At 39.0% G+C, this 144,179-nt stretch overlaps 3 protein-coding genes and 1 long non-coding RNA gene across 7 annotated transcripts; 1 reads left to right on the top strand and 3 right to left on the bottom strand.

Annotated features, from left to right (window-relative positions):
- Positions 1-19,138: 19,138 nt before the first annotated feature.
- Positions 19,139-19,369, bottom strand: LOC125173554 (small nuclear ribonucleoprotein G-like). The gene has a single exon (XM_047872833.1). It carries the CDS (start codon positions 19,367-19,369, stop codon positions 19,139-19,141), a length of 231 nt encoding a protein of 76 aa, XP_047728789.1.
- An 11,156-nt stretch (positions 19,370-30,525) lies between these two features.
- Positions 30,526-51,033, top strand: CD53 (CD53 molecule). Of its 2 annotated transcripts, XM_047872167.1 has the most exons (9): positions 30,544-30,671; positions 33,197-33,480; positions 44,330-44,409; positions 45,257-45,433; positions 46,897-46,971; positions 47,481-47,576; positions 48,104-48,184; positions 49,261-49,344; positions 50,163-51,033. In XM_047872167.1, exons 3-9 carry the CDS (start codon positions 44,347-44,349, stop codon positions 50,232-50,234), a joined length of 648 nt encoding a protein of 215 aa, XP_047728123.1. In that variant the 5' UTR covers positions 30,544-30,671; positions 33,197-33,480; positions 44,330-44,346; the 3' UTR covers positions 50,235-51,033. The 2 variants fall into 2 exon arrangements, with proteins under 2 accessions (XP_047728122.1, XP_047728123.1); XM_047872166.1 differs by lacking the exon at positions 33,197-33,480 and having other exon boundaries at positions 30,526-30,671.
- An 18,520-nt stretch (positions 51,034-69,553) lies between these two features.
- On the bottom strand, positions 69,554-86,967 carry LRIF1 (ligand dependent nuclear receptor interacting factor 1). 3 transcript variants are annotated; one of them, XM_047871435.1, is made up of 4 exons: positions 86,774-86,967; positions 73,641-75,150; positions 72,220-72,492; positions 69,554-71,365 (listed from the first exon to the last, which is right to left on the bottom strand). In XM_047871435.1, exons 1-4 carry the CDS (start codon positions 86,839-86,841, stop codon positions 70,928-70,930), a joined length of 2,289 nt encoding a protein of 762 aa, XP_047727391.1. In that variant the 5' UTR covers positions 86,842-86,967; the 3' UTR covers positions 69,554-70,927. The 3 variants fall into 3 exon arrangements, with proteins under 3 accessions (XP_047727391.1, XP_047727392.1, XP_047727393.1); XM_047871436.1 differs by having other exon boundaries at positions 73,641-75,142; XM_047871437.1 differs by lacking the exon at positions 73,641-75,150.
- A 6,969-nt stretch (positions 86,968-93,936) lies between these two features.
- Positions 93,937-133,815, bottom strand: LOC125173139 (uncharacterized). Its single transcript, XR_007154936.1, has 2 exons — positions 133,779-133,815; positions 93,937-95,561 (listed from the first exon to the last, which is right to left on the bottom strand). It is a non-coding gene; the product is annotated as an uncharacterized LOC125173139 (long non-coding RNA).
- Between the last annotated feature and the right edge of the window lie 10,364 nt (positions 133,816-144,179).

Raw genomic sequence — 144,179 nt, 5'->3', positions numbered from 1 at the left:
GGTCTGCCCCACGGCCCCTGCCCGGCACACAAAGGACAGAGGCCGCCCCTTTCGAAGACTGAGAGGTGGACTTTACCGAAATACAACCAAATAAAGGATTCAGGTACCTTCTTGTGATAATCTGCACATATATGGGATGGGTCGAAGCATTCTCGACAAGAACGGAATGAAGTCGCGAGGTGGCCAAAGCTCTTCTACGGGTATTGTGCCTCGGTTTGGTCTACCCTTAACCGTACACGGTGATAACGGACCTGCATTTGTGGCAGACATTATACAAACCCTAACAAAGTCCCTCAACATTACCTGGGAACTGCACACTGCTTACTGACCTCAGAGCTCAGGGAAAGTAGAGCGGATGAATCACATCCTCAAAGAAACCTTGGCTAACTTCCACCAAGAGACTAATCTCCCATGGCCATATTTCCTACTGCTGGCCCTCCTGCGTTCCCGATGCATGCCTGGAACACTAGGATTCTCCCCTTTTGAGTTATTATATGGGAGACCCCCCCCCCCCCATGTTTAGGAAAACTCCTAGGAGACCTACACCAGATTGGAGACAAGGGAATAAGAGAACAGCTCCAGACCTTGGGGGCAGTCCTAAACAAGTTACAAAGATACACCACAGAGAGGGCCCCAATTTCCTTAGGGACCCCATTCACCCCTTTCAGCCAGGAGATTCTGTGTGGGTCAAAGATTGGAAGAGGGAACCTCTTAGACCATGGTGGACTGGGCCTCATACTGTTATTCTAACAACTCTAACAAGCCCTTAAAGTTTCAGGTATAACCCCATGGGTCCATCACTCCAGAGTTAAGAAGGCCAACTCAGGAGAACCCACAAATGGTTGAAATGATCCAGATCTAGTCAACCCACTTAAACTGACCCTCAAAAGGGAAACTGGCCCCTGAGACCTCCAGCCCTGTTCCAGCCACACCTTGGAAGCTGGCTGGCCTGCACACGGCAGAAGCTTGAGGAATCAATGAGTGAACCTAGCCCAGGGGTATGGATGCAACTCTGCCAGTCCTTATCCCTTACTGGTGTCATAACCCTGATCTTACTTCTTACTATTGGGCTGATAGAGAAGCTGGACATGGGACAAAAGATGCATGCTGTGTCTCACATACCTCCTCTGGATGGGATGATTATTAAGTATTGCCTGTATATTATGATAACCTCTCTCACTCTCACAACTGCCACTTACCCACTTTGCCCCCAGGATTGTTATATGACAATAAGGGGGTCAAGGGTGTTCAGTGCCTTCACCTCCCTCCACAAAGATTGCTACAAGGGAAAAACACCCATTCTCTGTCAGTCATCTGGTGCCCCAAGGACTAAGTATTAGACTGTAGAGATAACCTAGAATGTCAGGAACCCATGTCATAACAAGGGCCTCCAGAGAGGGATGTGAGCTTGTTACACTTACCTTCCTCAATGGGGGATCTCGGATGGGGGAGGGGTGCAAGACAGGGCCCTTCAAAAAGTTATAAAGGATACCCAGGATAGGCTAATACAAGCCATAAAGGCGACCGCTCCCCTGGCAGCCTACCAGGGTCTGAACCTTTCAGCCCTCAATCAGATGCTTACCAATTCCCCACTCCAGTGTTGGGCCAACGCTACTCTACAAGTCCTCCATAAAATAGATAATCACACCCTAACCTGCTGGATGTGCTTGCCCCTCGGCCAGAGGGCTTACTTAGCCACTCCTATCCCTTTGACCTGGGAAGCTCCTGAAAATCTCAAAACCAACACTTCTGTCTTAATTGGATGCCTGGCCACTGGGGTCCATCTCACAAATGCTGACCATCTAATCTGTACAGTCCTGAAGGCATGAACAGTACCTCTCCAGGCAGAAGAAATATAACCTTAAAGAGGAATTCAACCCAATGTTCAACCCCTGGGGTATTCTATCTATGTTCTAATTTGGCCGACTGATGCTTAGAGGTCAACTGGACTCAGATATGTTATTCCGTTTTCCTAGCCCCAGAGATATACGTTTACACTGAAGATCAGCTCCTAACAGCCATTAGCCCCAAGTCCTGGGCTAAACAGGCGGTCCTGCTACCTTTTCTGATAGGGGCAAGAATTGTGACAGGAGTAGGAACTGGAATAGGGGGCATAGGTTCATCTGTAGGACTATACCACAGACTAGCTCAAGAGATAAGTGAAGACATGGAACGGGTGGCAGATTCTCTGGTAACCTTACAAAACCAAATAAACTCCCTGGCGGCACTGACCCTCCAAAATAGGCGAGCTCTTGAAGTCCTCACTTCAGAAAAAGGAGGGACTTGAATCTTTCTGGGGGAGGAGTGTTGCTATTTCATAAACCAGTCAGGAATAGTTACAACTAAGGTTAAGGAATTCAGGGAAAGAATTCAACATAGACAACAGGAAAGTATCAATCAATGGAAAGGATGGGATCTCACAGATTGGGCATCCTGGCTTCCTGCTCTGGTGGGACCCCTCCTCTCCATAACTTTACTTGTATCCATCGGCGCCTGTATACTGAATGCCGTGATACATTTGATTGAAAACACTGTTGTTCACCAAACTACTGCACGTATCTTAGCCTTTCGAAAGTACCAACCTGTAAAACTGAAAGGTGATGCCTAATAAAAGTTTTTTTTAAAGGCATTAAAGGGGGGAATGTTGGAGAAGTGAATAAAGTATGACAAAGATGGGAGACGGGGCTAAAACAGACTTTGGTCTCTGGCTCAGAGACCCCTCCTCTGGGTTCTTCTTTTGTTTGCTGTGCGTTCAAAAACCCCACAGATATGGAAGCTGACGACTATAAACTACCCTCCCCCCTTGCATTCGGCGCTCAGATCTTTGGAGAAATGGTCTCCTCTGAGCCCATCGGTGTTAAATAAATCTCCGATCCACCAAGATCTCCGAGTGCTGCTTGGTTTTTCCACCAGCGTTCCAGCCTAGTTCCGTAACAATTTTAAGCATCAACTTTTATCCTGAGAATCATTTAACCTCTTTTTTCCCGAAGCTTGAGGCACATACATCAGTGTAAACACTTCCCCAAAATGGCACTGGCAACCTCCTTACTGGCAGGCAAACCAGCAGACCGAAAGAGGTTACAACACATTTAAGCTTTTAAACCCCCCAGAGTCTTCCATTCAATGTGCCCCACACTTACAAATGGGGCCCAGATTAGAGGAAATCAATACCAACAAAATATCCTATCCATAAGAGGAAGAGGAGTGCCACCAGGAACCTCTCCCTATTTCCCCAGCTTCCTGGGGTAACCTCTGTCAACCCAATAGCAAGGAGTAAAGACAGTCTACTTTATCGGACGGGTGATTCCTCAAGCTTCTGCCATGCGTAGACCAGCCAGCTTCTGGGGTGTGGCTGGAGCAGGGCTGAAGATAGGATCTGGGTCAGTCTTCCATGTCTGGGGCTCCTCAGGCCTGGCCCTCTTGACTCTGGAGTGGTGGACCCCTGGAGTGAGACCTCTATGAGGCCCAGTCCACTGTGATTTGAGAGGGTCTTTTTCCAGTCGTTGGCCTCGACCAAGTCCCCTGGTGAGAAGGGGTGTAGATGTGCAGGCAGCCCCACGGCACAAAGTGCAGGCTTATATCCTGGTCACCTGGGCAGATGATGATGGGGTCAGCTTTGGCATGATGGGGCAAGACCCGGCTGTTCAGGAGGCAGTGGTCACCGGGTCTCCTGCAGGTCCAGGTAGTGGGGCCCCAGTGTGGTCAGGTGGCTGGCCAAGAGCCTCCCTTGGCTCCTCGGTAGCTGAGGCGCTGACCACCCTCTTGGAGCCACGCGCGGGGCTGCTGCAGTCCGGGAGGCTGGGGCTGGGGAAGAGGCGCAGGGGCTGGATCCCATGGCTGAAGAGCTCATTGGCCAGACCCAGGTAGTTGTGAAGTGCCAGAAAGGTGTCCCACTGCAGCCTCACCATCTTGATCTTCCCCCTCCCCACCCCCACCAAGCTCTCGTGGTACTTGGTGAACACGGCAGAAAAGGCCTCCATTGGCAGCTGCAGCACTGTGGAGTCTTGGGCCACCTGGGCAGACACGGTGCCCTGGGGGTGCTGGTAGCCAGTGATGACATCCAAGATGCTCAGGAGGCTACTGACACTGTCCCCAGGGACCACTTCCTTCACCACACACTCCTTCCCATCAGGCCCTGGCAGACAGATCTCCAGCAGCCCATCCTGCACCACATAGATACTGGCATCCGGCTGGCCTGGCCAGAAGACGTAGTCACCCTGGCTGGGCCACTGGGAGAACATGAGTCAGCAGAGCTCCAGGAAGAGCAGCTTCTCAAAGTGGCCCAGCAGCTGGACATTCTTGAGCATATAGAGCACCTTGGGGAGCAGGTGGGAGTTACCCAGGTCACCCTCATCGAGTCAGCTTCAAACATCGCAGGTGGGGGCTCCTTCCGTTGTGGTGTTGGTGCCTCTTTCTGGATGCGCAGGATCTTCAACACCTGGGGCCATCTGGGGCTGGGGTTTTCTGCACTCACTCGCAGTCTGCATACCAGCGGCAGGAGGAATACGGCTGTGACCAGCACCGTGACTCCAGCCCCAATCATCATGTCCAGCACCTCCTTATTAGGTGCTTTCTTGGCTGCTTTGTCTGCTAGACGATTTCCTCGTGCTGTAGGGTTGTCTCCATTCTGGTGTCCTTTGCAGTGTGAAACCGTAACTTCTTTTGGAAGCCAGATGGCCTCGAGGAGCTTTCTTCCCCGCTATGGTGAGGCCCCTCTCTTTGTAGATTGCCCCATGTATACGTACAGTAGCAAAAGAAAACTGGGAGTCGGTTGACTCGCTTGTCCTTTTGAATGGTGAGGGCTCAGTGAGGGCACGTCATTGCATGCCTTGCCTTTTGAACGTCCTCTGTGATGAAACTGCTACCATCACTGAACAAGGTGAGGTCTGGGTTCTGTCCAGCCTGGTCATGCAGATCTGGGCAGCTTGCGAATACTTTATCGGTCACCTCATAACAGTCATGGTCTGGTTTCCCTTCCTCAGAAGGTAGGAAAGCTGCAGGGTTCAGCGTGTGCACTGTTTTAAGAGTGACCAGTGGATTCTCGCAGAGGAGCCCCTGGTATTGTGCTAACTGCAAGTTGGAAAGGCATGAGAGTTTCTTCTCATGCGCAGAGAGATTCCACACTGAAACAGTCTGTGACCAGCCAAAACTTGCCGGCAAGGGACCCTCAAGGATGCCCAGTGGTACATCGACCTTATCACCTGGAATCTGAGAGCAGAAAGCCCCCCACCAAGCTACCACACAACTGTCTATCAACTCTCCTTCTCCCCCAGTAGAAGCCCAGTTCTGGCTCTGCAGACATTGGCAGTGAGGGGTGACAATCCCTGGGCTCTGCGGCCTTCCTTTTTCACCCAGGGCTGAGAGCTGCCACCTCTCCCAGGCTGAGACACAGCAAAGTTCTCTCCCAAATGAGCACCAAAGCATAAATCCACTCCACCATCAAGAGTCACCCCAGCACACAGTCTCGGCCCCCTCCTTGGGCTTCTGAAACAAACATCTCTCCAACCCAAGCAGGTACTGAGATATGACTTCACAGAATGAATCAACCTCTCAGCCCTCCATAACACCATGCTCCTGTGGGCGGAGAGGCATCCACACCCCCGGCTGTAGCTGGAGATGTAGGAAAATTCAGGAGTGAGGGGCAGGGGGCAAAGACAGAAGTGGCTGTACCACCTTTTCTGAAAGTCACTTTAAAAGGCTTTTCTGTATTCGGCAGGCCAAGGGCTGATACCTGCCCCGGGGCAGCTTTATCTCTAGGAAGGTGGCTTTGGCCTCTGTCCAGCCAGGGGGTTCTCCATCTGGCTCTACCAAAGATTATAGAGGGGTCTTGCTGTTGCTGAGAATCTGGCAATCCAGATTTGGCAGAACCCTGCAGCCCCCAGGAATTTCATAGCCCCATCTTGGTTTGGGGTTAGGGTAGGGAGGTGATGACCTTCTTCTCCAGCTCTAGTGCTCTCTTTCCATGAGACCCGATACCCTGAGTCTGACAGGAGTTGGAGGAGGGCCCTTGGGCCCTCTGTAAAATTCTCTCGGGTATTGCTGGCAAAGAGGAGGTCATCCACACGCTGGAGAAGGGTGCAGCGTGTGGCCTCCCTTGGAAAGCTGGCAAGCCCTCCGGCCAGTGCCTCCCCAAAGAGGGAAGGCAAGTTTTAAAACCCCTGTCGGAGGTGCGTCCAAGTCCATTGCATTTGATGCTCTATATCTGATTTGGTCCATTTGAAGGCAAAGAAAAGGGTTGAAGGCAAAAAAAAAAGGGTTGGCTCCCGGGGCCAAGTGGAGGCAGAAGAAGGCATCCTTTCAATCTAGACAGGTAAACCAGCTGGCAGACCCTGGGATCTAGCTAAGGAAGGTGTATGGGTTCAGGACCACTGACAGCAAGACTTGAACTGGTCGGTACCCTCCTCCGGGCTTCCTCACTGGCAAGAGTGGGGTGTTCCAGGGTGACTGGCATTCAACCAGAATGCCTGATTTCTTGGATGCCTGCCCTGGCCTCCTGTGGGGGGTGGGCATTGCCACAGTCTCTGCAGTTGAGCCCCTGGGATTAACTCTACAACGATGGGGGCATGGCTGTGGGCAAGTCCAGGGGGTTGTACTTAGCCCATGAAGTGGGGAAGGCAGTCCTGAATTCAGGCAAGTTGCTTGGTTGGGAATGGGCACAGAATAGTCTCCATTTGGATCGAATCTGAGGCTGGTACATCCCCTTGGATCAAAGGTTATTTGGGCCCCTAGCTTTGAGAGTATATCCCAGCCAAGGAGAAGGATAGGGCACTCAGGTAGGTCATGCCGTACTGTGTGGCCCCCGAATCCACATAAAGGTCATAGTTTGGCCCCCTACTTTTATTTTGACTGTGGGCTCATGGAGGCCAAGAAGAAATGAGCCAGGTCCCCCTCAACCTGAAAATATTCTTGCTTTAATATCCTTTCTTCTTGCAGCAGGCACAATGATCCCTTGCTGAAGAGGTTGTGGGCCTCCTCCCTTTTTGAAGCTGGATCTTCCCCATCGTTTTGTCATGGCTCTCTTGTGCCTCAGGGTCAAACAGGGTGTAAACCTTGCATAGTCTCTCATAATAATCCCTGGGGGATTCCCCTTGGGCTGGACATATTCATGGGCTTCTTTGCTTCTGCTCAAATCCCCACGGAAGAGAGCCTCTTGGTACCGGTGCTGTGGACCGGCATCTGGAGAGTGTCTGCGCCTGGTGGAGGGCACAATCTGGCCACTGGTTCCAGGGGAGAAAGAATCTGCCAATCCCAGAGGTGGTGGGGAGACCAAAGGTGGCAGAGTATCAGGAACCAGAAGTTCCTTCCGGGGGTGGGGGGGCAAAGATTGGTTCTTTCTCCAGTTCACCGGTGAGTATTTGTGGAGGTCAGGACTTATACAGGAGCTGATCAGGGTAACCTGGGTCTCTGGCGACAACATGCCAGATGTAGCAAACCATTGGGACAACGAAGGTTCCCTCAGAGGGCCTTCCTACACCAAAAGTGAGCCATTCTAACTCACATAGGGTCCTTAGCATGCCGGGGGTTATCTTAATTCCATAGTCTCCCCAAAATCCCTTCTTTGCTCTGTCCCGACCCCATAATGTTCCCATGAGGCAGAGTCGCAAAGACAGAGGGATGGGGTGCCCCCTCTAATGAGGAGACCAGTCAGATCCCTGTTTGTCTGTGTCCAAAAGGAACTTAGGTGACACTTAGCCGTAGCAGTCTCAGCTTTGTGACTTATGATAGGAAACTATTCCGAGGCCACCACAGACTGTATGCCATTCACCACAGAATTGTAGACGGGCCTACTCAGACTCCATATGCTTCTGGGGACCTTAAGGGTACCCGCTCGTGGAGCCACAGAATTGAACTCGGCAAGCAAGACAGACCGAGTCACACATTCACACTCACATACACACCAGAGGTTATGACATTCCCTCCCACAGAATGTCCACAGATGAGACCACTGAGGTCTCTGGGGAGTGATCAGGTTCCCCTTCCACCACTATGGGTGGACAGGACAGGACAGAATTGGGTCCCAGGTCTTACCAATCTCCGACGTTGTATCCAGATCCTCCATTTCCAAGTCTCGAGTCTGGTAGGAATGGTGGAGCAGGGCCGGCCCAAGGTGACCCAGCGGGAGACTGCCAAAATTCAGGCAGGGAGCGCCTTCTCCACTGCGATTCCTCATTCTGTCACTGCCTCGCCGTTTTCCCAAACTGGTGGCAACAATGGGCCAGTGCAGTTGGGCTTCCCGGTCAGGGCACCAAATGTTATGGAAACTGGTCTGGATCACCCGGCAGAAGAACCAAGCGGCACTCGGAGATCTTGGAAGCCAGGAGGTTTATTTTACACCAGTGGGCTCAGAGGAGATCATTCTCCAGAGGTCTGAGCCCAGAGCGTCAACAGAGGGGACAATTTATAGCCTGTTACTTCCGCATCCCTCATTGGTAGTAATCTGGTGCCTGAGGCAAGCAGGGTGTGAACAAGAACCTGGAAGGGAAGTCTTCAGACAGGGACTGAAATTCTCTCATCAGTCCTGTCGGCCATGATATATCAGATTTTTCCCTAACACTACAAGGGTAGACACATAAGGGTAGTTGCAAACCTGTCCACTGAAATTTGCCAGGGCAGAAGAGGGTGGTCGGAAGTATTCAATGTTCTGAATAGGAAAAATATGCAGCCAAGAATCCTTTATCCAGCAAGGCTGTCATTCAGAACAGAAGGAGAGAGAAAGGCTTTCCCAGACAAACAAAAAGGAGTTCATGACCACTAAACCAGCTCTGCAGGAGATCTTAAGGGGGACTCCATGAGTGGAAAGCACCAAAGACTACAAAGGACCAGAGACATCACCACAAGCACGAAACCTAGAGATAACACAATGACACTAAATCTGTATCTTTCAATAATCACTCTGAATGTAAATGGACTAAATGCCCCAATCAAAAGACACTGGGTATCAGAATGGATAAAAAACCAAAATCCCATCTATATGCTTCCTACAAGAGACACATTTTATACCCGAGGACACCTGCAGATTGAAAGTGAGGGTATGGAGAACCATCTATCATGCAACTGGATGGCAAAAGAAAGCTGGAGTAGCCATACTTATAGCAGACGAACTAGATTTTAAAACAAAGACTGTAACAAGAGATGAAGAAGGGCATTATATCATAATTAAGGGATTTATTCATCAAGAAGACCTAACAATTGTAAATGTTTATGCTGCCAGTGTGAGAGCACCCAAATATATAAATCAATTAATCACAAACATATATAAATGTATACATAATAATACAGTGATTGTAAGGGACTTTAATCCTCCACTTACAGCAAGAGACAGATCATCTAGGCAGAAAGTCAATAAGGAAACAATGACTCTGAATGACACATTGGACCAGATGGACTTAACAGATACATTCGAACTTTTCATCCAAAAGCAGCAGAATACACATTCTTCTCGAATATACATAGAACATTCTCCAAAATACATCACATACTGGTGAGAAAACAGCTCTCAACAAATATAAAAAGATTGAGATCATACCATGCACGTTTTCATATCATAATGCTATGAAACTCAAAATGAATCACAAGAAAAAATGTGAAAAGCCCTCAAATACATGAAGGTTAAAGAACATCCTACTAAAGAATGAATGGGTCAACCAGGAAATTAAAGAAGAAATTAAAAAAATATATGGAAGCCAATTAAAAGGAAAATATGACAATTCAAACTCTTTAGGATGCAACAAAGGCAGTCTTAAGAGGAAAATACATTGCATCAGCCCATGTCAAGAAGCAAGAAAGGTCCATATACAACCTAACCTCACACCTAAAGGAACCAGAAAGGCAGCAGCAAAGAAATCCCAAAGCCAGCAGAAGAAGAGAAATAATAAAGATTAGAGCAGAAACAAACAATATAGAATCCAAGAAAGAAAGAAAGAAAGAAAGAAAGAAAGAAAGAAAGAAAGAAAGAGAAAAAAATATCAGTAGAACAGATCAATGAATTTAAGAGTTGGTTTTTTAAAAGAATAACCAAAATTGATAAACCCCTAACCAGACTTCTCAAAAGAAAAGAGAGAGGACCCAAATAGATAAAATCATGAATGAAAGAGGAGAGATCACAACCAACGCCACAGTAATACAAACAATTATTAGAGAAAATAATGAAAAATTACATACCAACAAACTGGACAATTTGGAAGAAATGGACAATTCCTAGATATTCACACACTACCAAAACTCAAACGGGAAGAAATAGAAAATTTGAACAGACCCATAACCAGCGAAGAAATTGAGTTGGTTATCAAAAATCTCCCAGCAAGTAAGAGTCTTGGGCCAGATGGCTTCCCAGGGAAATGTTACCATACATTTAAAGAAGAGTTAATACATATTCTTCTCAAGCTGTTCCAAAAACTAGAAATGGAAAGAAAGCTTCTAGACTCATTCAAGGAGGACAGCATTACCTTGACTCTAAAACCAGATAAAGACCCCACTAAAAAGGAGAATTAGAGGCCAATATCCCTGATGACTATGGTTGCAAAAATTCTCAACAAGATACCAGCAAATTGAATTCACAGTATATTAAAAGAATTATTCACATGATCAAGTGGGATTCATTCCTGGGCTGCAGGGCTGGTTCAATATTCACAGTTCAATCAACATGATACATCAGATTAATCGAAGAAAGGATAAGAACCATACGATGCTGTCAACAAAGGCAGAAAAAGGATTTGACAAAAAACAGCACCCTTTCTTAATAAAAACCCTCAAGAAAGTTAGGATAGAAAGAACATACCTTAACATCATAAAGGCCATATAAGAAAGACCCACAGGTAATATCATCAATGCGGAGGGTTTTCCCCTGAGATCAGGAACATGGCAGGGATGTTCAATCTCACCACTGTTTTTTTTTTTTAACACAGTGTTGGAAGTCCTAGCTACAGCTATCAGACAACAAAATGAAACAAAAGGCATCCAAATTGACAAAGAAGAAGACAAACTTTCACTCTTCACAGATGACATGATCTTCTACATGGAAAACCCAAAAGACTCCACCCAAAAACTGCTATAGCTGATACATGAATTCAGCAAAGTAACAAAATATAAAATCAGTGTACAGAAATCGGTTGCATTTCTATACACCAATAATGAAGCAGCAGAAAGAGATATCAAGGAATTGATCCCATTTACAATTGTACCCCCAAACCATAAAATACCTAGGAATAAACCTAACCAAAGAGGTAAAAGATCTGTATACTGAAAACTATAGAAAGCTTATGAAAGAAACTGAAGAAGACACAAAGAAACTGAAAAAAAATCCAATGCTCGTAAATTGGAAGAACAAATATTGTTAAAAAGTTGATAATACCCAAAGCAATCTACACATTCAATGCAATCCCAATCAAAATAGCATGAACATCCTTCACAGGGCTAGAACAAACAATCCTAAATATTTTGTGGAACCACAAAATACCCCAAATAGCCAAAGTAATGTTGAAAAAGAAAACCAAAGCTGGAGGCATAACAATCCCAGACTTTAAGCTGTATTATAAAGCTGTAATCATCAACACAGTATGGTATTTGGCACAAAAACAGACACATAGACCAATAGAATAGGATAGGGAACCCAGAAATGGATGCACAAATATATGGCCAACTAATCTTTGACAAAGCAGGAAAGAGATTCCAATGGAAAAAAACATAAGTCTCTTTAGCAAATGGTTCTGGGAGAACTGGACAGCAACATGCAGAAGAATGAAACTGGACCACTTTCTTACACCATACACAAAAATAAATTCAAAATGGATGAAACACCTACATGTGAAGCAGGAAACCATCAAAATCCTAGAGGAGAAAACAGGCAACAACCTCTTTGACAGAGTAAAGGAAACAATCAATAAAACTAAAATGCCAACTGATGGAATGGGAGAAAATTGCAAGTGACAAATCAGATAAAGGGTTATTATCAAAAATTTATAAAGAACTTACCAAACTCAACACCTGAAAAACAAATAATCCAGTGAAGAAATGGGCAACAGATATGAATAAACACTTTTCCAAAGAAGACATCCAGATGGCAAACAGACATATGAAAAGATGCTCAACATCATTCATCATCAGGGAAATACAAATCAAAAACCACATTAAGATACCATCTCATACTTGTCAGAATGGCTAAAATTATCAACTCAGGAAACAAAAGATATTGGCGAGGATGTGGGAAGGGGAACCCTCTTGCCCTATTGGTGGGAATGCAAACTGGTTAAGCCATTCTGGAAAACAGTGTGGAGGTTCCTCAAAAAGTTAAAAATAGAATTACCCTACAATCCAGCAATAGCACTACTAGGAATTTATCCGAAGGAGACAGGAGTGCTGATTTGAAGGGACACACGCACTCCAATGTTTATAGCAACACTATCAACGATAGCCGAAGTATGGAAAGAGCCCAAATGTACATTGACTGATGAATGGATAAAGAAGATGTGGTTTATATATAACATGGAATACTACTTGGTGATGAAAAAGAACGAAATCTTGCCATTTGCAACAATGTGGATGGAACTGAAGGGTATTATGCTACGTGCAATAAGTCAGTCAGAGAAAGACAGATACCATATGATTTCACTCATATGTGGAATTTGAGAAACTTAACAGATGACCATAGGGGAAGGGAAGGAAAAATAAGATACAAACAGAGAAGGAGGCAAACTATAAGGGACTCTTAAACACAGAGAACAAACTGAGGGGTTGATGGGGGTGAGGGCTGGGGGGGGGGGGGTTGTGAAAATAGGTGATGGGCATTGAAGAGGGCACTTGTTAAGTGATAAATCACAGGAATGTACTCCTGAAGCCAAGACTACACTGTATATTAGCTAACATGGCAATAAATTTTTTTTTTAACATTTATTTATTTTTGAGAAACAGAGAGACACAGAATGTGAGCAGGGGAGGGGCAGAGAGAGACACAGAATCTGAAGCAGGCTCCAGGCTCCGAGCTGTCAGCACACAGCCCGATGCAGGGCTGGAACTCATGAACTGTGAGATCATGACCTGAGCCAAAGTCGGTCACTTAACTGACTGAGCCACCCAGGCACCCCAACAACGAATTAAAAAAAAAAAAAAAGAAAGAAAAATGTATCCAATTACAAACAGAAGTTCCAACAAAAAAGCATTACCCGGGGCGCCTGGGTGGCGCAGTCGGTTAAGCGTCCGGCTTCAGCCAGGTCACGATCTCGCGGTTGGCGAGTTCGAGCCCCGCGTCGGGCTCTGGGCTGATGGCTCAGAGCCTGGAGCCTGTTTCCAATTCTGTGTCTCCCTCTCTCTCTGCCCCTCCCCCATTCATGCTCTGTCTCTCTCTGTCCCAAAAATAAATAAACGTTGAAAAAAAAAAAAATTAAAAAAAAAAAAAAAAAAAGCATTACCCAAAGTTGAGATAATACAAAATGCAATTATATAACATAAAAACTAAATTTTGGACACTGTCTTCAAGCTTAATATTTAACAAATTTAGATTCTTGATTTTGTGTGATAAATTTCATTTATTTTTGTTGGCTTCTATGGAAGAATTTGAGACTCCATTCATATAATATATTGAATAGAGTTCCAAATTGTTTTGATTTAAGTACAAAAAAAAGATATGATATACACAGTGAAATATTACTAAGTCATAAAAAAGAATGAAATCTTGACATCTGCAATGATGTGGATGAAGCTAGAGAGTATTATTCTAAGCAAAATAAGTCAGAGAAAGACAAATATCATATGACTTCACTCATATGCAGAATTTAAGAAACAAACAAACAAACAAAAAAACAAGCAAAGGGAATAAAAGAGAGAGGCAAACCAAGAAACAGACTTCTAACTTTAGAAAACTTTAGAAAGCATACTAATGGTTACCAGAAGTAAGGTGGGTTAAATACCTGATGAGGATTAAGGAGTGTACTTGCATGAGCATTGGGTGTTGTATTTAAATGTTGAATCACTAAACTGTATACCTGAAACTAATATTACGTTGTATGTTAATCCATGGAATTTAAATTTTTTTTTTTAACGTTTATTTATTTTTGGGACAGAGAGAGACAGAGCATGAACGGGGGAGGGGCAGAGAGAGAGGGAGACACAGAATCGGAAACAGGCTCCAGGCTCTGAGCCATCAGCCCAGAGCCCGACGCGGGGCTCGAACTCACGGACGGCGAGATCGTGACCTGGCTGAAGTCGGACGCTTAACCGACTGCGCCACCCAGGCGCCCCAGTCCATGGAATTTAAATAAAAACTTTTCAGGGTGCCTGGTTGGCTCAGTCAGTTGAAAGCCGGACTTCCGCTCGGGTCATGATCTCACAGTTCGTGGGTTCAAGCCCCACATTGGGCTCTGTGCTGACAGCTCAGAGCCTGAAGCTGCTTCGGATGCTGTGTCTCCCTCTCTCCCTGACCCTCCCCCACTCTCTCTCTCTCTCTCTCTCTCTCAAAAATAAATAAACATTAAAAAAAACTTTAAATAAAAACTTTTAAAGAAAGAAAATTCTTACTGGAAACAAAAAGGGATGGACATACCCTGTTTAAAAAACAATAATTTTGATAATATATAACATATCTTTGAAAGAAAATAACATTTTCAGAAATCAGAAAAAAAATTAAAAATAAAAACATTACTACCGTCCTACATAATCTCAGCACACAAGCATATATACCCAACATAGAGCAATACACACTTCAGTATGTCCACATATCAATCACATGCATAAACCTTATAATACACTTGTACAAATCCTCCATCGACACATGGTATGAATTTGGGTACCAAGTGGGTATGGAACAAAAGGATATATATGATAGATAGATAGATAGATAGATAGATAGATAGATAGAATGTAGGATGAATATAAATATCATGAAAATAGAATGTGACAAATATGAATAGCCTGAAAGTACTGTTACTACTCAACCCTCATGATTATCACTTTCCATACTTTAACCCACCCCTAGATAAGCTTCCAATGTCAATGTGATACCCAAAGGAATACAACATCATATCCACAGATGAAAACAATACATACTGTAACTATTATTTAACAGATTTTCCAAACTTTCCATTTTTTGGCAATTTTTGTGTGAGACATAAAGATATACAATGTGACAACACACATGACACTTGGTACCCCAAGGTTTCATCAAACTACTCAACATTTAGAAAAGAGGAAATGGAACATTTGCACCCACAGGATTAGCCTGGAAGTTAAAAATAGGACCAACATTGCTTACGCACCCAGACCATCACTTCACACATCAACTAGACCTTATTTACATGTACAAAAAAACACACATTACTAGATGAAACCATTATGCCATAATTGGACATTGGCATGCCTCAGGGACTTTAAAGGTAATTTTACTGCATACTTACACAGGGACAATGTTACAAGACCAATACTTTCATTTATTTATTTATTTTATTTATTTTTAATGTTTATTTATTTTTGACAGAGAGAGTGACAGAGCATGAGCAGGGGAGGGGTAGAGAGAGAGGGAAACACGGAATCCGAAGCAGGCTCCAGGCTGTGAGCTGTCAGCACAGAGCCCGAAGCGGGCCTCGAACTTACAGACTGTGAGATCGTGACCTGAGCTGAAGTCGGACGCTCAGCCAACTGAGCCACCCAGGCGCCCCAGACCAATGCTTTTAAAACCAATTCTTCTATGATTTCAACTGAACCTTATAGCATCACACCCTATGGGGCACTTTCATGCAGAATATTCAGAAAACCAGCACCTAAAGTATCCATTTGGACCAATTCACACTTTGGTTTAGAGGGCATGGACATCACCCTGAAGGGCTAGTAAATTTCCCTAGAGCAGGAAATATAACCTCAAAGTCAGTCTTTGAAATTTTCTGCATACCATGTCATAATGGAATGGAATCAAAATTCTTGAATAATACCATGAATGGACAACTCCCACCTAATGGGATAGCTGCATTTAAGTTATACCTCAATAACACAGGATATAGTATATAATGGAATGAAGACACAAAAGGTTGTATCTATGGATGCCACACAACACCTCAATCACTGAAGACATCCCCATGGAATATATCATTATCGTGCCACGCCCTCATGGAGTTGACATATCTTCCAGTGATAACACTTTTGGATATGATCCAAGCTTATCAAAAATTGAATGCAATATTAAATAGTGGAATATTTTGAGAGATAACGTTTATGGCTTTAGGGATTACCTGTTATGGAGTTTCCTACTACAAGCTAACATCACAACCTAACAAACTACCAGTAAATATCACTAACTGTTGGAAATTTGGTCACTGTAGTTAAGGCAAAATGGTTCTCAGAACAGTCTATGACACCTTTACAATCAAACCTAAATGAGTTTTGGCACATGAGAGGTCAATGGGGTAATACAGTGTTTACGTGTGATCATACTCTAGATAATTTTAATAGCCTTGCACCTCTGAGGTCCTGTCACCTTAGGTCCTTTCACACCTACATAGAATAAGACACAACTCAGTTGCCAATACTATAATGCTATTTTAATATCAAAATCTAAAGTCAACCTATATAACAAAGAAAGTAATCATACCTCCATGTCCATTAGAACAATTAGATGCAATATATTTTTACTATTCCTTGGTTAATAAAGCTTCAATTATACAAGGAAGATCACAAGCATGATGGGAAACATTAGGAATTGATTTTAATGCAGATCTAGTGACACAGATTGATCCAGGTATGCAGCAATATTTCTCTTCATTGATCCAACCATCAGAGGCACAATGGGGTAGAACACACATAGTCAGCACAGCACCCCATCTCTGAGAATATAACCAGAACTGATTGATCAATACCAATTTATATAGCTAAAGAAGTTACCTTTGGCAAATGTGATGTATCACACAATAGTGCAATGTATTATTGAGAGGGGATATTGGAATACTACACATTGTATGAGAACTTTCCATTGGGAGCCATAATGGACACATGGCATTACTGACCCAACACCAAAAATTCTCAGACCAACTATGTTTGAACCTATATCACTTAACCCTGTGAGAATTGCATACAAATTACGTGGCATAGAGTTGAAATAACCTTCCAAAAGAAACAATTCAAACTGTTCTATATACAACCTGCATGTGAAATTTATGCAACAGAGCTGGGAAGAGCCACCACGAACTGCCTGACTTGCCACCCATCAAGAGAATTAGATTAGAATACCTCTAACAATGCAGGTAGGACTAGACATCGTCTTTAACTTAATTATCTCTGGAATTCAAGAAGGAGAAATCCAGACTATTGAGCAGGAACTATTTTGTGTTTAAAAAACACGTGAACCCCCTACTTACTGCAGTAGGAAATTTAGGTTCCAAAATCTCCTCCGTGTTCAGAGACCTACATTCTATTATTTTGCCTATGCATGATTACCATGCCTAGCACCTGGAGCTTAACTATAACATTGGCCATAAGCTCCAAACCTTCCAACAGAATTTACTCAATCTTAGAAATTTCTACCTAAGAGAACAATTAAAAAATTACTATAGAATCAGTAACCTACTGGAGAGAGTATGGAATAATATCAGAAACATTATTATAACCGGTAAAATGTGTTCTTTGGGCTGGATGGAGTCTCTCTTACAGTTAGACACCTCCAGACCATCAGGTTGTGACAATACAAGACAATGTAAACTTTCATTGTTGAGACTATTAGAGGGTCGAAGTTTATTAGCATTTGACACATACACATATGAAAGGACATGGTAACACAGCTCTTTTGGCAACCCATGTACCCTTCTGGATTGATGGCTATTTACTACCCAAAGAGATGATATTTCAATGGTCTAATGGCATGTATTATACCTAGTGTGAATTAGAAATCAATGCTAATCTGGGGCACCTGGGTGGCTCAGTCAGTTAAGTGTCCTACTTCAGCTAGGGTCATGATCTCACAGTTCGTGGGTTTGAGCCCCTAGTCAGGCTCTGTGCTGACAGCTTAGAGCCTGGAGCCTGCTTCAGATTCTATGTATCCCTCTCTCTCTCTCTGCCTCCTCCATTCGCACTCTGTCTCTCTCTCAAAAATAAATAGAACATTTAAAAAAATTAAAAAAAAAAGAAATCAGTGCTGATCTGTATCCTTTTCCAAGAACATCCAAGGAAAATGTATTCCTAGACATGGGACATTTGAACTGGACACCTGGTGTTAAGAACTCAGAGGTCATATTCTGTAATCACTCTATGATGAATGATACTGTCATCACCGTGGACAATGAGTACATTAAAATACTGTATGCTATTAATGTGACATTGAATAATGTTACCATGATGGGTATTTTTTATCTCAGAATATTCATATAAAGATTTTCCAACATCCTAGCATACTAAAGTAACAGAAATACCTTGGGTGAAACTGACAAAATTGACCAGCTTTTAGATGGAAGCTTAGAAGATCCCATAAAACCTAGCAGCCCATAAAACAAGCTAACCCACTCTGAACACCCTGCACAGGCCATTCATGCGCCCTCAAAACTCATCAACACCAACATAGCTGCATTAAACAGAGATACACAAAATTTACATATTATTTGTTTTGTTTTGTTTTGTTTTGTTTTTCTCTAGAGTTCTATTTCTGTTCTTGTCTTCAAAAAAATTTTCCCCGTTTATGTTCAAAATAAACAACTGTATCGTTACTTCCTGTGTTTTATTTCAATTGCACTATACTTGGAATGTAGATGTATTTGGAAAAGTCAGAGTACATCAAAACTATTACAAGAGTTTTGAAAATTACAGTTAATGTTTCAGAAGAAATCTGCTCAGGTTTGCAGGTTCTTTATCTTTCCATTAAAAGATGAAAAAAAGCCATCCTAGTCACGCCTCACATTTAATCAGATTCTTCCGTATTAATGCGTTAAAGCTTTGGAACAAATCAGTCTCAACCAGGAACAGCTCGTGTTAGAAAAAACTAGAATAAGAACTACCATTCAATTTTTCATGCTCAGAATGCCTGAGAAAGCATTTTTGGACTATTAAGAAAGTTTATTTAGCATAAAAGTTCAATATGAAAACGCATGACCTGATTTTTATATTGTAGTAAAACAGATGCTATGGAGGGGACATGTGAAAGCAGTTGGTGTCTGCTGGTGAACACACCCATTGTTTATACTCGTTCCAAGGCTTCTAACAGGATGATACGATTTCCTGGCATTACCACCATTCCAATATCGTTCTCTTGCCCACTAGTTGCCATCTCCACACATTCATCCATCACAAGATTCATAAAGGGATCGAAGCCCCGCAATATTCCTTGGCCACGTCTGCCACCATTTAATTTCAATGGTAATTTCTTGTCCGTAAATTTTTTCAACTCAGGAGGGTGAGCTTTGCTCATGGTGTCTACTCGGCAAGCTCAAAGATCCAAAATTTACATATTAAATATTCCTTTCTGGAATTGCTAACAAAACCTTTTCAACATGTGATTTGTTCTGGCTATATTTGTTCTGGTCTGGGTATAACCCTTAAAATTACTTACAGGTGGGCAGGAATTATTTCTCTACCCATATTTGGAGATCCATTAAGGAAATCTTTCTCATTGCTTTTAGCTATTATCTTTGCTCCATATCTTATTGAACATGCTATTATAATGTTATGCACCCTGAGGCTTAAGAAGGGAAAATTACAAAAAGACTGATTAACCACACCTTTGCCATTCTTTTCTATGAGCCTATAATGAAGATCTCATATGTATTTGTGGACTTCTACCTACCTATACTTGACAATATGATTTTCATTTGGTTGTTTTGTTGATTTCTTAGCTTACCTTAATGGACTTACTTACTAAGATAATTTCACTTACCTTAATACTAAATTCAGATTTAGTTTGGTTCTTCTTACTTGACTTAATTCTTATTAAATGTGACTTTGGGTTTTAGTTTTGACTGCGATTTGACTTTATAACCTGATTTGACTGATATCTGATTTAATCCTTAATTTTGCTTTACTGTAAGCAATAGAACTTGTTTTATTTAGTGTGATGTTCATTTTATGATGTCAGTTGACATTTCATAGGATCTGAGATTGATTTGAGTTTGTTTGATTTTCATTGGAACCATGGTTGGATGACTTAGATTTGCCTTCATCCAAGTTAGCGGAATAAAAGCACAGTGCTGATCTGGTTAAAGATGTAGTTGATTCCTTAATGATCCTTAAGATTAGTCATGAGGAATCTCCGGGTGCGATGTAGAGAACAAGATGGAGTCACTCCTGTCAAGCAATGACTCATGTCAAGCAGTGGCATAAGCAGCCAAGGTATTGCAGCTAAGACCAGATATCACTAAAACCAGCACAGGCTGATGGCATCCAGAACCGATAACCAGCAAAGCCAAGAGAGCCTGGAAGAACCCAGAGCTGATCATCACTAGAATCAGAAGAGACCTGAAAAGTCCCAAGACTGATTAAACCCCTTTTAAAAAGGAAGGACCTTCTGCAGCAAACTGTCAGACTCTGACGCTGACTCTTCCATGTCTGGCTGCATCAGAAAGACAAGTGCCGCCAAAGGCCCTGCCCTATTGATCTCTGAACATAACACAGATCCTCCAACAGCCTGAAAATAATAAGCCGTAAGTACCGAGAACTGACCCGGACCCTACCTTGGCCTCATCTCAACTGCGAGCTCACAGACGGACTTCACACTTGATTTGTTAACTCTTACCCCTTATTGTATCTCGTTTGTTGTGTGCCTTTGTATTATGCTTTGCTTCATGTGGCATGTATGAAGCCACGTTACATGCATAGTATAATCTCATGGAGTCTGGAACCCTGCACCTGCTTTCAGTTATACTAACCTTGCTCTATGATTGAATAAAGCGGACCCTGTCAAAAAGACACAACTCATGTGTGCGTCTTCGTAGCGTGCTCGCCACAGGCCTGGAGAGCTTGAACACAAAAGAGAATGAAGCTTGTAATCGAGGAGAAAACTTACCCTCAAACCCATGGTGGGGGGGTGGGGGGCGAGAAAGCAGGGAGCTCAGCTGCCTCTGTGGGTACAGGCACCTGTTTGCTCACCAGCCTCAGAGTTGGGGGGTCTTCTTCCTGCTTCAGACGGCCAAGTAATGTTAACCTCAAAAATAAAACTGCCAGCTGTCTTGCTAACAGAAACGGGTTTGAGAGTAGCACAGAATTGCAATTCCCAACTAGCAGGTTACGGCAAAACCACAGGCAAGCCCAACGAACAAAGGAGAGGAGGGCTCTTTTATAGAGGAAAAGTGGGACGTGGGGAGGACGTTCTAAACAAGAAATTCATTGGGGTAAACTGGGAGTTGGAAGTGTAGTGACTTTTCATTGGCTGAGTTGTGATAGTCTCTCATTGGGTGAGCTGTTGCCAGGCAAAAGGGAGAGACTGATCCTTTCCGCTGGGATAGTGAAATAGTATCCAAGCTCCGAGTCCATTTCTTTCTCTTGGGGAGGCAGTTGACAGTGCGGTAAGGTGTGAGAGCTACCCGTGCTGGCCTCCCGACTCCACGCTAAACAAGGTTTCCTTTTACTAACTTTCACAGAGGCCAGGAGATAGATATAAGAGCCCTCTGAACCTTCCGCTCATTTTTGCTCCAAAAATAAACTTATTTTAAAATAACAATAGTACTGGGGCGCCTGGGTGGCGCAGTCGGTTAAGCGTCCGACTTCAGCCAGGTCACGATCTCGCGGTCCGTGGGTTCGAGCCCCGCGTCGGGCTCTGGGCTGATGGCTCAGAGCCTGGAGCCTGTTTCCGATTCTGTGTCTCCCTCTCTCTCTGCCCCTCCCCCGTTCATGCTCTGTCTCTCTCTGTCCCAAAAATAAATAAACGTTGAAAAAAAAAATTTTTTTTTTAAAAATAAAAAATAAAATAAAATAACAATAGTACTAATGATGAGACATCAATTATCCATGAAGAATTTGGAGCTTCCGGTTTCTTCCTCTGGAGTAGATTTGGTCTAGGCGGAGCATATTCTAATCCCTTGCATTAGAGAACTTCACAGTGGGAAGTGAAGGTTTGGGGAGGCGAGGCTAGGCAGAGGACCCACGACAATATCCACAGGGCTCCTTCTCCCCTCCTGCTGTAGGGGCAGGCTCAGTTAGAAGCTGGGGCTTTGTAGTTGAGTGTCACCTCCTCCCGCCAGGCGCTCTGCCAGGCTCTTGCCCCTAGTCACTCCCTTTCTGACGTCACGTGCTCTCTGTACTTGGAACACAGGGTGTGGTGGGGCATGCGTTTGTTCTTTGCTCTATGCAACTCTAAAGAGCTGAGTTGACTTCAGAGTAGAAAAGCTGAGCTCAGCAACACACACTCAGAGGCTCCTTGCCTCTTTGGCTTCTCAGATTATGCTCCCCCAGTGCCGGGGATACAAATATGTCTTGCCCAAACTTTTCTTGCTTTTTTTTTTTTTTCTTCTAAGTTAAGCAAAGAGATTATGTTCCTCATTCATGGAGGTTACTCAAAGCCCTGGCTGGAAACAGTACATGTGAGTCTGTGCTGGGTGTCTGAAAGCATTCTCAGTCTTTGCTTTTTATTTTTTATTTTTTTTTAACATTTATTTATTTTTGAGAGACAGAGTGAGACAGAACACGAGAGGAGGAGGGGCAGAGAGAGAAGGAGACAGAGAATCTGATGCAGGCTCCAGGCTCCGAGCAAACGTTCATCACAGAGCCCAATGGGGGGCTCAAACCCATCATGACCTGAACTGAAGCTGGACTCCTAACCGACTGAGCCACCCAGGTGTCCCCCCCCTCCCCGTTTTTTAATGTTTGTTTATTTTTGAGAGAGAGAGAGAGAAAGAGAGTGATGCTGGGTTTGAACTTGTGAACCGTGATATCATGACCTGAGCCAAAGTTTGGTGCTTAGCCACTTAACTAACTGAGCCACCCAGCGCTCTGGGCTTTGCTTTTTGAAGAGAGAATTGCACTCTTCTTGTTCGTCCTGTAAACCCGGAAAGTATTGTGAGATCACCTTAGGGTACTCCTGGGAAAAGTAGACATGGTCAGCTTTCAATTATCCCCAGGTTCAGCAAGTATTAGACTGTCAGATTAGCTCCCAAGGAAGCTGGATAGCTGGAAAGGTGAGCGGTCTTTTGGTCACGGGCAAGTTTTTCATTTGGGCTCTGCCGCTTTCTAGCAGTGTGCTTTGGGCAAGTTACCTGAACAGACTAGTCTTAGCCTTTCTCTAGCAAAGGAGAAGATGCCGTGCCTATTCCACACTGCCACTAGGTGAGAACATGTGGAGTGTGCTGTCTGGACCACAGGAAGAGCTCAGTAAATGGTAGCTGTTGTAACTCTGCTTCTAGGCTCCACCTTCTACACCACATCCTAGCCAAACTACTATTTTTTAGGAATTCATTTTCGATATTATAAGGTCATAGATGTTGTGAATTTTTAAGATCCGGAGAGAATGTGCGGATTACCTAGTCTATTTTCTTTCACAGAGAAGTGATCCCTTAGGGGGTCGGGTGGACTTTCCCTGGGTAATTATAGAATGACGAGAATCCAGAACTTTTGTTTCTGAGTCCAGGCCTCTTTCCCCCACACCGCACCACTTACCAAAACCCAGTGGCTTTTCTCCTTGCCCAGGGACCAGAAGGAGCTCCCCCTGGGTACACCAGAACTGCCGGTAGGATTACCATTTTGTTATACTTGGCTAGGAGAAAGCGTAGTGTGTCACAGTTCACAGGCCTGTTGACAGCCCAAGCCCCACATTGTGCCTCCTACGAGTTCACAGCCTCAAATGAGGTAATGAAGCCTCCGGGTGTTTTGTGGCTGTCAGCTGAGAAAAGCATTTCCCCATTATTCTTTCTGCAGGAAGCCACAACTCTCAGCCTCCCAAATGGGGAAGAGGAGCTGTGGGGTGTAGGACTGGCTTCCTATTTCCACTGAGCCACGGCAATGAAACTCGGAGCCTGGGGAGTCTTTCTCCAAGCGAGTGAGGGCTGAAGGACGGGAGGAGCCACAGCCCCTGGTCCCACAACTGAACAGAAACCCCACCACTGGCAAGGCAACCAGGAGCCAGTGGTTTTCTCTCCTTGGGGTTGGGCAGAGAAGCCTAAGAAGCCACCAAAGGCCGGAGAGGAGGAGCCCCACCTCTGTGTTCTCTGAGCAGTTCTGCTTTTATCTTAGTTATCGCTGTTCCATTTTAAGCTTCATTTGAATAAAGAGTTTTGCTGCTATGTACGTATACTCATACACACATACACACTCACACACACGCTAGACCTTTTTTTTTTTTTTAACTAGACCTTTTCCTTTTAGCTTCCCTTACTTTCCCTGCTGAACAGATATACAAAAATGAGGGGCTCACATTTGGATCAATTTATGTCCTGTAAGGCCAAGGACAATTGGTGTGCCCTGAGAGGAGAATAAGGAGAGAGTATTTACAGAGAGCCACAGCTTCTGGGATAACCAGCCTTCTAAGGATGTTTACCTGCACTGTATTTTTTAAGCCTCTATATCTCTGTAACTGACTTGTCTACAAGTTGAATCTCAAAGCCACACTTGCCAAGGACATCCCCAGGCTTACTGAGGATGCCTGTCCTTGGGGGGCACTGGATACCCCAAGTTAGCATGGCCGCACCCTGACATATGTGTTCTTTGAGCCTCAGGAGTGAATTGGCCTGCAAAAGGACACTTTGGTCACTCAGATTTATATCTCTTTTGAGGAGAAATGAAGGGGATGCTACAGAATGACCTATAAGTTCCTAATTTTTGTCCTAGGGTGGTGCAGTCCTTTGCTGATAAATGGGAGGGGATATAGACACACAGTCAAGACTGGATGGGTCGGGGGGTGGTCAGGAAAGGAGATCATAGCCACTTCTGTCATCACGGAGTAACTGTGTTTGCAGAGACCTGTCACTCTGCTCTCTGAGCTCAGGCAGGAGGGCAAGAAAGCCCATTTTGTCGGCACTACGGTGTCATGCAATTTTTGGTGGTTTCTTACTTATCCACACCCATTTGAGCTTAAAGACGACAGAACCCTAATAAGGGAGAGTCATAATTTCCATGTGGAAATCATGAGCCTTCAGCACAAGGGGACCACTTCTTCTGCATCCTTCTGGGACTGACCGTCTCCCTAACCACTGAGTGAGCTAACGGTTGTGATATCTGCTTAGTTCCTATCTAGCTGACAGAACTTGATCAGGAAGGCCCCTCTCACCAGACACCAAGTTGGGTGCCTTGATCCTAGCTTCCCCAGTCTCCAGAGCTGTAAGAAATAAGTTTATGTTTATAAACCACCCAGTCTACGGTATTTTTGTTATAGCAGCTTGAATGGACTAAGACAGTATGTTTTTTTTTATCATAGCTACAATAACCAACCATGATATTGCCTTGCTTAGTGCAATAAGACATAGATTGGCAAGCACATATCCATGGCAGTGCCCCACTGATACTATTGTCCCAAGTTCCATACTGCCAAACAGTTACATAATGTCTGTGATATAACTACTTAGTTTAAACCCTGAGAATGATATGGGCACTAGACAATAAATGCTCACTTGCTGAAACCCAGATTTGTAATCTATTTCTCAACATGGATGGTTTTTTGGAACCCCGGAAATATCCAAAACATACAAAGCCAAATGTTAGAATTTTAAGTCCCCTATATTTATTTCTAAGATATAATAGCGATCGAATTGCACAACGAATTTTCTTTTTACAAATGATACTCTATTGTGCTCTCCTCAAAACTCTAACCTCAGAGTCCACAAGCAAAATCCACTGTGCTACTCGTTAACTTCAATCGCTCACTGGAAGCTTACAGTCTTGCAATTTTCAAGCATCTACCCCTCCCAAACTCGAATATTCTTGTGTATTTCAGTAACTTGATGAAAAACAAGTTGGGACTTTTTATTTCTGCTCATATTTCAATAGTGACTTTTTTCTAATAATAAGAACAAATTCACTCCCCTAGAAAGTTTTAAAAAAAGCAAAAAGCTTAAATGAGGACCAATGATTTCTCCCAGGTACCACTGTGACCTATGTTAGCTTGATCAATAGACCACTCACTGAGAAGACCAAACTGTGAGTCTAAGTTTCTGCTTATCTCTTTCCTGATTTCATTTTTCAAAGTGTTTGAGCATTCTCCTGGACTATTCAACAACACAGTCTGCCCTGACATTGTCTTATTCTCAGGGTTTTTCCTTGTCTCTCCAAATGGATTGTAAACATCTCATGGTCAGAAATAGTATTAGTTCTCAATAAAATCTTACAGGTTTGGGTCTAAGTGGGCATACAATTCTCCTCTCTTACCTGATTCCCAGACCACAGCCACGTCTAACTGTCAGGCACTTAGACCAGATCTTCTCAGTGGGATCCGGAGAGGGGTATATTAAAGGAAGAGTTTTCTACATTAAAATGAGTGTCCATTTCTGCTGCAAACAACTCTTGAGACATTCTTTCTGATGATCCTAAAATGCCCTCTCTCATAACCACTTCTCCCTCCACAGATGTTCATTCTCCTGATGTCTCTTTCTCGTACTTGCTCCTCCCTTCCCAAATCTTCAGTTACCCTAACTTTCAGGCCTCACACTACCTAAAGCTATTCGAATATTTATAGAACACCTCTGGCCTTCCAGACGTAATCATCCAACATCCACTAGAGAAACACAGAACCTACCTACGGAGCTTTGTGTCCATGGCGAAGACAGACAATTATAAAAACAATGAGTGATAAAGGGGATACGTGTGGGTAATGGGAGCGTGTAGCAGGAGTACCTAGTCCTGCTTTGAGGGCTTCCTGGAGGAACCGAGATAGGGAGAATGTGTAGGAATTAGGTGAAGAGGTGAGAGGATATTCTAGAAAGAGAGAGGAAGGGAGAGAGGGAGAGAGAGAGAGATAAAGACTTGTTTCAAGCAACTCAAAGGAATTCAGCATCAAGTGTGGCAGGGCCATGGTGTTGGGGGTCGGGGAGGAGAGGCCAGATGAGAGTTCTAAGAGTTAATAGGGGCCGCTTAAAACCTAAAGGGGGCCTGGCTGGCCCAGTCAGTGGAGCATGCCATTCTTGATCTCAGGGTCCTGAGTTTGAGCCCCACCCACACTGGGTGTGGAGCTTACTTACCCAAAACAAAACCAAATCAAAAACCTAAGGGGAAACCATTGACGAGTTGCAAGCTGGGGAATGACACCATTAAATTATCATCTTTAGAAGGCTTTCCTTGCTAGGGTGAGCAAGAAAACACCCCCAGCTGATCTCGAAGGAGGTTGGGATGCAGTAAAACAGGTGAGAAATGAGGACTAGTGTATGGCTCTGGAGTAGAAGTTGCCTGATTTGAGAAATATTTAGGCAAAGGGACAATTTATAGGACACGGGGGTTGATAATATGCTGTGAGGTGGGACAGAGGGTAGTCTAGGAGGACGCCTGACTTGAACAACATGGAGGTTAGTGGGCCTTTCCCCGAGCTGGTGACTACAGGAGAGGAGCAGGTTCAGCAGGAGGATGCCCAGGTTACTAAGCTGAATGTTGCATCCCAGATTTAACGCACTTGCGTGGAGCTCAACGAGAACTCAGGTTCCACATATAGCTTTGTGAATCTCTGGCACAAAGAGATAGCAACGGAAGCCACAGAAAACGTGTGAGTCAAGCAAGAAGTCTTTCCTCAGCTCTTTCACCTCAGGGTCCTGTCATCGTGACAGCAGCTCTGAGTGAGGGGTTCTGCCTCCACAGACTGATGTCAGACGGGGACAGGAGAATTTACGATAGCATTTCCTAAGGGGCAGTTATGCTGAAAATCTGTTCCCTGAGAAAAACGACACAGCCACATGCACACATACACGTTATTTCATGATCAAATAAGTTTGGAAAAACCTGTTCATCTAGAGACTATTAAGGGTTGACAAGTTCTGCAGTAAAGATGCATTTCCTCTCTAATGCAGCATTCTTCACAAGCCAGCCCTGGTCACCGATGATTCTGTGAATCACATTCACAGAATCTGAATGGGTCAGGGTGAAGGAAGAGAGAGAAAGCTAGCCTTTCCCAGATGCGTGTTTTTAAGTCAAGCCCTGGGGAGAGTATCCACACCTTCATTTATCAAAGTAAAAAATTGTATCTCAGTGGTAGGTTCCACATTTCACAGCTGGCTTGGGATACATTGGGCTTATCACTTAGCCCCTCAAGGTTTCAGTCTCAGACAATCCCAGTAGACACAACAGAGGGAAAACTGGCAGTATAATTTTCAAAATCTAAACTGGTCATAGGGTTTCTAAAAAAGCATTCTCTGTGACTTTGAATTTGAGTCCCAACTGTGCTATTTCTTTAACCAGCAAGGCCGTCTTTCAGAATGGAAGGAGAGATAAAGAGTTTTCTAGACAAAAATTAAGAGTTCATGACCACTAAACCAGCTCTGCAAGAAATGTTAAGGGGGACTCTGAATGGAGTTAAAAAAAAAAAAAAAAAGACCAAAGCAACAAAGACTAGAAAGGACCAGAGAACATCACCAGAAACACCAACTCTACAGGTAACACAATGGCACTAAATTCATATCTTTCAATAATTACTCTGAATGTAAATGGACTAAATGCTCCAACCAAAATACATAGAGTATCAAAATGGATAAAAAAAAAAAAAAAGATCAACCTATATGCTGTCTGCAAGAGGCTTATTTTAGACCTAAAGACACCTGCAGATTGAAAGTGAGGGGATGGAGAACCATCTATTGTGCTAATGGACATCAAAAGAAAGCCAGAGTATGGGGCACCTGGGTGGTTCAGTCCGTTAAGTGTCCAACTTCGGTTCAGGTCATGATCTAATAGTTCGTGACTTTGAGCCCTAAGTCAGGCCCTCTGCTATCACTGCAGAGCCAGCTTCTGATCCTCTGTCTCCCTCTGTCTCTGTTCCTCTAATCTCCCCTCCCAACAATAAATAAACATTAAAAAAAAAAAAAGAAAGAGGGGTACCTGTGTGGCTCAGTCAATTGAACGTCTGTCTTTGGCTCAGGTCATGATCCCTCAGTCTGTGAGTTCGAGCCCCACGTCGGGCTCTGCGTTGACAGCTCAGAGCCTGGAGCCTGCTTCGGATTCTGTGTCTCCCTCTCTCTCTGCCCCTCCCCCGCTCATTCTCTCTCTCTCTCTCTCTCTCTCTCTCTCTCTCTCTCTCTCTCTGTCAAAAATAAATAAACGTTAAAAAAAATTTTTTTTAATAAAAAAATAAAAAAAAAAAGAAAGAAAGCCAGCGTAGCCATACGTATACCAAAGAAACTAGATTTTAAAACAAAGACTGGAACAAAACACGAAGAAGGGCATTATATCATAATTAAGGAGTCTATACATCAAGAAGATCTAACAATTATAAATATTTGTGCCCCCAACCTGAAACACCTAGATATCTAAATCAATTAATAATAAACATAAAGAAACTCATTTATAATACAATGATAGTAGGGGACTTTAATTCCCCACTTACATCAATGGATAGATCATCTAAGCAGAAAATCAACAAGGAAACAGTGGCTTCGAATGACACACTGGACCAGACTGACTTAACAAATATATTCAGAACATCTCATCCGAAAGCAGCAGAATACATGTTCTTCTTGGGGGCACATGGCACATTCTCCAGAATAGATCACATATTGGGTCACAAATCAGCCCTCAACAAGTGCATAAAGATCAAGATATACCATGCATATTTTCAGATCACAATGCTATGAAACTTGAAGTCAACCACAAGAAAGAATTTGGAAAGACCACAAATACATGGAGGTTAAAGAACATCCAATTCTTGTGTTTCTTAGTTGTATAATCTTGAGCCGAATATCTAAACTTTTTGAACCTCTGTTTTCTCATCTGTTAGTGGGGATATAACAGTAAATATCTAGAAGGATTATTATTAGATATTACCATGAATAAACTGAAGGGGAGAGGCTGAGGTTGTACCACAGAGTTGGAAGAGATAAAGCTGGAATTGAACCCAGAGCTTTGGGTCCTAAATCTGGGGCTTCCTTTACTAACCAAATCATTTCTACTAGTGTCCTTTCGATTGTGTCTTGGGGTTTACCCTTGACAATAACCTTAAACAAGGAAAATCCAACTTCTGAGACACAGAAGTCTAGAAACGACAGCCCAATTCAACAGGAGATGAGAGATCTTCTGGAAGGCAGCTGGAGAGAGGGTGGGGAGAGGGCCAAGGGCCTTAAGACACATTCCTGTCTCAGTCCTAGAAAACTTTTAAAATAATTATTCTTGGGTTCTACTCCAGTCTCAGTCTACCAAATGGAGAGCCAGGCATACTTATTCTTGAGCAGATCCACAAGTAATTCTAAGATGTCACCTCGATTGAGAAGCACTGAGTTTTTCTAGACAAAAATCAATGCCCAAATCACCCTAGAACCCACAAGTGCTCACCGATTAGTGCCTGGACCAGCTCGGTCTTTGACTTTTCATGGGTTTCATAGAAACAAGTTTAGATATTTGTGTGGGTCGTGGGAGTAGGTGTTTAACAGGCCACGGGAGAAGGAGTATCTCTGTACCTCTTGAGGCTCAAGAAGGTGGGCAGAGCCTCACTTCCTCCCTCTCTTCAACTGGGCTTCCTGTCGTCACAGCGTGAGCACATTTATTTTCCATTCACTTCTCCTTTTACACAAATAGCCCCGGACATCCGTGTTACCAGCCTTGTCGTGGCCATTTCAAGTATAATCACCAATCCTGCCTGAAGAACTGAGCGAAAGTGCCTGCAAAAGGTAAGATTGGTGATATTTTCATTGGACTTGAGAGCAAAGACCTGAACCATATTGTGTGGGATAGGGTATCTTCTTAGGAGTCTCCGTAGATCTCTCTAGTAAGCCTAAAACCTCCTGCAACTTCTATTTCACAGATATTTAGTGCATGAAGGTAGAAAGACCAAGATCCTAGCACCCCTCAAAAGGCAAGCAGGCCAGAAAGACTTTTCAATTAATTGGTTCTCATTATCTGATACCTCTTTGGGTCAGGGCATTTATATGCTTAAGTTGCTTCAGAACTTGAATTTTTGTGTAGTCATTTCTGATGTCTGGAGCCCTCTGTGTAACATGAAATTGTGGAGATTTCATACATGTTCAGGTCTCTTAGAAGACCGATCTTGTAATTTTAAGGTGAGGAGAGAGCCAACAGCCAGAGCCTTAAGAAAGGCAGCTGGAAGATGGCAGTTCTTAATTTTACAAATTTTTATGAATCTCACTGTGATTCCTCAGAGCCACTAAATAGAAGGACAGCTACAAATGACAACACCCAGCTCAGAGTCAGGAACACAGAGAATGCCCACTGCCTGTATATCAAGAGGTAAAAACTGAATGCGCCTAAGAGATGCTTAGATTGATTGTTTTCAAATAGCAGAAAGAACATTGTGATCCTCAGTGTTCAGCCAAACCCTGCCAAATGTATACATCAGTATACAAAATGTAAATATTGATAAACATAATATGACATGCACCAACCAACAAAACTTGATATTGTAACCATTTCTAATTCATGCCATGTAACGAATGACTGTGGCCTCCTGGACTCAGAAAGTCATGGCCAAGCTCTGGTTCTGGTGGTCTGTGACCACCATAGTAGTTACTGGATGTCAGGTGACCACAGGAAACACTGAATATCAGAGCTTTTTCCTTCCAAGACCCGCAAGAATCTCAACTGATCATACCCTGGAGGAGACAGAAAAGTCCTCAAGGACCATACCCACCCACCTAACAATGAGGGATAGCAATGCCACCGAGGGCTTTAGATTCCCAAAGCACCTCAGGGGCCGCTGAGCCACAAATTAAAAAATTTTTATTTTATTTGTTTAAGATTTTGTTTTAAGTAATCTCTACGCCCAGCGTGGGGCTCGAACTTACAACCTCGAGATCAAGAGTCGCATGCTCTACTGACCGACTCACCCAAGACCAGACTTTTTAATGAATTCATTTAATAATCATATGTTCAGTGCCTCCTGGAGCCAGGCGCTGTGCTCTGGAAGATACTGGTGGGGAGGCAGAGTAGCAAGGTAGAGACTGGTCCCGAAAATAGTCCTGCCCTTCAGGAACTCCTGTGGAAGATAAGAGATATCAGACGTGTATGTTATCAGATGTGTATGTGTATGTGTATGTGTATGTGTATGATATCAGATGTGTAAGTGCTGTGGAAAGACAACTGAGCAAAGGCAGAGTCTTAGCTGCTGGCTGAACAAAGAAGTTTTACTTCTCAATCTCCACCAGAATCTGCACTGTTTTGAAATTGCGGTTGGTTTGGAGCAGAGACTGAGCTGAAGCATGATTTCCTGTGTTGTTTTCCCTGTGAGCCAATTAAGAGTACTTAGCCTTTAAATGAAAGGATTGGGCGCCTTTATGCCCACAGGGAATGATTCAAAGCCCATCCCTGTGCACTTGAGGCTGCTAAGCCACTTCTCCTTCGGTAATTGACCGGCACAAACCGGCAAGATCAAGCTCCATTGGTCTTTGATTCCTGGTGTCCTCTGGTTGACCTCTGACCACCCAGAGGGCTTCAGACACCAGATCTGAAACCTGTTCCCCTTCCTCAGCCCCAGCCCACAGCATAAGAACAGCTAAGCGTTGTGCTAAGTGCTGGAGACAGGGAAAGCTGGTGCTTATCAATCTCAAAGCGTTTGTAGATTCTGGTATGGAGCACAGACACGACCACACACAAATACAGCACAATGTGATCTTTTCTGCAATGGAGGGTAAGTGCAGAAAATGTGGTAGGCATGTTGGAGTGTGCCGTGGGAAGGAAGTGACTGCTTTGGGTCGTTTTCAAAGAAGTATGACTTTGCTATGGAGACGGGGGGTAAACGGCGTTCCAGGTAGGGCACAGTATATGCACACTTAAAGAAGTGTGACCCTCCCACCCCCCAGACATATTTGAAACGAGAGTAAGCAAGTCAGGCTGTAGTGCAAGCCATGGCTGCAGGAGCACAGGAAGTGGAAATCTCCCTCTCTGCCTTGGATCTAGAACCCTTGAACCTGAAAGTGAGAAGCAAGACCAAACAACTGGGCGGGTAGTAGGTCTAGGGGTACGCTGAGATGTCAGAATTGATGGCATGTGGCCTGAAATGAGGGTGAAGGGGCAGATTTTTTACTCCTCAATCTCTATTTCCCCCAGATTAGGGTGAAGTTCGTAGCTTTTTTCGAGGTTATGCCCTGTCTCTCTCTCGCGCGCGCGCGCGCACGCCTTCTGTTCCAGGAAACGCTATGTTGATTTAGTTACAGTGGTTTGGTTTGTGTTCTTATATTAGTCCTCCCCCAGCACTTCCTGTACTGAGTACCCAGTGTGTGCGATCACCCCAGGCCCACAGACTGGGTATCTGCACTCAGGAAGCTCCGGGCCCCAAGAGCCCCTGCAGGTACAAAATCCTGAAGCAAAGAAACTGAAGAGAGAAGACTGCTACACACAGTAGGCCTCCAGGGTGGCTGCTGGGCCAGAGGAGGCAAGGACTGCAGCTGGAGTGTGACTGTGGGAAAGCTGTCTGGACACAGCTTTCTTCTTTGAGAAGAAGGGAGCCATTTCCAAAGCCATTGGGTGAGCGTTCAGACCTCTGTGTTGGGGTACAGAGGCAAGTCCTCTATTCAGTCCCCCACGTCACAAGCACACAGGAGGCTTCCTACCCAAGCAGTAACATCAGTACATCATAGCTATGGCCAAGAGCTGTCATCATTCCAAACAGAGCACTATTTTCCAAGTGTGAGAATGTTGTTACTTCAGTGGAATTTAGAGGTTATTGAAGTTCGAATAAAGTGTTCAGCTCATAGTGAGAGCCCAGGAAATGTTAGCTATTCTTGTAACATTCTAAACTGGTTATTTTCCAGGTAGGGTGAAACTTGTCCAAAATCATACAATTAAATAGTAATTCCTGATTCTCAATGGGATGCTCCTTCCTCCCCATTACACTATACTCTCTTTCCTTATAAACTTTCTTATAAACATAAAGAAATCTCCAGTACACTTTAACATGAGCAAACATAAAGAACATGACTTAATTATAAATCCAGTTGATCTGACATCAAGATGCTAACAAATCAAATATTTAAAATATATTTAATTTGTCAAAGTTTTGTTTGACATTTTATATTTCAGGAGAACTGGATTGAGGAATGGGGGTGAGAAATCATTTTGATACCTCATGTCTTTTAAATTTGGACTCATAGCTTAATAATCTATATCAGGAGCAAATAGAGGCTCTAAAGAATCATCCCGTGGTTTGTTCTTCTAAAAACAGCTCCTGTGGAATCTCAGTATTTATACCATTAGGGAATTATGTGATGTAATGACTTAAAGATCAGAATTCCTTAGATTATTTACTCACATTCAACTCCTTCTCTGTCTCTTTAAATTCAGACTTAAAGAAAACTTGCAAAAACACTAGGAAGAATTTCTGAACCCCCCTTCCCCTAGATTTCCCAAATAGTAACTTTTTATCACATTTTCTTTATCCTTCCTTGACTTTCTCTTTGGGGGTAATTGCTGGCCTAATATCCTTTCCCACAGAGTACTTTACCGTGTATTTTCTACAAACAAAAGCATTTTCTTACATAACCACTTTATATTCATCAAAATAGGCAATTTACACGGATGCAATACTGTTAACAATCTATAGGTTTTATTCAGATTGCATCTGAATTAGTATCCCATTAGTATCTTTATGGAGACTGGAAATCTCTGATCACACATTGCTTTTAACTGTCCTGTTTCTTCAGTCTCCTTCTGCTTGGAACAATTTCTGAGTCTTTCCTTGTATTTCATGACATTGATATTCTTGAAGCGTAGAGGTAAGCTATTTTCTAGAATGCCTCTATATTTGGTTGTCTCCTGTTTCTTCATTACTGGATTCAGGTTATTCAAACTTTTTATGGGAATACTACATAAGCAGCTTTAATTATCCTACAGAGAAACATGCTTGCTTTGGACATAGCTTGCCTGAATGCACCCATAGATGGGTTTCTAGGACAGGGACCCTTCACAGGAAACCTCCACATACTTTTAGCAAAGGGAAACACAACCTCTAAGAAATGAGCCTCCAAGATCATCTGGATTTGTCTTTCCTCATTTTTTCCCTCCTCTTCGGTTCTTCCTTCTTTCTCTCTTCTACAGATCACTAATTTCTCTCCCTGATCACAGCTTTGAAAAGGAAAAAGTTTTCACCAGACCACAATTTTGGGGAGAACTAAGATGACAAACACATTCCTTGGACAAAGTGACGGAGAAATGAGGGGAAACTAATGCATCAACGTGGATGGTTTGGTTTAATTTTATTTGAGTATCACCTCTCCCCCTGCAATTGCTTATTACTTCCTCAAAGAGACATACTTGGATAACCCCCATTCCTCCTCAGCCACTGCTCACAAGGGTTCACGCTGAAGGATGGAAGGAGTCCTCCTGGGGCTCCTCACACGGCAGGGCTGTGAGTTGGATTGGGAAGTGAGAGACACAACATGGAGCCTGGGGCAGCAGAAGGAAGGTGGGCTAGGAGGCTGCGAGACGTTGCCTTGTGCCCTATGTTTGCTGTTCATTAGCTGGGTGACCTTGCACCAGTAAATAAGATTTATTTGTGAAGAAGTTGGCATTGTACAGGGTTCAGTGAACTCTATCATCTATTTAAATTTATTTTGGCCTGAACTCGGGGGCCCTCTTCGAGAACAGATTTTCTTTCCTATTTAGAAAAATCTTGTGTGAATCAAGGCCCCACTTTCCTTCACTGATGAACCACAAACCTCTGCAGTCTCTGTGTAGAAAGGGATAGGAAGCCAACAGTCACCTTGATGAATATCTTGTCCTTCTGTGTAAATTGGCAAATAGATCCACATAGAGAAAAATGTCTAGAAAGGTGTTCATCAAAAATGTCAGTTGTGGTTATCTTTGGATATAGGGTTTCAGAAGATTTTTATGCTTTACACTTGTACTTTCTTTATTGTTTGAATTTTTTTGCAGAGGGTGAACAAAGATTTTTTTTTTTTAACGTTTATTTATTTTTGAGACAGAGAGAGACAGAGCATGAACGGGGGAGGGTCACAGAGAGAGGGAGACACAGAATCTGAAACAGGCTCCAGGCTCTGAGCTGTCAGCACAGAGCCCAACGCGGGGCTTGAACCCACAGACCATGAGATCATGACCTGAGCCAAAGTCGGATGCTTAACCGACCGAGCCACCCAGACGCCCCAACAAAGATTTTTTTTTTAAGTGTTTACCCAAAAATGAATCAAGCAAAGGATTATTAAAGGCCTTCTGGTCCCTGATGTATTTTATTCCTGAAAATCTAGCAGGAAGCCTGGGGTTGCCCTTAGGAATGGACTGGTAGGGAAGCTCTAAACTTGATCTTTTATGCATAGGGGCACTTGTACCCCAATGTTTATAGCAGCACTTTCAATAACAGCCAAATTATGTAAAGAGCTTAAATGTCCATCAGCTGACGAATGGATAAAGGAGATATGGTTTATATACTCAATGGAATACTACTTGGCAATGAGAAAGAATGAAATCTGGCCATTTGTAGCAATGTGGATGGAACTGGAGAGTGTTACACTAAGTGAAATAAGTCAGGCAGAGACAGACAGATACCATGTTTTCACTCATATGTGGATCCTGAGAAACTTAACAGAAGACCAGGGGGGACGAAAAGTGGTGGGGGAAGGGGGGGAAGGAGGCAAACCATAGAGGCTCTTAAATACTGAGAACAAACTGAGAGGTGATGGGGTTGGGGGAGAGGGGAAAGTGGGTGATGGGCACTGAGGAGGGCACCTGTTGGGATGAGCACTGGGTGTTGTATGGAAACCAATTTGACAATAAATTATATTTAATATAAATACAATAAAATACACAAAAAAAGAGAAATAAAACACATTTTCACTCAAAGAATAAATAAATAAACGATCTTTTAGTCAGTGTTCACTGAACCAAGCACTCTGATGCTGAGCCATCCAGGAAATGTTATCTCATCTAACCCCCTGAACACCCTGTGAACCGTATGTGAATATCACTGTTTTAAAGATGAGACAGTTGTGAAAGAGAGGTTACACAGGTTACCCCAGGCCACATTGCTGGCATGCAGCACTACCAGAATTCACAACTAGGTCCATCTGATTCCACTACTAGTGTTTATCAAACTGTGTTCCATGGAACACTATGTTCTTTGAGTTATTATAAGTAATCTTGTAAGAACAGGTGTGTGGTAACAATGTACATTAGTGTATGACAAGTTGCTCAGAAGTCGTTCGTTAAAAGAACTATTTATTGCTTTTTCTTTTATTTTTATTTAATCCTGTTTACTTCCAAAACTATTTGACCATGGATTCCTTTCAGTCCCTATGGTTTTGTTTGTTTGCTTGATTTTGTTTGGGGAACACTTATTAACATCTCATAAATATAACAGGCTGCATAACACTGAAGCTATCTTTCTGTGGTTCCAAGAATGGATCACATAAGGCTGTATTGAATTGATAGCTTCTTGAAGCTTCTGTCCCAACCTTAGCCACTTTTTTGTTTTTTAAGTTTGTTTTTAGCCACTTCTTTGTTTTTTTTAAGTTTGTTTGTTTGTTTGTTTACTCATTTATTTATTTATTTTTGAGACAGAGAGGGAGAGAGAGAGAGAGTACACAAGAGCAGGGGAGGAGCAGAGAGAGAGGGGGAGAGAGGATCCCAAGCAGGCTCCACGCTGTCAGTGCATAGCCCGAGGTGGGGCTCAAACTTACAAACCAAGAGATCATGACCTGAGCCAAAACCAAGAGATGAACGCTTAACTGACTGAGCCACACAGGTGCCCCCCAACCTTAGCCATTCCTAAGCTTGACTGCATTCAAGACTAGATTCGATGACCCCGCAAGTATGGGTTTAAAAAGGGGGGAGGGATTGAACTAGGTATGCACATGATGGTTTACTAGCCCAAGATCATTGCTTGGAGGAAACTAAAAAGTGAGCTTCATCCCTGGCCTCCACAGCGGGCCGTGGGAGATGGCCACAGCTAACTGCAGTTTCATCACAGGAAGCTGATGTCAGGGACTTTCTTCACTGAACCATGAGTCATGGGGCTGGGCCACAGATTCTGACTGCAGAGAGATATCAGTTCTTCCAGACCGTGGGGTCGGAAGGGGCAGGAGCTCATAACTGGCACAGTCACAAGGAAGAAAACGGGGTGGGGGGGTGGGGGAGCAGAGTGCTGTTCTATCTGGGTTAATACAAAAAGTGGGGCCATCACTGCATGTGATAAAAGTAGTGACCATCTCCACCAAATAGGCAGCTTTTCTCCTTCAACTGGTGGGAGTCTCAGCAAGTGGAAAATCATGGAAAGAGAAACAAGAGGTTTTTCTTCCTGTCGAAGGGAAGAATCAGGAGGGCTATTTGCAGGTCTCTGGCTGCCTCATTAGTTGGTGCTTTGTGGATACTTCAATGACGGGGGCCTGAAGCAGGTCTCACAGAATCCCAGGATGTTGGGGAAGAGGTGACCTTAGGAGGCATCTGGCCCAACCTTCTGTGTAAGTTATTGGCCCACGTCCAAAAGTTTAGCTTCTTGGTGCATAAATCTCAAGCCCAAGGCTTCCGATGCTGCCGTGTCACGTTTATTCCACTCCATCAGCTTATTTAGGGTTAATGGACAAAGGTTTATTGAAGAATCGCACTTTTTTTTAGTGTGATCAGGGGACTGTGTAAGATCTCGAGGATTCAAAGATGAATAAACTAGCTCCTACCCTCAAGGAGCTCACATTCCAGAGAGGAAAGAGAGAATTATAAGACAAAGTGGCTAGGGCAATAATGGAGATGTGTAGGTATTACAGGCACTCCTTGTGGGGAGTAGGCTGGGGTGTGGAGAAGTAGACACACTCAGAGAGGGCTTCCTGGAAGAGTGACACTGGAGCCGAGTGTCAGGATGAATAGTGGCTAACCAAAGTAAGGGGTCAGAGGGAGAGAAAGGGACAAATTCCAGCAAAGAGCACAGGTAAAGAGGAGCCACTAAAACAAGTACTCAGTGTTGCTCGCTAGACAGGGGATGTTGCCACAAGTTTGGAGAAATGGACAGGAACAAATTAGGAAGGGCCTTTTGACATATGCGTACATGCCTAAAACTCTCACGACAGTCAAGGTAACATATTCATCACTTCCAAAAGAAGTTATTTGTGGTCTTTTGCAATCCCTTTCTCCTGCCTGTCTCTATTCTCCTTTTATTTATCTAACACTGCCACTACCATCACTTTCCTCTACCTCCGTCCCCAGTGACTGATCTGCTTGCTTTCTGTTGCTATATATCAGTTTTCATTTCCAGAATGGTATAGAACTGGAATCATACAGTATGGATCTTCTTTCTGTCTTTGTTCATCCACCATAATTATTTGGAGATTTATCAGCGCTGTGTCGTGTATCAACAGTTGACTTTTTATTTTTTCCAGAGTAGTGCACCATTTCATAGCTATATCAACTTGTTTTCCTGTTCATCTGTTGATGGACCTTGGGTTGTTTCCAGTTTGGGGCTATTACAGATAAAGCTGCAATGAACATTCTTGGATAAGTCTGTATGACCATATGCTTTTTGTTCTCTTGGTAAATTCTTTGGAGTGGCGTGGCTGAATCATATGATAAGTGTATGTTTAGCTTTTCACAAAACTGGCAAAATGTTTTTCAAAGTGGATATACCATTTTACATTTTCACCAAAACCATAGCCTTATGAGTCCCTGGTATGGTCAGTTTTTTGTCTTTGGTTTTTGTTGTTGTTGTTTGTTTGTTTGTTTTTGTTTTAATTTTAGCCGCTCTAGGAGGTACGGGTATCTCATTTCCCCAATTTACATTTCCCTAATGATTAATGAAGTAGAGTACTTTTTCATGTACATATTCTCCATCCATGTGTCTTCTTTGGTGAACTATCTGTTCATATCTTCTGTCCATTTTTATTTTTTTATTTTTTTATTTAAAAAAAATGTTTATTTATTTTGAGAGAGAGCGCACGTGCAAGCAGGGGGAGGGGCAGAGAAGAGGGAGAGAGAGAATCCCAAGCAGGCTCCACACTGAGTGGGGAGCCCAACATGGGGCTCAGTCTCAGATCTCACAACCGTGAGATCATGACCAGAGCCGAAATCAAGAGTTGGATGCTTAACTGACTGAGCAGCCCAGGCGCCCTGTCCATTTTTAAATGGGACTCTTTGTCTTCTGAGTTTTGAGAATATGTTGTCACAAACGGGAGGATTTTCTTCTTTCTCATGGCTGAACAATGTTATTTTGTATATTTATACCACATTTTCTTTATTGAAGTTTGGACCTAGGTTGTTTTCCTGTCTTGGCTATTGTCAATAATGTTACAATATATGTGGGGCTGCAGATATTTGAGACCGTGATTTCCTCTCCTTTGGATATATACCCAGAAGTGGGATTGCTGGATCGTAGGGTAGTTCTATTTTTAATTTTTTTTTTTTTTTTTTTTAGAAACTTCCATACTGTTTTCCATAGTGGCTGTAACCAACTTACAGTCCCACCAACAGTGCAACGAAGGTTGTCTTTCTCCATGTCCTCTCACTACTTGTTCTCTTATTTTTTTGATGATAGCCATTCTAACAGGTATGAGGTGATACCTCATTGCAGTTTTGAATTGCATTTCCCAACCCAATGGTTAGATGTTGAGCATCTTTTTATGTACCTATTGTCCACCTGTGTGTCTTTTTTGGAAAAATGTCCATTCACTTGCTCTGCCCATTTTTTAAAAAAGTTTTATTTATTTACTGTGAGAGAGAGAGAGAAAGAAAGAGAGAGTGGGGAAGGAGCAAGGAGAGAGGGAGAGAGCAAGAATCCCAAGCAGTCCCTGCATTGTCAGCATGGAGCCTGAGGCAGGCTCGAATTCACAAATTGTGAGATCATGACCTGAGCCAAAATCTAAAGTCAGATGCTTAACCAACTGAGCCAGCCAGGCGCCCCCTTCTCCTCATTTTAAAATCAGATTTTACTTTTTGTTTATTGCTATTGAGTTGTAGGAGTTCTTTATATATTGTGAATATTAACCTCTTCCCAGATATATGATGCAAATATTATTTCCCATTAAGTAGGTTGTCTGTTCATTTTGTTGATGGTTTCCTTTACTGTGCAGAAGCTTTTTAGATTGATACAGACCAGTTGCTTATTTTTGCATTTGTTGCCTTTGTTTCTGGTGTCATATCTGAAAAATCCTTGCCAAAACTAAATGTCAAGGAGCTTTCCTTTTATGTTTTCTCCTAGGAGTTTTGTGGTTCCAAGTCTTACATTCAAGTCTTTATGCCATTTTTATTTTATTTTTGTGATTGGTGGAAGATAGGGGTCCAGTTCAATTCATTCGCAATGTGGCTGTCCAGGTTTCCGTACACAATTTATTGAAGAGACTGCCTTTTCCCATTGTATGTGCTTGGCTCCTTTGCTGTAAATAAATTAACCACATATGCATGGGTTTATTTCTGGGCTTTATATTCTGTTCCATTGATTTATGTGTTTGTTTTTTATGCCAACATCATACTGTTTTAATTACTATAGCTTTGTAATAGATTTTGACATTAAAACATATAATGCTTCTAGTTTTGTTTTTCTTTCTCAAGATTTCTTTGGCTATTCAGGGTCTTCTGTGGTTCCACATAAATTTTAGAATTGTTTATTTTGTATCTGCGCAAAATGCCATTGAAATTTTTATAGGGATTGCATTTAATCCATGGATTACTCTGGGTGGTATGGACATTTGAACAACATTAATTCTTCCAATCCAAGAGCATAGAATATATTTCCATTTATTTGTGTCTTCTTACATTGCTTTCATCAGTTTCTTGTTGTTTTCAGTGTCCAGGATCTTTTACCACTTTGGTTAAACTTATTCCTAAGCATTTTATTCATTATATTTTATTTCATTTTAATGTTTATTTTTTAAGAGAGAGAGAGAGAGAGAGAGAGAGTGCAAGCGGGGAAGGGGCAGAGAGAGAGAGGGAGACACAGAATCCAAAGCAGGCTCCGGGCTCTGAGCTGTCAGCACAGAGCCTGATGTGGGGCTTGAACCCATGAACTGTGAAATCATGACCTGAGCAGAAGTTGGATACTCAACCGACTGAGCCACCCAGGCACCCCAGCATTTTATTCTTTTTGATGAAATTTTAAATGAGATTGTTTTCTTAACTTCTCTTGCTGATAATTCATTACTAAATGTTCTTTAATCCAATTGGCTATCTTGTGTCATACCTGGAATATTTAGAGCATTTCATTTACTGTGCTATTAATATGGCTAGAGTTGAGAATATTCGCTTTCTATTTTCCCCATCTGTTCTTTGTTTTTCTTTTAGTCTGTGCAGGTTGCTATAACACACTACTACAGACAGAGTAATTTACAAACCACAGAAATTTACTTCTCACAGTTCTGAACCCTGGAAGTCTGAGATCAGGATGCTAACATGGTCAGGCGAGGCCACTCTTGAGTTGCAGACCTTTTGTTGTGTCCTCACAAGGTGGAAGGAGCTAGCAAGCTCTCTGGGGTCTCTTTTAGAAGAGCTCTAATCCCATTCAGGAGGGTTCTACTCTCATGACCTAACTACCTCCCAAAGGCTCCACCTCCTAACACTATCACATTGGGCATTAAGATTTCAACATGTGGATGTTGTGGGGACACAGACATTCAGACCACAGCAGTTTCCTTTTTCCTCTTTTTAGGTTTCTTTCAACTAATCTAGTAGTTTAAAATAATTTTTATCTCCCTTGCTTGCTTATTAATTACAATTCTTTGTTTTGTTATTGTAGAGGTTGCCTTATGGTTTATACTTTACATCTCTAACTCACCAGAGTCTATCCTCAAGTGACATTACCACAACACACATGAGAACCTTATAATAGTATATTTCCATGTCTCCCTTCCCAGAGAGTTCCTTTCAGACTAAATAATCACGGGTTTCACTTACTGAGTCCTGGCCATATATCAGTCTCTGTTGTAAGATCACTTCATCTTTACACCCACCCTAGGAGACATAAGTATTTACCCCATTTTACATAGGAACAAATTGTGACTATAGACGTCAAGTCAGTTTCCAAATCTCACGTAGCTGTTTAGTGGCATAGGTGGAAGTTGAATTCAAGTTTGACCTCAAAGCTACTACTTATAGCAGAGGTAGATCTACTACCTCTACTACTATGCAGTAGGTCGTCATACCTTTTTTTAACCTCTCAAGTATATCCAGACGCATTTATAATCTAATTGATTTTGTTTTAACTTGGTTAAAATTATGGGGAAATGGGGGGTTAAAAATTATGGGGTTAAATTATGGGGATTAAGAAAAATCCTGAGGGTCAAGACAAGAAGGAGAAGGAGAAAGAGAAGGACAAAGTAAAGGAAAAGGAAAATAGTACCAAGTAAGTTTACGTATTTGGTCTTTCCAACAGAGAAGATTATTCTATTGTAGGATACAAATAGCTCATGAGGCTTAGACAGGCTGGATGACCTATCCCTCAAGACCATCTGATTTCTGGCTGCTGTTAAGAGGGTAGAAGCAATGGATTATACATGCAATCTATATACTAGAAAAGGCATAGTTCTAACGGGAAAAAACCAATAAATTGACATTCTGCTTTATGGATCAGTCTTACGTGCAGTTTTAAAATATGAGTTACTCTAGGGAAACTAACTGTGTCTGACAGAAAATTCACAACTGTGTATCCAGATCTCTAGAACTGAGGATGAGGCTTTGCACATTAATGTCCTTGCTGGGAAATGAAATTATATTTTTTAAAAAATCAAGCTCCAATTTCTACCCCTTTTCATTTCTTCATTGGGTATTGGTTAGCCAGTTTTACCTCTGCTGTAAGATTCACATCTTCTGGAGGGTAGGTACCGGAGAGTCATGGTTATATCTCTCACTGTATCTAGGACAGAAAACATCATAAACGTTGCTTCAATAAAAGCATGAATCAGACATAGGTTCCCTACCCCCATTTTCATGTGGAGAGGTTTACAGACCACATGTGGTATGTACATGCATCTCAGGGCATTTAAAGAACAGGCTGATCAAGTCACTGACCTTCTCCACAGCTGATGAATCAGCTGATTAATGCCTGACCCCTGGTCACCTTCTTGAGTGCCCAAGCACTAGTCTCTGAGAATTGGCTTAGTGGTGTCACTGTGACTCACTCTCCTCTGAGAGCAGCTCCATGGGTTTCTTCTACAGCACCTAATTCAGCGGTAAGCATTCTTGGCTTGCAGAATTGGAGCCAAAGTGAGTGTCCAAGATAAACCGATTGGTACCTCAATGCAGAGATCGAGAGATCCGGGAGTTTGGGGAAACTTCCCAGAGGAGAGTCGCAGCTCAAACCCAGGGTGATGCTGGAGATTTTAAACCTTGAACATTTGTGTCCTCTCTTCTCTGGTGCCAGGTCACTTACCTCCTCTTTTCTTTCACTTTTTAGGGCAAGAATATCCCAGCATGGGCATGAGTGGCTTGAAATTGCTGAAGTACGTTCTGTTTTTCTTCAACTTGCTCTTTTGGGTAAGTGTGTTTCTTCCCAGCGTGACTGAGCTCACCTCCTCCCGGCTACACTCTATTTCTCGGTCCTCTACTGAAGAGTCCGCTACGAAGAGCAACCCATGCGTGTTGGAATGACATAACCAGCTTAGAACAAGGGAGTGATAATTTCCTCCCCTTTTCCCATCCTGCCATAGGATATGCTTATACAATTGAAAAGTACCAGTGCAGTTATTTATAGGTGGGCTGTTTCTCTCTCTGGGGACTTTAGGCGACTACTGCTCACTGCTGACATCTACGGGTGAGAAACCTGACACTCTACGTTCTGTGTATAAATGACTCTTTTTCTTGCTCTCCCCTCCCCCCAGTCCCTTAGACAAATAGCTGATTGAAAAGGAAGCCCCCTTTTTGGGGAAAGTTTCACTGTACCAAATTCAGCAATTGAACTTCAAACAGAGAATCGGTTTGTACTCAAGTGTCTATGAGAAGATTCTTAAAAGTTTGGCTTCTCTAGCTTTCTGCCTAGCAAGATCAACTTCTCACCCAGGGCCTCCTCTCTAACGGTTGTGGTTTCCAAAGGGAAGACCACGTGTAAGCCGTTGTGGGAACAAGGAGTGGGGGATCTGAAGCACGAAGATACTGTATTACTCACAGGAAGGAGCTTCCCCTGCTATCTGATATGGGTGGGATGAAGCATGAGTAGGACATCACGGGAAGAAGCTAGGGTCACCTCTCTTCTGGATGCATGGGGAAAGCTGGGGAAAGAGGTTGCTCATGACAGTCTCCATAGAACCAATGGAAAGAGCTGATTCTAATTTGAAGTGAGAATGTGAGCAGATATTCAAAAGTGTTGCGGAATTCTTTCTTTCAGTTTTGTGGCTGCTGCATTTTGGGCTTTGGGATCTATCTCTTGATCCACAACAACCTCTGGTTGCTCCCCTTCCTCCCACTGGGCAATGTGCTTGTCATCGTGGGCTCCATTATCATGGTGGTTGCCTTCCTGGGATGCATGGGCTCCATCAAGGAGAACAAGTGCCTGCTTATGTCGGTGAGTCCTTTGCAGCAGATGTGGTACCCTAGGTAGAGGGACGTGATGCCCTAAGCCCCAGGCAAGATATTTCTTGGTGGCTAATCTATGGTCACAGGGAGATCATAGGAACATAAGATTGGCACTTTAGACCATCTGAGTCTGTCTAGACCACTAGTATTTTGTTTCTGACTGGGATCCCAGGGATGGGTGGCAGAGGACACTGCTATCCTCCTTGGGATTCATTTTACAGTGTTACTAATGACCCGCATCATAATTTCCCTTTATGGCATTTTATTTCTTCATGTCTGGTTGAAATCGAGTGTCATCCATCTGCCTAAGTGCTCTTCACATTAGTACGTATTTTGAGGATCTGAGTCAGAGTCACTAAGTGGTGGAAAATCTACTCTCTAGATTCTTCTGAGTACTGTGGCCCTCCTAAAAGGAGGCAGAAGATGCTTCTCTATCTCAGATCTGCACAAGGCACACTAGAGTGTGATGACGCAGCTTAGGTGAAGGCCTAGGTGGCAGCCATTGTGATCTAACATGAGAGATGCTAGAACCTTTCAGTTGCTCCCTGTCAGTTAAGTATCCTGAGGAGAACCCTTAGACTTAGGTTTTGTTTGTAAGCTCTCTGAAGGAAGTCTCCTTGTTGCTCTAGTAGACCCAGAATAGTACTTGCTGTAACAGTGCCACTCCGTCCATAAGTAAGTGTTCCCAGTTGCCTTGGTTCTTCCTTAAGTCATTGGTCAATCTCTTTTCCTTTATGAATCAACTCAAACTGGAGCCAAGAGATAGAATTAAGAAGTCCCTGTTCTCAGATAGCTCTCAGATTAATGGCAAAAGATGGGAGATGATAGACACAGGGAAAAGGTAAAGCCGCCAAGATTAGTGTTGGGATAAAAAGGTGAAGGAGAGGGAATAAGTGAAAATGTGTTTTCTGTGGTGTGTGATTAGCATAGAGGGAGCAAGCTTCTCCAGTTGGAGATAAATAAGGGTTAGGAGGGTGACGAGAATACCTCTTCTCCCCATCTGTACAGGGCTCCTCTCAACTTCCACTATCACCTGCCCCCACCCCAAACTAGCCCTGATCTTGCAGAAAGGACCAGGCCCCAAACTCCAAAGGCACATAGGTTAGTTTGCTGGTCTTTTGTTCAGCTTTCAAAAAGCCAATGCCAAAATTGCTTCATTGATTCAACAAATAATATTGCATATGCATTATGCGCCTGGAATTGGGTAGGCACAATGGGAAGGGGAGAACAAAGTTACAAGACAGTTGATCTGCCCTCCAGAGACTTGGGGTCTAGTTGTAGAAAAATGACACACATCCCTCATAAAACAAGAGAAGGTTTATGAATGTCCGAGCAGGCAGGAACAGGAGCCTCTGCACATGTGCAAAGACATACCTAGATGTTTCCAGCGTGGCTTGGGAGTAAGGGAAGAATGGGAATCAGCACTGTGAGCATGTCTCTGCTTTGCTTCAGTTCTTTATCCTGCTGCTGATTATCCTCCTTGCGGAGGTGACCTTGGCCATCCTGCTCTTCGTGTATGAACAGAAGGTAAGCTACAAAGAGCACAACTCGTATTTCTGGCCGTAGGGAAGAAGTTGGCCCCAAATAAATCCTATAATAGAGGTAGAAGCAAAGTGGAAAAGGGATGGAAGAAGAAAAATCAACTGTAACTGGGGAGAGGAAAAAAATTCTTAAAGGAGATTGCCATTGAGTCATGCTTTGAAGCATGAATAGGAAGAGCTATAAAAACAAGTTTATCTTCCTCCTACTTACTTTTCTCCATGTTTGGCAGTAGAAAATGTCTGTCTCCATGCCTAAGAGAGCCCATGCTTTGGTTGTCCCTCTTCCTCTGAAAAACTAGAGTTCTGGAAGGGCAAGAGATCACCACCACGCACCATCTTCCTGTATATATACTCCCTCTTGTCACACCCTTAGCTCTGAGGAGATCATTTGGAAGGAAGGAGCAAATGGAACCACTAGCCTATACTAGAAATTGCTTATTCCTTGAACTCACCTGCTTTTTATAATGTCTCCTCTGCTGGGATGTGCCCGCCCAGCTGAATAAGTATGTGTCTGAGAGCCTGACTACCAGCATCCAGAAATACAGCTCGGACAACAGCACCAGGGAGATGTGGGATTCCATCCAGTCATTGGTGAGTGTAGATGAAATCCTCCTCAGCTCAATCAGATTTGATTTTCCAACCTCAGTCCCTGGGGGCTAGAAGGACCTTCCTTTCTTGAAAGTTCCAGAATTTAAGGTCCACAGTCCCTAAGTCAGAATAATGTTTAACAGTCACAAACTGGAGAGCACAGGAATCAGTTTGATTGGTACAAAATTGTCTACATTCTCTCATCCTTCCCAGTCTCAGGTAGGCTTATTATCTAAGTCCTACTGAGACGTAAGAAAGACTCAACCATGTCAGACTAAATCCGCTGTGTGTTTAATTTTTCATGTGTAAAATGTGAGTAAATTAAATATGCCCTCTCTGCTTCAAGCAACCTTATGTGATGGAAATGGTATGATGGATTTGAAAGTATTTTGTTCTCAGGAGCCATAGTAGCCCAGGTAATTCTGGATTTTTGGCTAGAGTCAGATATGAAGGGCCCACCTTCTCTCCAAGGTTCAATTTTCTTTCTGTTGACTTTCTAACCATCACATTCTTGGGGGTTTGGCTTTTAGCTGCAATGTTGTGGTGTCAATGGAACAAGTGATTGGAACGGTCACCCACCAGCATCTTGCCCCCAAGGTCCACAAGTTCAGGTAATTTTTTAAGCAATATTTCTGTTATTAATCTCTCTGGTTAAACTTTCAATTGTCTTAGAAACTCCAGTCATACTGAGCTTAATCGTCCCCGCCAGAAACAGGGAACCTTGGACAAAGTAGAGGCCAGGGAGACAACCCAGGTAACTAAACAAACTAGACAAAAGTTGTCCAGACAACTAGACAAAAGAAACAAAAAAGGAACAGCCTCATTTAGACTAGGAAGGCCATCACAAATCTTGCACTCTAAACTATTACATTACAGGGGGGAAGGTTTATGTGATGATAGTAGTAGATCTACATTTTTCTTGAGCAAAAATTAGGTCTTATTGTTGAAAGAGAAATTTGTAAAGGTGAGCTAGAAAAGCTTCTCCTTCTTCCTGTTTCTCTGCTCTTCTTTCTTGGAAAAGGCATCACCCAGCCCCTTGGTGAAATGCATCATAAGTGAAGGAGTGAGGAGTTGGGGAGAAAGATAGTTGGCGGAACTATTGAAACAACTGGTCCACTGAATTCAGACCTCCAGATTAAGCCCAGAGAAGAAGCCAAGGTCATATTCCCTCAAGATCAAGTTCCTAAATTCCTGTTACCCCATGTTATGTACCCTTGGGACTTTTTGAAAATCTCCAGACATTTTTAGGTCTGTGAAGAAAGACTGAAACACTCACCAACTAGAACTGCCCTGGAGCTTGGTAGGGCCATGATAGATTTACATTTCAACAGAAGCTGAGATGCAACCGAACCTAGAATTCCATGGGCTATATTCACTTTTAGTAATCCCAAGTCAGCAGTGAGAGTTCAAAAAACCTAAGGATATCTATTGCTGAGGTGTCTCTCAGGAGCTACTTTGACTCAGTGTGCAAAGATCTAGGACTTCTGCATCAGGTGTCACTGTAATGGTAACAACACCAGAAAGGGCTCTGTTTAATGTTTGCTGCTTGAAGCCTGTTTCTTCAACCATAGAAAGAAAATAAAAATGGTCTAAGGCATAAGACAAAATAGAAACTATCTTCTGAAATTAGCCTCCTGATAAAGTCAAATAATATAGTGTTATCATTTGTACTTGTGATTTTTTCTAGGGTTGCTATGCAAAAGCAAAACAGTGGTTTCATTCCAATTTCCTGCATGTTGGAATCATCACTATCTGTGTATGTGTGATCCAGGTAAGAACTTAGCCACAGGACTATCGTGAAGATTAAATTATTTAAGCCATGTAAGGTTTTAAAACACTACCAGGTACATAGTACATGCTCAATAAATATGAGCTTCCCCAGTCACGTAGCAAATGATGTCATTACCAATTTGAGGCATACAGAAAATATCCCGATCTATCGGGTCAACTTATCCCTAAGAGATATGATTGCTTCATAGTCAAATTAAAAGTCATCCAGCAGACCCCTACTTTGGTCATTCACTCAGCTGGGATTGAAAAGCTTGCAATAGATAAACATTCTATATGAAAATTTGGCCTTGTATGCTAAGCAGGAGTTGATAAAAGTTACAATCAATTTCCTCCTTGTTTCTCTGCTTAGCATGATAAGTCAGGGGCAAATTTTTTTATTGTGTGACATTTCTACTATTTTTATATACAAGTGTTTTGGGTGTGTCACAGAATAACTAAGAAATCGATCAAGAAGCTCACGGGGAAACAGTTTTTCTCTGCTTGGAAACCAAGGAGTCCCAGGGTATGTGTAGAGATGGCTCACTGCACAGAGTTGACTTGTGCAGAACTTGACTATACAAGTGACTTCTTAAGGAGACAAAGATGTCCCAACACTCTATCCTCTACTGTTTTTGCACCATCATCTCCCGCTGCCTTTCTAAAGCTAACTAAGGGAACGGAGAAGGAATTGGAAGTGATGGCAGGAAGGGTGGTTCCAGTGTGGGGAATACTTTGTTTTTCTCTAGGGCTAATCCCAGGGGTTATGGGAGAGATGGCTTCTCCTATGAAGACCTGATATTTTCCCAACTCTTTTCTCAGGTGTTGGGGATGTCCTTTGCGCTGACCTTGAACTGCCAGATTGATAAAACCAGCCAGGCCCTAGGGTTGTGACCCGCTACTGCCTTGTGCTGAAGAGGCTTATTTCATCTCTGGAAATGCAAAGTCATTTATAGCATGAAGCCCTAAATGGTCACCTCTTGGCCTGGTGTCTTTGTCCCCCTCTCATCTCTTCCCTGTTTTGGTCCCTGTCTCATACAACCAGAGAAGAGATGTGTTTGCTAGTCATTTCCCATCTCAAGCACCAGAACAATCATTCACCCACTCATGGAGACACACCTATGTCCCTCAAGGTGGTGACACTAATACCGACCATTTTTCAGACATGAGAGGCCAAGAGACCTCTGGCACTAATGGTTCAAGATCAAAGGATGAGTCTGGGACTTGAATCTTCGCATCTTCTTATTGTCAAATAACTCTCTAGCCTCCAAATGATGCCCTGTCCACTCTCCAAAGTCAAGCAAAAAGACACACTGAAGGGAGTTCTGGGGCCAGACTCACTGGATCACTGTTACAACCCCCTGCTTCCTTTTGGCTGGGCCTGGGCCTTGGCTACAGGAATGACAGAGTACTCTTTCTCCAAAGGGTAAGGTTTCTTTCAACTTCCTTATTACGGGCCTTATTGATTCATTCTGTCCTTCCAGAAGAAACTGTCTAGTGATTTGTATCCTGACTTCAGCCAATCTCAGCCTTTGATTTACATAGCTGTGGAGGAACTCAGCAGGACCAGTATCTCTGGTGGTTTAGCTGATAATCACATTCATAAGAATTCTGGTGTTATTTCTCTAGCAAATAAGGTTTTGTTAATGTACTATTTTAACTCTTCAATAAACAAAATAGCTTGTGATCTCAATCATTACATTCTTTTTCTTATATCTGAAATATATTTTTTGTGACTCAGTCTGAATGTCCTCCCAGCAGTCGATAAGTTATCAATTGTTGCATAACAAATTATTCCCAAACTTAGTGGCTGAGAACATAGACACATTATCTCATGTTCTTTTTGGTGAGTGGTGAACCTGGGAGCAGCTTAGCTGAGTGAGTCTGATTCGTGGTCTCTCACATGACTACAATCACTATGTCAGCCAGGGCTGCATTTATCTGAAGGCTGGACTGGAAAGGATGTACTTGCAAGATCTTTCACATGCCTCTTGGTCGGCCTCAGTTCTTTGCCACTTGCAACTTTCCACAGGGCTACTTTATGACATTGCAGTTGGTATCCCCCATTGCAAAACAGCCATGAGAGAATATGAAATACAGCACCCCAAACAAGCCATAATCCTTTATAATCTAACTCAGAAGTTCCATCGCATCAATCCTGCCATATTATATGCCTTAGAAGTGAGTCAAAAAGGTCAGCCCACACTCAAGGGCAGGAGATTATACAGGATGTGAATACCAGGGAGTGGAAATCACTGGGGGCCATCTTAGAGGCTGCCAACAACATCATGTCTTTTGGGCCAGGAAAAACTGAATTATATTGTCTAGAAGCTAAATTAAATGATTTAATAACCATATGTTACAAAGCATAAAATCAGAACGTATTTCGCACAGAACCGAATGTAGAGAAGGTAGAGAAAAGGACAGAAGAATTGGGTTTTTGTTCTTGAAGTTTTGTGTAAGATCTCCTGCCTCCCTTTAAGGAAAATTGGTCATTTTCGTGGTAGTTATAGGGAAACCTACATATTTTACACTTTCCTGAGGGAGACCAGGAACAGAGGACACGTTCTTTTGAGCACAAGTATCAAAAGTATCCCACATTCAACATGTACAAAACAAAACTTATTGTACCTTCCAAACCTGCTCCTCTTTTTTTGTTCCCCATATCAGTGAATGATAACACCAACCACCCAGGTGCCCTAGCCAGAAACCTGGGCTTTGTCCTGAACTCTAGCCTGTCCTTCACTCCAACATCCAGTCATTCATAAAGTTCTAACGGTTCACCTACCAGATACCCCATTCATCTATTTTTCCTATTTCATTTCTTGCCTGTATTCCTTCAATAGTCCACCATCTGTTCTCCTAGTATCCATCAGTGACCCCATTTAAGATATCTTCCATACAGCAGCCAAAAATAATATTTCTAAAACATAAATAGAAACAAGATACTTTCCTGCTCGAAACCCTCCAATACTATGTTTCTCTTAGGATAAAGTTCCTTATTATGTCTACTAGGCCCTACATATGTCCCACTCTTGGCTCTCCAGACTTACCTTTTATTCCACACTTTAGTTCTATTAAAGTTTACTTAGTTGCTCTGGGCTCTATCTATACAAACGGATTTCTCCCATTCATCCAATGATCGCTTTGTCTGGATAATTCCTACCCTCTCTCTAAGGTAGGTTTCCCTAGTATGACCAAGTTTAATATCTACCGAGGTCTTTGCAAGTATGAGACTGCTTGCTAAGAGCTTTATATACATCTCCCCATTTAAATATTGACAAAATGTCTTTTGTGAGTACCTCCATAATGCACTCATAGAAACTTCACAGATCTTATTACATTCTATTTTAACTCCTCTTTATTTGTCTCTATTAATTATTGGCCTAATCAAGTTAGAAAAAGAGAAAAGGCAAAAATTAACTATAAATAAAAATTGTGTCATAACCACAAATACAGTTCAGATTTTAAAGCTATAAATCTATAGCTGAAACTATACAATTAAAAAAAAAAATCTATGGGACGCCTGGGTGGCGCAGTCGGTTAAGCGTCTGACTTCAGCCAGGTCACCATCTCACGGTCCGTGAGTTGGAGCCCCGCGTCAGGCTCTGGGCTGATGGCTCAGAGCCTGGAGCCTGTTTCCGATTCTGTGTCTCCCTCTCTCTCTCTGCCCCTCCCCCGTTCATGCTCTGTCTCTCTCTGTCCCAAAAATAAATAAACGTTGAAAAAAAAATTTTTTAAAAAATCTAGGCCAATCATTTTGTTGGAAAAAAAATGTAGTTGCTATAAGCATTTGTCTAAAATAATAGAAACCATCTAAATTGACTCAAATAGCAAAAGGAGATTTCTGTTTCTGATAAGAAAGCAGACAATACTACTACACCAAACTGCCACTATAAACAACTAAAGTGCTAGATAAAAGCTTTAAAACGTTTTGTTAAGAGCACTATTTAGCTGGAATGAAAGTAAGGAATACTCAAGCCAGAGATGTTGTGATGACGAGAACCAGAGAGGTAAGAGGAATTTGAGGACATTTGCCAAACTAGGTGAACTTGGATATCGGTTTTCATGCACACGGGGTACAGGAGGCAAATTTTAGGGTCTGTCTAAGGTGGAGAGTTTAAGCAGAGATCTTTCCTCTTATAAGTCAGAGGCACCTAAGTGTTATATACACCTTAGTCAAAGACTAAACTAAAAATACCACTCACTTTCACCAAAGATTATGTGAAAATTTGTCCTCAACTTTGCAATTTAGCAGAGGAAGGCAATATCCCTAAAAAGTTGAATCCATAATCTGACCATTTGGCTTAAAGTGCAAATTTATAGTGTTTGAGTCATCTGCAAACTCTCAAACTAAAACTTTAGTTTAAAATAGTTCCAAACAAGAAGTTATCCCAAACTCTGGCAGAAGCAAAATGCGTACACTTTCTGAATGAGCCCACAATAATACCAATAATATTAATATTAATAAATATTAATGATATTAATAATAACAATTAAGGTCTCCATGAATCTCAAAAAGCAAACTTTTTATGAAATTGAACTACTCACAAATAAAATTCACTAAAAAATATGAGAATACAAGGCACCGTGAACCTAGAGAATCAACAAACAATAGGAATGGACCTACAAAACTTCAGATATTGTATTTACTTGAAACAAAATATAAATTGCCATGTTTTTCTATATTTAAGAAAATAAAGAACATCTTTAAGATGGGTGCAGAGAAAGAAAGAAAGAAAGAAAGAAAGAAAGAAAGAAAGAAAGAAGAAAGAAAGAAGAAAGAAAGAAAGAAAGACAAAGCATTTTAATTTTTATTTTTGAGACGGGGAGGGAGGACAGAAGGAGAAAGAGACAATCTTAAGCAGGTTTTATGCTAGCATGGAGCCTGACGTGGGACTTGATCTCAGAACCATGAGATCATGACCTGAGTGGAAATCAAGAGTCAGATGCTTAACCAACTGAGCCACCCAGGGGCCCCTAAGCATTTTGAAGGATGAAAATATGTAGTTGAATTTTTTTTCATTTAAATGAATATGCTAAAAAAAATTTTTTTTAGTATTTATTTACTTTTGAGAGAGACAGAGTATGAGCAGGGGAGGGGCAGAGAGAGAGGGAGACACAGAATCCGAAGCAGGCTCCAGGCTCTGAGCTGTCAGCACAGAGCCCGATGCGGGGCTCTAACCCACGAACCATGATATCATGACCTGAGTCGAAGTCAGATGCTTAATCAACTGAGCCACACAGGCATCCCTTAAATGAATATGTTTAAAAGGAGATTTGATACAACTAAAGTGAGACTAATAAACAGGACGATTTATATGAGGAAATTAACCAGAATGTAACTATAGTGGGTTGAACTTTGTCTCCCAAAAAAGTATATCCAAATTCTAATGCCTAGTACCAATAAATATGGCCTTATTTAGAACTAGGGTCCTTGAATATGAGATTAAATCAATGATCTTGAGATGAGATCACTCTATATTTAGGGTGAACCCTAAACCCAATGTCTCATGTCCTTATAAGAGAAAGGAGAGGGAGATTTTAAACTCATGTATGAAGACCCATCAGGCAAGGCCATGTGAAGACAGAGGCAGAGACTGAACAATGTATCTAAAGCCAGGGAACACCAAGGATTGCCAACAACTGCTAGAAGGTAAGAGGGTGACATGGAACAAATTCTTCTTCAGAAGGAAGAATTCTTGGGGTGCCTGGGTGGCTCAGTCGGTTAAAAATCCGACTTTGGCTCAGGTCATGATCTCCTAGTTCCTGAGTTCAAGCCCTGTGTTGAGCTCTGTGCTGACAGCTCAGAACCTGGAAACTGCTTCACATTCTGTGTCTCCCTCTCTCTCTGCCCTTCCCCTGCTCATGCCCTGTCTCTGCTCTGTCTCTCTCTCAAAACTGAATAAACATTAAAAATTTTTTTAAATAAAAAAAAAAAAGAAGAATTCTTCATCCAGAAGGAATCAACACAGAGAAACACTTTGATTTCGGACTTCTAGCCTTCAAAACTCTGAGGGAATAATTATATTTTGTTTGAAGCCACCAAATCGTGGTGATTTGTTCCAGCATCTCTGGGAGATTAATACAGTAGCATATAGAAAGTGTGAAAAATATGAAAGTGAGATTAAGAAATGATGAGGACAGAGTTACAGAGTCTAACATAAGTATAACTGGAGTTCCGGATAAAGGAGATACAATGCATAGTAGACAGAATACTTGAAGTCATAATACTTGAGAACATTCCAGAATGGATGAAAGGTAGGTACAATCCACAAATAAAAATCCAAATGAATTACTTTCATGAAAGAAAAAAAGAAAATCACATCTAGACACAGCATGGTGAACCTCAGTAAACAAAACAAAACAAACAAACAACAAAACAAAACAAAACAATTTAAGAACAGCAATAGAAGTTGTGGTTCCAGTAATAGGCAAACAGAATGGAATATTAGAGCACCAAGGTTACCTATGTTGAGAAGGTATGAACTACTACCACAAAGGTAGTAGCAGTAGGTAGTAGAAGGGAAGGAAAAAGAAGACACAGACAGGGAGGCAAACCATAAGAGACTCTTAAATAGAGAACAAACTAAGGGTTGCTGGAGGGGTGGGGGGGATGGGTTAAATGAGTGATGGGTATTAAGAGGGAACTTTTGGGGATGAATAGTGGGTGTCATAGGCAAGAGATGAATCACTGGGTTTTACTCCTAAAGACAAGACTACACTGTATGTTAACTAACTTGAATTTAAATTAAAAAATAGGAGAGAGAGAGAGAGAGAGAATGAAATAAAAACAAATAAATAAACAAACATTAAAAAAAAGCAAGGATGAAAATTAATGAGCTGACATCTCAAAAAGTTAGGAAAAGAATAGCAAATTAAAAACCTAAACATTTTTTAAAGAAGGGAAAAAATTGAAAAATCAGAAGTTAGAACTTACGAAACAAGGGGTGCCTGGGTGGCTCAGTCGGTTAAGGGTCCGATTTCAGCCAGGTCATGATCTCACAGTCTGTGAGTTCCAGCCCCATGTTGAGCTCTATGCTGACAGCTCAGAGCCTGGAGCCTGCTTTAGATTCTGTGTCTCCCTCTCTCTCTGCCTCTTCCTCACACACACTCTGTCTCTCAAAAATGAATAAACATTTAAAAAAATTAGAAAACAAACACAAGCAAAGTCCCAAGTTTGTTCTTTCAAAAGAATAATAACATTGACAAATCTCTGGTGGTAAGACTGGGAGGTGGAAGGGAGGGCGGAAGGGAGAAAGGGAATTGAAAGGGGGACATCACTGTAGATGCTACAATGACATTAAACGGATAATAAGAGCATCATCTATCAGCATAAGCTAGGTAACGATGCAGTAAAAGAAAACAATGAAGATTTACTTCTTGCTTTTGTTATGTGTCTATTGTTGACAGAGGGCTTCTTCTCTAGAATACGCATCTAAGTTTAGGTTAGGGAAGAGGCTTTGGCTGTTTTGTTCACTGATGTATTACCAGTAAACATGAATGGAGAATGAATAGGTCTATGGAAGCTGCTTCACCTCCAATGAAGGAATGAATGAGAAATTACAGTTTCAAGAGCAGGAAGAAAGAAGCAATAAAGAAGAGATATACGAAGAAAACAAAACTTTTCTTCCTGTGTTACTGGCGCACTGGCCAAACTGTTACATGGCCACCTCTAATTGCAATGAAGCCTGGGAACATGACTGTTCAAACACAATTTACCTTCTGTTGGTAAAGGAGAGTGAATACTGGGTAGATGGCTGATAATGCCTGCCACCAGAACCATATCTACCACATTTTCACAAAAAGTTTAGGTTATAAGAACAATAAATAAATACTATAAACTATTCAGACAAAAAAAAATTATTGTTACCCAAAGTAGCCCAAACTTTCATAATTTCTACTTTTGTTTCAGAAATACTAAGGGGAAAAAACAACACAAATTTTACTTTGTCATTTTTCCAAAGAAGACATACAGATGGCCAATAGAAAGATGCTCATCGTACTCAACATCAGAGAAATACAAATCAAAACCACAATGAGAGATCACCTCATACCTGTCAGAATAGCTAGAATCAAAAAGACAAGAAATAGCAAGTGTTGTTAAGGACGTGGAGAAAAAGGAACCCTCATGCACTGTTGGTGGGAATGTAAGTTGGTGCAACCACTGTAGAAAACAGTATGGAAGTCCTCAAAAAATTAAAAATAGAAGTACCATATGATCCAATGATTTTATTACCTAGATATTTATACAAAGAAAACAAAAACACTAATTTGAAAAGATATATGTACCACTATATTTATCACAGCATTATTTACAGTAGCCAAGATATGGAAGCAACTCAAGTGTCCATCAATAGATGAATGGATAAAGAAGATGTGGTATATATACACAATAGAATATTACTCGGCCATACAAAAGAATGAAGTCTTACCATTTGCAATGACATGGATTGAGCTAGAGAGTATTACGTTAAACAAAATAAGTCAAAGAAGGACAATTACCTCATGATTTCACTTCTATATGGAATTTAAGAAACAAAACAAATGAGCGAAGGGGAGAAAATGGAGAGAGAGAGGCAAATCAAGAAACAGACTCTTAACTATAGAGAACAAACTGGTGGTTATCAGAATGGTGGTGAGTGGGGGGGATGGGGTAAATAGGTGATGGGGATCAAGGAGTACACTGTGATGAGCACCAGTTATAGTATGAAAGTGTTAAATCACTATATTGTACACCTGAATCTAATATTGCACTATGTTAACTAACTGGAGTCTAAATAAAACATAAAAAAATAGATGAATGAACAAAGAAATTGTAATATATGCATACACACACATACATGTATAATGAAATATTACTCAGCCATAAAAAAGAATTAGATTTTCTCATTTGCCACAACATGGGTGGGCCTAGAGGGTACTACATTAAGTGAAATAAGTCAGAGAAAGACAAATACCATATGATTTCACTTATATGTGTAATGTTAAAAAACAACAAAACAAACCAAAAAAGCAGAAACAGTTACATGAATACAGAAAAAACTTAGTAGTTGCTGGGGGGACGGGGTTGGCCAAGATGGATGAAGGGAAGTGGGAGGTACAGGCTTCCAGTTATGGAATAAATAAGTCATGAGGATACAAGGTACAGCATAAGGAATATAGTCAATGGCATTGTAAAAGCATCATATGATGACAGATGGTAACTATATTTGTGGTGAGCATAGCATACAGACTTGTCCAACCACCATATTGAACACCTCAAACCACTGTAACATTATGTGTCAATTATACTACAATTTTAAAAAAGACATTATAAGGTTAGGATAATGAAGGCAACACAATACTGGCCTAGGGATAAATAGACCAATGGAATAGAAGATGAAATACAGAAACACTCATGCATGTACGTAAATGTGATATGTAACAGATGTGGCACTAGAGAACACTAGAGAAAGGATGGATTTCTTACTATGGTGCTATGACATTTGAGTATCAATATGAAAATAAGTAAATATACCCACGCAAAGATCTCTTCATGATAAGGCAAAGTAAATTCTTAACTATGAAAAGAAAAACTATAAAGTTTTTAGAAGATAATGTAGGAAACTTTCTTCGTGATCTTGGAGGAGATAGGACTTTTCAAAAATATGATTCAAGGGGCACCTGGGTGGCTCAGTTGGTTAAGTGTCCGACTTCGACTCAGGTCATGATCGGAGCCCAGAGCCTGTTTCAGATTCTATGTCTCCCTCTCTCTCTGACCCTCCCCCATTCAAGCTCTGTCTCTCTCTGTCTCAAAAATAAATAATGTTAAAAAATTTAAAAAACAAATTTGACTCAATAAGCACAAAAGGAAAAGACTGATTAATTTGAATACATTCTACCAATCAAAAAAATGTCCCCAAATACTAAATACACAAACCACAAAGGAAGAAAAAATATTTGCATCACACATAATGAACAAAAATCTCATATTCAAAATATATAAAGAACTCCTATAAATAGATAAGAGATACACAATGTATAGAAATTTATATACAATTTACAGAAATATCTATTGAAAATAGGCAAAAGACTTGGCATAGCACTTCACAAAAAAAAAAAACCTCAAATGAACAGTAAACATACGATAAATTATTCAAACTCATTAGGAATCAAGGAATCAAACTCATTAGGAATACAAGACACTATAGACATATCACTTTGGATAAACAAACAAGGAACTGACTAGTTCTTGTGTTACACAGAATGTGGAATGTTGGGAACTCTTATAAACCACTTTTGAGTATATAATACAATCCTTTTACCAACAGCGTGACATTTTCTTGATGTAATTCCACTCTTATATAAGCCTTCCCCAAATGCATACTTACATGCATAAGGGCACAAATACAAAACTTGTTTTATAGAAGCATCATCTGTAACAGTCAAACACTGGGAAAAGGCCTATATCTATCAACAATAGAATGGATAAGTTGTGGTATATATATATACAATGAAATACCACATGGCCCTAGAAATGAATGAACTAATGGATGAATCTTTAAAACATAATATTGAGTGAAAAAACAGCACACTGATAAATACATACAGTGTGATTCCATTAAGCACTTTTAGAGTGCTATATTTCATACTAAGAGATATTGTTAATTACCATTTATCGAAGATATCAGCTATTTAGAAATAAACCTTCAAGAAGTTGTGCAACACCTCTTTAGAAAATATTTTAAAACTCAATTGAAAGGCATTACAGACCTAAATAAACAGAGAAATGTACCATGCTTAGAGATTCTATCAACATGTCAATTATCTTCAAATTTTTCTATTGAATCCCAATACCTGCCCCAAATATTGCATTATGCGATGCAACAAGATAATTCTAAAATGTATATAAAATTTAAAAGATCAAGAATTCAAAACTACTTTTGATAAAGAGGAGTAAGAGTACTTTCTAAGATTTACATTAAAGCTACTATAATCAAAACACAAGCATTTACTGATACATGGATATACCAATGGAGCCTAAGAGAAAGATAAGGAAAATAAGCCTCCACATATATGGACACTTGTTATATGATAAAGCTATTATTCCATGCCATTCAAAAAAAAGATGGACTTTCTAATTAAGAATGTGGGGTACAATTGGTTAAACATATAGAAAAAAATGAAATTGAGCTTCTTATTCACACTATACACAAAAATCAATATGAGGTAAAGAACAATCTTTGAAAGCAAAATTCTAAAATTCATAGAAGAAATTATTGGAGAATTTCTTTTTTTAAAAATTTTTACACATTTTTATTTATTTTTGAGAGACCGAGAGAGACAGAGCATGAGTTGGGGAGGGGCAGAGAGAGAGGGAGGCACAGAATCCGAAGCAGGCTCCAGGCTCTAAGCCATCAGCAGAGAACCAACACAGGGCTTGAACCCACAAACCATGAGATCATGACCTCAGCCAAAGTCAGATACTTAACCAACTGAGCCACCAGGTGCCCCAAGAATTTCTTTATAAATTCGAAAATAGTGTAAAAAAAATTCAAGAGTAGTGTATCAGAGTGCAGTCAAATCTCAGAACTACTAGAATGTGTAGTGTGTGTGTGTGTGTGTGTGTGTGTGTGTGTACATATTTGTTCCAGTAGTCTGATCTTCTTGCCTCCTTGTGAGGAGATATTGTCTTCCCATTAATCCTGGAACTTGAAGCCACAGTGAAGAAAGCCAGGAAGAAAGATGCACGTAGTGTGAAGTAGCAAGAACAAATTAGAACACACAGGCACAAGCTGAAGGCCACCAGAACAAACTGAAATCTGTGTCAGTCCTTGTTGTCTTTGATCTTGATGGTACCCATGTCCTCCAGAAGCCAGGGCTCATTTTCACAGAGCTAAACACACTCACCTGGCTGGGGAGTAAGAGAAGTTGAAGAAAAAATCCAGGGGAAGATAAAGTAGTTTTGGACCTGGCTGTTTCCTCATGCCAAGATGAGCCAGTGGAACAGAGAGAATGTGTAGGAGCTACAAGATGACTACTGTTTCACTTTTGCCCTCCAATTCTTCCACAAGAATCTCTTTGTGACTCTAACTGGAAATATACACCAAAGGGAATTCTGGGAAACGTAGTCCAGCCTAGCCAAATTGACATAGTACAAAGTCAACAAAAGTAGGAATATTTTTCTTAAAGAAGACACAATAAGCAGTTGTAACAGTACATGTTTAAGTAATTTTATTCAAGAGGAAGAGATGAAAAGTATATTTTCTGGGCTCTAGAGTATTTGAGAATATATTTTTCTTGGTAGCATATATCATTCAAAATATACATATAGAAGGTTCTTGATTTAGATTTTTATCCTCAGAAATCTGTAAATTTTGTGTTGTTTTTTTCTCTTAGTATTTCTGAAACAAAAGTAGAAATTATGAAAGTTTGGGCTACTTTAGTTAACAATAATTTTTTTGTCTGAATACTTTATAGTATTTGTTGTCCATATAACCTAAACTTTTTGTAAAAATGTGGTAGATCTGGTTCTGGTGGCAGGCATTATCAGCAATCTACCCAGTATTCACTCTCTCCTTTACCAACAGAAGGTAAATTGTGTTTGAACGGTCATGTTCCCAGGTTTCATTGCAATTGGAGGTGGCCATGTAGCCATCTGGCCAGTGCTCCAGTAACACATGAAGGAAGGTTTTGTTTTCTTCATACATCTCTTCTTTATTTCTTCTTTCTTCCTGCTCTTGAAACTGGAATTTCTCATTCATTCCTTCAATGGAGATGAAGCAGCTTCCATAGAACTATTCATTCTCCATTCATGTTTACTGGTAATACATTAGTGAACAAAACAGCCAAAGCCTCTTCCCTAACTTAAACTTAGATGCATAATAAACTCTTTTGTATACCAACATATAATAATACAATTAAATAAGTATAATATGCAGAATATTGATAATGATGATGGTTATGGGAAAAAATAATATTGGAATATGGAATTGCAGGAGGCTGGTGGGTGCAAAATTAAACAGGGTGGTAGGGAATGATTAATTGATGAGGTGACGTTTGAGTAAAGACAAAACATGTGAGTGAGCAGGCCATGTAGTTAGCTATAGGAGGAACAACTAATGGTAGTCAAGAAAAACCCATGCAAGCGCTTGAGCCAGGAATGTGCCTGCTATATTTAAGGAATAGCAAGAGGCTGGTTTGGCTAAAGTTTAGTGGGAGTGGAGGCACTAGCAGGAGATGAGGTTAAAGAGAAAACAGGGAGACAACCAATGTAGGGTTATTAGGCCATCGTGTAGAATCTGGCATCTACTTTGAGTAAGATAGAAAGCCACTAGAGGTTTTTTTTTTTTTTTAAGTTTATTTATTTTGAGAGAACGTGTGTGGGGAAGAGGCAGAGAGAAAAGGAGGGGGGAGAGAGAATCTCAAGCAGGATCTATGCTGTCAGCTCAATGAGATCATGACCTGAGCCAAAACCAAGAGTCCATTGTTTAACTGACTGAGCCATCCAGGCACCCCACCACCAGAGGATTTTGAACAGGGGAGGAAATGTTCTGATTTACATTTTTATTATTATTACTATTCTTTTCAGTTTTTATTTTAGAGAGGGAGAGTGTGCACACAAGCAAGGGAGAGGGGCAGAGAGAGAGAGAGAGAGAGAGGGAGAGAGAGAGAGAGAGAGAAAGAGAAAGAAAATCTTAAGCTGGCTCCATGCTGGGCATGAAGCCTGACATGGGGTTTGATCCCATGACCCTGGGATCATGACGAGCTGAAATCAAGAGTTGGGCACTCAACCTATTGAGCCACCTGGTTGCCCCCTGATTTGCATTTTTAAAAGATTTTATTTTGTTTTTTTCAAAATTTTTGGTTTGATTTTAGACTTATAGAAAAATGCAAAAATAGTACAAAAATTCCTTTATGTCATTTATCCCACTTCTAAATTTAACACCTTATAACAAGAACAGGGAATTGTCATTGGTGCAATATTATTAGCTAAACTACAGGTCTTATTCAAATTTTATATATATATTTTTCCACCTATGTCATCTTTCTGTTCCAGAATCCTATTCCAGGTCCCTAGGTCCTATATTGCATGCAGTTGTTTGGGTTTTTTTCCCCTCCTTAGTCTCTCCAGTCTGCAACAGTTTGTCAGTCTTTTCTTTGTCTTTTGATCTTGACACTTTTGAAGAATACTAATCAGTAATTTTATAGAATGCCCCACAAATTGAGTTTACCTGATATTTTCTTTTTTCTTTTATCTGATATGTTCTCATGCTTGGAAAGTATATTAGTCTGCTAAGGCTACCATAACAAAACACCACAGCCTAGGTGGCTTAAGCAACAAAAATCTCTTTTCTCACAGTTTTGGAGGCTAAAAGTCCAAGATCAAGTTTCCAGCCAATTCAGTTTCTCATGAGAGCCTTCTTCCTGCCTGCTTGCACATGGCAGGCAGCATTCCAGCTATGTCCTCACATATCCTTTCCTCAATTTGAGCATGCTGGCTTAGTGCCTTTGTGCTGGGGTGGGGGTGTGGAGAGAGACAGGGTGCACTCTGATGTCTCATCTTATAAGGACAGTAATCCTATTGGATCTGGGCCCTATCCTTATTCTCATTTAACCTTAATTACCTCCTTAGAGCCCCCTTCTCCAAATACAGGCACACTGGGGGTTAGGGCTTCAATGTATGAATGCTAGGGGAGAAACAAACATACTTTAACAGAAAGGTTTTTGTTTTATTTTTGTTTTTGTTTCTTAAGAGAGAGAGAAAGTGGGAGAGGGAATAGGGAGAGGGATAATGTTAAGCAGACCCTCACACCCAGTGCAGAGCCCAAGGCAGAGCTCAATCTCACAACCATGAGATCACGACCTGAGCTGAAATCAAGAGTCAGATCCTTAACCAACTGAGCCACCCAGGCACCCCAACAAAAAGGTTTTATATTTTTAGAGAGACTACCACACACACACAAGACTATGCATCATATAATGGATTTGTGATTATTGGTATGTATTATTACTGGTGATATTTACCTTGATCTGGTAGGTTTTTCCACTAAAAAGTTACTATCTCTACATTTATAGTTAATATCTTTGGGAAGACTTTGAGACTGCAAATCCTGTTTCTTCTCAAACTTTTGCCGATTCATTTTATTATCCATTGGTGAATCTTGTTTGCAATAGTTATTGGGGCATTTGCAATGATGATTCTGTATTTCCCATTTTTGTCTACAACTAGTAATTGGAATTCAGCCATAAGGAAGAGCTGTTCCTTTTCCCTCATTTATGTATTTGCCTTTTATACATACAGTCTAGACTCCCTGGGTATATTTTGTCTAGGGTTTAAAATCAAATGCCATAATTTTTCATTATTGAAATTATTCCAGTTTTGGCCATTAAGAGCTCCTTCAGATTGGCTCCTGTTTTTCATACACCTCCATCTTGAGGGCAATATTTCCTTACATTCTGACATCACAAGATGTTCTAGGATCACCTTGTATTTTTCTTGCCTGTCCTGGAATCCACTTCTCCAAGGAGCTTGATTCCTTTTGTTGAAGAATGGTGTTTAGAAACCAAGATTTGGTGCTAGGTGTGCTCATTGTCCTGGAGTGTCACTGCTTCTAGGCCCTCTCAATGAAAGCTAGGAAATATGTGAATGTATAGATATATGCATAACCTACACATATACCCACATGTATATTAATCTGTCTGAAAGCATATTTAAAAACATGAGTTTAAACTAATGCCTCTTATTCTAATCTAATACTACAGGGTTTATCTTAGCCTTCCTCCTTAGGTCTTCCTCCAACAATAAGAAACGTGTCTTTCATTAACTATATGTACTTTTTTGTTCAATTCTGGTATGCAAATGAAAGTGGTATGTATGCTAACTCATGCCCTTATGGGAAACATTTTTACCAAGTAGATTACAACACTTAGACCTTTGGCTTTTCACTGTCTAGTGAATATACTGCTTTCTAAGTCACTTAGGTTAGCTTTCTTTCCTGTCCCTTTAAGTGTGCTCATGTTATTCTTTTGTAATATATGCTTTCATTAGTTAGTATTTGCATTCCATTTGGGGATCCCCTATTTCCTGGTTGGTTTTAATCGTTTATCTGGGGGCATGTAAATGGTATGCAAAATATTACTATGATTCCAAGAATCAGAGCTATACCAAAAGATACAATCAGAGAAATGTTATTGTACTTCATCCCTGCTAACCCATTCCCATTGTCTTCTTCTCTTTCCCTTAGACTCAATCTTAATAGTTTTTGGTTTATCCTTCCTAATTTCTTTGGTATAAATGAGTGGATGCCTATATATTTCCTTGCATTTTTTTTTCTTATATGAGGGATAGCAGGCTATACATATTGTTTTGAACTTTGTTTTCATTTTTATAGTATGTCTTGGAAATCACTCCAAATCAGTTCAGTTCTTCTTTTCTTACAGCTACTTAGTATTCCACTGTGTGCTTGTATCATATACTTTTCAACCACTCTCCTATGAATGGGCATTTGGATTTTCTTATACTTTGCAATTTAAAAATGCTATAATTAATAAACTTTTGCCTATGTTTTCATATTGTTGGAGGCATATCTTTTGGGTAGATTCTTAAAATTGTTGGCTGCATTGGTTGAAAGATTTATACAAGATTTCACTAGACATTGCCAAATTTCTCTCTAGAATTGTAGCAACTTGTATTCCCATCAGTAATGTATAAACATGTCTATCAGCAATGTACGAACATGCCTATTTCCTCACAGCATGCCAACATGAGTTGCCATATTCTTAAATCTTTTCTCCAGTCTCACCAATGAGAAATTGAGTAGTCTTAATTTGCATTTGTCCAATTCTGAGTGAATATGAACATCATTTATATATTTGAGGTTATTTCTACTGGGGTTTTGGTCCCTTACCCTCCTTATACTTTTAGCAACATCACTCAGCTATTGTGCTAAGTACAGGTTATAGGAGGATAATGATGGAAATAGGGAGAAAGTTGGTTATTTCAATAATCCAGATGAAATAAAGCAAGGTAGTCATAATAGTGGTGACAAGCAATGGTCAGACTGCAGGTATCATGTGAATGTAAACCAGAAAATTTTCCTAACAGACACATTGTAAGGTATGACCAAAAGAGGTCAAAGTGGACTCCCAAATGTTGTCACTTGAACAAGTGGAAACCTAGATTTGTCATGAACTTAGAGAAGATCTTGGTTGAGGCAAAATTTGTGTGTGGATGATAATCAGAGGCTGGGTTTGGCCTGTATTAACTTTGAGATGCCAATCAAACTTATAAGTGGCAATGTCAAGAAGACAAATGGATATATAGTGCTGACAGTCAAAGAAGAGTTCCTGAATATAGTATGCATAAACACTGACGCATAAGAACTAGACAAGGTCAGGGGCACGCGGGTGGCTCAGTCAGTTAAGCGTTGGACTTCAGCTCAGGTCATGATCTCACAGTCTGTGAGTTCGAGCCCTACGTCGGGCTCTGTGCTGACAGCTCAGAGCCTGGAGCCTACTTCGGATTCTGTGACTCCTCTCTCTGCCCCTCTGCCTCTCACTCAAAAATAAATAAACATTACAAATAAAGAGAGATCAAGAAAAAAAAAAGAACTAGACAAGGTCAACATGAGTATAGATGTAAAAATAAAAGACCTACAAGCGCTGAGCTGTATAAGTAACTCCAATAATAAGAATCAACAATAAGAAATCATGGAGAAGGTGAGGAATCAGTCAATAAGACAGTAGGAAAACAAGAGATGGAAGCTGAATAAAAAATACATTTCAATGACAGACTGATGAAAACCATCAAATGCTGACAGGCCAAGTAAGATGGAGACTAAGAATTGACATTAGATTTAGCAAATATGGTGTTTGTTGGAGAACTTAAAAAGGTTTTAGAGGAGTGGTAAAGACAAAACCCTAATCTGAGTGAATTTCAGAATGAGAGAGCAAGAGTTTGAGACTATCAATATTGACAAACGGGATTTTGCTTTAAAGGATACAAGTCACATTTCAGCATGATGGTATATAATAGCAGAAGAAGTGTGGGTGCTTGACGATTGCATGATCAGCAGAGCCTTAATATAAATAAGTAGAAAAATCAAAAGGAGAAAGTAGGCTAAAACAAACAGATAAGAAAATGAAATGAAATGGAAGATGAATGCAATATGTCAGGGTGATTGTAGTTGAATTTATTTTATTTAACAAACACTGTTTACTATGTGTCAGGACACTTCAAGGACTTATAAATACAATTCATTTAATATTCACCTCTTCCAATACTCAAAATTTGATCGTCCTTTTTCCAACCTTTAAATTTACTCAGATATGAGCCTACCATTTTACCCTCTGTTTATAGCATCTCCCTAAGTGATGTTGTTCAGATCTATGACTTCAAATATCTATTTACTAGTAGCCTTTAGTTATGGATCTCCAATGTTAAGAAGTTAGAAAAAGAACAACAAAGCCTAAAGCCAGCAGAGAGAAGGAAACAATAAAAATGAGAGCAAAAATAAATGATATAGAAACAGATCAATGAACCCAGGAGCTGGTTCTTTGAAAAAAATAATAAAATTGACAAACCTCTAACCAAACTTATCAAAAAGAGAAAGGACCCAAATAAATGAAATCACAAAAGACAGATGAGAAATAGCAACCAACAGCACAGAAATATGAACAATTATAAGAGAATATCATGATAAACTATATGCCAACAAACTGGAAAACCTGGAAGAAATAGATAAATCCCTAGAAACATAAACTACCAAAACTGAAACAGGAAGAAATTGAAAACTTGAATAGACGGATAACCAGAAAAGAAACTGAATCAGTAATAAAAAATCTCACAACAAATGTCCAAGGCAAGATGGCTTCAAAGGTAAATTCTACCAAACATCTAAAGAAGAGCTAATAATACCTATTCTTTTCAAACTATTCCAAAAAATAGAAAGGGAAAACTTCTAAATTTATTCTATGAGCCATTACCCTGAAACCAAGACCAGAGAAAGACTCCACTAAATAAAAGAAGTACAGGCCAATACCCCCAATGAACATGGATACAAAAATTCTCAATAAAACACTAGCAAACCAAATCTAACGGTACATTAAAAAAATCCATCAACTGGGATTTATTCCTAGTTTGCAAGGGTGGTTCAATATTTGTAAATCAATCATGATATACCACTTTAATAAAAGAAAGGATAAGAACCATATGATCTTTTTAATAGATGTAGAAAAAGCATTTCACAAAAAGTACAATTTCCATTCACAATAAAAGCCTCAACAAATTGGGTTTTGAAGGAACATAGTAAGGTCATATATGAATAACCCACAACTAATACCATCCTCAATGGGAACAACCAACTGAGAGCTTTTTCCTCTATGGTCAGGCACAAGACAGGGATGTCCTCTCTCACCACTTATTTAACATAGTACTGGATGTCCTAGCCATAACAACCAGACAACAAAAAAATAAAAGGCATCCAAATTGGCAAGGAAGAAGTAAAATTTTCACTATTTGTAGATGTCAAGATACTCTATATAGAAAAGCCAAAGACTCCACCAAAAAACTGCTAGAGCTGATACATGAATTCAGTAAAGTCACAGGATACAAAATTAATGTACAGAAATATGCATTTCTATGTGCCAATAATGAAGCAACAGAAAGAGGAATTAAGGAATCAATCCCATTTACAAATAAGATACCTAGGAATAAACTTAACAAAGAGGCCATCACATTATCTCCAAGCCCCAACATTAAAATTTTAGCATGAGGAGAACATGAAATTTCAACTTTTAATATTTTAGTTTGCTGTATTTTTAAATTGTCTACAATGCACATGTACTGCTTCTTTAATAAAATGGTTTAAGAATTTTCAAAGTAGGTAATGATTCATGAAATTATATTCCCATGATAGATAAATTAAGACAACTGCTGACTGACCACTAGATCTCACAACATAGAAGTCACTGGTGTCCTTGAAGAATCCACTTTGGTTGAGGAGGGTAAGAAAAACCCGACTGATATGGTTTGGCAGTTCCCAAAAATGTTAAACAGAGTTAGGATATGACCCAGCAATTACACTCCTAAGTATACAATCAAGAGAACTGGAAGTATACATTCACATAAAAACTTATACCCTAACATTCATAGCAACATAACATCTTAGTAGCCAAAAGAGTAACCAACCCAAATGTCCAGAAACAGATGAATGGAAAACAAAGTGTGGTATATTCATATAATAGATTATTATTCAGCAATTTAAACAAGAATTAAATACTAATACATGCTACAGCACAGATGAACCTTGAAAACTTTAAGTGAAAGAAACCAATCCCATAAGAAAACATACTGAATGACTCATACTATGCTTATGACTTTCCACAATATGCAAATCCATAAAGTGTGTTAGTGGTTGTCTAGGATTGGAGGTAGGAGGATTTGGGGGGTAACCACTATTAGGTATGAGGTTTTTTGGAGGGAGTGATGAAAATGTCCTAAAATTAGGTCATGTTGATGGTTGCACAATTCTGTGAAAACAATAAAAACCACCGAACGGTACACTTTTAAAAAGTGAATTTATGGTAAATGAAGTATCTCAATAAAACTGTTACAAAAAATCTAAAAGGCAGAATTTAGTTGATCAGTGTGCACTTGTTCTACTCCCTTCAGTACGTATAGGTTGTATGTGACATTACTTCCAGGGATTTATTCATCTTTTTTTGGTAAACTTTTCCTCCTTCCCATTAATCCCTATCCACAACACAAATCCCAACCTCTCCGAATCAAACATAACCAGACGGAAAAATGTTTGCCTCCATTAAGAATAACTACATTTTACAATTTTAAAAAGTATTATATGTGGCCATTGTTCAGATTTACTTCTCAATATGTACATATTAAAAAAAACAACAACAAAAGGAAGAAAAAGCATTTGCCTAGGAATAATAATGCATCACTTTAAGCAAACATTATATAACCTGAATTCTAAAACCCATTTTGGTTTATATAAAACTACTTTGTAAAAGCCACAAAACAAGTATCCCTCAACTCTTGAGAAATGTTTGGATATTTAAATAATACTGCTATTATACATTTTCTTCCATGAAATAGAAAAAAAATTACAACAATTACATCATTTTATGGATAGAGACTGAGTACATACATAAGCCCATTGGCAAAGCTAAATTTAGAGCCAATTTCCTCTCCTGGATTATATTATTTCAATAGTATATAATAATTGTCTGCTGTTGGAAAAACACCTGAGTGGTTCAACTAAAGATGCAAACATACAATAACAAAAACTCTGCACAAATATTCAAACTCGGGGATTTCTAATTAAAATAATAGAAAAATAGAAAATTTTTCCTTCCAAAAAAAGGTATCTAGACAAAGACTCAGATACCCCATGTAGATTATTCACAAGAATCATATGTGAATCAACCTTTTTTGTAGTCCTTAAATAAAATTTAACAATCAACTGATGAAAAAACAAGTTTCATATGCAAAGAACACCTTAATGCATCTATAATTAACTTAATGCAAAAGTATATGAAAAAAAGACAGCTATTTCACTGCAGTCTTTAAGAAGAGCAACATTTCATTATTTCTGGTTCATCTTCTTACGCATTTCTTCAAGAGCTGCTTCTTTCTCTCTCAGCACTTGCTTAAGTCTTCTTATTTTTTCATCTCGAATGGTTTCCTCTAACTCTGGTGGCGTCATGGGGAAAATGTCTTCAGTATAACTTTTATTAAAGGAATGACTTTGCTCAAAAGCTACATTCAAACTCAATGTGCCTTTTTCCTGGTTCTCAGGGGTACAGTGTTCAACCTCAGTTTTCTTTTCTTCTCTGGTTTTGTTGCGGCTTGTGAGAATGTTATGGTGTGATACATCTGAAGTTGGTAAAATACTGCTGACAAGTTGGGAATTGGTGACATTAGTTCCACCATTTAGAGCTGTGTTATAAGTACTCTCGGTTTTTCTCTTCTTTGTGTGATCCATCTTTTTAACGGTTTTTGCTTTTCTTTTCTTATCAAACCCCTGTTGTCATGTTGAGTAAGATTTCAAAAGAAAAACAATTATTGCCACATAGACAGTATGCTGTCAAATTTAACAGTCTGCAGGTGACAAATACTTATCAATTAAATTCAACTCAACAAAATATACTGAGAACTCTAGCAAAAAATTGTTTACCATTGTACAGTACCAAAATGAATAGCAATGTCCTAATGATATTCACTGAGAATAAACTGCTTAATTCACATTTTCCTGCTTAACTATTAGATGTATTGATCTATCGCCAAAATACAACAGCCATTTATAAAGAATCTGAGAAGCAGAATTGACTTAATTTTGTTTCCTTGTGCACAGTAGGCATATATGTGGAAGCTTTTCATTGGGAAAGGTTGAGCAGTCTCTGATCTAAAGCTCAGAATATTACACAGTGTAATAATGATATATTTCTAAGTAAAATAGGCAAAGTCATAGGGATTTTTTTTCATCATTGACCAAGTAGATTTCTTAAAATGTCTGTATTAAGGGTAATACTGCAACGACCATCTGAATGCTTGTATTTTCTCTACATTTGGATTATTTATTTTAAATAGGGTCTTCAACGTAGGATAGCTAGTTTAAAAAGTTATGGCCATTTTCTTATAGTTTTTTTATGAAAAAAAAATAAACAGGTGAATAAAAACACTTAAAATGTCTTCAATTCACTGGGGATACATTTTTACCTTTGTGTGTTTGGTTCTCTTTAACACCAAATGTGTATAATATATACACACGCAAATCTGAAAACTACCATTCATATTAATGCACAAGACTAAAAAAAAAATCAAGAAAACACACTCGTGAACATTTGTAGTAACTACAAAGGACACAAAATATATTACCTGTCTTTTCTTTTCCTCCTTCTCTATAAACTCCGTCTCTTTATAAGTATTGGTCTTCACCAAACGGCTGAAGGAGTCAAAACCTTCTCCAGAGCCCAAGTGATCAGGAATCCGAGTAAGGCACACTCTCAAATCTTTAGTGAGACCAAATATCTTTTTAAATTCAGCATCATTCTTCAGATGTGATACCTTATTGCTTCCTCCTTGGGAATGGTTCTTGTCATTCCTCTCTTGAGGAACTTTTTCTAATGTTGATGCCATCTCATTCTGGATCTGCAATTAAGAAAACAAAAACACACAAACAATACTGCCAATTACTTAAGCTATTTCATCAGACTGGCAACTAAGTGATCATCTCATCTTACTTAAAAAAAACAAAACAAAAACCATCATGCTCTAAAGTCCTAAATGGTTGATTTGCATTACCCTTGCCTTACCACCCACACTCAAAAAAATGAATTTAACTGGGTACAAACTTAAACTGTTCCTCCACAATTTCTCATTTACTTTGCTTTCTTGCACTAGAAAGGTTAACAGATGAAATAATACAGACTAATGACAAGTCAAAAAATAATCTATATAACTTTAGTTGGAAGTTGTAGTCTTCTGGAAAAGTCTTATGCCTTCAATCAATCTTAAACTCCTTCAGAATTTACCTCCTTATATCTCTGGAAGGGGAGAAACACTGACATTATTAAGGCCTCTAGGTAAGGAAAGAGTGGGCATAAGTATTTAGTGAGCACAGACACACATATCTTAAGCAGAACAGAAAGGTAACTATGTGGATATGTTGAATAATTAAAGAGTCAGAAAGAAGGGCTTAAAAAAAAAAAAAAGGAAACTCGTCTACTTAAAACAAAACAAAACAAAATCAAAGATGTTGATAAATCCTATTTCCACAAATGACTGAAAGGTACTGATTAGCACCATCCTACCCCTTCTACCATCTACCTAAAAAAACTGCCAGATATTTCCCTACCATCACAAAACAAACAAACAAAAAACCCAGCTCTCCTATATGCGTAATATTGATCTTTTCATATACTAACAGTAATCTAATAAATACATGCATGGACACAGAATTTACCAAGTTTTGAATTCACATTATCTTTCACCAATAAACCTTCTTGCTCTGTGAGTTTTTTGTTTGTTTGATTTTGTTTTAAAGCTTTGGCATGCCAAATGAATTAAGAGAGAGATACTGTTTGCACGCTCTCAATTATCCTCCTCAAACATTGCCTTCAGATGAAAGCTCTGACTTAATTAAGCATACATGTGTGTATGGTATGTGTGTGATGGAGTGGAGGATGGGAGAAGGGGGGGGGAGGAAGAGGTATCATAGGTAACTAACTTTGAGAATTAAGAAAGAAAAATTTTCTATATAGATAGAGAAAAAGAACACCCTGACATGGGAAAATTACCTTTGGTTCTTGGTCTCTGAAAACACACTGTTGTGAAGTGATAGTTGTTGCATCAACAGAGGAACTTATTTTCTCTATGCTCTGGATGATATTTCCTTTTCTGGGGGCATTCTGTACTGTACTAAATCCATCTGGAAAGTCTGGCTTTGTGAATAAAATCTTACTCTGTTTTAAGTAGTTAATGGGTTGATTCATATTATGTGGGTTTGGGGTAGAAAGAGATGGTTTCTCCACTTTTTTATTCTTCTCTGCCCTTAGATTGATCATGGAAGCAGGCTGAGTATTTGAAAGTGATTTTGTTTCCATCTGGTAAGATTTACTTTTAGCCAAAACAATATTTACAACCTCTCTGGATATTTCTGTGACTGGGCTTGAACTCACTATCTGTGATGTATCTTTTCTTGGTGGAATATCAGGAGAAACAGAACTCTGTTGGTCAATTTGTGATGGCAAAACATCTGTCCCCTTTTTAGCCAACAGATAGACTTTCCCATTAAACATAACCAAAGCATTATCTTTAATAGGCATACTTTTGGACTGTGTCCCACTAGGACTGACAGTGCTCAATGCCGGCATATTTATAGTATTATCTCCCAAACTTTTCCTATCTACAAAAGTTTTTAAAATCTTGGAAGCCACATTATTTGAAGACTTAACAGGAACAAGAGATGGACTGCAAGGCTGTAGATTTTCTTGAAAAATCCATTTCACAGGAGCAGCTTGAGAATGCTGACCACCTTTTAATTGTGTCTCTTTAGCAACATTCACTGGCATTTGTGTGGTATTTAGTATCACTGGCTTTGCTATTTCTGTAACAGGTTTTGGATAAATGTTTTGAAAGTTCTTGGTAACTACATTTTTCACTGTGTTTACAGGAGATACGTAAATAACGGTTGGTATTTGGGAGGCCTCAACTGTTCCTGAGGTACTTGTGGTTGCAGTTGCAAGTATCTTTTGCTGAACTGAAGGAGGCAATGAAGACGCTGGTACAGATTTCACTTCAGCATGGGCTGGAATCTGTAAATGATGCCCAGAAGGCAAAACTGGAGACTTCACAGTCATTGGAAGACTCTGAGTATTTACTAAAATATAAGGTGAATCGTTTTGTGTTGAGGAGGGAGAAACAGCAAATGTTTGCATGGTGAGTCCATCAATTTTCACACCATGACTCTGAACTTTAGAAACTGATGAGGTAAAATTTTCAGTTCCCACAGAAGTAACTCTAACTTTTTCTGCTGTATCTACTGTTCTTGTAAGAAAATAGTTTGAAGAACTGGCTGGCTGAAAAATGGGCAATTGAACTGATGCACTTGTGGAAGAGCTGGAAATCTGAGTCTGAAAAGTAACTTGAACTGGGCTTCCTGTATTCCCTTTCAAAGCATCAGACATGACTGAAGATTGAACTAGCGGTATAAGATTTCCAGAAGAATTAGGAATTGGAAGTAATTGCAGAAGATTTTTTCCATCCGAGCCAATCGTCTGAACTACTTGGTACATGCAGCCTGAAACACTTAAAAGAACATTGAGTAAATAAATACAACATACTAGACGGTATATACATTTTATTTAAAAACAAATATTTGCAAATATTATTTTAAAAAGATAAAAATTTATAAAATATGATAAAAGTATATCATTTGTCACTTTGAGTTTTCAAAGTGAACTATTGGCAAAACAAAGATTTTAAATAGAAGTGATAATCAAAGATAATGATCAGCTTTGATTTAGAGTTTCTCATATGATTAAGCAATGGGTAGATTAAACTTTTCTAAGGTTTTACCCCGTATAAAATTATGCTTACTAGAATATGTTCCTCTTAAACTATGAGCATCCTCCCTTCTCTTTTTACTTGAATTCTTCCCTCTTGTCCTCCTCCTCTACTCTGAGTGACCAGGATTCTCATTTCACCTCCATTTATGTACATTCTATTTCCCTCACTCTTTTCTACCCTCTATTCAACCTGTTCTGTCCTCTTCCTACTGACAGTGACTCACAAGTCATACGGTCAGCCATTCTTCTTTTGCTTAAAGTCATTTCTTGTGGTGATACCTTCGTGTGCCACATTTTTGAAGACTAAATGGAGTTACTCATGTAGGAACCATTTTCTTCTTTGACTTAGCACATTTGAAGTTTGGTGCTAAATAGCCCTTGGTATGGGAATCACTCACATTTGTTCCAACTATCTGTCAATCCATATACATAATAGCAACACCATTTCAGCTAAATAATTTTCAGTGATTGTGGAACACACTGGGTTTTTTTTTTTTTTAACCTAGCCAATTTTGATCCTGATACTTATGAGCCATAACTTAGTATAGACCGTCTGATTTTTTAAAAATCCAAAATGTATCAATATCTGTTGTATAATTAATTTGTGGATTTCTTAAATGCAGAGATCCCAAGTTATTTATGCCAAAAACCACCTTTCAGTTCCTGGAAAATACTAAGCTCTCATGGGACCCAGAGTCATCACACATGCTCTCTACCTAGGTACTCTTCTCCCACCCATATAACTCAAGTCTCAGCATAAATAATACTTCTCAAGAGAGATATTCTCTGACCACTTTAACTATTTTTGCTCTTCTTTCATTATTAGTTTATAATATTACACCTGTTAATTTCCTTCATGGTATATCACAATTGGTAAATATATATTAATCTATTTGTTCGTTTGCCTATAGACTGTCTCTCATGCTAAATTCTAGCAATATAAATGCAGGGTTCATGTCCTACTGACAGTGTGGCCTTATATGACAGAGATCAAATGAAAACAAAAACTTAAGACAAATAATAATAAAATTAGAATTCTCAATGATATAAAGGTGTGTTTTACTGACTGTAGGCATTTTTAAAACCTTAGGTATTAATAAAAATCAAACCCAAAAACTCTGTGTATTCTAGGAAGCTCTGGAACAATGATTTTGCCTTTCCATAACCCAAAATAATATAATTATATCTTTTTAAACATTTAAAACTGTTTTCTAGCCACTTGATAGTGCTTCAAAATGTTAAATTTACTTTTAGCAAATTAAAACTTAATCTCGAAAGAGAAGCATGAACATAAAGTATGAATTCTTGCTTTCAGGACTTAAAGAGGAAAGCCTACCTTCATCAACTCCCCACCCCCCAGAGACATATAAACTAGACTAGAATTTATTCAACTTTAATTTATTCAACAAAAATTTACTTGAGGGTATGTTATGGTACAGGCCACAGGCTCAGTTATGGGAAAAGGGTGAGTAAACTACAGCCCTGGGCCAAATCTGTCTCCTCCCTGTTTTTGTGTAGCCCACAGGCTAAGAATATTTTTTCTATTTTAAATGATTTTTAGAAGTCACAAGAACAGTATTTCGTGGTATGTGAAAACTACGAGATTCAAATGTCAGTATCCATAAATAGTTTTATTGGTACACAGTCACACTCATCTTTATTGTACTAAATGGCTGTTCTCATGCTACAATAGCAGAGTTGAGTAGTTACACCAGAGATGATCACATGGCACACAAAATCTGAAATATTTACTATTTGGAACTTTACAGAAAATGTTTGCTTGCCAAGCTAGTTCAACCCACAGTCCCGAAAAGAACTTAAACTGCTGGTTGTATGTGCATGTAAACAGGCAGTTATCATTAAGTAGGATAAGTGATACATTACATTTGAATGAGAACAAAAATGCTTCCTCCTTTTCTTAAAACACTCTCTTCCCAAGGTTTCCTAGATATGAAATTCTCTTACTGCTGTAATGATTCCTCAGTCTTCTTTGGCAACTCATACATACTACTTGAATCAACCTTCAAATACTAGAACGCACCAAAGCTGAGACTGAATTCTCTCCCTACTCTGTAGGCTTTTCCCAATTATTTCTTTTATGTGCATGACTTCAATTATATTACCATTTATACAGTAACAATTAAAATATTTCTATCTTAGCTTTTTTTGAGACTCAGGCTTATATATCCAACTTCCCCCATGACATTTCCATTCAGAATCTCAAATACACCTAAAGCTCAACATGGTTTTGTCCAGTTTTTTTCTATGATAAACGGCATACCATCTATTTTAGATGCCTAAATCAGAAAAAGCAATTTCCTGTTTTCTAACCATCTATATTCCATCTATCACAAAATCTTATTGATGTTATCTCCTAAATTTCCCTTGATCTTTTCAATTCTTTCCAAATCATCTGTCTCCATTCTAATTCAAGCAAACATCATCTCTAGCTTAGACTATTATAGTAGCTTCATAACTGGTCTTTTTTTTTTTTTAATGTTTATTGGGGGAGGAGGAGCACACACTAGAGAGGGGCAGAGGAAGGGGGACAGGAGGATCAGAAGCAGGCTCTGTGCTGACAGCAGAGACATGAACTGTGAGATCATGACCTGGGCTGAAGTCGGAAGCTTAACTGCCTGAGCTACCCAGGCACCCCATAACTGGTCTTCCTTTATTTCAGCCACATCCTCTCCCTTTGAAAGCTTTCAGCATACTAAAGCTGGCTCTTCCCTGCTTAAAATATTTCAGCAGTTTCCCATTTTCTTTGAGCAGTAGAAAGAAAACCAAGAGATTCTGATGCAATGGAAGTCAAAGAAGAGAGTTTCACAAAACTTGGGCAATTCTATTTACTTAAAAAAATTTTTTTAACATTTTATTTTTTGAGAAACAGAAAGAAACAGAGAGTGAGCAGGGAGGGGCAAAGAGAGAGGAAGACACAGAATCCAAAGCAGACTCCAGGCTCTGAACTATCAGCACAGAGCCCAATGCAGGGCTCGAACCACAAATGTGAGATCATGACCTGAGCCGAAGGCAGACGCTCAACCGACTGAGCCACCCAGGTGCCCCTATTTATTTTAAGTTCATTTATTTATTTTTTCAGAGAGAGAGCACGCGTGTGCGCGCATGAGCAGGATAAGGGCAGAGATAGAGAATCGTAAGCAGGTTCCACACTCAGCATGACGCCTGATGCCAGGCTCAATCTTATGACCGCGAGATCATAACCTGAGCCAAAATCAAGAGTTGGATGCTTAACCAACAGCTACCCAGTCGCCCCTGAGAAATTCTAGTTAAAAGTTTCTGAGAAGTCAAATAGGATGTAAATTAAAAATCTACTTGCATGAATGGTATGAGGGTCACTGAGGCCTTTAAAAGAGTAGTTTCGTGGGGGGGGAAAGTTGCAGAGGATATTAAGATAGAAAATACAGACAGCTCTTATGAACTTTGACTGCAAAAGGGAAGATAAAGACTGGCAAGTAGATGAAGGCTAAATGGAGTCAAATAAGAGATCTTTTTTTCTCTTTTTAAGGTTAGATGAACCAGAGCATATATTAATGCTCATATGATTTACCAAGAGGAAGAGGATAAAAAGGGCTAAATGAATGTAAGGTTTGATTAGGAGATAGGAAATGGGAACCAGCAGTCAGGTAGAGGAATTGAACTTTAAAGAGGGGTGAAGAAATACCTTCTTCCATTGGCACTGAAAGAGAGGTTAGGCACAACTGCAGTTAGGCTTATAAAGCTTTGGTGTCAAGAGGCTGAAGTAATTCTGATATAATGGCTTTTATTTTTCTGTGAAAAGGACATGACATCATATGCTAAGTATAGGAGCAAAAATAGAAATTTGAGGCAAATCAAAGATTTGAAACAGTCTTTGAGAGAACAAGATGACCTCAGGCAATATCAGTCATCAGGTAGTGCTGATGGCCCAAGGCTATAGGTAGTGATTATGAATTTATAGTGAGACCAATCTGTGCTCTTGTGAGATTTTCTTGTTCCACTGGGTATACGCAAAGAGAAAGCAAATCCAGGGCTGGGGTGGTTTCAGAAGAATGGGAAAAAAAAAAAATCAAAGAGGAACAAAAGAGTTTAGGATATTGGTAAAAATTTATTAAAATGATGGAATATAGAATCTAAACAGGATGAAAAAAAATAATAAGACAAAGGTGAAAGTATAAGGAGAAAATAAAGGGATTGTTGGACTGGAGGGCCAGATAAAGTTAAAAAATGATCAGAATGGGAGTATTTAAATAAGTAAGCTAGAAATATAGCAACTGGTGTTCAAAAAGAGGATGCCTGAATCAAGAATTTCATAGATGCAACAATTTTATCTGACAACAAGAACTACAGAAGTGGATGGATGGCAGCAGAATGCAGAATAAGATCAATGGAAAAAAAAAAGAACTTTGTACTGAAAGACCAGATGACAAAGAGATTATCCATATAAATGTTAAAGTCATGTAAGATTAAAAAGATGATAGGGGCGCCTGGGTGGATCAGTCAGTTAAGCGTCCAACTTCGGCTCAGGTCATGATCTCACAGTTCATGGGTTCAAGCCCCGCATTGGGCTCTGTGCTGACAGCTCAGAGCCTGGAGCCTGTTTCATATTCTGTGTCTTCCTCTTTCTCTGACCCTCCCCTGTTCATGCTCTCGCTCTGTCTCAAAAATAAATAAATGTTAAAAAAAAAAAAAAAAGATGATTGTGATCTATGTGCCAAATTTGATTATAGGAAGTTGGTAGATGATGTTAATGAACCACAATTAAGGCCATCTACCAACTTCCTATCGCTGATATGCCAAAAAGTTGTCTCGAAATTCACGCTCTTCTGCAGTCTATTTTCTTTCCCATTATTCTACTAAATTTCATTCTCAAAGATTACCAAATGTGTTTTCACAGTTAAATCTATCTTTATTCTATTCTCATTCTCTAGGAGCTTCCTGCTGAAATAGACACTGCTAGCTAATTAATTATCCATCGTGAACAGATCCCTAACATGATGTCCATTATGCACAATTTGCTTGTTTTTCTTAACGTTCCCTTTCTTATTCTGCACTTTAAGCACCCACTTAAGACTATTCCCCAAAGCACAATTCTTGACCCTGTTTCTCCTTAAAGACATTCTTCCTTAAAGATTGTACCAATTGCTTCAACTACTGTGTTGATTGCTTGAACTATTTCCTTCAACTATCTCCTTTGCAATAATGACCCTCACAGTTAGATCCATCATTCCTATCCCCTAATATTGACCTCGGTTCCATATTTGTGATGTCCTACCAAAATCTTTCACTTTTCATACCATGATGTTTTTTTGAAAACCATGACTTTAAAGTTAAAATTACTCTCTACTGAAAACTAGTACTCTATTCTACCATCTAGTCATATGTCAGCACTATTATTTCCCAAGTCACTTTGGTTTTAAATCCCCCACTCATCACTGACACCTTTATTGCCCTTATTTACCTTTGATTCACCCAGAGCATCTTGTATAGATGCTTACAAAGTGTAAACACTCAATAAATGTATAGTGAATGAATCACTGCATCTGTAAAGTTTGGGGTTTTTTTTTTCCTTTTTACAGCTCTTACTCATTCTTCTTCTTCACTACTGCCACTACCATGACCTAGATCAGATGTGTATTACCTAGGACCTGTCTAGTCCTCATTATCTCATTCCTGTATTTTGCTGTGACTTTTAAACTAGTTTTTGTGACTGCAACCACTACTATTACGTATCTCTGGCAGATTAAATCATTGTTTTCATACTCTTACCTCCTTTCTCAAACTTCCAATAATACATCATTGCCAATTCAGCTTGACTTGAAAATTATCTAAAATCTAGACCCAACCAATCTCTACAACAGTACCATCTCTAACTTCTAAACACAAAACCTCTGATTTTCCCACAGAGGTCTCTTTGCTATTCTGGATTCTCCCATGTACGTTATTTATTCTAAGTATTCTTCAAGTTATTTTTTTTTCCTTCTCCAGCAATTTAAAACATAGCTATAAATTGAGGACCAATTCCATCTTCTCCATGAAATATTTGCAAGTCACTCAAACTCACATTAATTTCTTCCAACTTGAAATCCATAAAGCACTCCCACTAGTGCCACGAATGCTACGAGTTATATAATGCCTTCTAAAAAATGAGTAAAATATTGTTTTCCTTACAGTCAGAGACTATACTGTTTACTTTGTAATTGTTCTCCCAATGCCAAGTACAGTAGGGCCTCAAAAAATTATGTAAAAACTAATGTATCCCTTCCAAATCTCCATTTTAACTGAACTGTCTCAATACCTTTCCTTTAGTCTTATTTAGCTTATTTATGCACTTCATTTGTCAATAATATCTAGCCCTCAGATTAAAAGCTTCAAAGAGCAGAACCTATGCTTTTATAATTATCTGTGTATGGGCATGCACATTTTTAATTGGTATGGTTTGTAAACAAATGGCACATGCTTCTGATACTTCATTCACATACTTCATTATGTGGCCTCAATGTGCCTGCTTTACAGAAAACATACCGCACAAACTATTTTCAAGTCTAATCATTGATTACACTCTTCTCTTCCATTTCCCCTTCAAAAAGGGAAGGAAAATGGTTTCTTCTATGTCATTATATCAACAGAGATTCACATAATCTACCAAAGACGTAAATTCCTTAAGGGCAAGTTATGCACTTCGCATGTAAATCCTCTACACCTAAGAGAGTAACTGGCACATTGTAAACAATAACATTAGCTGAATTAACTCCTGCGTGTCATCATTAAAAACAAACACACACGACTTACTAGTAACAAATGGAATAAGTTCTAAATATTAAACTGAAATGAACAGGGTGAGATTCACCCTTCTCCAATCAATATCCATTTTTCCCCCAGATCTAGAAGAGACCTGCCACGAGAGTAACTGTAACTAAAACCTTATAAAGATTCTGTCTTCTTAAAAATCATACTCTGCAAGCTAATGTTAGAACTAAAATTAGAACCAGATTCTACATCCCATGCTCTAGTTTTTCACTTAAAGATTTAAAAAAAAAAATCATCAATGTGCTAATTCCTTTAAACCAGTTGGTATTTGAACCGAGAAACTACGCTGGAAAAACGAACAGAGACTTTAAAAGGCAAAAGAAGAATACACTAGAAAATTATCAGGCTTCTAATCTTGGCTCTTCCAATTATTAGTTAATTAATTTTAATAAATTTACTTAACCTCTTTGAATATGTTTCCTCATTAGCAAAATGGGAATGATAAGGCTTGCTATAAGAAGCAAATGAAATGACGGGCTGGAATTATGATAAGCTCCTAATAAATGCAAGTTATCATACTCCACTAAAATATACAATTGGTGTCCAAGAATAAGTAAATGAATCAGGTAATTTTTGACAATGTAAGAACTTTAATAAAAAGGTATGAGAACTTTAGTAAGTATATTAAACATATTTATATAACTTCTAACTTTTTTTTTATTCTAATATCGACATAACACATTCACAAGAAATGGAATGAAAAAAATTTCACAGAACATTTTGTAGATATTTTTGCAAAATGTATTTTTTTCAACAGCTAGAAGACCTTTTCTTCCATCGTACTATCTATGATTTAACATTATGTACATACCCCATATACATGTGATAATATATACAATACTATATACTACATAATATTATATACATAATAGATAATTATTATAAATAGCTAACGCTAATCCTAATAAGCAGCCCAGTAATGTGAGTATCACCATTACCATTTTATAGTTTGAGGTTTGGTAATATTAAATAACTTATTCAGAATTACATGCTCTCATGGGCAATCCCATCTATATACTTTCTTGTATTTACTTTAACATAAAGCAAACATAACAAGGTCCAAAAAATTCAACTGCATGAAGTGAGAGATTAATGAGAAACAGATTTCAGTTAGCCTGTAAGGCATACATGTCGATGTCCTTTTCTTACACACTCAAATAGTAAAGATAATAACACTTATGGGGTACAAAACTAAATGCACAGTAAACTGACAATGAAACATTATGTTTCGAACTAAATCAAGCCTGCTGGTATGGACACTCATTTTAGCTCCCCATTTAAGAACAAAGGATTAAGAGGAGACAGAAGCCAGTTGCCAATCACATCCTAACTCTTATTATTGTGAGATGTAGCATCACAGGCTTTTATTACAATACATCTAAGGTGCTGACTCAAATCTCTATTTTCAGCTCTGACTCTGCCTGAGTTTCAAATTCAAATACCTCTGCAATCGTTTTTTTGGTGTGTTCCTCATCTCAATTAATTGGTGAATTAATTGAGAACTGGCATTGTAATTGATCCCCCTTTCTTTGTGCCAATTCACTAACAAAATATGCCTATTTTCCCTTTCATATTTCTCTGAATCCAACCCTTACTCTACATCATCTGGTTCAGGTCTTCAGAATCTCTGAAAGGACAACTTAAGTAGAATCTTTATACACCTGATCCCTCATTCCCAAATCCACACTGCCATCAGTTATCTAAAATGTACGTGGGAAGTGACAACCCTTTTCATAAAATCCTCTGAATGATCTCCAGTAGATGAAGTCTAATCTCTCTAGCAGAGCAAACCAAGCGCTTAAGAGCTACCTATTCATCCTGCTTACAGTAGAGACTCAAACAAAAATACCAATAGCAAATAATAAACCATACTGGTGCTTTATTTACCAGTTCCCTCTGCTTGAGCACAGCCTGCATTTATCTTTAATTGGCAAGTTGGTATCTACATTCCCCAACTCGGGTGCTCCCGAATCCTTTCTACAATTTCCTTTCTCTATGCCCTGACAGCATCCTGTGCGTAATGCTATTTAAAACTGTATTACATCATCTTCCCCTTAGCTATGAGGTTTTTCATGGGCACGGTTCATATCCTCTTCTTTAGTTAGTCTCTCCATTTAGCACAGTCTATCACTTAAGCAGGCACTCAGTGAATATTTTTCAACAAAATGTTTGAACTATACGGATAATAATGGGAAACTAGGACATGAACCTAGGTCGTTGTAACTCCAAAGTTTACATTCTTTATACTTATACCATTCTAACTCCTGTTTTGCTCTTTGTAAATAAAGCCCCAATCTAAATAAACTTAATGCCTACTATCGCATAGATCTTCCAGATTTTTCCTTTGTACTCTAAGAGTAAATTTGATTCTTACACTTTATGCCCTGATGAATTAGAGATACATTAAGCAATAAACATTCTGTAACGCAGTGTTGAAAAACTCTACAAAAGCAGCAGTAACTCAAGAAAAATCCAACAATCAATAGAAAATAAGAACATCATATGCTCATTTTAAGTTTATGAAGATAATGATTCAATACCATCAAAAATATTACCAGAAAAGTATGAAACCTAAGCTTTCAATAAATTCAAGAACTAACAGTAATCAAATGACTTATAAAATTATACTTGCGCGTCATGCACATTGTTACTTACAAAACAGAATAGAATATGCAAAGCAATAACCAAAATAAGAGTCAAATAGCTTCATAAAGGCATCTGGTAAATGTCCCAAATATGTGATGTCAAACCCCAGTGATTGAAGAAACAAATGCATTTAAAGATGATGAAAACAATGCATAAACCAACGAGTTAAGAACTCCCAATGACTTACGAATATAATCAAAACATAATTCAATTTGTAATGTTTTAAAAAATGTCAAATATAGACAGCCAAAGGTTGAGAAACTGGATAAAAGAGTTAAAATACACAAGAAATATAAACGTTAAGTTCTTAGTCTACCCTATTTCTAATATTGAAAAACAATGCAATCCTAAAACAAACTGCATTATATTAGGGTAAGCCAGATGTAATCAAATATCCAGGTACCAAAACAAGGGAGAAGAAATGAACAATCATTAGAAAGTAATTCTACTTTTGAATCATCTATACAGAACACTACCTCTGCCTCTCCTCTCCCCCCAGCTTCCACCAAAGTAAGCCAACAAACAACATACGTACACACAAGCTGGCTCTTTATTCGATTTGAAAAGCAGTGGTTCTTTCTTGGCAGTTCTTCAATATTGCTTTAGCTCAAGGCGATTCGTTATTTCTTCTTAGAATATTATGCATGTTTTCCAGTCGTTATTATAATTCTGTTTTGTATCTACTAGTGATGAAAAGAAACCTACTGCCTACTTCCTGGGCTAAAATTTGTACAGAAACAAACTTGTGTTCTTACAATAACAACAGCTAACACATAAATAGTGGTTTTCTGCTTTCCTATACCCAGTATTTTACACACACTTCTTCTTTTAATTCTTAAAATATCTCTAAGCGCTCTTACTGGAAAGGCGACTGGAAAGAAGGCACTTAAGTCATACAAACAGTATCTGTCAAAGCTACGATTAAACTTAGGCAGCCGGATGTTCTTCAAACATAATTCCTCTTCCGTGATTTTTACATCTCAATTTCCAGGCTTTCTTTACATTTTTCTTCTGCAGAGAGAGCCCCATAAGTTTTTTCCCACCACTTATTATGCCTCTACTAACTATGGAGCCTACAACTTAAAATATTCGATCTTCGCTCACAGTTTTGTTCCCATTTTACTTCATCTTGACCAACATAACCTTTCCTTAAAAAAACTGAGTCAGTGAAAAACTATTTTGTAAATGCGCAACTACGTACGTACGTACGTCTTAAGAAATACTACACTCTCCCTACGTCAAACATAGCTCCTCTACAGAGACATCCAATTAGAGATGGCATTCTCATCTGTCCTAAAGGATCGATTTTACACGAGAATTACTCTGTCTACTTTTCTTTCTCTTCGTATAAAACTATCATCTGATTTTTGAAAAATCCATTCCTTCACGCGAGATCAACTTTTCAGCGTCTAAATTCATATACTCATCAACTACACAAAAATTTTTCCTTTCCTTCTCGCTCTCTTAAATACTACCTATTTTCACTGATGGTCCAGCGCCTCCTGGGCTGCACTTGCATGTCCGTGCTGGGCGCTGCGTGTTTTTTCTGCGAGTGCGCAAGAATCTTCCAGAAGGTTTTAGTCACACAGGATTGTCGGCCATGTTGGTTTTCCTCTCCCGTGGAGCTCTATCTACTATGTCGCCTACGTAACTTGAGACGATGGAGTCCTGCGGAGCCACGGCCGAGGCTTGCCTGCGTCAGGCTCTGAAGAGGCTTTACGTTTCCAAGAGGGGCGCGCTCTGAGGGTTCTGAGTGGCCCCGTGAGGAGCACTTGCCCCGCAGTCGCTCCCACTGCGGAATCAAGCTCATTTGACTTGCACAGAGTCCGCAAACGACGGCCAACTCGACACCCTGCTAAGAGACGGGCGAGGGGCGGGTGTGTCGAGCGAGATTCGAAACCGGTACTTACCACTTCGAGGCGTTGCCTGACTTTTCCTCTGCGGGTTTCAGGAAGACCCTCCGTAGGTTATTGGACATTTTAGAGGGGTCGGAGGGGCCAGCACATCCAGGAAAGTGGGCAATGGGGGTGGGGTGAGGGGGGGCGAGGTCTCTCCAAGGGGCGAGAACCAGAGCGATAGAATGTTTCGCTGCAGGTGTCCCGGAGCAAGACGGGTTCGATGACGAAAGGGGAACGACGGCTGAGAGGGCGTATCCCCAGCCTTCGGAGGGAGGCGACGCCGCCAACAGAAACCGGAAGAACCACAGCGGCTGACGACGCTGCTCGGGCCCTAGGCTTTGAGAGGAGCGGCCCGAGTCTCCGCCTCCGCGAGCCTACGACACCGCTCCAGAGCCACCCGGAGTCAGCGTAGGAGGCGTGGCCTTAATGGCGCCTCCCTCAGCACTGTCGGGTCTGTGGAGAAGTCTGCGCCGGACGGGCTCGACCGACCCCGCCCACCGAAGCTGCCAGCCCAGCAAAGCTCAGTCAGCGGCTTCCGCGATCGTCACATCCGGTTGCCAAGGTGACTGGCTCGCTAAAGCGCCGCCCTCTGAGACAATCCAATCGCAAGTGACGTTTGCTGGCTCTTCTTCCGGATCAAGTAACGAATCACAGAAGAATATTCTCCAGATACCTACGCAAAATAAAATATTTCCGGGGTCAATCGTAAATTTTCTGCCTTTGTGTTCGTCGCTAGTGTATGTTTTTCTTTCCCGCCAGTGCTTTAAAAGACGTCGGAGGGCCGTTTTGGAGTCTCCATGCACTCGTGGCGTGCGAACCTTGTAGACGCCTGCCTGTAGCCAGCGGCATATTTATTGATAGTTCCTGGAGTTTCTATGCTTTTCCTCTTTCTTGAAGCTTTGCCTCCAGTCTTAACCTAACCTTTTCCTCCACCACACGCTCATGACTCGGTCAAAATTATTATTTATGGTCATACAGTTAATTAATTAATTCTTTAAAAATTTCATTCCCCATAAAGGTTTTTGTTTTGTTTTGTTTTGTTTTGTTTTGCACCTTCATTTGGATCTCCAGAGAGAAACTTTTCAGGAGTCTCTTGATTCCCGTTGTTAAATAATTTAACCAAGAAACAGGTTAAGTCTGGCTTAAAGAGTATAGACTTCTAGTTCAGCTGGGGCTAGAAAGAAGTTGTCGGAGGAGTGGTTTAGAGGATCGTTTTATCAGATATAGGCAATAAAAATGTAAACTGGTTCATACCAAATTTAGAAGACAGACATAAGATGGCTAATTCAAAGGTTTATGTTAGTCTTTTAAAAATGCTGGTTAGTTATTGCCCAAACTCCTTAATGAGCTAATATTGTTTAAAGAACTTGATGTCCTGATCCATTAACAGAAAGCAATAATTTCCAACTGCTGTAACATTTTGTTACAAGTTAGTTTCAGTGATACAAGACTCCAGTATGTCTAACTGGCATTTATCTTTCAGTCAAATATCTCTCTTACTGAAGAGGGGGCAGGGTGGTGAACCGTGTATATTGCCTTGATTTTGGTTATCCTCCTATCTATGAAAGCAAATTATTTGAATAGATTGCCCATTCTTGGCTTCTTCCATGTTTTTATCATTTACTTCTTACTTTTTGCATCTCAGTTCTCCCTTATCCATCACCACTTCCTATAAATGAAATTCATTGTCACCGATTGGGTTCCCTGGGAAGCAAAGTACTTTGGCATGCAGGAAGTTTATTAGGGATCAGTAAATGGGGAAGGGAGGAAAAGGAAGTAAAATTGGGAAGAGGGAGAGGTGCTTCGGTGGCTCAGTCCATTAAGCATCTAACTCTTGGTTTCAGTCAGGTCACGATCTCATGGTTTCATGAGTTTTAGCCTGGCATCAGGCTGTGTGCTGGCAGTGCAGAGCCTGCTTGGGATTCTCTCTCTCTCTCTCTCTCTCTCTCTCTCTCTCTGCCCCTCCCCCTCTCACACTCTCTCAAAATAAATAAATAAACAAAAAATGGCGGGGGGGAGCACCTGGGTGGTACAGTCAGTTAAGGGTCCAACTCTTGATTTCAGCTCAGGTCACGATCTCACAGTTCGTGGGTTTGAGCCTGCATCAGTCTCTGTGCTGACTATGCGGAGCCTGCTTCATATTCTCTCTCTCTCCCTCTGTTTCTGCCCCTCTTGTGTGTGTGTGCCTTTCTCTCTCTCAAAGTAAATAAATAAACTTGAGGGAGAAGTTAGGTTGTGATGCCCCATCTCAACAAAGGCCTTAGCCCATCCCACACAGACCTTTAAAATGCAACGCACTTTCAAAGTTCTCCCCAGTACGAATGCCAGCTTTGCCAAGGAAAAGTGTTATGACCTTAGGCGAAAAGGATCTATTTAGCCAAGGCAATTATTTAAGGAGGTTGATAGCTGAGACATGTCTGCTGGCAACACTCCCAGCAACTGATGGTATAAGATCTTTATTCCTCAAGGGAGTTCCCAGAGATACATCACAGCATCCACTGTACTCATTAAACCTCTCATTCAACTGTTGCAGTTAATGCTGTTTTTCACACATTCATTCAGACCTGTACTCAGCAGCACTATTTTTCTTAATCTTCAACTTCTTTCATCAATGTTTTTATTAAAGTATACTTGGCACACATGTTACATTAGTTTCGGGCGTACAACATAGTGGTTTGACAATTTTACACATTATCAGCAGTATTATTAATTATTCCTTCACTCTGGTGCCACTGAGAATATACTTTCTTGGTTTTCCTCCTACTTTTTTGTCTACTCAGTTTTTTTTTAGAGGTTCATGCCTCCCCTCTCAGCCATTAAATAAAAGTTTCTTAAATATTGATCATTGATCCTCTTATTTTCTCAAACTGTCATGCTTTCTCAAATGATTTCAGCCATGCCCATGGATTTAATTACCACTTCTACTCATTGCTATACGAACTACTTATATAATACTGTATGCCAACCAAACACTATTCAAGTGTTTTACAAATATTAACTCGTTTACTCTTAACAACTAGTAAAAAATTACTACAGATAAAGAAACTGATGCACAGAGAATAACAACAGCATAGATAAAGGGATGAAAGTGAGGCCAAAAAGAAATTAGAGTATATTAAAATACATATCTTTTTTTTAAGAGAGAGAATGTGATCATAAGTGGGAGAGAGGTGTAGAGAGAGAGAGAGAATCTCAAGCAGGTTCCACATTCAGCATGGATTCCAATGTGGGGCTTGATCTCACAACTCTATGATCATGACCTGAACTGAAATCCAGAGTTGGATGCTCAACCAACTGAGCCACCCAGGTGTCCCTGAAATATATATCTTGATAGCAAAAGATATTGACAAACTTAAGCAACAACTGACAGAAATGAGTACATTCAAGTGTCAATAAATGAAGAGGCTGATTTTACAACACACATCTCTGAGAAAGTAATAGTTAAAGCAGACAAGAAATAAGATATAAAATTTGTAAACAACACAGTAAACCAGATCAAACCAGTAGATATGTAAATAACTCCACTCATTGAATAGTTCACCATCATATTTTTAATTAATTTACTTACTTAAGTAGTCTCTACACCCAATGTGGGGCTCAAACTCATAATCAGGAGTCACATGCTCTTCTGACTGAGCCAGTCAGGCACCCCCTTTCACCATTCTTTTTAAGCATATGTATAATGTGTATAAAAATAAGCCATGTGTTAGGCAACAAGGGAAGCCCTAATAGTTTCAAAGTATCAGTACTCTACAGACTATGCTTTGCAACTGCAAATTTATTAAATTAAGTTTAGAAAATACAGAATAGCTTTAAGACATTTAGAAACTAAATAAGTTATTACTAAATTACCCTTGAAGTAATTATGAAATTATGGAAATTAAATGACAAATACATTTGTCAGAAAATAAGAATATTAAAAACAAATGAGTTAAACATTCAATTTAAGAAGTATTGGAAAACAACAGAAAATCAAAAGAAACAAGAACAAGTGAAGTGTATCAAGAAAAAAAATCATTGGGGCGCCTGGATGGCACAGTCGGTTAAGCGTCCGACTTCAGCCAGGTCACGATCTCGCGGTCCGTAAGTTCGAGCCCCACGTCGGGCTCTGGGCCGATGGCTCAGAGCCTGGAGCCTGTTTCCGATTCTGTGTCTCCCTCTCTCTCTGCCCCTCCCCCGTTCATGCTCTGTCTCTCTCTGTCCCAAAAATAAATAAACGTTGAAAAAAAAATTATATTGCCAGCTGGTATTCTTATAAGAGTCATTTTAAATTCTAGTTCAGACTTCTTACTTATATCTGTGTTGATTACATCCCTGGACATCATTTCTTCCTATTCTTTCTTTTGGAGTGAATTCTTCCATCTTGTCATTTTGGAGGAAGAAAAAATACATAAGATAAAAAGTAAAAATTAAAAAATTAAAAACAAAACAAAAAATCAAATAAAGGAAGCTAGATCCTAGGGGTGTTTCCATCTGCTTGTTGAGAGAAGGTTGATAGAATAGAGAAAAAAGAGAAGGGAAAAAAGTTTTAAAATTTTTAACTAAAAATTTAATAAAATAGTATAAAAATTAAAAATAGAAATATTTGCTCTTTCTGTATCCAAGAAAAAGAAGTAAAATAATACAGAAAATAACCTACACAGAACCAGAAGCAAAGAAAATAAGTAAATCTGCAAACAGAATGAAACCTGAATGAAGTTACAGCCAGTTTCCTCTAGCACAGAAACTTTGCAGCACACACTTTATAGTCTGTAGGCGAATAAGCAGGTGGAGGCGATTTGTGCTGGTCTTCTGGGGAATGTGCCTGGAGAGCATAGGTGGGTGAGGTTTGGTGTAATGGCTCTGTTCTTCATTTGGTAGCGCTGCTTAGCTCACTGGGGCTGATCTGTGTACATGCACACATGCATGTGAGCACTAGAAGTGAAAATGGTTTCACACAGATCCCTAGTCTCTGGTGCAGGAACCCCATGCCCTCACCAACCTGCGATCAAGCATCCCTCCTTTGTCTCAGGCCTCTGTCTGCTCCCTGCCCCCACCCTGTCCATGTCCAAGCTGTCCACCTGCCAGGTGGCATATCCCTCCAGAGTTTTATCTCAGATGGGACTGTGTTTCATAACCCCACACCTCAGAGAGCCCTGCAGCTTGGACCTGCACCAAATCTCTGGGGGAGTGTCTCTCTGGACAATGGCTGGGTGCCGGCTTGTCCTGGAAAACATTAGCACAATAACACTGTGGCAGAGGTCCAGAGTTTATGGCAAATCACAACATACAGCTGGCGCCAGGTTTTGCTGTACTCCAGTGTCTTTGTTCCAATATCAGTAAACATGGCTGCTCTCCAGGGTCCTCCAGGACTTTTGCCCACTGGGAAGCCATAGGGCCGGTACCAAATGCACTTCAATCAGGAGAACTGATTCTCCTTGTGGCACACCGACCCCATCAGGCCACGCTGCCTGCTTCTGGGATTCACCCTACTTTCTCACTAGAGCACCGTCAGGCACTGAGCTCTGAAATTTTAGACTCTGTGCTCCACAGTTTATAGAATCCTGGTGGTATCGAAATCCTCTTCTTTCTCTCTATCCAGTCCCCTGCAAGTGTTTTCACTTTCTCCTTCTTTCTCTCCAGCTACTTTCAGGGAGGGGGGTGCTTTTCTTGCACAATCCTGATGTGCTGAACTCTCCCCCTTTCTCTTTCTCTTTCTGTCCTCTCTCCAGGAAAATGGCTCTCTACCCTCTGGGGCTCTTCAGCTTTTCTCTCCCCCAAGTCATCTTTCCACACTGCATACCTGCCATTTTCTCTGGCTCCAAGTATGCAGATTGTTGCATTAGTCCTCATATAAGTTTCCTGGGTGTTCAAAATGGTTTGATGCTGATGTAGCTGCATTTCAGGGAGGAGACAAGCTCAGGGTCTCATCTCTGTCATCTTAACTCTTCCCTCCTCAAGCATATTAGTCTTGATCTCAGCTCAGGTCTTGATCTAAGGTTCTTGAGTTCAAGCCCTGCATTTGGCTCCATGCTGGGCATGAAGCCGTTATTCTTCTCTAGTATTCAGGTCACAAAAGATCAGGAAAGATGTAGGACCTTACCCACACAAGAGAAGAGTAAGCAGCCATGACAAGCATGTAATGTGAGATCCCTGACTGGATCTAGATCATGGGTGGATTGTAATAGGATATAATTCAGGACCAGCCAGATGAGGAGATTCAGAGGGCCAGGTGTGGGGAAGGGTGCTTCTATCGCCTCTCCAGGTACGCCTCTCTCCCCAAACCTCCATGTGTCCACCAACCTGGAAATTCTGTTCTCTGTATTGAAGTCTCTTATGGTTTGCCTCCCTCTCTGTTTTTAATGTTTTTTTTTTCACTTTAACATTTTTGGACAATTTTCTGAAATAACCAAGAAATTTATATACAGTAAAAATGTCATTTAATATGATATACAAAGCTTCATAAGAATTTTTGCACTACTAGATGTTTATCCAAAGGATACAGAAACTCTGATTCAAAGGGGCACATGCACCCTGATGCTTACAGCTGCATTATCAATGATAGCTAAATATAGAAATAAAATGTGGTGCCTATATATATATATATATATACATGTATTATATACATGTATCATAAATATAATATGTATATAATATGTATTATATACATAATTGAATATTACTCAGCCGTCAAAAAGAATGAAATCTTGCCATTTGCAACAACATGGATGGAATTAGAGTGTATTATGCTAAGCAAAATAAGTCAGTCAGAGAAAGACAAATAGCATATGATTTCACTCATATGTAGGATTTAAGAAACAAAATAGATTAACATAGGGGGAAGTAGAAAAAAAAGATGGAGGCAAACCATAAGAAACTCTTAATTATAGAGAATAAACTGAGGTTTGCTGGAAGGGAAGTGCACAGGGTGATGGGTTAAATGGGTGATGCGTATTAAGGAGAGCACTTGGGATGAGCACTGGGTTTTATATGTAGGTGATAAATCACTAAATTCTACTCCTGAAACGAATATTACACTATATGTTAACCAACTAGAAATTAAATAAAAACTGGAAACACACACACAAAAAAAGAATTTTTTACTCTAAGACATAAACTTAAAATATTTTTAATTAAATACTAAAATAATAAGAAAAACAATTCCATAAAATATTGAAAAAATGAGAAAAGTACAGTTATTTTTCTATAATGTTTATTCTGAACACATGATTTATTCCTATACAATTCACACACTATGGAAGAATTTGAGCATTATATGTATTTTGTATTTCCTTAAACACAGTTTCATACCTAACAAACACTAGGTGAGTATAAGACTGTACCCAGCTGAACTAAGAGGTGTAAGACATAAAACACATGCTCTCACATACCTCAAGAGAAATGATTCACGCACATCCACATCTGTTATTACAACTGTCCATCTTACATCAGATAACCCTCTTTCCAGACTTCACAATACTTCACAAATTGCAGATTTTCAGATGTCTATCTTGACTGCTCAATCCCCACACCTTCTCTTTTTAGTTTTCTCCTCTTTCCTGTCAGCCAATTTGTACTTTTTTATCTATATTCCCCATTACTCCATTATTTCTCTCTCTTTATCTCCAATTTCTTTTTTTTATAAAAATCTCTCCTGGAAAAAAAAATCTCTTTTGTTCTCTTCCTCACCTATGCAGCACATTGGGGGCAGGAGGTGGTCAGGCTTGCAGGAGAATGAACATGCACTCCCACAATCAATCTCAGGTCTTTTACAAAACAAAGTGCCATGTGTATTACAGTATTTATATATTTATTAACCATTTAACATGTTAAAAACTGTACTTCCATTTTTATTTGGTTCCCTATCTTTTTGTTTAATATCTCAGAAGTTTTTGGTGTTGTGGTCCTAACCTCATTTTCCCATGAGCATAATGGATTTTTATTGCATAATATTACATAGTGTCGTGATTTTTAGGAATATATGTGTCATGTTATGCCAAACCTGCAAAAATAATCGAAAACCTTTGGAAAGCCACTTCTGGACAAGACAGAGTAACAAGGACTGGATTTGTCCTGCGATTTCAAGGAACAATAATAACAATCAGACAAGAACACATGAAACAACACTTTTCAAGACACTGGAGTCAGGCAATGAAGAACAATATTTTAGTCAGCACAGGCTGTTTATAACAAAATACCATAAAATCGGTGGCTTATAAACAACAAAAATGTATTTTTCATAGTTCTGGAGGCTGGAAGTCCAATATCAGGATTCCAGCAGGTCAGATTCTAGTAAGCACCATCTTCTGAGTTACAGACTATTGACTTCTCATTCTATCTTCATATTGAAGAGATTGGAGAAAAGAAGCAAGCTCAGTCTTAGCTCTTTTAAGGACACAAATCACATTCATGAGGACTTACCTACATGCCTTCTTCCAATAATGGTTAACTCCCAAAGTCCCCATCTTCTAATACCATCACATTCGAGAGGGTTGTTGGTAGGGTTTCAATATATGAGTTTTGGGGAAAACAAATATTTCATCCACAACAGACTGTGATCCTTGAAAGATGAGTAGCAAATGAGGTAATTCTTAGGATACTGCTTTGAGAGAGTTTACAGACCACAGCTCAGAAAACTGAAACTGAGGCAGAACATGGCAAACTAGCTGAGTTGAGAAAATGAAGCTGAGACTCCAGGGGAAAAGGCAGCTTGAACTGATAGGATAGACTATCAGAGAGAGGGAAGAACTGCATATGAGAACCACAGAGATCTGCTGACAGTCTCTCTTGAATATTCAGTAGAATACTGCTAAGCACATACCTGTAAGGAAACAATACAAAGCTGGATAAAGAACCATCCAAAATGGGGTACCTGAGGGTTCAGTTGGTTAAGCATCTGACTCTTGGTTTTGGCTCAGGTCATGATCTTGGGGCTTTGTGAGTTCGAGCTCGGCATTGGGCTCTCACAGTGTGGAGCCTGCTTGGGATTCTCTGTCTCCCTCTCTCTCTGCCCCTCCTCCACTCACGCTGTCTCTGTCTCTCTCAAAGTAAATAAATAAACTTAAAAAAATTTTAGTAAAAAATAATAAAAATTAAAAAAAAACATCCAAAAGGAATAGAGGAAAGGCCACCTGACACCCACACAGGGCTGGAAATAGTGCCCGTTCCTACATCTAGACTGGAAAAACTCATACTTTTATAGGGTACTTCTACACTCCAGATCCGCCTAATTAATTATATAAACAAGACCTCAAATCAAACTGTTTCCAAGTAAAATGACTGTATCCCAGAGCAAAATTCAAGTAAATGTGTAGCAATATGAAAATGTCCAACACCCACAAGGCAATAGCCCCAATGTTAGAATCTAATCCAAAACTAGTAGGAATACAAAGAGACCATAAAATACAATCTGTAATGAGAATAATCAACCAAGCAAAACTGACCTGGATGTTAGAATTAACAAAGAAAGATATTAATATAAATATTATAAACGTATACCATTTGTTCAAAAAGTTAAGTAAAGACATAGAAGATATTTTAAAAATCCAAATAAAAATTTCCAGAGAAGAGTTACAATGCTGAAACAGAAAAATACACTGGGTTGGATTAATGGAGAATTAGAGATTTCAGAAGAAATGGTAGGTGAACTTGAAAGCTCAGACCCTAGGTGTGCTTTTCTTGGATTTATCTTATTTAGGATGTATAGGGATTCTTGAACCTGTATTTTAATAACTGTAATTAATTTTGGAAAATTCTCCACCAATATTTTTTGAAATATTGCTTCTTTGTCTTTCCCCCTCTCTCTCCTTCTGTCTCTTTTCCTTTCTTTATCTTCCCTTCCTCCTGTCTCTGCCATGCCCCCTACACACATTTCTATATTTCAATTACACTTATGGTAGAACTTTTACCAATGTCCCATATGTCTCCTATGATCTATTCAATATTTATTATTTTTTATTTTCTGCATGCTTGATTCAAAATATTTTCTTCTCTCTTATTTTCCAGTTTACCAATCCTCTGTACAATGATGTCTAATAAACTATGTTACCAGTCTATAAAACTATTACTTTCAATTTAGTAGTTTCAGTTGTAGAACTTCCATTTTAATTGTTTTTTATATTTCATATCTCTAATATAAAGTTTTCTGTTTTAAAAATTATATTCATGTGTTTATTAATTATACTTTAAAATACCATTTGTTAGGGGTTCCTGGGTGGCTTATCTGGTTAAGCGTTTGACCCTTGGTTTGGGCTCAGGTCATGATCTCACAGTTTCATGAGTTCAAGCCCTACATTGGGCTGTCTGCTGACAGTGCAGAGTCTGCTTGGGATTCTCAATCTCCCTCTCTCTCTGCCCCTCCCCCACTTGTGCTGTCTTTATCTCCCTCAAAATAAATAAATAAGCCTTAAAATAAAATAAAATAATAAAATAAAATACAATAAAGTAAAATAATAAAATAAAATAAATAAAATAAAATAAAACAAAATAAAATAAAATAAAATAATAAAATAAAATAAAATACTGTTTGTTAATTCCCAATCTAACTCATTTCAGAGTTTGTTTTACTATCTATTTTGTTCTTGTTTTTGTCAATTTCTGCTGTTTTATAAGATGTCTTATGATTTTTTGTTGTTGAATGCTGGACATTTATGTTAAACATGTTTAAGGATAAAGCTTTTTCTGGACAGCAGTTAGAGTACCAATAGACCATATTAATCCTTTAGAGGGTTTGTTTGAAACTATGTTAGGACTAGTCTATTTCAGTTTTTATTATTATTCCTATGGCATGGTCCGTATTTCTAGGGTGTGTCCATTGTGGAATCTTAACTGAAAGCTCTAATGCTTATCAAAACCCTTTCACATAGCAAGCTTTGAACTCCAACGTCTGTCTCATCAGTAAAACATGGCTGCTGAAACTTGTGCTCAGTTTGTTAATCCCCCAACTGCTGTTTTCTGATTAATTCATTGTATTTCTGCCCTTTGTATGCATAGCTAAGGATGTGGCCAATGAGTTCATGTGAATTTGTAGCTGGAATTCTTTCTCTATGGTTTATTCCCTGTAGAAATTTTCTTAAATCCCAGACACATGGCATCTCTGAACTTTGATCTCTGCTGTTCATTCTAAAATGACTGTGTTTTATACTTTCGACTGCAGTCCCTATGTTGGAAAAAGCCATCAGGAAACTGGTCAGAATACATATGAATGTCTCCTTACATGCTTTTTTTTTTCCTAACAAGAAGCATAGTTCTTTAATTCCTGACTCCATTGTTTGTTCTCCAATGCCTTTAAATTTTTGTTTTATATAGGCTGTTTACTGTGTACACACACACACACACACACACACACACACACACACACACACACATATGTATGTTTACATGAAACAGGTTTAGTAAAATATAATCTACTTTATCCTGGTCAGAACTAGAAGTTTTCTCAAGACAACCCACTGGTTCTTTAATTTCAATATTTATTTTTCTTTCCTAGGATATTCAGCTCCTTTTCAATTGTTTGTCTATGGGTTTTTAATACATGTTTATGTTTTCTAACTTTAACTTTACTCTATAAATAGAGTGAACATATTCTTTTCATACCTTGATTCAGATTACATCAGCATCTAAAATCTTTGAGGGACTTATTCTGCTATCCATTTTTCTGAGTAAGATTTCTGAATGTGAGATCATGTTTCTTGGAAATTTATTTCTTTACTGTTGAGTCCTTTAAGTTGCATTTCTTTTTAGAGAATTTGATTTTTAAAATGAAGAATTTTTTCATAAAAGTAAGAAATTTTCAAAGTACTACTAATATACAATAAACTATATAAATTTTAAGTGTATGGAATAGGAAGGGGCTAAGATGGTGACATAGTAGGAAGACCTTAGGCTTGTCTAGACCTGTGAACACAACTAGTGACTATCAAATCATTCTAAATACCCCAGAAATCAATCTAAATACTGACAGAACAATCTCCACAACTGAAAGGAGAGAAAATGACACATCAAGGAAGGTAGGAAGAGGGAGACATGATTAGGAACAGAAATGGACTGCAGGTGCTGCAGAGAGAGAGGAGCCATGGTTGCAGAGAAAGGCAATAAAGAGAGGAGCACACAGGGGAATACACAAGGAGAACAATTCCCCAAATTCATTGGCTGGGAAAATGAGAGGGGCTTATTTGGGTGAGTACTTGTGACCAGTGGGGCTTAGAGACTGGAGTTACTTACCATTATATTTTCTGATTGCCTTCTTTTACTTACCATATTTTCCCAATGCATCCAGTTGTAGCATGTAACAGTACTGCATTCCTTTTTGTGGCCAAATGATATTCCACTGGATACACGGTTTATCCATTGATACATTCGATTTATCCATTCATCAGTTGACACACATTTGGGTTGGTTTTACATCTTGGAATAATTAAGAATAATGCCAGTAGGGATAACGCTGCTTTATTCATGTGCAAATTTCTGTGTGGACATATGTTTTCATTTCCCATAGATATCTGCCTAGGAGTGAAACTGCTGGGTCATATGCTAAGTCTATGTTTAATCATTTGAGTAAATGCCAGTTTTCCAAAATGACTGAACTATTTTGCAGTCCCACAAGCCGTGTATAAGGGTTTTGATTTTTTGTACTGTTACCGACATTTTTTATTATGTGACTTATTGGTTTTAGCCATCCTAGAGAGTATGAAGTTGCATCTTACTGTGGTTTTGATTTGTATTTCCTGGGTGACAAATGATGTCAAACATCTTTTCATATACTTATTGGTCATATATATACCTTCCTTGGATAAATGTGTATTGAGACCCTTTGTCCATTTCTTTTTTTAATTTAAAAATATTTAATGTTTATTTTTTATTAAAATTTTTTTAATGTTCATTTATTTTTGAGAGAGAGTGTGAGTGGGGGAGGGGCAGAGAGAGAAGGAGACAAAGCAGGTCCCAGGTTCTGAGCTGTTACCATAGAGCCCGATGGGGGGCTTGAACCCACAAACCATGAGATCATGACCTGAGCCAAAATCAGACATTTAACTGACTAAGCCACCAAGGCACCCCTCTTTGTCCATTTCTAAATTGGATCATTTGTCTTTTTATTATTGGGTTAGAAGAATTCTTTATACATTCTAGATGCAAGGTGTTTATCAGATATATGATTTGGAAATATTTTCTCCCATTCTGTGGATAGTTTTGTTCACTTTCTTGATAGTGTACTTTAATGCATGTAATGAGCTGAACTGTGTCCCTCAAAATGCATATGATGAAATCCCAAACTCCAGTACCCACAAATATAATCAAAATAAGGTATTTAAAGAGGTAATTAAGTTAAAAGAAGCTATTAGATAATGGGGCCATAATCACATGACATGTGTCCCTACGAGAAGGAAACACCATGACCATGTGCTCACAGTGGCAGCAGGAGGGTGGCCATGTACAAGCCAAGAGAGGCCTCAGAGAAAACTAACCCTGCAGGTGCCTTGATCTTGAACTTCTAGCCTCCAGAGAAAATAAATTTCTATTGTTTAAACCACCCAGTCTGTGGTATTTGTTATAGTAATCCTAGAACCCTAATGCAATGCCCAAAGCTTTTAATTTTGATGACATCCAATTTATCTATTTTCTGTTCTTGCTTTTGGTGTCATATTTAAGAATCTTTTGTCACATTAAAAAAAGTGGGGGTCGCCTGGGTGGTTCAGTCAGTTGAGTGTCCAACTTCAGCTCAGGTCATGATCTCATGGTTTGTGAGTTCAAGCCTCTGTGTCGGGCTCTGTGCTGACAGTTCAGAGCCTGGAGCCTGCTTCAGATTCTGTGTCTCCCTCTCTCTCTGCCCCTCCCCGGCTTGTGCGTGTGCGTTCTCTCTCTCTCTCTCAAAAATAAATAAACATTAAAAAAAGAGAATCTTTCGCCAAATCTAAGATCATGAAGGTTTAATCCTATATAGCTTTCTAAGAGTTTTAGTTTAGTTATATTTAGTTACATTTAGGTCTTTGGTTCATTTTCAGATGATTTTGTACGTGGAGTAAGGAAAGTATTCAACTTCATTCTTTCCCATGTGATTGGTCAGTTGTCATTACCACTTATCAAAAATATTCTTTCCCTAGAGACAGACTTGTATCCTTGTCAAAGATCTGTTGACTATAGATGTATGGGTTTATTTCCATCATTTGTTTCATTGATATATTTGTATATCTTCTTCCGTCACTTCATTGTTTTGTAGGAAGTTTTAAAATCAGCAGGTATGACTCTTCCTACTTGATTCTTCTTATTCAGGATTATTTTGGCTGTTCTAAGTCTCTTTAAAATTCATTATGAATTTTAGAATTGGCTTTTCAATTTGTACAAGGAAGTCAGCTAAGATTTCTCTATGGACTACAATGAAACTGCAGATTTATTTGAGAAGTATTTACTTCTTACAATCTTTGCTTTCAATCTAGGAATATGTTAATGTGTTTACATTTATTCAGATCATTTTTAATTGATTTCAACACTGTTCTGTAATTTTAAGAGCCTAAGTTTGTACTTCTTTTGTTAAATTTATTCCTGAGAATTTTATTAATTTTGGTGCTATAGTGCATGAAAATGTTTTCTTATTTCAAATTTGGATTTAAGATTAACTGACCAAATACTTGTGGGTTCATTTCTGGGTTTTCTATTATGTGCCATTGATATATGTTTGTTTTTGTGCCAGTAGCATACTGTCTCGATTACTACGGCTTTGTAATATAACTTAAAGTCCAGAATTCTGATGCTTCCAGCTTTGATTTTCTTTTTCAAAATTGCTTTGACTCTTTGGGGTCTTTTGTGGTTCCATAAAAATTTTAGGATTGTTTGTTCTAGCTCTGTAAAATATGCTGGTGGTATTTTGATAGAGATAGCAAGAAATGTGTGCTTTGGGTGATGTAGACATTTAAAAAATATTTGCTCTTCTGATCCATGAGAAAGAATGTTTTTCCATTTCTTTGTGTCATCTTTAATTTCTTTTATCAATGTTTTATAGTTTTCAGAGTATAGGCCTTTCACCTCTTTGGTTAAGTTTATTCCAAGGTATCTTATTGGTTTTATTGCAGTTGTAAATGGGATCGATTCCTTGATTTCTCTTTTGCTGCTTCATTATTGATGTATAGAAATGAGACAGATTTCCGTGTGTTGATTTTGTATCCTGTAATTCCACCGAATTCATGTATCAGTTCTAGCTGTTTTTTGATGAAGTCTTTTGGGCTTTCTATATAGAATATCATGTCATCTGCAAATAGTTAAATTTAATTTCTTCCTTGCTTATTTGGATGCCTTTTATTTATTTATTTATTTATTTATTTATTTATTTATTTATTTATTTATTTTTGGTGTCTGATTGCTGTGTCTAGGACTTCTAGTCTTATATTGAATAAGTGGACATCTCTGTATTGTTCCCTACCATAGAAGAAAAGTTCTCAGTTTTTCCCTACTGAGGATATTAGCTGTGGATTTTTCATATATGGCCTTCATTTTGTTGAGGTATCTTCCCTGTAACCTCATTTTGTTGAGGACTTTTTTTTTTTTTTTACCATGAATGATGTTGTACTTTTCCAAATGCTTTTTCTGTATCTGTTGAAATAATCATATGGTTCTTATCTTTTATTATTATTATTAGTGGGGTGTATCACATTGATTTGTGAATATTGAACCATACTTGCAGCCCAGGAATAAATTCCACTCTAGGGTAAATGATTCTTTTAGTGTATTGTTGGACCTGGTTTGTACATATTTTATTGGGAATTATTGCATCCATGTTCATCAAACATATTGACTGTAGTTCTTTTTTTTTAGTGGAATCTTTCTCTGGGTTTGGGATCATGGTAATGCTGGCCTCATAGAATGAATTTAGAATTTCTCCCTCAATTTCTACTTTCAAGAATAATTTGGAAAGAATAGATATTATCTTTTCTTTAAATGATTAGTAGAATTTACCTATGAAGCCACCTGGTCTTGGACTCTTGTTTGTTGGGAGGTTTTTGTTTACCGATTCCATTTCTCTACTGGATATCAGTCTGTTTACATTTTCTATTTCTTGGTGTTTCAGTTTTGGCAGTTTATGTGCTTCTAGGAATTGATCCATTTCTTCTGGGTTGTCCAATTTGTTGACGCACTGTTTCTCATAAAATTCTCTTGTAATTTTTTGTATTTCCATGTTGTTGGTTGTTATTTCTCCTCTCTCATTTGTGATTTTATTTAATTGGGTCCTTTCTCTTTTCTTTTTCATAACTTTGGCTAGGAGTTTATCAATTTTATTATTTTTTCAAAGAACCAGCTACTGGTTTCTTTGATCTGTTCTTCTGTTTTTATAGCTTCTATATCATTTATTTTTTTTATTATTTCCCTTCTTCTGCTGGCTTTAGACCTGTTTGTTGTTCTTTTTCTCTTTTACGTGTAAAGTTAGGTTGTTTATTTGAGATATTTCTTGCTTCTTAAAATAGGTCTTTATTGCTATATTCTTCACTCTTATGACTGTTTTTGCTACATCCCAAAGGTTTTGGACTGTCATGTTTTCCTTTTTATTTGTTTCCTTGTTTTTTAAAAATTTCCTCTTTGATTTCCTGGTTGACACATTGATTGCTTAGTTGCATGTTATTTAACTTCCATGTATTTGTGGCCCTTCTAAATTTTTTCTTGTGGTTGACTTCAAGTTTCATATCGTTGTGGTCAGAAAGTATACATGGTATGATCTATCTCAATCTTTTTGTATTTGTTGAAGCCTGATTTGTGACCTAAATATGTGATATATTCTGGAGAATGATCCATGAGCACTTGAAAAGAATGTATATTCTGCTGTTTTAGGATGGAATATATCTGGTAACTCCATCTGGCCCAGTGAGTCATTCAAAGCCATTGATTCCTTGTTGATTTTCTGTTTAGATGATCTGTTTGTTGATGTAAATGGGGTGTTAAAGTCCCCTACTATTATTGTATTATTATCAAGGAGTACCTTTATGCTTGGTATTAATTATTTTATATATTTTCATGCTTCAAAGTTGGGGAATAAGTATTTACAATTGTTGGATATTCCTGTTGGATAGTACCCTTTATTATGATATAGTGCCATTCTCCATCTCTTGTTACAGTCTTTGGCTTAAAATCTATGTTGCCTGATATAAGTATTGCTACTCTGGCTTTCTTTTGATATTTCTTTGCATGATAAATATTTCTCCATGCCCTCCCTTTCAATCTGCAGGACACTTTAGGTCTAAACTGAATCTTTTGGAGGAAGCATATAGATGTGTCTTGTTGTTTTTATCCATTCTGACACCCTATGTTTTTTGATTGGAGAATTAGTCCATTTATATTCAGGGTAATTATTGATACATATGTATTTAGTGTCAGTTTATTACCCGTTTTGACATTGTTTCTAAAGATTTTCTCTGTTCCTTTCTAGTCTTTGTCACTTTTGGTCTTTCTGTCCCACTCAAAGAGTCCCCTTGAATATTTCTTGCAGGGCTGGTTTAGTGGTCACAAACTCATTTAGCTTTTGTTTTTCTGGGAAACTCTTTATCTTGCTTTCTATTCTGAATCATAGCCTTTCTAGAGAGAGTATTCTTGGCTGCAGATCTTTCCCATTCAGCACATTGAACATATCATCCACTCTTTTCTAGCTTGCCAAGTTTCTGTTGAGAAATCTCCAGTTAGCCTTATGGGTTTCTCTTGTAAATCAAGGACTTCTTTAATCTTGCTGCTTTTAAGGTTTTTTCTTTATCACTATATTTTGCAAAATTAATTACAACATGTCTTGGCATTGGCCTGCTTTTGTTGATTTTCTTTTAGGTAGACTCCACACCCAATGTGAGGTCTGAACTCATGACCTTGAGACCAGGGGTATGATGCTCTACCTAATAAGTCATGGAGGCACCCCTGCTTTCATTGATTTTGATGGGAGTTCTCTGTGCTTCCTGGATTTGGATGTTTGTTTCTTTTGCCAGATTACAGAAGTTTTTCAGCTATTATTTCCTCAAATAAGTTTTCTGCCCCTTTCACTCTCTTCTTCTTGAGACTCCTATTATATGAATGTTATGTTTGATGGAGTCATTGAGTTCCCAACATGTATCCTCATGTTCCATAATTCTTCTTTCTTTATTTCAGCTTCTATATTTTCTATTATTTGTCTTCTATATCACCTATTCATTTCTCTGCTTCTTCTAGCCAATTATTAAGTGCATCAAGCCTGTTTCCAATCTCTGTTATTGCATTCTTTATTTCTGACTGATACTTTTTAAAAAACTCTTTATCTCTGTGGTAAGGGTCTTCCTGATGTCTTCATTCTTTTCTCAAGCCTAGCAAGTATCCGTATGATTGTTGCTTTAAACTCTCCATCAGGCGTGTTACTTACTTTACTTAGATCTCTGGTAGTGACCTTACCTTATTCTTTCATTTGGAATTAATTCCTCCATCTAGGCATTCTTTGTAAGTCTCTGCCTTTTTCTCTGTGTTAGAAAAGCCTCTATGTTTCCTGCCTCTGGGAGTAATGGCTTTATGAAGAAGAGGTCATATAGTGTTCGGGGCCTGGCTCTTTAGCAGTTGTCTCTGTTGGTGCTGTGTGTGCTCTGCTGTTGTGTTTTGGCTGCTCTATCCTCAGGCCAGTCTTCTGCAGAGGTTCTCCTTACCTGTAGTGGGCAGTGTTTGGTCTTTGACTAGCACGTGGAGAGTTTTAATTATGTGTGCTCTGGTCTGCTTGTTAAGTGAGACCTGATACCACTTCCACTAGAACTGAAGCCTGCAGAACTCTATGGTCAGGAGACACAGTGTGAGCAAGGGTTTGTGCTGGTCTTTTGGGGAAGGGGTCCATTGACCTGGAACTGAGGCATGCTTGACTGTGATGGGCAGTCCGCCAGAGTGCAGGGGTGTGAGACATGGTGTGAACAAGTTAGGCAGCCTGTGTCAGCCCTGAACTGTTTCCCACAGGTATTTCTGGATTGATCATTGCAAGTGAATAGAAATGGAATTGATTTTGTATATTGATCTTGTATATTCATCCACCTTGCTGAATTCATTCATTAGCTCTAATAGTTTTTAGTGAATTATTTACAATTCTCTATGTATAAATTATGTTTTCTATGAATAGAGATAGTTGTATTTCATCCTTTCCCATCTGGAAGACTCTTATTTCTTTTTATTGTCCAATTTCTTGGATAGTAACTCCAGAACAATGTTGATTAGAAGGGGCAAGAACAAACATCCTTATCTTCAACCTGATCGTAGGGAGATGTCATCCAATTTCACCATTGGCTATGATGTTAGCTTTGTTTGTTTGGTTTGGTTTCTTGGTATATGCCCTTTATCAGATTATGGGAGTTCCCTTCTATCTCTAGTTTGTTGACTATTTTTTATCATGAAGAGGTGTTGTATTTTTTCCAATTCTTTTTTGCATCTATTCAGATAATCATATTATCTTTTTTTATCCTATTGGTTGATGTATTACATTAATTTATTTTCAAATATTAAACCAAACTTACATAGTGGGATAAATCCCATATGGTATTTTGTGTAATTCATTTTATATGCTATTGGATTTGGTTTGCTTTTTTTTGGCTGTGGATTTTTGCTTTTATATATTTAAGAGATACTGGTCTGTAGTTTTCTTTTTTGTGTGTGATGTCTGTGTCTGATTTTGATATTATGGTAGTTAATACTGGACTTATTATATAAATTTAAACTATTTGTCCTTCTGTATTTTGGAAAAGTTTGTGAGGAATTCTAGAAATTATTTAAATGTTTCAAAGAATTCAGTGGTGAAGCCATCTGGGCCTGTGTTTTCTTTGCTAGTATTTATTGTTAGTAGTAGTAATTATTATTAATTTAATCTCTCATTTGTTATAGGTTTATTCAATGATCTATTTCTCCTTGTCCTGGTTTTTGTAGCTGTGTTATTTTAAATGTGTCCATTTTCTCTAAGTTACCTAATGTGTTAATGTTTTCTTGATATTATTCCTTTACAATTCTATTTGTTTTGTAATGTTGGTAGGTAATGTCCCTCTTTCATTTCCAAGTCTAATAATTTTGGTTTCTCTCATTTTATCTTGGTCAATCTAAGTAGAGACTTGTTAATTTTGTTAATCTCTAAAAAAATTTTGATTCATTACTTTACTAATTCTCCCTAAACTTATTTTCTTCTTTGTGCTGTATTTATGTTTAGTTTGTTCCTCTTTATCAAGTGACTTAAGGTGGAAAGTTAGGTTATTGACTTGAGATATTTCTTCTTTTTTAAATAGACATTTACAGCCATATATTTGCATTTAAGCACCACTTTGCATGCAACTCAAGTTTTGATAACATGCATCTTCATTTTCATTCATCTCAAAGTATGTTCTCATGTCTTTTTTCATTCTTCTTTGATCCATTCATTATATACAAGTATGTTGTTTAATTTCCACAAATGAGTCAGTTTCCCAATTTTTTTCTCATTACTGATTTCAACTTATACTCCATTGTTTTGAAGTGTATACTTGCATTATTTTTATTCTTTTAGATTTATTGGTGCTTGTTTTATGGTGTAGTACATGGTCTATCTGGAGAATGTTCCATGTGGACTTGAAAATAATTGGGTGAGTGTTCCATAGATTTCTGTTAAGTCTACTTGATTTATAGTGTTTTTCAAGTCTTCTATTTCCTTGCCAATGTTCCATCGAGTTGTTTTATTTATTATTGAAAATGGGGTATTGAAGTTACAATGGCCACTCAGTCTGAGGTATTTTGTTATAGAAGCTCTAGCAGACTAGTACACCAGTAAACAAAAACACGATTGATTTTTTAAAAATATTAACTTCATATCCCAAAACCCTTCTCAGGTCACATATGGTTTCTAGTAGCATTTTTATATTTTCCTTAGAATGGTCTATGTAAATAATCACATTGTTTTTGAATAAACATAGTTTTGCATCTTCCTTTCCAATCTGTTATCCACTTTCTTTTTATTTACTTGCCATATTAAATTGGCTAGAACTGCTAGTAAAATGTTAAATAAAACTGATAAGAGCAGATATGTCTGTCTTATTCTCCACTTCAGGTAAAAATGTATAATATTTCACCATGAAGTATGGTGGGTTTTTTTTTTATTCAAGTTAGTTAACATAATATAATGTACTATTGGTTTCAGGAGTAAAATTTAGTGATTCATTACTTGCATAAAACACCCAGTGCTCATCCAAAAAAGTGACCTCCTTAATGCCCATTTAGCTCATACCCCCACCCAACTCCTCTACAGCAATTCTCAGTTTGTTCTCTGTATTTAAATGTCTCTTATGGTTTACCTCCCTCTCTGTTTTTATTTTATTTTTCCTTCTCTTCTCCTGTGTTCATTTGTTGTGGTTCTCAAATTCCACATATGAATGAAATCATATGTTACCTTTCTGTGACTGACTTATTTCACTTAGAATAATACACTGTAGTTCCATCCACATTGTTCTAAATGGCAAGGGTTTTTTTTTTTTTTGATCACCGAGTAATATTCCATTGTATATATATATACCACATCTTCTTTATCCATTCATCAATTGGTAGACATTTGGGCTCTTTCCATAACTTGTTTATTGTTGATAGCACTGCTTTAAACATTGGAGTTCATGTCCCCCTTTGAATCAACATTTTTGTATCCTGTAGATAAATACCTAGTAGTGCACTTACGGGGTCATAGGGTAGTTCTATTTTTCATTTTTTGAGGAACTTCCATATTGTTTTCCAGACTGGCTGCACCAATTTGCATTCAAACCAACAGTGCAAAAGTGTCCCCTTTCTCCACATCCTCGCTGAAATCTGTTGTTTTCTGAATTGTTAATCTTAGCTATTCTGACAAATGTGAGGTGGTATCTCATTGTGGTTTTGATTTGTATTTCTCTGATGATGAGTGATGTTGAACATCTTTTCATGTGTCTGTTAGCCATCTGATGTCTTCTTTGGAAAAGTGTCTATTCCTGTCTTCTGCCCATTTCTTAACTGGATTGTTTGTTTTTTGGGTGTTGAGTTTGATAAGTTCTTTACAGATTTTGAATACTGACTCTTTATCTGATATGTCATTTGCAAAATTTCTTCTCTCATTATGTCAGTTGCCTTTTAGTTTTGTTGATTGTTGCTTTGCTTTTTATCTTGTGCAGAAGCTTCCTGTGCAGAAGCTTTTTATCTTGATGAGGTCCCAATAGTTCATTTTTGCTTTTGTTTCCCTTGCCTCTGGAGACATGTCTACTAAGAAGTTGCTGTGGCCAAGTTCAAAGAGATTGCTGCCTATGTTCTCCTCTAGGTTTCCTGTCTTACATTTAGGTCTTCCATCCATTTTGAATTATTTATGTATATGATGTAAGAAAGTGGTCCAGTTTCATTCTTTTGCATGTTTCTGTCCAGTTTTCCCAACATCATTTGTGGAACAGACTGTCTCTGTTGGATATTCTTTCCTGCTTTGTTGAAGATTAATTAATGTTAATTTTAGGTTTTTAGTAGACGTCTTTTATCATATTGAAGAAATTCCATTTATTTATAGTGTGTTAGATTTTTTAAAAAGTAATAAATGTATGTTGAAATTTTGCTCAATACTTTCACTTAATCTGGGTAAAAACTTATATAATTTTATTATTATATAATTTTTGAATGTTGAACCAACCTTGAATTCCTGGGATAAACCACCATTGATTGTCAAGGATTACTCTTATTTGTATATTGCTGAAATAGATGAATATTAAACAAATTTCTATGCTCATGATTGGCAGCCTATATATGTTTCTTATAATTTGTCAGATTTGTTATCAGGATTATTTTAATCTCATAAACCAAATTTAAATGGATCCTTTTGCTATTTTTTGAAATTTTGTATAATATCATTATAGTTTATCCCTTAAAATTCTGTTAAAATTCACCAGGGAAACCCTCTGAACTTGGAGATTTATTTCTGGGAAAGTTTTAACTTATAAATTCACATTTTAACAGAATAAGTGTATTTGGGGGTGCTTGGGTAACTCAGTCAGTTAAGCATCCAACTGTTGGTTTCAGCTCATGTCATGATCTCACAGTTTGTGAGTTCAAGCCCTGCACTGGGCACTGTGCTTAAAGTGCAGTGCCTGCCTGGGACTCTCTCTGTCTGCCCCTCTCCCACTTGCATGTGCTCTCTCTCAGAATAAATAAATAAACTTAAAAAAAAGGATGTGTATTTACATTTTCTATTTCTTGTGTTAGTTTTGGTAAGCTGAGTTTTCAAAGTAATTAGCCATTTCTAGTTAGCTTTAAAATATATTGGCATAAATTTCTCCTTTAATATCTGTAAGACATGTAGTGACATTCATGCTACTGTAATATTTTTAAATTAGCCTGGTTAGGGTTTTTACTAATTTATTAATTTTTTCAAGGAAACAGCTTTGGGTTTGTTCATTGTTACTGTTTGTTTTTCACTTCATTGTTGCTCACTCCTATCTTTATAGTTTCCTTGTAATTCTTTGGATTTAATATGTTCTTCCTTTTCTAGTTTATTTCACTGGAGGTTTAGATCATTGCTTTTGAATTTTTCTTCCTTCTAATACAGGATGTAAGGTCATATGTTTTCCTCTTAGGAATACATTAGTTGTATCCTACAAATTTTAATGTGTTACATTTTCATTATTGTTCGGTTATATTTTCTAATTTCCCTTATTGTTTCTAGTTTGACTCTAGAATTAAGTGGCTTAATTTCCAATACTAAAGAATCTTCTGAATATAATATTGTTATTCATTTCTATTTTAATTCTGTTGTGGTTAGAGAGCCTTCTCTTCATTATTTAGTTTTTTTTAAGTTTTTACATAATTTCCAGTTAGTTAACATACAGTGTAATATTAGTTTCAGGTCTAGAATTTAGTGATTTATTACTTACATACAACACCTACTGCTCATCATAAAAGTGCCCTCCTTAATACTCATCACCCATTTAATCCACCCCCACCCACCTTCCCTCCAGTAACCTTTAGTTTGTTCTCTATAGTTAGAAGTCTGTTTTCTGGTTTGCCTCTCTTTTCCCCCGCCATGTTCACATGTTTTGTTTCTTAAATTATACATATGAATGATATCATGTGGTATTTGTCTTTCTCTGACTAACTTATTTCACTTAGCATAATGATTTCTAACTCCATCCATGTCATTGTAAATGGCAAGATTTCATTCTGTGTTATGACTAATATGCTTCTGTGTGTGTGTTTGTGTGTGTGTGTGTGTGTTCGTGTTTGTATACCACATCTTCTTTATCTATTCATCAGTCAATGTACATTTGGGCCCTTTCCATATTTTAGCTATTGTTGATAATGCTGCTATAAACATTGAGGTGCATGTATCTCTTCAAATCAGTATTTTTGTATCCTTTCGATAAATACCTAGCAGTGTAATTGCTGAGTCATAGAGTAATTCTATTTTTAACTTTTGGGGAACCTCCATATTATTTTCAGAGTGGCTACACCAGTTGTCATTCCCACCAACAGTGTAAGAGGGCCCCCCTTTCTCTGCATCCTCACCAACATCTGTTGTTTTCCTGTCATAGACTCTAAGTCTAAAGTTCTCTTTTGGCCAGCAAAAGAATGGACACAGGATTAAAGCGAGAGATGGCTAATGTCTGGGAAAAAGACAAGAGCCCCGAATAAGGGTCCTTGCCCCGTTTTTATTCAGATCAGAAGGCTTACAAACATGATGGGCGTGTACAAAGAGACAAAGAAGCTGTGAACATTAACTTGTGGATGTGAGGGAAAGGGGGAGTTTTGAAGATATACAGTGTTTGGGGTTTGGGTAAATATAAAACAAAATCCAGGCACTGGGCAGATGGGTAAATGGTTGTTAACAGCAGACAGGAGGTACTGTGCCTGTTTATCTTTGCTAGCCTAGGGGATGAGACAGATAGGGGAAAAAACCTCAGGGTTAACAAGATACCTTTTCTTTTGTTAACCATCTCTGCTCTGGGCTGCTTAGCCTGCAGCACAGCGGTCCATAGTCCAATTCACCAATTTACCCAACCTGGCCTATTTTCCTATGAAAGCAGCTTTCTGCTATAGTACTAAATTTGGGGTGCTTTCACCCTAAATATCTAATCTTGTTATTCCCATGTATTGGGCACCTTTGTGCTGTTTCTATTTCAGGCCTTTGCCTCTCTCTATTTCGGGGGGCTCTGTACCCCTCCCTATTTTGGGTGCCTTTGCACCTCCCTATTCCTGGAATCTTTGTGCCTCCCTATTCTCGGGGTTTCTTTGCACCCCGCTATCCTTGGAGTGCCAATTTGGTTTACCCAAACTTAGGTGTGAGCATTTTATGACTTTGTATTTCTTTATGCCTTGTTAACCCTTTGGTGTAAGCCCGGGAGATTCCTAAGCTTATCCCCCACATCTTGTGTTGTTAATTTTAGCCATTCTGACAGGTGTAAGATGATATCTCATTGTAGTTCAGATTTGTATTTCCCTAATGATAAGTGATATTGAGTATGTTTCCATGTGTCTGTTGCCCATCTGGATGTCATCTTTGGAAAAGTGTCTATTCATGTCTTCTGCCCATTTTTAAATGGATTATTTGGTTTTTGGAGTGTTGAGTTTGAAAAGTTCTTTATAGATTTTGGATACTAACCCTTTATCAGATATGTAATATGCAAAAATCTTCTCCCATTGCAAAATGATACTCTATACAGAAAGGCCAAAAGACTCCAGCAAAAACTTGCTAGAACGGATACACAAATTCAGCAAAGTTGCAGGATACAAAATCAATGTGTAGAAACCTGTTGCATTTCTATACACCAATAATGAAGCAACAGAAGGAGAAGTTGAGGAATTGATCCCATTTACAATTGCACCAAAACAATAAGATATCTAGGAATAAACCTAAGCAAAGAGGTAAAAGATCTGCAGTCTGAAAACTGTGAAGTACTTATGAAAAAAATTGAAGTGGACACAAAGAAATGGAAAAATATTCCATGCTCATGGATTGGAAGAACAAATACTGTTAAAATGTCTATACTACCCAAAGCAATCTACAAATTTAATGCAATCCCTATAAAAATACCATCATCATTTTTCACAGAGCTAGAACAAACAATGTTAAAATTTGTATGAAATCACAAAAGATCCTAAATAGCCAAAGTAATCTTGAAAAAGAAAAGAAAAGCTGGAGGCATCACAATTCTGGACCTCGAGTTATATTGCAAAGCTGTAGTTATCAAGACTGTTTGGTACTGGCACGAAAACAAACACATAAATCAATGGAACAGAATAGAAACCTCAGAAATGAACCCACACCTATATGGTCAACTAATCCTTTACAAAGCAGGGAAGAATATGTAATGGGAAAAAAGACAGTCTGTTCAACAAATGGTGTTGGGAACACTAGACAGCAACATGCAAAAGAATGAAATTAGACCACTTTCTAACACCATACACAAAAATAAATTCAACATGGATGAAAGACCTAAATGTGAGACAGGAAACCATCAAAATCCTAGAAGAGAGCACAGGCAGTAGTTTCTTTGACATCAACTGTAGCCACTTCTTACTAGATATGTCTCCTGAGGCAAGGGAAACAAAAGCAAAAATAAACTATTGAGACTTCATCGAGATAAAAAGCTTCAGCACAGTGAAGGAAAAAAATCAACAAAACCAAAAAGCAACCTTTGGAATGGAAGAAGATCTTTATGTGATTCATGGTAATGCTTTGAGACTTGTCTTATGACCCAGATATGATCCAACCCAGTCATTGTGCCTTGAACTAATTTTTCTGCCTCATTCTCTTCTCTCCTTCTAAGATGCAAAAGAAAGATAGAAAAGAACAATAAGCTTGTTTTCCAAATTTTTAAAAAATAGTACGATGGAAGATACAAACCAAGATATATAAAATTAATTCATTAAATGTAAGTGGACTCAATTTTCTTATTAAAAGATAAAAAGTTTATGAATAGCTCCTGCTTCAAAGATATTCACTTCAAATACAGGGATATAGAAAGAAAAAAGAATTGTATGTTTCCCTAACGATGGCCCCTTTCTTGTTATGGTTTTTTTTGGGGGGGGGTATGCCTAATGTTCATAAAAAATAATGTTATATGTGTTAACATGCAATAGGTTTATTATTTTTAATAAATTAATGAATAAATTTTTTACTTAAAAAATGGGAAAACATAGGTCACAAAAAATTAAGGAAATGCAAGATGTTATAGCTATATTAATATAAAAGATAGGTTTTTAAGGCAGAATAGAATACCTAGAGATGAGTCATATTTATTCATAAATAAAGGTTAATCTTCTATAATTCTACCTTTCTGTCATAAATCTATTTTTTTGCATCCTTCAGCTAACATCTTCTCTCATTAAGATATAAATGTTTCTAAACATATGTGTAGAAGCATAAGGGAATGTCATATCTTACCAAAACATGTCTTACTGAAACAACATGTCACTTGAAGGACAGTTTATGTGGGGTGTAGATTCAATGAGTTCTGCATACAGCTATCCCCATATAATTCCATGCATACAAATAAAATCTGTAAGTTTAAATTGTGTAAAGCACAGACTGACAACTATAAAGAAAATACCCCAAAAATCTATAATCATAGTGGTAATATTAGCCCAACTCTCTTAGTAACTGTATCTATTTCCTGTGGCTGCTATAAGAAATTGCCATGGGGCACTTGGGTGGCTCAGTTGGTTACATTCAACTTTTGGTTTTGGCTCAGGTCATAATCTCAAGGTTCATGAATTCAAGCCTGGCAGTGGGCTCTGTGCTGATAGCACACAGTGAACTTGGGATTCTCTCTCCCACTCTCTGCCCATCCCTGCCTGGATCTCTGTCTCTCGATCTCTCTCAAAAATAAATAATAGTGTGTGTGTGTGTGTGTGTGTGTGTGTGTGTGTGTGTGTGTGTGTATAAATTGTCATAAACTTGGTCTCTTAAAACAAGAAAAATTATTCCCTCACAGTTCTAGGGGCTAAAAGTCCTAAATTAAGCTCTTTCCTGATTTTCAGGCCCATTGCTTCCAAAGATTGTAGGGGAGAATATTTCTTTGCCTCTTCTAGCTTTTAGGGGCTTCAGAAATTCCTTAGCTTGGGGCACCTGGATGTCTCAGTTGGTTAAGTATCCGACTCTTGATTTTGGCTCAGGTCACAATTTCATGGTTCACAAGATTAAGCCATGTCAGACTCTGTGCTGACAGCATGGAACCTGCTTGGGATTCTCTCTCCCTCTCTCTCTGCCCCTCCCCAACTTGTGCACACATGCTCTCTCTGTCTAAATAAATAAACATTGGAAAAAAAAGAAATTTTTTGGCTTGTGTTAGCACAACTTCAATCTTTGCTTCTGTCTTTACCTGACCTTCTCCTCTGTGCCTCCTGGGCAAGAGGCTCACAGCCTGTTTGTTGGGATGTTGTGGCAGTAGGAAAATATAAAGGTTAAAATTTGCAATCCAATTGACTCTGTGCCACCTCAATATCATTAGCAACACTAATTGGGATGGCTAATACTTGCCGTCTGGGCTTTGGTGATGTTAAAAGTGAACAGAACACTTGACTTAGCCTCTGAAGGCAGATTTTGATAAAGGTGACAACTAGAAAGACCCTTACTAGGCATATTATGAAGGTTTTATACTCACTTCACCATGGGGCACCCAATTTTGCAGGAAAAGCCAGGCACCTCTGGATTAAGGAAATCTGTATTATATATCTATATTATATTATGTATCTGTATTATATATATGTGTGTATATATATATACACACATATATATTATATAATTATATATTGTAATCATAATTATATAATAATATAGTTATATTATATTATATTTTATAATATAAAAGCCTTTACATTATAAAAGAATTTTACCTCTTGGCCATTCCTCATAGCTTGGCCTATACTTGTCCAGAGTTATTCATGTGCATGCAGAAGGAGGTATCCTGGATGGCACAAACTCCTCCTTCCCTGGCTAGTAAATAGACAATAGCCAGTCTGTCATCCATTACCATTTGGTCTAGAGACTCACGGACGAGTTGTATAAAGGACAATGTTTTGGTCAGCCTTTGCATATGACCTGGAAGGTCCACTGAAAGTTTCTGTTTGACAGTTATGATTTGATTGCATTTGACAATCTCCAACTCTCACAATTCCTGTAGCTATGGTAAGTCCTATTAAGACAGGAATAAATATTGTGCATTTTGCCTGGTGTCCTTGGGTTGACAGAATAGGGAGATAGTCAGTGGATAAAGAACGATGGGAATCCCCCATGTAACCACTTCACTCTGGGATATGGTTTCATTAGGAAAAACAAGGAGTTGGCAAAGAAAAAAATACATAAGTTGCTGTGCCTGTGAGTTTGAGCTACAGTAGAACTTGAATGTACCATTATTTAGACTGTCATATACCATGAGGATAAGAGAGTAAAATCCTCAGCATGGGGAATTGGCCAAGTGCAGTTGATTCCTGCATGTAAGCTCTAAGCCTGTGAGAATGACTTGAGTATAATCTGTAGCTGTCCCATGTGAGTACAGTTAAGAATGAAGGTAAGTGGTATATTTAAGCAAATGGGGCTTTCCTCTGAAGCCACAATAGAACTTGGTCTAGCATGGAGTTGTCAGGGAGGATTTTGAGGTGGGGCCCCATGTCTAGTGGGACTTGTTGGGAGGCCCAACAGTTTCAAAGAGCTAGAGTCGTAGCTGAAATTTCGGTGGCCCATTCGTATGAGTCAGAGGTCCTGGTCTGTCACCAGGGAAGTTTGATGGTTGTTGTGATATAAGAGAGAGGACACAGGAAGTGCAGGTGTTCATGGGAGTGGTATATGTGAATGTATGCTCTTGTGTGCCAGCCCTATGAGTGCTGGGCTGTGTGATGTTCCTGCCATGATCAGTGTTGGAAGGACAGAAATCATGTGAAATCTTTAGAAGGACACATAGGAGTGGCGAATCTGGGGGATGAGTGGTTAGGCACAGCAGAGAAGTGTACTAGGAAATATTCCCTACAGGGTGGTATTTAATTTACAATACTTTGTAATCTAGAGCCTTAATGCATTCTCGAGCTGCTCTACAATCATGGGATTTGAACTCAGTTTAACAGGCAGGTTTCAGCAAAGCAGGATCCAGGGTTAAACAATTAGCAATCTCGGAAAATAGGGACTCGAAGAGTTCATATTCATAGGGAGCAATACAACGTTGCAGTTCACTGGGACTAGCTGTGTGTAGCAGGAGCATGGGTACTGAGTGTGGGAGCTGTTTAAAGGGGAAGTGTCCAAAACAGAATCCAAATACAGAGCAGAGGCAGTTGTCTGAGGTGAAGCTAACTCCATGGATCAACTCTTGGTCTATAACTTCCACTTTTTATGAAGAGTCAGTGGAATGGGAGTTAAGGAGCCATCCTTTATATCCTGAGTACCAGCAGCAAGGTCTCAGTCTTTGGCATTAGCTTGTGTAGGTACTCCTGTGTCTGAATTAAATATCTAGGGCATCCTAATGGGCTTTCAGTGGTTAAAGGATCATATTTAAAAATCTATTCCTGATTGGGCTTTGAAGCCAAAGGGGTTAGAAGAAAACTAAAATTCCTTACATTTAAATGAGGAAACTTTGACAGGAGTTATTAGGACATAAGTGTCCCACACAATGAAATAAGCCAGATTGGCTTTGACAACAAGCAGGCGCAACTTGTATAAAATTAGTGTGAGGGGTATGGATCCCCCTGAGTGCAGAGTTGAAGACAATGGGGGCTTGGAGGAGTAAAGCCTGCAAGAGGTTCATTTCCCAGATGGCAATTTTAGTAACAAATAAAAGTCCAATAAGATGTTTTAATACCCTGTTCTAATGCCCAGGTCTGGAGATCATGGAAAGTAAAAGGAGTCCCTTGGTCAGAATCAAGGGTATCTGGAACACTAAAGGGGATTAATATGGTCTTCAATTTCTTTCAACAATGTTCTGCAGTTTTCAGTGTAGAGATCTTTCACCTCCTTGACTGAATTTATTCTTAAGTATTTTGTTGTTTTTGATGCTACTGTAAATGGCATTGCTTTCTCAATTTGCCTTTCAGTTAGTTCATTGTTAGTGTATAGAAATATAACTGATTTTATATGTTGACTTTGTATCCTGTAACCTTACTAAATTTGTTGATTAGTTCTAATAGTCTTTTGGGTGGGGTCTTTAGGATTTGCCATATATAAGGTCATGTCATTTGCAAATAGAAACAGGTTTGCTTCTTGTTGTCTGACTTGGATGGCTTTTATTTCCTTTTCTTGCCTAATTATTCTAGCTAGAACCTCCAGTACTATGTTGAAAATAAGTGGTGAGAATGGGAATCCTTGCCTTGTTCCTAATCTTAGAGAAGTTATTAGCTTTACAGTTGAGATTTATAGTCACTGTGGGTTTTTCTTATATGGCCTTTATCATGCTGAGGTACATTCCTTCTATCCATAATCCATTGAAAACATTTATCATGAAAGTATATGTTAAATTTCATAAAATTATTTTTCTGTATCTACTGAAATGTTCATATATTTTTATACTTCATTCTGTTAGTGTAGTATATCACTTTGATTGATTTGCTTCTATTGAATCATCCTTGCATTCCAGGGAGAAATCCCACTTTATTATAACGTAGGATCCCTTTCATGTACATTTGACTTTGGTTTGCTAGTATTGTGTTAAGGATATTTTTCAAAATTTTATTTAAATTCTAGCTAGTTAACATATAATATTGTTTTCAGTAGAATTTAGTGATTCATCACTTACATATAATACTCAGTATGCAACTGAACAAGTGCCCTCCTTAATACCCATCACACATTTAACCCATCTTCCACCCACCTCCTTTCATCAACCCTGAGTTTGTTCTCTATCATAGAGAGTCTCCTGTAGTTTGTTTCCATCTGTCCTTTTACTCCCTCTCCCCCTTTCCTATATGTTCATCTGTTTTGTTTCTTAAATTCCACGTATGAGTGAAACTATATGGTATTTGTCTTTCTCTGCCTGACTTATTTTGCTTAGAATAATACACTCTGGCTGCATCCACATGGTGTGGAATTCCCTTAAATAGTTAAAAATAAACTACCCTATGATCCAGAAATTGTACTACTAGGTATTTACCTGAAGGACACAAAAATCTGACAGATTGAAAGGGGTACATGTACCCTGATGTTTATAGTAGCATTACTAACAATAGCGAAACTATGGAAAGAGCCCAAATATGTTAAGGATTTTTATATCAAAGTTCACCAAAAATATTGGCCTGTAAATTTATTTTCTTCTGTAATTATCTAGCTTTGGTATCAGGTAATGTTTGCCTCATAAAATGAATTTAGAAGTGTTCCATCCTCTTCAAAGTTTTGGAAAAATTTCAGAAGTGTTGGCATTAATTCTTTTTTAACTATTTTATAGAATTCACCACTGAAGGCATCTGGTCCTGGATTTTTTCCTTATTGGGAGATTTTTGATTACTGATTTAAAATACTTAACTTCTTATTGGTCTGTTCAGATTTTCTATATTTTCATTATTCAACCTTGGTAAGTTGTATATTTTTAGGAATTTATCTATTTCTTCTAGGTTATCTAATTTGTTGGCATATACTTGTTCACAGTATCCCTTAAGATCTTTTGGATTGCTATCGTATCAGTTGTGTCTTTTTTTTTTATATAATTTTATTTGAGTCATTTCTCTTTTTCCCTTAGCATAGCTAAAGGATTGTCAGTTTTGTTATCTTGTCAGAAAACCAACTCGATTTTGTTGATCTCTTCTATTTTCTTTGTACTCTATTTTCTTTATTTTTATTCTAACCTTTATCTCTTTCCTTCTACTAATTTTGGGCAAGTTTTCTTGGTGGTAATAAACTCCCTTAGCTTTCATTTTGCTAGGAAACTATATCTCTTTTTTATTTCTGAGGGACAACTTTGTTAGCTGAAGTATTCTTGGGTGGCTTTTTTCCCCAACACTTTGAATATATCATCCCAATGTTTCCTGGCCTGCAAGATTTCTGCTGCAAAATCTGTTGATAGCCTTATGGGGGTTCTCTTGTAAGTGATGACTTTTTTCTCTTGCTGCTTTCCAAATTCTCACTTTATCATTGATTATGATGTATCTTGAGTATGTCTGAGGATCTTTGAAATTTATGTACTTGAATGTCAATGTATCTTCCCAGATTTGGGAAGTTTTAAGCCATTAATTTTTTTAAACTTTTAGTTAGTTAATACACAGTGCAGCATTGGTTTCAGAAATAGAATTCAGTGATTCATCACTTACACACAACACCCAGTGCTCACCACAAGTGCCCTCATTAATACCCATAACCAATCTAGTCCATCCTACTCACCTCCATCAACTTTCAGTTTTTCTCTATCATTGAGTCTCTTGTGTCTTGTGTCCCTTTCTTCTCTTTCCCCCACACTCCCATATGTTTGTTTCTTAAATTCCACATATGAGTGAAATCATATGATATTTTCTTTGTGATTGACTTGTTTCACTTAGCATGATATATTCTAGCTCCATCCATATCATTGAAAATGGCAAGATTTCATTCTTTTTGATGACTGAGTAATACTCCATCACACAAACACACACACACACACACACACCACACCACACCACATCTCCTTTATTCATTCATCAGTTGATGGACATTCAGGCTCTCTCCAGAGTTTGGTTATTGTTCATAATGCTGCTATAAACATTGGGATGCATGTGTCCCTTCAAATATGTATTTTTGTATCCTTTGGTTGAATATCTAATACCGCAATTGCTGGATCGTAGAGTAGTTCTATTTTTAGTTTTTTGAGAACCCTCCATATTGTTTTCCAGAGTGGCTGCACTAGTTTGCACTGGCAGCAGCAGTGCAAGAGGACTCCCCTTTCTCCCCCGTTTCTTGTGTTGTTAATTTTAACCATTCTGATAGGTGTGAGGTGGTATCTCATCGTGGTTTTGATTTGTATTTCCCTAATGATGAATGATGTCAAGCATCTTTCCATACATCTGTTAACCATCTTCTTTGGAAAAGTGTCTATTCATGTCTTTTTTTATATATAAAGTTTTTTGCTTATTTGAGAGAAAGAGAGAGAGAAAACACAAGCGGGCAAGGGGCAGAGAGAAGGAGAGACAGAATCCCAGTCAGGCTCTGTACCATTAGCACAGAGCCCAATGCAGGGCTTGAACTCACAAACCATGAGATCATGACCTGAGCAGAGATCAAGAGTCAGACATTTAACCAATGGCACCACCCAGGTACCCCTCTATTCATGTCTTCTGCCATTTCTTAATAGGTTGTTTGTTTTTTATATGTTAAGCTTGATAAGTTCTTTACATATTGTGGATACTAATCCGTTATCTGATATGTCATTTGCAAATATCTTCTCCCATTCTTAAGGTTACCTTTTAGTTTTGTTGATTGTTTCCTTTGCTGTGCAGAAGATCTTATCTTGATCAAGTCCCAAAGTTCATGTTTGCTTTTGTTTCCCTTGCCTCCAGAGAAATGTCTAGTAAGAAGTTGCCCTGGCTGAGGTCAAAGAGGTTGCTGCTAGCAATCTCCTCCAGGATTTTGTTGGTTTCCCATCTCACCTTTAGGTCTTTCATTGATTTTGAATTAATTTTGTGTATGGTATAAGAAAGTGGTCCAGTTTCATTCTTCTCCTTATTGCAGTCCAGTTTTCACAACAACATTTGTTGAACAGACTGTCTTTTTTCCATTACATATTCTTTCCTGTTTCATCGGAGATGAGTTGACCACATAGTTGTGGGTCCATTTCTGGGTTTTCTATTCTGTTCCATTGATCTATGTATCTGTTTTTGTGTCAGTACCAAACTATTTTGATGACTACAGCTTTGTAATATAGCTTGAAATTTGGAATTGTGATGCCTCCAGTTTTATTTTTTTTTCAGAATTGCTTTGCCTATTTGGGGCCTTTTGTGGTTCCATACAAATTTTAGGATTCTTTGATCTAGCTCTGTGAAGAATTCTGGAGTTATTTTAATTGCTATTGCATGAAATGTGTAGATTTCTTTGGGTACTATAGATATTTTAACAATGTTCGTTCTTCCAATCTATGAGCATAGAATGCTTTTCCATTTCTTTGTGTCCTCTTCATTATCTTTCATAAGTGTTCTATAGTTTTCAGAGTACAGATCTTTTTACCTCTTTAGTTAGGTTTATCCCTAGGTTTCTTGCTGGTTTTGGTGCAATTGTAAATGGGATTGATTCCTTTATTTTTTTTTTCTGCTGCTTCGTTATTGGTGTATAGAAATGCAAGAGTTCTACACATTGATTTTATATCCTGTGACTGCTTAATTCATGTATTACTTCTAGCAATTTTTTCACGTAGTCTTTTGGGTTTTCTACATACAGTATCATGTCATCTGCAAATAGTAGAAGTTTGACTTATTTCTTGCTGATTTGTATGCCCATTATTTCTTTCTGTTGTCTGATTCCCGATTCTAAAATTTCCAGTATTATGTTAAATAGTAATGCTGAGAGAGGGCACCCTTGTCTTCTTTTTGACTGCAGGGGAAAGTTTCCTAGTTTTTCCCCATTGAGGCTTATATTAGCTGTTTCTCATATATGACCTATATTATGTTGAGGTGTGTTCCCTCTAAACCTAGTTTGTTGAGGGCTTTTATCAAGAATGGATGTTGTACTATATCAAGTGCTTTTTCTGTGTCTATTGAAATGATCATATGGTTTTTATCCTTTCTCTTATTGATGTGATGTATCACACTGATTGATTTGAGAATATTTTACCATGCTTGCAACCCAAGAATAAATCCCACTTGAAAATGGTGAATGGCTTTTTACATGTATTGCTGGATTCTGTTTGGTAGTATTTTGTTGATGATTTTTGCACTTACATTCATCAGAGACATTGTAGTTCTTTTTTTTTTTTTTTTTGTAGTGTCTTTATCTGGTTTTTGTATCAGGGTGATACATAGGCCTCATAGAATGAATTTGAAAGTTTTCCTTCTATTGGAAAAGTTTGAGAAGAATAGATATTAACTCTTCTTTAAATGTCTGATAGAATTCCCTTGAGAAGCCATCTAACCCATGACTCTAGTTTGCTGGGAGAGTTTTGATTACTGATTCAATTTTTTTGCTGGTTATGGGTCTGTTCAAATTTTTTATTTCTTCCTGTTTCAGTTTTGGTAGTTTGTGAGTTAACTCTTCTGCCCCCTTTCCTCTCTGTTTCCTAGGATCCCCATAATGAGTATATTTGTTCTTATGATGGTGTCTCACAATCCCATATGCTTTCTTCTTTCTTTTTATTCTTTTTTTCTTTGACTAGATACTAAAGAGGTCCATCTTCAAGTTCACAGATTCTTCTGTTTGAATCAAGTATATTACAAAAGCTCTCTATTACATTTTTCATTGCATTCATTGTATTCTTTAGCTCCAGCATATTTCTTTTGTTCTTTGAAAAATTATTTCTATCTCTTTGCTAAACTTCTCATTTTGTCCATATATTGATTTCATAAGTTTTTTGAGCTGTTTGTGTTCACTTGAAAATCCCTGACCTTTATGAAAATAATTATTTTGAATTTCTTGTCAGGTAACTTGTAGACCTCCATTTCTTTTGGGTCAGTTACTGGTAATTATTTTGTTGCTTTGGTGGTATCATATTTCTTTGCTTTTTCAAGTTTCTGGTGGCCTTGTGTTGATGTCTATACATTTGTGGGAGAAATCACCTCTTCAGTGGGGAAATACTTTCACTGGCAGGCGGTTGTAAGGCAGTTGTTGGTGAGTGCAGTATACCTGATTCTGGGAAAAGTACAGTGTTATAGTATTTATGCAGCTCCATTACCTTTAGTCATGTCAGTGAAGATTGAAGGTTTTCAGTGACCAAAGCTGTGGGTGTCTTCAGTGGCGGTGGCAACTAGGGATGCTGTGATACTTGGTGGCAAGGCTGCTGGCGTTCTCTTCTTTTTGTCCATAGGAGGAGATTCTAGCCCAGAATATCCTCCTGGAATTGGGTCTAGAACAATGGCACCCAGAGCAGCAGTCAAGCTGGGGTCTTGTGCTCAGGAACGTGCATACTACTATGTTACCTAAGGCCTGGGATACAGTTATACTTGCTGTTGTGATGGCATGGGTGTTTGAGGCAGAGGCATGTGCAGATTATTCATGGAAATGATCTCTGAGTATCTGGGGCTTGCTGTAATGACTTGGGCCCCAGGGGAAGGGAGGTAGAATGCAGCAGAGCATGGGCCCAGGGATGAAAGGTGCAGTCATGGCCTGGGCTTAGGGGGCAGGATGCAGAGGCAGTGCAGCGCTCATAGTGGAAGGTCATAATCATCACTCAGGCCTTAGGGAGCAGAGTGTAGAGTAGCAATAGTGTAGCAATGCCCACAACTTAGACCCTAGCGGGTGGGGCACAGAGCAGTGACAGTGCAGCACTGGTAATGGTGGGCCAAAGCCCTGACTCAGAACACAAGAGATGGGGCACAGCATGGCAGCAGCTCTAGCCCTAGGGAGTAGATGCAGCAACAGGAACCCTGGGCAGCTACATCAACTGTGTTCCGTGTTGGTAAAGTCTGTGGGGTTCTTGGTAGCAAGGCTGGAGATGTTCCAAGCAATGATGGAGATTTCTGGACTCCCTCTATTTCCCTTTTCCCCATGAAGTGAATTCCTCTAAGGGGATTCTGCTTGGTGCTGAGCTGCTTTGGACTTGTGAATAGGATGACGCAAGTACAATCTTTCCTATTCTTTTCTATCAGCCATCCTCAGTTTTTGTGCTCCACAGGGTTTCCTGCTACTACTGCATTGTAGTCCAGAGCTTTCAGAACTATTTTTTTAGTGGTCATCTGTCCTTTTTCTGAAAGACACAATTATTGGAATCTCCAAGTCCATCATCATACTAATGTCACCTCCCAACTTTTTTTTTTAGGTTCAACTAAGCATTTGATCTTACAAAACTATCATAGACTACATTTAGGTATATTCAGAGGCTCTGAGACAGGCACCAGAGCTTGCCATGTGTTGCTTTTTTGTGGAAGTAAGTTTTGCAGGAGTCCCTACAGTAGTTTAAACAGTCACTTTGGTGCTATTTTCTCTGATTCTCCAAGTAAAAGCTCAGTTTCAAGGAAATGGAAATTAACATTAATGGGTGAAATGTAGAAGCTTCTCTGGTTTAAAAGACTCATGATCCTTGGAAGTTTGATGCAAATCCCTATCTTCCAGGATTCTCACAAGGAAGTTGTCCAGTTATGAGTCCCACACTAAGGAAATCCAGAGCATATGGCTTCTCATGAGGTATTTATAGCTCTCCAAGTCCAGATTCAATTTACCAATGTTCATTTTAACCTTGGTAAATGTTGCTTAATAACATAGTTGATACATACCTCTTTTATTTATTTTCAGAGCTAGACAACTAACTGAAGGTAAAATTCTCATGCAGGGAGAATTTGACTCTTTACTGACTTTCTGCCTTCCATGACTTTTTCTTAACACTTTTAAAATAGGAAAAGATGAACTATTATATTGTATAATCAATATAACTTTTATCATTCAATGAGACTTCTTAATGTTCCTTATATCCCTTAACCAGATGGACTTTTATTTTAAAAAAATTTTTTTAATGTTTATTCTTGAGAGAGAGACAGAGTGTGAATGGGGGAGGGTCAGGGAGAGAGGGGGACGCAGAATCTGAAGCAGGCTCCAGGCTCTAAGCTGTCAGCACAGAGCCTGACACGGGGCTCGAACTCACAAACTGTGAGATCATGACCTGAGCTGAAGTTTGATGCTTAACTGACTGAGCCACCCAGGTGTCCCAACCAGTTGGACTTTTCTTTAGCCAATTTGTTTTTTTTTGGGGGGTGGGGGGTTATAAACAACAGAAATTTATTTCTCATAGTCTGGAGGCTGAGAAGTCCAAGATCAAGGCACTAGCAGATTTGATGTGTGGTGAGAGCTGCTTCCTGTTTCATAGATGGCTGTTTTCACGCTGCATTCTCACATGGTGGAAGGAATAAGAGAGCTCTCTACAGCCTATTTTATAAGGGCATTGTCTAGTTTGTTCATGTTGCCACTACAAAATACCATGGACTGTGTGGCATATAAACCTAGAAACTGACTTCTCACAGTTCTGGAGGCTGGGAAATCCAAGATCAAGGCACCAGCAGATTTGATGTCTGGTATGAGCCATTTCCTGGTTCATAGATGGCTGTCTTCATGCTGTGTCATGGCAGAAGGGGTGAGGGAGCACTTTGCAGTCTCCTTTATAAGGACACTGATTCCACTCACAAGGCCTCCACTCTCAAAACATAATCACCACCCAAAGGTCTCACTTCCTAGTACCATCATATTAGTGGCTAGGATTTCAACATACAAATTGTTGGGGAGACACAAACATCCAGTCTATAATAGTCAATCTCTAAGTCAGACCCAGGGGAAGAGTAGGAAGTAGATCTGGAGGAAAAATATCAGAAACTCTATAATATGGTCCATCCATTGTGATCCTCAGCATGCATTCTTGTTCTTAATTCAAATGAAAACTTTGTGTGACAAACACATATCAACCATTTTATTCTGATTGAAATCCATTCATTCACGTTCTCACCTGAAAACTGGCCATGTCCTAGATGAGTGTTTTTCTGAGATGTACTATCACCAAAGCAGAACTTTCCAGGCATATCTTCCATTGTTGCACACTCTTTGTACTTCCCTTTTTAAAAAATGTTTTTACATGAATGAATAAAAGATTAGATAATTTTTAATCTTCTCTAATTCATATTTTTAAAAAGTTGATTGTGTGCAATTTACTGTCATTTGTAACACTATGTGTAGTATAGTTCATAAATAATTTTGTTTCACTTCTCAAGGCAGAGCTGTTGAGGGTCACTGTCCTCAAAAGTACACAGGTTAGAGGGCATCGATTATGACACTGGATGTCAACAGTTTTCTTGTTAATAGACAAAAGTTGAAAAACAACATGTTGTGCTCTGGATCTGGGATTGTTTGAAGCCCCCATTATCCCAATTAGTTTTTTTTTTTTTAAAAAGGTTTATTTCTTTTTTTGAGAGAGAGAGAGCATGAGCTGGGGAGGGGCAGAGAAAGAGGGAGATAGAGAATCTGAAGCAGGCTCCACACTTGACAGCAGCAAATCCAATGAGGGGCTCCAACTCATGAACCTTGAGATCCTGATGTGAACTGAAGTTGATGCTCAAGCAGCCACCCAGGTGCCCCCAGCCAATTATTTTTTATTTTTATTTTTTATTTCATTTTTTAATGTTTGTTGATTTATTTCTTTATTTTTATTTATTTTTATTTATATTTTTATTTTATTTATATTTAATTTATTTTTATATATTTCTTTCTTGTTTTCTTATTTTTTCTTTATTTTTAATATGCTTTATTGACTAACATACAGTGTGTACAGTGTGCTCTAGGTTTTGTGGGTAGATTCCCATGATACATTGCTTGCATACAACACCCAGAGCTCATCCCAACAAGTACCCTCCTCAATGCCCACAACCCATTTTCCCCTCTCCCCTACCTCTCCCATCAACCTTCAGTTTGTTCTTTGTATTTAAGAGTATCATATGGTTTGCCTCACTCCCTGTTTGTAACTATTTTTTCCCCTTCCTTCCCCCATGGTCTTCTGTTAAGTTTCACGAGTTCCATGAGTGAAAACATGATATTTGTCTCTCTGACTGACTTCACTTAGCATAATGTCCTCCAGTTCCATCCACCTTGCTGCAAATGGCAGGATTTCATTCTTTCTCATTGCCAAGTAGTATTCCATTGTATATATAAGCCACATCTTCTTTATCTATTCATCAGTTGATGGACATTTAGGCTCTTTCCATAATTTGGCTATTGCTGAACGTGCTGCCATAAACATTGGAGTTAATGTGCCCCTATGAATCAGCACTTCTCTATCCTTTGGATAAATTCCAAGTAGTGCTATTGCTGGATCGTAGGGTAGTCCTATTTTTAATTTTTTGAGGAACCCCCACACTTCTCCAGAGTGGCTGCACCAGTTTGCATTCCCACCAGCAGTGCAAGAGGGTTCCCATTTTTCCACATCCTTGCCAGCATCTGTTGTTTCCTGATTGGTTCATTTTGGCCACTCTTACTGGTATCTCAGTGTGGTTTTGATTTGTATTTCCCTGATGAGGAGCTACGCTGAGCATCTTTTCATGTTGGCCATCTGGATGTCTTCTTTGGAAAAGTGTCTATTCATGTCTTCTGCCCATTTCTTCACTAGATTATTTGTTTTTCAGGTGTTGAAAATTTTGCATACTAATCCTTTATCTGATGTCACCTGCAAATATCTTTTCCCATTCTGTTGGTTACTTTTTAGTATTATTGATTGTTTACTTTGCAATGCAGAAGCTTTTTATTTTGATGAGGTCCCAATAGTTCATTTTTGCTTTTAATTCCCTTGCCTTTGGAGATGTGTCGAGCAAGAAATCGCTGCGGTTGAGGTCAAAGAGGTTGTTGCCTGTTTTCTCCCCTAGGGTTTTTATGGTTTCCTGTCTCACCTTTAGGTCTTTCATACGTTTTGAGTTTATTTTTGTGTATGGTGTAAGAAAGTGGTCTAGTTTCATTCTTCTGCATGTTGCTGTCCAGTTCTCCCAGCACCATTTGTTAAAGAGGCTGTGTTTTTTCCATTGGATACTCTTTCCTGCTTTGTTAAAGATTAGTTGGCTATACATTTGTGGGTCCAATTCTGGATTCTCTGGTCTTTGTGTCTGCTTTTGTGCCAATACCACACTGTCTTGATGACTACAGCTTTGTAGTAGAGGCTAAAGTCTGGGATCGTGATACCTGCCACTTTGGTTTTCTTTTTCAACATCAGTTTGGCTATTCGGGGTCTTTTGTGGTTCCATACAAATTTTAGAATTGTTTTTTCAGCCTTAAGAAGAATGCTAGTGCAATTGTGATTTGGATTGCACTGAATGTGTAGACTGCTTTGGGGGTAGTATTGACATTTTAACAATATTTACTCTTCCAATCCATGAGCATGGAATGTTTTTTCATTTCTTTGTGTCTTCTTCAATTTCCTTCATAAGTTTTCTATAGTTTTCAGCATACAGATCTTTTACATCTTTGGTTAGCTTTATTCGTAGGTATTTTATGGTTCTTGGTGCAATTGTGAATGCAATCAGTTTCTTTATTTCTCTTTCTGTTGCTTCATTATTGGTGTATAGAAAGGCAACCAATTTCTGTACATTGATTTTGTATCCTGCAACTTTGCTGAATTCATGTATCGGTTCTACCAGCTTTTTGGTGGAGTCTTTGGGTTTTCCATGCAGAGTATCATGTCGTCTGCAAAAAGTGAAAGTTTGACTTATTCTTTGCCAATTTGGATGCCTTTTATTTCATTTTGTTGTCAGATTGCTGATGCTAGGACTTCCAACACTATGTTAAACAATAGTGGCGAGAGTGGACATCCCTGCAGTATTCCTGATCTCAGGGGAAAGCTCTCAGTTTTTCCCATGAAGGATGATATTAGCTGTGAGCTTTTCATAAATGGCTTTTATGATGTTTAGGTATGTTCCTCTATCCTGACTTTCTTGAGGGTTTTTATTAAGGAAGCTGTATTTTATTAAATGTTTTTTTTTGCATCTATTGACAGGATATGGTTCTTATCCTTTCTTTTATTAATATGATATATTACATTGATTGATTTGCAAATATTGAACCAGCCCTGCAGCCCAGGAATGAATCCCACTTGATCATGGTGAATAATTATTTTTAGACACTGTTGAATTTGATTTGCTAGTATCTTGTTGAAAAGTTTTGCATCCATGTTCATCAGGGATATTGGCCTGTAATTCTCTTTTTTGTGGGGTCTCTGTCTAGTTTGGGAATCAAGGCAATGCTGGATTCATAGAATGAGTCCGGTAGCTTTCCTTCTGTTTCTATTTTTTGGAAGAGAAGCTTGAGAAGGGTGGGTATTAACTCTGTTATAAATGTCTGGTAGAACTTCCCTGGGAAGCCATCTGGCCCAGGACTCTTATTTGTTGGGAGATTTTTTGACAACTGATTCAATTTCTTCACTAGTTATGGGTTTGTTCAAATTTTCTACTTCTTCCTGTTTGAGTTTTGGTAGTGTGTGGGTGTCTAGGAATTTGTCCATTTCTTCCAGGTTGTCCAGTTTGTTTGCATATAATTTTTCACAGCATTCCCTGATAATTGCTTGTATTTCTGAGGGATTGGTTGTAATAAATCCATTTTCATTTGTGATTTATCTATTTGGGTACTCTTTCTTTTCTTTTTCAGAATTCTGGCCAGGTGTTTATCAATTTTGTTGATTTTTTTTTAAAAAACAGCTCTTAGTTTCAATGATCTGTACTACTGTTTTTGTTTGTTTGTTTTGTTTTTTGGTTTTTTTGGTGGGGAGGATTCTATATTGTTTATTTCTGCTCTAATCCTTATTATTTCTCTTCTTCTGCTGTTCTTGGGGCTCCTTTGCTGCTCTGCTTCTAGTTCCTTTAGGTGTGCTATTAGAGTTTATATTTGGGATTTTTCTTGTTTTTGAGATAGGCCTGGGTTGCAATGTATTTTCCTCTTAGAACTGCCTTTGCTGCATTCCAAGGGGTTTGGACTGTCATGCTTTCATTTTCATATTTTTCCATATACTTTTTAATTTCTTATTTAATTGCCTGGTTGACCCATTCATGCTTTAGCAGGATTTTCTTTAACCTCCATGCATTTGGAGGTTTTCCAAGTATTTTCCTGTGGTTGATTTCAAGTTTCATAACATTGTGATCTGAAAATGTGCGTGGTATGATCTCAGTTCTTTTATATTTATTGAGGGCTGTTTTGTGACCCAGTATGTGATCTATGTTGGAGAATGTTCCATGTGCACTCTAGAAGAATGTGTATTTTGCTGCTTTTGGATGAAAAGTTCTGCATATATCTGTCAACTACATCTGGTCCATTCAGGGCCATTGTTTATTAATATTTCTGCCTAGATGATCTGTCCATTGTTGTAAGTGAAGTATTAAAGTCACCTGAAATTACTGTGTTCTTATCAATAAGATTGCTTATGTTTGTAATTGTTTTATATATTTGGGTGCTTTCAAATTGGATGCATAATCATTTATCATTTAGTTCTTGATGGATAGACCCCATAATTATGATATAATGTCCTTCTTCATCTTTTGTTACAGTCTTTACTTTAAAATCTAGTTTGTCTGATATAAGTATGGCTACTCCAGCTTTCTTTTGACTTCCACTAGCATTATAGATGATTCTCCATCCCCTAACTTTCAGTGTAAAGGTGTTCTCAGGTCTAAAATGGGTCTCTTGTAGACAGCAAATAGATGGGTCTTGTTTTTTAATCCATTCTGATACCCTAAGTCTTTTGATTGGAACATTTAGTCCATTTACATTCAGCGTTATTATTGAAAGATATGGATTTAGTTTCATTGTGTTATCTGTAGGTTTCATGCTTGTAGTGATGTCTCTGTACCTTTGTGGTCTTTGCAACATTCCACTCACAGAGTCCCCCTTAGGATCTCTTGTAGGGCTGGTTTAGTGGTGATGAACTCCTTCAGTTTTTGTTTGTCTGGAAAAACCTTTATCTCTCCTTCTATTCTGAATGACAGGCTTGATGGATAAAGGATTCTTGGCTGCATATTTTCCTATTCAGCATATTGAATATTTCCTGCCACTCCCTTCTGGCCTGCCAAGTTTCAGAAGATAGGTCTGCTACTACCCTTATGTGTCTACCCATGTAGGTTAAGGCCCATTTGTCCCTAGCTGCTTTCAGAATTCTCTCTTTACCTTTGTATTTTGTCAGTTTCACTATGACATGCCATGCAGAAAATCGATTCTTGTTATGTCTGAAGGGAGTCCTCTCTGCCTCCTGGATTTCAATGTCTGTTTATTTCCCCAGATTGGGGAAGTTCTCAGCTATGATTTGTTCAAGTACACCTTCCACCCCTTTATCTCCTTCTTCTTCTGGGACTCCTATGATACAGATATTATTATGTTTCATTGAATCACTTAGTTCTCTAAGTCTCTCCTCATGCTCTAGAATTTTTTTGTCTCTTTTCCCAGCTTCATCTTTTTCCATAGTTTTATCTTCTATTTCACTTATTATCCCCCTCTGCCTCTTCAATCCTTGCTGCCACCACATCTAGTTTATTTTGCACCTCATTTACAACATTTTTTAATTCATGGTTTCTTGATCTCTGCAGGAATAGATTCTCTGTTGTCTTCTATGTTTTTTTCAAGCCCAGTGATTAATCTTATGACTATTATTCTAAATTCTTGAACAGATATATTGTTTACATCTGTTTTGATCAATTCTTTAGCTGTCATTTCTTCTTGGAATTTCTTTTGAGGAGAATTCTTCTGTTTCATCATTTTGGTTAGTTTTCTGTCCCTTATGTGTTTTAAAAGCTTGTTATGTGCGAGCACTAGTATATTAAAGAGGGGTCATACACTGTCAAGGACCTGGCCCTTCAGGAGATGTGTTTGGAATGTGTTATGTGCTCTCTCTTGTTTGAACTCTGGTTGCTTTTTCTCCCTATTCGTAGTGATGTTTTGGGCCCTCCACCAGGTGTGCTTTGATTTGTTCGTTGAAGTAGCCCTGGGAAAAAAATTAAAAACAAAAAAACCGCGTAAACAAACCAAAAAAAATGGGGGAGGGAGTGAAGTGTTGGTGGAAGAGGCTTCATCCCATACAAAGAGAGAAATGACAAGGGTAGGGAAAAAGAAAGGAAAAGAAAATTGACTAGGCAGAGAAACCATATGGCTTAATCCAGAGAGAGAGGGGGGAAAGGAAAGAAGGAGATATAGAATAGGTATAAAGAGAATAGATTAAATATGTCTGCTTAAACAAACCAACAACCAGAATAACCAGACTGGAGGAGGGAAGAAGTACAAAGGATAAAAGGAAAAAAAAAAAAAATATATATATATATATATATATATGTGTGTGTGTGTGTGTGTGTGTGTGTGTGTATATATATGCCCAAATTAAATTAGAAAATGCAAAAACACTTGGTGCCTTGGAACCGGTGGCAGTGCTGGTCTGGAGGAGGGGCTGTCTGGTTGGTCAGCGTCAGGTAGATATCCACTTAACAGGTGCTGAAGGGAGTGGTTTGGTGTAGGCAGGTCCTGCCTCCACAGTGGGTCTGCTGTCCATTCCCTGAAGCACCACTTTGTTGACGATGGGGAGAAAAATGGTGACACCCAGTCTCTCCTCCCCAGATTGGGTGTCCCAAACCCAATCCTGAACTCTGTCCTGAACTCTGTTCAGGCAGCCCTCCAGTGCTGTGCAAGCACAAATAGGCCCATTTTTTGTTTGTTTGTTTGTTTGTTTGTTTTGTTTTGTTTTGTTCTTTGGCTCCACAGTCTCCCGCACCTCCCTGGAGCTCATCTGGGATTCAAACCCAGATGTTCTAAAGGATCCTGCTCCACGCACCCCGATTCCAGGGAAGTGCCACTCCATCCTGCCAATAAATGGCCCCTTACTGGTGGGCACAGGCATGGTCCTTTGTCCTTTGAATGGTTATATACCTTCTTCCCACAGCACTCAAGGGAAGGGGTTGCTTTCTCCCACTGTAAACTGCACTTCTGAACCAGTTACTGAGCCCGGGGCAGGCTCCCCTCCTCCCCAGGTGTGCAAACTGGACAGCCAGCCCCAGTCCAGAGAAAGCCCCACAGTTAGAGATTGTATCTTTCTCCATTGTTTTTCTGACCCCCTGTCCATGGTTTTTCTCTTGTATAAACACAGTCCTGCACTTCCACAGCCTCTCTTTCTCTTCCCTTTGCCTCTATGCAGAAGGGGGATCCCTCCCCTCTGTGCTTACACCACCCATTTTATCTTTCCGAGTTCACAATCATGCACATATAGCCTACCAGGTTGTCCCCATCGGCCCCTGGAGACATCTCTGTCACTCTGCAGCCCAGACTCTTGGAAGTCAAAGTCCTCTGGCCTCTAGACTGCTGTGTTTGAGGGACAAGGGCACTTCAAGTCCCTCTACTTCTCCACCATGTTGGATTTCACACACCAGTTCCCACCACGACTCTTCTTGGGCAGCAGACAGCCTCGTTGGGAGCCATGCTCTCAAGTCTCCAGCTCAACCACTCCACCTACATCAGAACAGGAGCCCCCTACTTACATAAATCTCAAGTAAATCTTACCTGCAGCAGTGAGGAGCCTCACAGGCCTGCAGCCTGGCTGCAGGGCAGAACCAGCCAATTCGTTTTTAAAGTTCCCATAGATCTTTGTATCCTAGGGATCAAGTGTAAGTTTACATCAGATAACAAAAATAATAGTTTTTCACTCTTTTCAGTAAAAGAATTTTTTTCATATACCATCAGCATATTAGGGGTTTTATTCAGTCTGAAAGCAGTCTTAGTCACTCAAAAAAGTTTTGTTCATAGTCTCTTGGCTTAAGTTTTTTAAAAAGTTGATTACTTGAAATCATTTAAGAAATGTTTGCACTCCAAGGAGAGGGGTTCAGAATGGCAGCATAAGAAGTTCATTCTGTATAAACGGATGGGTCTTGAGGGTATTAAACTAAGTGAAATAAGTCAGATGGAGGACAAATACCACATGATTTCATTAATGTATGGAATCTAAAAAAAAACCCAAACAAAAGACAAATAATATAAAAACAAACTCAGATACAGAGAACTGCTTGATGATTATCAGAGGGGAACTGTGTTGAGGGTGGGCAAAATGGGTAAAGGGGGTATATTTATGGTAATAGATGGTAACTAGACTTTTTGTGGTGATCACTTTGTAGTGTATACAGGTATTGAATTTTAATGCTGTATACCTGAAACTTATGTTCTTTACAAATTTTACTCCAATAATAAAAAAATATGCTTGCATTCCCATCAGTTGTCAGTAGATGACAGCATAGGACATTAGTCACACTCCAGTAGAGAGAGAGTCATTATATATGAACATACACCGGCTGATTTTGTTGATATGTTTCCAGCCTGTCTGTGTGTGAAATTAAGCTACAAATCAATGACAATGAGACAACTTTTTAATTCTACTCCTGAAACTGATATAACACTCTATGTTAACTAACTAGAATTTAAATAAAAACTTGAAAAAAAATATAGTGGACTGCTTAAGGAAATATAAAAGCACACAAAAATACTAATTCAAAGGGATACATGAACTTCAATGCTTACAGCAACATTATTTCCAAGAGTCAAATTATGGAAACAGCCCAAGTGTTCAGGAACTGATGAATGGATAAAGAAGTTGTTGTATATATACACAGTGGAATATTACTCAACTGTAAAAAAGAATGACATTTTCCCATTTGCAGTAACATGGATGGAGAGACTATTATACTAAGTGAAATAAGTCAGAGAGAGACAAATACCATATGGTGTCACTCATATATGAAATTTAAGAGACAAAACAAAAGAGTAAAGGTGGGGAGAGAGAGGAAAAAAAATCCAAGAAACAGACTCTTAACTATAGACAACAAAATAATGGTTACCAGTGGGGAGGTGGTGTAGGGATGGGTGAAATAGGTGATGGGGATTAAGGTGCACACTTATGTTGAGCACTGGGTGTTGTATGGAAGTGCAGCATCACCATATTGTACACCTGAAACTAATATTACACTGTATGTTAGTCAACTGGAATTTAATTCAAACTTAAAAAAAATAAAAAGTATAAACATTTCAAAATTAAGCAACATATTGCAAATGACCACTAGTTCAAAGAAGAACTCACAGTGAAAGTAGAAACTATTTTAAGTTTAATGATAAAAACAATTTCGAAATTTGGGAGACACATTTAAGCATAGTTTAGGAGGAAAATGTAAAGCTTTAAACATACCTGTTTTAAAAGAAGAAAGTGAAGTCTACAATTCCACATTCAGAAAAGGAGAAAGAAAGCCAATTAAATCTAAAGAAAAATAGAAGAAAGGCAATGATAAAGAATAACAATCAGTGAACAGAAAACAGACACATAATAGAGAAAATAAAGCCAGAAGTTTAATAAGACAATGACTCTTCTAGCAAGACTTATTAAGGAAAAAAAAAGAGAAAAACAACTTTTCAATATCTGGAGCAAAAAAGTGACATCTCTAACAGGAGGTATATGCTTTGGAGGGGCATGAGTTTTGAAAACCAGGATGATTCTTAACTCAATGTGAGTCTTATTTTTTCACACATGAGCTGATACCTGGGGAGACAGAGAAACTAGCTCCTGTATGGTTGTGTGGACTGCTGCAAGAACTACGGCTAACTTTCCTCCTGCAGAAGAAGTGTATTGACAGCTGTTTCACTATTCCTATATCATTTTGGGTTTTTGTTTGTTTTTTAATAGAATTTATTGTCAAATTAGCTAACATACAGTGTATACAGTGTGCTCTTGGCTTTGGGGGTAGATTCCTGTGATTCATCACTCACATACAACACCCAGTGCTCCTCCCAACAAGTGCTCTCAATACCCATCACCCATTCCTCCCCCTCCCATGTCCCCCCATCAACCCTAGTTTGTTCTCTGCATTTAGAGTTCCTCATGGTTTGCCTCCCTCTCTGTTTGTAACTATTTTTCCCCTTCCCTTCCCCCATGGTCTTCTGTTAAGTTTCTCAAGTTCCACATATGAGTGAAATCATATATTTGTCTTTCTTTGACTTATTTCACTTAGCATAATACATTCTAGTTCCATCCACATTATTGCAAATGGCAAGATCTCATTCTTTTTGATCACCGAATAGTATTCCCTTGTATACATATACCACATCTTATTTATCCATTCATCAGTTGATGGACATTTGGGCTCTTTTCACAATTTAGTTATTGTTGAAAGCACTGCTATAAACATTGGGGTACAAGTGCCCATATGAATCAGCACTCCTGTATCCTTTGGATAAATTCCTAGTAGTGCTATTGCTGAGTTGTAGGGTAATTCCATTTTTAATTTTTTGAGGAACGTCCACGCTATTTTCCAGAGCAGCCACACCAGTTTGCATTCCCACCAACTGTGCAAGAGGGTTACTGTTTCTCCACTTCTATATCATTTTGAATAGATCCCTGCTAAGGAAATGTAGCCTCTGTTGTGTGTTGGCAAGACATGAAACTTACAAGGCTGAGGCTCATAGGGAAAAAATGGTTTACCAAAATTCCCAATATGTATGGGAATGGGCAGAGGCTACTAGTATGAGCCACAAAGGGTTCCCAGTGGCCTGCTCGGCAAAGGACTCAGCAGGTTGTGTTGCTGAAGAAACCAATGTCTAGCACAGCTACCTCAAACACCCCCACCATTTTTGACTCAGAGTTTTAACCCAAAGATTTTTGCATTTGCAAATTCTAGCTGCCCAAATCCCTCTTGGATCCCTTCCCCCATTCCCACTAGATCCCATGAACCACACTGGTAGCCCATAGTCTCTGTGATGGCAAGATGGCAGCCTAGACCATGACAGCTGACCCTACCACCATGGGCACATTTGAGACTAGCCCTTCCAGTTGTACAACTATACAGCTATACATGTCACTGGCCTGGCTGCCATCACCAGACTATATTGCCATGTGCATACCCATGGCAAGACCCTGGATCCACAGGAGCAAATGACAACAGCCACGGCCTACATAGCTGTTTGTGGACCCAGACTGGTCCCATCTCCTGTCACTGGCCTGTATTGCTGTGCTCAAATACAGCTAACCCATGCAGCTGTGCACCTGCACTAATCCAACTTGACTCCAATTACCAACTTCCGCTGCCACATGCACACCTGTGGCAAGACCCAGTAGCCACAGAAGTGCACACCCACAGCCAGAGCCCCCATAGCTGCAAGTGTGACTGAAGTTGACCTCAGCTCTTGCTCCTTGCTCGACACCTTGCCAATTCATGTATGTCTGCAACTACTCCTGCCACTACACAGCTGAGTGTGTGCATAAGACAACTCCAACTATAACCCCCACCTGCTATGGCCTATAGCAGCTAGACCAGGAGGCAACACTAAGGATACAAGCAACACTTGTAGCTACTGCAGACCCCCCACAGAACTTATGAAGAACCATGTATTTGTTGATGTTGTGGATTCCAGCAGCCTGAGTCAATGAGACATCACATCTACCCCAGTCTAGGAGCCAGCACACACTTCTGCATGTGGCATCTGTATCACTACCTGGGGTCACTACCTACAGCACTCGCTATTGTGCCCCCACCCACAGGTAAAGGTCTTTCTTTACTGAAGTCAGTCCCTAAAGTATGGTAGAGGTGAATGCTTCTTCAAATATGTGGAGGTATGTAAAGATATGTAAAGATAAAGGCATTACAAAAGTCAGGGAAACACACCATCCCTAAAAGAACACAGTCAACTTCTAGTAACTGACCCCAAAGAAATAGAAATACATAAATTGCCTGACAAACAATTCAAAATAAATAATTTTTTTTTTTATCTTTGAAGGAGAGAGGGACAGAGCATGAGCGGGGGAGGAGCAGAAAGAGAGGGAGACACAGAATTCGAAGCTGGCTCCAGGTTCTAAGCTGTCAGCACAGAGCCTGATGTGGGGCTTGAACCCACGAACCATGAGATCATGACTTGAGCCAAAGTCAGACGCTCAACCAACTGAGCCACCCAGGCGCCCCTCAAAATAATTATTTTAAAGATGATCAGAGGGCTACAAAATAACATAGATATACAACTTAACTATATCAGGAAAACAATAAAAGAGCAAAATGAGATAGAAAACAAACAATAAAAAGCAAAAAGAGAACATAAAAAAAGAACCAAACAGAATTCTAGAAGTGAAGAATACAAAGACTGAACTAAAGAGTTTAATAGAGAGCTTCAACATCAAACTGGACCAAACAGAAGAATCAGTGAACTAGAAAACATTTGAAACTATCCAGTCAGAAGTGAAAAAAGTTTAAAAAGTGAAAAGAAGTGAAGAAAGCCTATGGGACTTATGGATGTTGTTAAGGGAAACTGCATTATTGGAGTCTCAGAAGGGGAAGAGTGGAAGAAATGAGCAAAAAGCTTATTTAAATAAGAGCTGAGAATTTCCCAAAAGTGGTGAGAAATCTGGCCATCCAAATTCATGAAGCTTATAGGTTCCCAAATTCAATCAAAGAGATCTTCTCCAACACATTATAATACAACTGTCAAAAATCAAAGAGGGGCACCTGTGTGGCTCATTTGGTTAAGCGTCTGATTCTTGATTTGAGCTCAGATCATGATCTCACAGTTTCATGAATTTGAGCCCTACATCAGGCTCTGTGCTGGCAGTGAGGACCCTAGTTGGGATTCTTTCTCTCCATTTTTCTCTGCCTCTCCCTCAATCATGCTGTCTCTGTCTCTCTCAAAACAAAAACAAAAAACAAATAAACTTTAAAAAATCAAAGACAAAGAGAATATTGAAGGTAGCAAGAGAAAAGAAGATTGTCACTTACAAGAGAACTCCCATAAAGCTACTAGTGGAATTCTCAGCAGAAATCATACAGGCCAGAAGAGAATGGGAGGATATATTTAAACTGCTAATTAATTAATTTAAAAAAACTGCCAACGAAGAATACTTTATTTAGCAAAGATATCAGAAATAAAAGAAAATAAAGACTATCCAGAAAACAAAAGTTAAAGGAGTTATCACCACCAGATCCGCATTTCAGGAAATGCTGAAAGAAGTCCTTTAACCTGAAATGATTGGAAGCTATCAGTAACATAAAAACATGAAACTATAAAACACACTGATGAGGGTAAGTATATAGTCAAAATGGGAATACTCCAATGCTATAATATGATGATATGTTAATCACTTAACTCTAGTACACTTAACTAACTAAAGTACAAAAGTACTAAAATAGCTATAGCTACAATTTTTAATGGATACACAATATAAGAAGATGCAAACTGTGATATCAAAAACAAAAACACTGGGAGAAGGAGAGAAGGGTAGAGTTTTTGTATGTGATTGAAGTTAACTTGCTATCAACTTAAACTGTTATAACTATAAATGTTTATGTAAGACTCAGGTAACCACACAGGAAAAAAATCTATTATAGATACAAGATAAAGAGAAGGGAATCAAAGCATACCACTATGGGGGTGCTCGGTGGCTCAGCGGGGTAAGCACCTAACTCCTGATTTTGGCTCAGGTCATGATTTCATAGTTTGTGGAATCAAGCTCCATGTTGGGCTCTGTGCTGACAGTGCAGATTGTCTCCCTCTCTGCCCCTTACCTGTGCACACACTCTCTCTCTCAAGATAAATAAACAAACTTAAAAAAAAGGATACCACTATGAAAAATCATCAGTGCAAATAGAAAGAAAATGAGACAGGATGATAGGAACAAAAGAACTACAGACAGCCAGAAAACAGTAAGTTGGTATTAGAAAGAGCTTCACTATCAAAAATTACTGTAAGTGTAAATGGGTTAACTTCTCCAATCAAAGTTAAAGAGTAGCTCAGTGGATTTAAAAAACAATACCCAACAGTATCCTGAAAACAAGAGACTCACTTGATTTTAAGGACACAATAGGCTCATAATGAAGGATTGGAAAAAAGTATTCTATACAAATGCAAACCAAAACAGAGCAGCCATAGTTATACTTCTATCAGACAAAATAGATTTTAAATGAGAATCTGTAATAGGTGACAAGGTATCTCATTATATAATGATAAAGATGTCAATTCACCAAGAGATTATATTGATTGTACATATACATGCACCCAACATCAGAGAATCTAAATATATTAAGTAACAACTTACATCGGAAGAGAAATAATAACATGAGAATAGTAGAGGACTTCAATACTTCACTTTCAACAATGGATAGGTCATCCAGACAGAATATCAATAAGGAAGTGTTAGATTTGACCTATACTTTAGATGAACTGGACTTAACAGATTTATACAGAACATTAAGTGCACAAAGAATATTCTCAAGAGTAGATCATGTGTTAGATCAAAACACAAGTTTCAGAAAATTTAAAAAGATTGAGTGTCTCTTCTGACCACAACCTAAAAAAATCGCAAATATGTAGAAATTAAACAATATGCTCCTGAACAACAGATCAAAGCAATCAAAAGTAAAGCCAAACAATATCTTGAGGCAAAGGAAAAAGAAAATAAAACATAACAAAACTTAAGGCATGCAGCAAAAGCAGTTGTAAGAGGGAAAATTATAACAATAAATGCCTACATTTAAAAAAAGATCTCAAGGGGAGCCTGGGTGGCGCAGTCGGTTGAGTGTCCGACTTCAGCCAGGTCACGATCTTGCGGTCCGTGAGTTCGAGCCCCGCGTCGGGCTCTGGGCTGATGGCTCGGAGCCTGGAGCCAGCTTCCGATTCTGTGTCTCCCTCTCTCTCTGCGCCTCCCCCGTTCATGCTCTGTCTCTCTCTGTCCCAAAAATAAATAAACGTTGAAAAAAAAATTTAAAAAAAAATAAAAAATAAAAAAAGATCTCAAACAATCTAACTTTATACTGCAAGGAACTAGAAAAAGAACAAACTAAGCCCAAAATTAGAAGAAGGAAGAAAATAACAAAGCTCAGAACAGAAATAAATGAAATAGAGAAAAGAAAATATAAAACAAAGGGTTGTTTCTTTTAAAAGATAAACAAAACTAAAAAACCTTTAACTAGACTTGGCAAGAAAAAAAGAGGACTCAAATAAATAAAATTACAAATGAAAGAGTTGTTATAATAAATACCACAGAAATACAAAGGTTGATAATAGACTATTATGAACAATTATATATTAACAAATTGGACAACCTACAAGAAATGAATGAATTTCTACAAACATAAACCTACCAGAATCATGAGGAAATAGGAAATATAAACTGACAAATAATGAGTTAGAAGATTGAATCAGTAATAAAAAACAACCCAACAAAGTAAAACCCAAGACCAGATGGCTTCCCTTGTGAAGTCTACCAACTATTCAAAGAATTAACACTGACCCTTCTCAAACTTTTCCAAAACTTGAAAAAGAGAAGACACTCCCAAATTTATTTTACAAGGCTAATACTACTCTGAAACCAAAGGCAGATAAAGACACTACAATAATATAAAAATCCCTTACAGATCAATATCCCTGATGAACATCAATGAGAAAATTATCAACAAAATATTATCAAATTGATTTCAACAGCACATCAAAATATTCCCACACCATGATCAGGTGGGATTTATTACTGGGTTTCAAGGGTGGCTCAACAAATGTAAATCAATTAATGTAATATACAATATAAATGGAAGATAAAAATCATATGATTACCTTAGTAGATGCAGAAAAAGTATTTGACAAAATACAACATCAGTTGATGATAAAAATCCTAAGCAAATTAGGTACAGAAGGAAAATACCTTATAAGGACCACTATATATGACAAACCCACAGCTAACATTATACTCAACAGTGTAAGGTTGAAAGCTTTTCTTCTAAGATCAGGAACAAGACAAGGACACCTACTCTCATCACCCCTATTTAACATAGCACTTGAAGTTCTAGCCACAGCAGTAATCAGGAAGAAGAGGAGAAGGAAGAGGGGGAGCAGAGGGAAGAGGAGGGAAAGGAGGGGAAGAGGAGGGGAAGGAGGAGGAGGGGGAGGAGGAGGGGGAAGAGGAGGGGGAAGGAGGAGGAGGAGAAATAAAAGGCATACAAATCATAAAGAAGTGTACCTGTCTTTGTTTGCAGATGATATGATCTTATATGTGGAAAATCCTAAAGACTACCAAAACACTTTTATTTTTTTTTGAAATTTATTGTCAAATTGGTTTCCATACAACAGCCAGTGCTCATCCCAAAAGGTGCCCTCCTCAATACCCATCACCCACCCACCCCCTCCCTCCCACTCCCCATCAACCCTCAGTTTGTTCTCAGTTTTTAAGAGTCTCTTATGCTTTGGCTCTCTCCCACTCTAACCTCTTTTTTTTTTCCTTCCCCTCCCCCATGGGTTTCTGTTAAGTTTCTTAGGATCCACATAAGAGTGAAAACATATGGTATCTGTCTTTCTCTGTATGGCTTATTTCACTTAGCATCACACTCTCCAGTTCCATCCACGTTGCTACAAAGGGCCATATTTCATTCTTTCTCATTGCCACATAGTACTCCATTGTGTATATAAACCACAATTTCTTTATCCATTCATCAGTTGATGGACATTTAGGCTCTTTCCATAATTTGGCTATTGTTGAGAGTGCTGCTATAAACATTGGGGTACAAGTGCCCCTATGCATCAGTACTCTTGTATCCCTTGGGTAAATTCCTAGCAGTACTACTGCTGGGTCATAGGGTAGGTCTATTTTTAATTTTTTGAGGAACCTCCACACTGTTTTCCAGAGTGGCTGCACCAGTTTGCATTCCCACCAACAGTGCAAGAGGGTTCCCATTTCTCCACATCCTCTCCAGCATCTATAGTCTCCTGATTTGTTCATTTTGGCCACTCTGACTGGCGTGACGTGATATCTGAGTGTGGTTTTGATTTGTATTTCCCTGATGAGGAGCGACGTTGAGCATCTTTTCATGTGCCTGTTGGCCATCTGGATGTCTTCTTTAGAGAAGTGTCTATTCATGTTTTCTGCCCATTTCTTCACTGGGTTATTTGTTTTTCAGGTGTGGAGTTTGGTGATCTCTTTATAGATTTTGGATACTAGCCCTTTGTCTGATATGTCATTTGCAAATATCTTTTCCCATTCCGTTGGTTGCCTTTTAGTCTTGTTGGTTGTTTCCTTTGCAGTGCAGAAGCTTTTTATCTTCATGAGGTCCCAGTAGTTCATTTTTGCTTTTAATTCCCTTGCCTTTGGGGATGTGTCAAGTAAGAAATTGCGACGACTGAGGTCAGAGAGGTCTTTTCCTGCTTTCTCCTCTAGGGTTTTGATGGTTTCCTGTCTCACATTTCAGGTCCTTTATCCATTTTGAGTTTATTGTTGTGAATGGTGTGAGAAAGTGGTCTAGTTTCAACCTTCTGCATGTTGCTGTCCAGTTCTCCCAGCACCATTTGTTAAAGAGACTGTCTTTTTTCCATTGGATGTTCTTTCCTGCTTTGTCAAAGATTAGTTGGCCATACGTTTGTGGGTCTAGTTCTGGGGTTTCTAATCTATTCCATTGGTCTATGTGTCTGTTTTTGTGCCAATACCATCCCGTCTTGATGATTACAGCTTTGTAGTAGAGGCTAAAGTCTGGGATTGTGATGCCTCCTGCTTTCCACCAAAACACTTTTAGAACAAATAAATTCAATAATGTAGCAGGGTACAAAATTAACCTAGAGAAATAACTTGAGTTTCTATACACTAACAACAAAATGTCTGAAAAATAAATTAAGAAAGCAATATCATTTACCACAGCATCAACAACAATAAATTATTTAGGAATAAATTTAAACAAGGAGGTAAAACATCTATGTGCAGAAAACTATAAGACATTGATAAAAGAAATTGAAGACAACACAAACAAATGGAAAGATAGTCTATGTTCATGGACAAAAAGAGTCAATATTGTTTAAATGTCCATATTACCTACAGCTATCTAGATTCAATGCAATTCCTACCAAAAGTCTAATGGCATTTTTTACAAAAATAGAAAAAACAATTCTAAAATTTGTAGGAGAATCACAGAA

This window comes from Prionailurus viverrinus, chromosome C1 (genome assembly GCF_022837055.1).
Source record: "Prionailurus viverrinus isolate Anna chromosome C1, UM_Priviv_1.0, whole genome shotgun sequence".
Classification (NCBI taxonomy): Eukaryota; Metazoa; Chordata; class Mammalia; order Carnivora; family Felidae; genus Prionailurus; species Prionailurus viverrinus.
Note: the sequence above shows the minus strand (reverse complement) of the source record. Positions and strands in the feature narration are given on the sequence as shown.

What these genes read in the sequence shown, in the direction of transcription:
- LOC125173554 (XM_047872833.1), bottom strand. Translation starts at nt 19,369, where the DNA reads ATGAGCAAAGCTCACCCTCCTGAGTTGAAAAAATTTACGGACAAGAAA.
- CD53 (XM_047872166.1), top strand. Translation starts at nt 44,347, where the DNA reads ATGGGCATGAGTGGCTTGAAATTGCTGAAGTACGTTCTGTTTTTCTTC. An exon ending in TCTTCGTGTATGAACAGAAG is followed by an intron (nt 46,972 to 47,480) that starts GTAAGCTACAAA and finishes GTGCCCGCCCAG; the next exon opens with CTGAATAAGTATGTGTCTGA. An exon ending in GGGATTCCATCCAGTCATTG is followed by an intron (nt 47,577 to 48,103) that starts GTGAGTGTAGAT and finishes TTTGGCTTTTAG; the next exon opens with CTGCAATGTTGTGGTGTCAA.
- LRIF1 (XM_047871435.1), bottom strand. Translation starts at nt 86,841, where the DNA reads ATGTCCAATAACCTACGGAGGGTCTTCCTGAAACCCGCAGAGGAAAAG. An exon ending in TCAGGCAACGCCTCGAAGTG is followed by an intron (nt 75,151 to 86,773) that starts GTAAGTACCGGT and finishes TGTTCTTTTAAG; the next exon opens with TGTTTCAGGCTGCATGTACC. An exon ending in AGGAGGAAAAGAAAAGACAG is followed by an intron (nt 71,366 to 72,219) that starts GTAATATATTTT and finishes ACATGACAACAG; the next exon opens with GGGTTTGATAAGAAAAGAAA.